Below are 144,179 nucleotides of genomic sequence, written 5' to 3' on the forward strand. Positions count from 1 at the left end.
GTCACCTGACTTCCTCCTTTGCTCTGTCATGATTACCATGTCCACTAGAGGTCCCGGCTTAACTTTAAACGCAATATGCTGCTTGCACAGACGACTTTAAGAGAATACGGTTTGTTTGAGTCGTCCAATTCTTTTTTCCCCTCGATCCAATTCATTGAATCCCTATGTGACTGTACATAACTGAATGCAGTCTTAATACTTAGTAAAACCCTCAACACGTATTCATACCATACTTATTTTTAATCATGTGTGTGCTTTAAGTCAATTTTGACTTTCTTAAGATGGTAATCTTTCCTCAACTTTAGCTAAGATAGATTAAATGTCCTCCTGTTTTCACACGGAGGTTTTTGTCGCAGAGGGCCTGCAGCTTTATTCCTAATCATTTTTACTCTTAAAGTCTATTTATTGCCCCTTTTATGGCGAAGACTCTTCTGGAGTATATTTGGCTTAAGCTCTCTGAAGAACTGTCACATGGATTTTCCTGTCATGTTGACAGGTTATCATTTGAGCTTTTTTGTTCCAAACGCAGATAATTTCACCATTTGCACCGTTTCTGACAGAGCAAATCAATACAGTAAAGAGCCCTTTAACTATTAGCTTTTATTTCTAAATTACTGACATGACTGAGCGGGTGGTGCTTACATGAGTAATCCGGCTTATTTAAAGAAACTAAAGAGACCTTCCTCTCTCCCTCGAGTCTGTTTAAACACAGATTTTTTTATGTTTCACAGAAAAACAAACATCTTTACGTATCAGATCCCAAAAAGCAGAATTTCAAACTGGTCAATAAATAAATAAACATTAAAATGTTGCCTTTAAGTGCTGCAAACACAGTGTCACTTCTTTAACAGATGTTAACCAGGTGCTAATGCCTGTGATTTATGCGGCGCTAATCCTGACAGCAAAGGTAGTTAGAATTTTAAATGTGTCTTTAGCTAACAAACACACACACACACACACACACACACACACACACTGTGAGACTACAGGCCTGAGGGCTAACAGTAGCCCTTCCCGGGGTTTAGGAAGCCCCGTCGTTCTCCTGCGGTGCTGCACTGTCATGTAGATGTGACCCAACGATCATCTCTATTCAGCACGCTTCCTTTGTTCTATGTCCTCCACCATTTACATGCGCGTGTGTTTGTCAGTCAGTCAGTGTGTGTGTGAGTAAGTACGTAATTCAGTAAGTAGGTAAGCATCCCTCCCAGCATTTCCTGTCTTACGGAGCTCAGGCGGTGTTAGCCGGGGTTAGCTGAGGCTTTAGCACCTGCTGTCACTGCTGCAGTCCCACTCACTTGTCCAGACACAACGGCTTTAGCTCCGAGATGAGGATTACTGCTAGTAATGTGTGTTAAGAGCATTAGCTGTGGGCCTGGGTGGGTAATAGATTGTTAGAAAGTATCCAGGAACTATCTTTTAATTGATAAAGCTGGCACCAAACAAAAAGCTTTTAAAGTTTGCTAAATGAAGCTCCTGTTTGTCATGGAAAATTAGGCTTTTACAGCTTCACGTCTATGTTACATGTGTGTTTGAATGTTACAGCATTAGTCAGTGAAACAGCAGAGGAAAGTGGACTTTATCAGCTTATCCAAAATCCCGGAAACAGAAGTCATTAACTGACTCAGCTGAGATTTTGATGACTAATGTTTTCTCCTTAAAGAGCGTGGACAACAACATGTGTTTCACCCGTTCAGAAAGTGATGACTTGTATCTGTGCACTCGCTGACCGCAGAGAATGAAAGTAAGTTGTTTATTTAAGCATTAAAAATACAGTTAAGGGTATTTGATATATGTTCACTGTTGAATTTGTAGCAATAGAGTGAAATAAATGAAAGTGATGAGACATGTTAGCCGGGTTTGAACAGAGGACGGCTATCTTTGGAACCTGATACTCTCCTTTAAACAGCCATGTGCATCACCCAATGATACTGGTGGAGCCGCTGTATTGATGCCGTGTCCGCTAACCAAAACACACATTTAACTTACCGAAAAAACAGCAAAGATCCCGCACGTCGGCGTGTTTAACAGCAGAACAGCTTCTTGTGTTGGTCTGAAGCAGACGTTCACTGATGTGTAAACTTCTATGACTGTAGTGATTGTTTTAGTTACCCTTCCTCTCACCGTTCCTCCTCTACTCTGCTAATCCAGAACAGCCGGATGTGTCAACAGAGCTGTCAATCATCATTTTGACAGCATCAAATAACTAAACTTCACTTGAGCATGATAAGAACTAACTATAATGACAGAAACCATGTTTGAGAAAAATGTATTTGACGTGTATTTTGATTTAATAGTTTGACTTATGTCCCATCTGTTAACATGGAGGAGGCGGGCTTTATGACCTATACTGCAGCCAGTCAGCAGGGGGCGATAGAGAGGGTTTGGCTTCACTTTTAGGGAGCCTTTTAGTTAAACTCTGACACGAAACTCTGATTCTGATCTGAATTAAACAGACAGCAGGTGGAATTTTGTTGCCAAAACAAGACAACAAATAAAAATGTAGTTTTGTCTCTCTGAGCTAAAAATCTACATTTCAGTATCATCACCAGGATGCCAGTGCAAAAGGTCACAAGCAAATATCTGAGAACACCAGGACAGAAATTTCAATCTTTTTCTCACATATTTCACATTTTGATTCAAATGAAGCTGAGACTGAAAAAGCTGCTCTGTCTGATGTTAAGACCCGAGAGCCTTCTCTTAGCAAATTAATTATCACACTAAATCTATCAGATGTAATTATGAACAAACTCCTCTTCATAGGTAAAGCTTTTGGCTTGTATCCTTGTCCATTTTGACTGTGATGGAAACACAGTAGTGGGGAAAGAATTGATTGATTCACTGTCTCTTGCTTTTTATACGTCATGACACAAGCCAAAGGTTCTTTATTATCCACAGTTAGTTCAGTTAAATGTGACTTCTGGCTGCCATTTGTTAGTGGTTGTTTTTTTTGTCTTAATACTGTATATTGACTGAAAGAATCAAAATCAAGTTGGCCTTGCTGTCGTAATTATTCGACCCTGTCTAATAGAATTAAAAGCTGTATACCACTCATTTGCATCTCTTTGAAAGGAACATAATGCCGTCTAACCGCGGATAAAAAACAAGCGCTTGTTGCCTTTTTACGGTTATATTTTGGCACTCAAAGCAGTTGAAAAAGATTAGGGAAAATTATGGATTTGTTTGAATCCTGACTTGAAGCCTGATACACAACATAGACGTGTTCTTCATCCACTTTAACAGACACCACGATCTTTCACTAAATCTACATTTGAGGTGTAGATTAAGTCACGATACGATACGTGATACATGGCCCACAGTAATGATAATATCACCATACAGCCATTCTGCTATAATTGGACTGCGGTTTGCAACTGCCGAACAATTTCAGCGTCAGTCCTCACAGCCCGAAGCTCCTGAATCTCTTCATCTCTTCAATTTGCATCTTTGCTATTGTTGTCTTGTAAATGATCCCTCTTCTTCAACCTCGGAAGTTCTTTTTGTTTCGCACCAGTCTTGCTTACTTTATCGTCTTCTTTCCCTGTGGAACATAAGGCTGCGACTATCTGTTTCCATCTGGTCCTACCCTGTGCAGCATGCTGTGCCTCGCCCCAATACATAATGCGGACAGTCCATGGTTCTAGTTCGATCTTTGTTTTGGGCCCAAGTAGTCTGTCTATCGCACTCCTGACTTCCTGTTGGAGGCTTTCATCCGGAGTGGTGAGTTGGCTCGAGTCTACTGTAGGGCCCGTGGTTTTAACATTTGTTGTAGTTTCTGTAACAGGATGTTGTTTTATGGGGTGGAGTTGTTATGGTGTGTTCCCTTTACCTCGGAACTGGGAATGGCGTCACACCCGAGTTGACCGCGTTCCAGTACCGACTATGGTTCCAGTACAACAAGTCAACTACAGAACAAATATGAGGCCCACAACATGTCCACAGATAGAAGTTGGACAGTACTGCGAGTATGGCTGATTAATTGAGACATAAAAAGAGACAGAAGTGGTAATAAACAGTTAATACTACAGCTTTCATTTACTGTTGATGCACGGAGATATGAGGTCGGGGTTGGCGAGGTTCCTCCAACATCCAAAGTTGGAAATCCGACCTCAGAGGGCGTTCAAGTTGAAATTTCTGACTGGGAACTCGGAAATTCCGACTTCCGAGTACAAATGGAACGCACCACTAGCCCCATGCCCAACCCCCAACCTGGAGGTTCCTGGTGCTGCTTTTCGTCTGGCCTCTACCCTGAAAACCTTGGCTGAACTTGCTCGGGGTATGACCCTCGCCTGTGTAGCAATCAGAGTCACGGAAGCACACAAGCCTTCCCACCACGGCAAGGCAACGGCACTGTCACCGCACCACTCGCTCGCTGAGAATGTTCCGGAGTATTGAGTATGAATGTATCAGCTGCGTTCCCACATCGGCTCACCCCGACCTCTTGTGGACATTTTACTGGGAGGCTGGCAGGAAAAGGTCTGCATAAAGTCGGGGTGAAACATTCGGCCTTTTGCGGTTACACTTGCAGCCCACCCGGACAATGGCAGTGCATGTGTGAAAAGAGCTTATGAGATGTATGTCTTCCTGTCCGAATCATCCTATCACTCTTCTACTGATTAGCATTCATCCTGAAGTGAGAAATATTTTGATCACTGGTCTTTTGGAGACCACCGGTTCGACTGACACACACGTACACACACATACACACACAGACCCCTCGGTGGGTGTCAGCAGCAGACCAGGTAATGATGGCTATTTCAGTTTCTCCTCTCCTGATGTTCACATTGACTGGCAGCCTCACACTGTGACAGATAATCTCTGCCTCTCCTGTCTGGGAGCACGGCAGAGAGGAAGTGGGCAGAATACTCTCCTGTTGTGTACCAGCGGCGTGCCACTCACACTCACCCCGAGGATCCTCGCATGTGGATGACCAAACACACACATGCACACATCTGCACGGAGAAAGAGAGGTATGTTGAGCAACAGAGGAAAAGAGCAGAAGAGATGACAAACATGAGTCATAGGAAACAAATAGACGATGAAGGAAAGGGACGATAAAGTTGCAGCAGGAAGCACAACATACAACAAAACTAGAAGAGCACTTGGGGAGTGTAGACCCCCGCCAAGGCCGATAGTCCTATTATGTTTTGTTCAATGTTTAGTCGTACCCTTCACTTTGCCAAAGACACCAGTGTTGTTTGGGTCGATTGTATTGTTTATACGTGAGCCCACCAAGTTTCATGAAGATGTGGCCAGTAGTTTTTCTGTAAGCCTGCTGATAAACTAACAGCACAGAACACTTTACCTAGCAGAGGTGATACATGAAAAATAAAGAGAGGAAACACAAAGCAAACTGGCTAATAAATAGTTTCCAAAGTGTCTGAACACAAATCAAAAGAAAATCCTCAATAAAGGGTCAGACACTTGGTAATTAGAGGTTTTCATAGAAACTCATGGCCAGAAAGAAGCATCTTAAAGTGTCTGCTGATTCTGCAAGTAAAACCAAATTGAAGATGTAACCAGTACGTCTTCGAAAAGCTCCAAATATCCTCCTACCTGTGTATCTGACAGGCTGCTCTGACAAATCATATGAGGGAAAGACAAACATACAACAGCTGAAAGAACCTCATGTTGCAAACGTCTTTGTATGCACATGCACATGAGCATGAATTCTCTTCAATTCCCATGATGCAACCTGAGTATATTTGTACTGCTATTAAAGGTACTGACTCTGTGAAAACATCTACAGATACAGAGGCACACACAGAGGAAAACGAGGGAGGGTTTCCGTGTTTCCTGCTGAACTGCAAAGCGTCTCGGTGTGTAAAAGACACAAGACTAATCACTCTCATTGTGGCCTATTTCCATGGTAACTCTGCACCGAGCGGTAATTTAGCCTCGCTAGCTAACGACACAGAGCGAGTCATTATCTTAGCGCCAGGCCAGGGCCTCCTATTTAAAGATTCACACCATGAATGAACAATTAGAGAACAGATTGCTGGCCTAAGTGGGGGAGAGACGGGAAAAGACAGAGGGAGAGAGGAGAGGAGGCCGATATGTGGTCAACCCTCCGTCCATCCATCCATCCATCCATCTAGGGATGCCCTCTGTGATACTTTAATGAAACACCATTGGTGTTCTACTCACACAGATTTTTATTCAAAGTCAATTCATTGTTACCCAGAAACATAAAAGACAGAGCAAAAAGTAGAATGAATTAACTGTAATAGAACATGAATAGTATAAATGGTAAACAGACAAACTGAAGAATTACTTGGTGCTTGGTAATGTTAATATTGTAAACTTATATTTAGCGCATATGTCCTCTTTTCAGTGTGTTGCACACAATGGTACACACAATGTTGCGTTGCTGGAAAAGTTTAGCAACGTTAAACCTTTTTTTATCGATGACAGCACCTTTTATTCGAAGGTGGGACAGAGGCCTCCGCGTCGGCTGCCCCACTGCATCAGTCCAGTTGCCTCATTGAGTCAAGTTATTCATGCAGTCTTTTTAAACCTCACAGGGTGGATCGGAGTTAAACTAAAGACTTACCACCATCCAGACAAGCGTAAAGGCATCGTTTCAGAAATAATCTCCATCCAAACCACGTGCCTGAAAACGCATATTACATGTCGATGAATGAGGCAGAAAATATGATGGACTAGTCGAACTAGAGATCTGTTTGTTTGGACCATCGAGGATGCTGGTATGATTTCTGATTGTTAAACATGAGTAAATGGTGGTCAGTGCAGTGACTGATGATACCCTTTCAGGAAGTTCATGTGGATCTCCGCCTTATAATACCAGAAGTCTTCATTTCGACGTGTTGGGACTTTTTCAAATTATATTGAGATCAGCAGCATTTTTAACATTTTCAGTTTTATGGTGTAGGGGTGCAACGATTAATCAACATTGTCGATAATGGCTTTGCGTGGTCATAACACTGTTTATTCCGGAGCTGAGTTGCTGAGGGGTGAGCCATTAACATTCTTATCTCTGCTGAGCCGCGAGTGTATTTTCGACATGTTGTTATACAGTACGCCTTTCCCTGTAACTCTCGTGTGGCTTTGTTCTTCGCGCTATGAGATCTCGTGACCAAATCTCGCGCAAGTTGAAGCCCAGTTCGTTCAATCAAAACCATGAGCCAGATGTTCAGACTGAAAATCTGAACTAGAAAAAAAGTTCATAAGCTGTCTAATTCATACAGTTGTTAATATTATGTTGACAGCTGTGTAAAGTACATGGCGTAACTTCTTTAGGGTCAATTCTTACTGTAAACAAACATTTTGATAATGCACCAGGTTAGAGGTGCATTTATATTTTAACTGAAATACCCCTAACACAAATATCGAGCCCTACTCGAGACCCATTTCTTAAGACCAATCAATGTTGTTTCCTTATTACTATGAGTCCAAAGTCCTCCTAGTTTTTTAATTTAAAACTATACTTAAATCAGAAAGGCTGGCAAAGTGTTGCAGCATCACATCTCCATGCAGACATTCTTATTGCTCTTCAGGTAGCGAGCTTAGTAGCCACGGTCAAGACGCTTTGAATCGTACACAAATGCACTTGGTGGGAAGCATAATGACACTTCCTTTCTGAAGACACTGACAAACACATTAATCCCGCTCATATGGAAGAAATTTGGATGGAAAGCAGAACTTTCACGTCCAATATTCCCTCCATTCACAGTTCACACCCCTCATTTGTCTGCTATTCCTCCCTCCAACACCCCACACACACACGCAGCCAACCCCCCAAAAAAACACCACAGCTACCCTTCCCAAGGTCAGTGTCTTATTCAAACCATGCTGCTTGTGAGTGTGTGTGTGTGTGTAACGTCTCTCTCCCTCACACACACTCTGTCAGTCCTTTTATGTGCCTCCTTCAAAAGAAGCTGTCAAGTTGTACTGTTTAAGGGCTCACAGGAGGGACAAAAAGCATACTTTGTTTTGTTTTGTTTGCCTGCTGTGGCGTTCGGCTGAATGAGTGAGTGAGCGGAGGAGAGCGAGAGAGAGAGGAATGGAGGAGAGAGAGAGAGAGTGTACAAGGGAGAGAGGAGTGGGGGTAACATGTAATTTACTGTTTGCCCCACTCTACTGTACATCGCTTTAGTTATGCTAATGCTGCTCTTTGTCGGGCTGAGGAGATAGCCATCAATCAGCTGTCAATTGGTCAATTGGAAGAGGGAAAAAAAAGAGAGAGAGAAAGAGAAGGCCCCTGTTCCCTCCCTCCTCGTCCTCCTCTTTTTCTCCTCTGTTACCTAGCGGACATGGGGGTCCTGGGAAAGCCTGGCAGCTGGGTCCGGATCTGGATCTGGAGTCCAGGTGGAGGACAGGAGGAAGATACGGGGAGAGAAGGAAAGTTAGAGGGGTAAACATGAGTCTGTCTTTGTGTCTTTATGATCAGCTGTCAAGCAAAACCCTCAAAGTGTTTGTTGTCTTTTTGTTGTTGTTGTCAAAAAGCATAAAAAAAATAAGTGTCTAATTGTAACATGACACCTCCGTGCCACTCACAGCCGCTGTCAGCACAGGACCAACCCTTTATTATGCTAGCTAATGTTAGCGCTAAGATAAGCTAACAGGCCCATTAGTGCCAGTTCATTTAGCTCGTTAGCCGCAGCCTCGGGGCTGATGACATTCATTACATATCATTAGTGCACAATTAACATGTCTCACTCTGACACCGGCGCTCCCAATGTTACACGACACTTTTAATCATGTTTTATGAAATGTTTCTGCCGGCGTGACGTGATTTATGAGTTTTACATGACACGGCGGTACATTAAACTGCTTTCATCATCACGCAGGCGGCTGCAGGCGGATTCAGAGTCCTCAGCTCCGTCCTTGTGACTGAAAATCTGGAAGTTGTGTTTTTAAATATCATATTTTTTAAATATTTGTTGCACATTTTTCTGCTTCCTTTGCTATTAACCTCCCAGGAATGCCATTTACATTCTGCAGCACATCCCTGCATTTCAAGGTAGATTTTCTAAAGCTGAATCAGTTTTAAAAGGCTGCAGATGGTGCTGCTGTTTGAAGAGACCTTCAGGATGGTATAGCAGACATGTGACACATTGAAGCTGCTTGTTAGCTACTTGTTGGACTGATTAACCAGTTTTTATTCAGAAATGTGTTGGCAGAGGATTTGACGCATAATGGCGGCTGAGGCTCAGAGGTAGAGTGGGTCGTCTCTCAATCGGAAGGTTGGTGGTTCGATCCCCAGCTCCCTCAGTCTACATGTCGTAGTGTCCAATGGGCAAGACACTTAACCCCAAATTGCTCCTGGTGGCATGGCCTTCAATGTGATGTGACTTTACATAGCAGCCTCTGCCATCAGTATGTGATGTGTGTGAAAGGGTGAATGTGACATGTAGTGTAAAAGCGCTTTGAGTGGTCGCAAGTAGGGATGCACTGATATCGATACCACTATCAGGTATCGGAGCTTAAGTACTCGTAAAACTACCATACAGCACCCGAGTACCACTTTACAGCTTGATGTTAGCCTCCCGTTAGTTAAGCAGGCCGGTGGAGAAGCAAAGTTGAGTGTTAAAATGTCAGCAACAGTTGCATCAATATGTCTATTTACTTTGTTACAGTCAGAAAGAGAGGAACACCTGATGAAAATGAAACATGTTTTTAAAGTCATTATGAGAACTATAATGAGCAAGTACCCAAATATAAGTGGTATCAGTGCATCCTTAGTCGTAAGACTAGAAAAGTGCTATATCAGTGCAGTCCATTTACCATTTACATATTGTCACTCAGGTACTGTGCTTTTGAGGTACCTGTTGCTTTCAGCTGATTTGTATTTTACATCTGAAATGACTTTATAAAATGAGTTTTATTGTTCCTGTTGGAGATTTTAATCTGTATCTAAAACAGTTAAACATAGCTCTACCTAGACCAATACTGCTGCTTAAATATTTATAGCCTACTGTGAGAACTTTAAGTCAACTTTGTTTATATTATTTTTGTAGATTTTCATGTAAATAAATGTCAAGTCACTATCTGTCACTGAATGACGTAACACAATGGTGACAGAGCCTATGGCCCACTGATGAAAGCCTTTGCATTGGCAGTATTACAGACTGGGTGTCTGTGGCGAAATCTGCGGAAAAACTCACAAGCAGCGCCCAGTTAGTGACGCGTTCTCCATCAGCCAGCAGTGGTTGGTCTGCCAGAGAGGGTAGGCGGAGCTGAGTGGCTGCTTTTCCGGTCTCTGCAAGTGTTGTGAGTAAACAGTAATCTACTATGGCTGAACAAACAAAGAAAAGATGGATGACTACAGATACAACTTCAAAAATAAGTGAAAATCCAAAGAAAAGGAAACAAATTCGACGCTCAGATGAAGGCAAACAGTCTGAAAAGGAAAGCGGGGTACTGGCACATTTAATTTATTTCTTAGCATAATTTATTTTTTCTGTTACATTAAACACCTTCACTTCTGGAAGACTGAAACAACAGAAGTTATCATTTGTCTGGAGTGTAAATTTGCCACTTAAATAATGTCTTTTTTAAAGGAGCCGAAATCCACAGAAGTGTCACAGACAAAGGTTTCGTTTCACAGCTGTTTTGCTTGAAGTTACGTTTAACCAGTTTGTTTGATAGAGAGTCTTGAGAAATCCTTTATATTCAAAGATCTAAGACGGCTCGTGTGCTAAGAGTCCAACCCCACGCTGTGCACGCACACACACACACACACACACACAGGTACAAGCAGTGCTATTCTCTTCTTCCTCCCTATCACACTCACCCACCCACTGATCCACACACAGACATACAGAGAGAGAGAGAGAGAGAGAGAGAGTGCGGTATTGATTTTGCTGTCTCCAGGCTGCTGAGAGTGTGTGTATACTCGTGTGTGAGTGTGTGCGTGTGTATAAAAAGGGATTAAGGCCCTCGCTCAGCTGAGATACCATCAGCCATCAACCCTGCGAGTCCGCTTCGGGCTTTCCCGGCTGCCGCATTGTCTATTCTGCTCCGCTATGTGAAAAATGTTGAATATCAACAATGGCTTTCAGTGGTGTATTGTTGAGTTTTTGTATGAACTAATCTTGCCTCAGTGAAAGAGACCTAGGGCTTGGACAAAACGTCTAGAGCCACAGCATTCCTAGCTGGCTCTCCCCTTGAACACTGAGCAGAAGGCTGGGGCTGAGGGAGGCAGAGGAGAGGGGAAGGCAAGGCTGGAAGGAGAGGCAGGGACGGGGAGAGACCGAGGCCGGGGTTGGGAGCTCCGAGGCTGGGTGGTTGGAAGGGAGAAGGCAGGCCCAGGGAGGGGGAATGTGTGAAGGTGTGAGGGCGGGGTGGGCTCAGGAAAGGTGAGGGACAGGGAGGCCAGGATTGAGATGCTATAGCTGGAGGAGGAGGAGGAGGAATGCTAGGCTAACACAGGGAGGTGGAGAGAGAAGGCCAGGTAGGGAAGATGAACAGGGGTTAAAATGATCACCTGCACAGAAATGTGTCAGAAACGACTGAAGAAGAGACAAAAATGAGTCGAGGTTTTGATTTGAGACTGAAAAAGATCAAAATACAGCCAGAGAAGGAGACAGGAGTACGTTTTTTCCCTTTTCCCTCCATGGATGTAATGCTGGTTTGGACAGCGGCCGACGGCCAATCAGACAACAGGACCGTGGGCCTTGTCATAATGACAACCGTGACATCACTGCAAGGTAAGCTGACTGAAAGAATGACTGCCTCTTTATTTATCATCCCTCCTCAGTTCTTATGGTCTCTGTCAATCGTCTCGGAACAAGCCACACCGCGAGAGAGTCCAGGTGTGTGTGCAGATGTGGACTTTGTGAGGCACGTGTGTGTGTGTGTCAGAAGCCATGTAGAGTTCCCATGCAGGGTTTTTTTCCCTGTGTGTGCTGGTGTTTTCATGCAGATTTATCCAGTAGCAAAATGCCAGCGGTGCAGCTCGGAGGGAGGCTTCTGTCTCTGTGTGTGTTCCTCCCTCCTGTCCCGCTGTGCGTGATGAGGCTCCTGCAGGTAGGAGGAGAGAGGAGGAGAGATGGAGCTGGGATGAAGTCGATGGGGATCTTTTCTTACTAGTTGCATCAGATTCTGCCGTCAGATGAGCTGAGAGATGGCAGACAGTCACATCAACAACAGTTGTATCTGTAGTGCTTACCCACCTATAAAGCTGATGCATTCTGCCATCATTCACACAGGGAGCAGGCTGTGACCACAGCCTCCTGTTAGGCAGAGGAGACTTCCACATGCTTTGCTTTAGGGCCCTGCAGCAGTGATTTACCAGAACTTTCAGTCCCAGTAGGAACTTTTCAAGAAACTAAAAGGTTCCTCTTGTTGTTCTCTGCTTTCTGGCTACTGTGCTAAAACTCCATACTACATCATATACAGTCTTTACTATAGCATTGTTCTTTTTAGTTACCTTAATGGATTTACAACGACAAGAAATTTTAATAAAAGTACGACTTTTAGGAATGACCCTCCTAATTTATTGAATGTTTTTTGGGGGGGAAAAATGTGTGTTTGTTGTCTCTCTTTAGTTTCCATTGCATTATGGGAGAATACTGTATACCAACAGTGTTGCCATCCTATGTTATATTTATTACAAGTTATTTCGCCTCTTCAGAATGATCAGCCTTGTCTTATACTCTGCGTCCTCTCCTCACCTGCAGACTGCACTTCAGTTGGAATTATTTTACCAATAAGTTCGGAGAAGATAAAAGCAAAGTCCTTTTATTTTTTTTTCACAATTCTCCCAAGTTGAATTTTTTTTAAAAAGTGTCATTTGAACTTCTTCTCCAGGGAGAGAAACACTCGCAGTGCGGTGGTACTTTTGTTGTGATGGTAACAGTAGCAGTTCCTGACAGTGTTCTTATTGGCACTGTGGGGTCTATAAGGGTCAACCTGCTGTGTGTGTGTCCGGTGTGTGTGTGTGTGTGTGTGTGTGTGTGTGTGTATGTGTGGCAGTTTGGGGTCACTGCCACGGAAACCTAGAATTGAGAGATGGTTGGCTTAACCCCTCACCCCTCAATACACACACGCTCTCTCTCTCTCTCGCACACACACACACACACACGGGCATGTGAACATGAGTGCGGTGTAATCGGCGGCCCCTGGTGATTTGTCCTCTCAGCTTGAAGCCCTGTCAGTCCTCCCGGCTCTCCTCACAATTACAGCCCTGAACTGAACTAGAAAATCTGCTCCAATCTAGCAATTAGTCCCGAGGCCACTGGCTGCGTGTGCTTGTGTGTGTGTGTGTGTGAGCGTGTGTGTTCTTTGTGTTACTATCCTTCTGAGGACACAACAGGAAGACTAAAGTTTGTGAAGCCAAATAATGATCTGTTTGTGCTTCGGACACATCGATATGTCATTATCAGTTTCATATTTTTACCTTCCTGTGATGATTGTAAACAAATTAGTGGACGGTGGAGACGATCGTCGGCCTCACAGCAATGATAGTGTTTCTCTAAATGAAGTCCACTTTCATCCCGAGACCCTGCAGACGGACGGTGCTGCAACTTCTTTGTGTTATTATTTCTTGTCCGTCTCAAACTAAGTGGACAAACTTCAACTTTAGTGCAATAAACACTCAGAGAGCAGCACCGTCTTCCTTTTTGGCTCCACACTGAGAAAGACAGAAGCTGATGAAGGCCACACAGAGTTTGAGTTGCTTTTTAAACATCACTTAGCACTCTTAAGTTACTATTGACGTCATGTAATTATTGGAAAAAAGTTTGTCACTGTAAGACTGATAAGGATGTCAAAATTTTGACATATTTCTCATCGCCCGTCACTTAGTGAAGCAAGGAAGGATTTTGCAAATTGTCTAAGTTCTGTTAGCGTCACGTTACATGTTTTACCTCATGTGCCCTATTTGATCTCAATATTCAGCCTCATGCTTCTATGATTAAGTCTGAGCAACATGTCTAAAGTTTGCACCCGGAAAGGTTCAATTATCCTTATATTCAGCTGTGTTCAGATTTAGGTGATATTTAAGAGGATGCTTCTAATCTATAAGTGCAAGTATTTCTGATTTTGATTCGGATTCTAAACAGAAAAATATTCAATTCAATTTTTGTGAACAGTTTCTGAAAAGTTTGGATGATTTTGGCTGACTCATAATGACTAAGAGTCAGCGATAATCTTCTTAATTTAAGTAAAAGGACAAAATTATTTGGGGTTTTATTCATGAATGAAAGTCAGTTTTATTTTGAAAGGGCAGCAACTTCTTCCTTCAATATTTTGTGCAGAGTTTGTTTATAATTTACTTTTTTTTTTTTTTGCTAATAGAAATAAAAGAACTGTAGTGAAATCCATCCATCATCTATACCACTTATCTTGTGCAGGGTCGTGGGGGGGCTGGAGACGAACCCAGGTGTCATTGGGCGAGACCCTGGACTGATCGGCAGTCAATCACAGGGCTGACACACAACCCTGTTTGCACTGTCAGTTTGAGGAGGGATATTTACTCCTCTGTTACGTTCAGTCTTCTGTGTAGAACGCACAGAAGCGGAATGGTGGACTGAACTCACTCCGCCTCTGAGCCGGCATCGGAGGTAGTACCAGAGGCGAAAACAGCACAGTGTGTGTGTATTTGAAGCACAAGCTGTTTGTCTACACCTCGCGCACGTTTTGCTATGCGGAGCGCTCTGTGAGAACACGCGCTGGGGCGGCTTTACGCAAAGTAAAGTGTAAAGTGACAAAGGCTGCACGACAGCGGAGCTTCGTTACGACGCTGAGGCGCAACCGCCGTGTAAAAAGGGCAGGAGACAGACAACCCTTCACGCCCACATTCACACCTACAGGCAATTCAGAATCACCAATGAACCTAACGAGCATGTCTTTGGACTGTGGGAGGAAGTTGAGCATGCTTGCACACTATTTTAGTCAATAATTTCAGAGAAGTTTGGATGATTTTGGGACTCATATTGTTGAAAGTCAGCGATAATCTTCCTGATTTAGTTAAAAGGACAAACATTATTTGGGGTTTTATTTTTGAGTGCAAATCTGTTTTATCTTGAAAGGACAGAAACTTCTTCCTACAATATTTTGGTGCTGTAAAGTGCAAACATTTAGCATTTGCGTTTATACTGTTTTTGCTAATAGAAATAAAGTAATGTAGTAAATATTTAAAATGTGCAGCTTTGGGCCTTTAACCCTTCAACTGTCAGTATGCAAACTGCTTTAAAACCTGGACTTTTCTGATACTTTTTAACATTAAAGTTTATTTGAACACTATTTCTGATACAAAGTGCGCTCTATAAGTACCACTCATATGCCAAGTGATGGCATTGCCGAGCAGCCTTCCTCGTCCTCATTATAACAACTCCTGACTTCCCCTCGCTGTGACATGTTGTGACCATAAGCCTCTCAATAAAGAGAGTGAAACACAGCCTCAGGTTCAATAGGTTTAAAGTAATCCAGAGTCCTTACAAGTGTGCCAAATCCTAATGAAAGTGCGAGTGTGTGAGGGTGAAGTGGACAGAGGAGAGGAGCGCGGCGTGGTCAGGGCGGGATGCGGTGCCGGGGAGGGAGGAGGGTTTTTCATGGCCGGGGGGAGAGCAGGCCTGACTGGGCAGCGACAGAGACGCTTAGTGCCGCCTGGCTTCCTCCTAAAGACTCGGCCTCCTTTCCCCCCCTCCCGTGTCTCCTCTCTCTCCTCCGCCACCACTCACTCCTTCACTTTCCTCTCTCCTCCTTTTGTCCCATCCCTCCTTCACCCTCCAGTTCCTCCCGCTCGCTCTCTTTTTCTCCCCTCCATTTCTCTCACTTCCTTAGTTTTCTTCCCCCCCCACCTCTCTTCCTCGTCTGGGCCATTACAGACACTCAGCGGCGGGTTTGGGAGGCGGGGGTGGGATGGGGAGATTGAGGGAGGGGGGGGGGGGGGGGGGGGGACAAAAGGCCCTGAGATGCAGCGGTCCGGTGAGAGTGGCTGGCTTTGAAAAGGAGCTGGACGGCGTCTTAATGCAGCGAGTGGACGGACAGACGGAGCAGACTCAGCCCTTTATCCTCGTCCTTTAGCTGATGCCTGTTTTGGCCCCCCAAAAAAAAGCACATCATCCGCCTTGTGCCCTTCCCTCTACGCCTGATGTTTTATCAAACACATTAAGATGTGCTGGAGGGATAGGTGGAGGAGAAGAGGGGAGTGTAGCTGAAGGCCAGACACTTAAGAGGCTGACGGAGGAAACTTTTCCGCTCCCTAAGAGGAGGACACGTGGACGGGGATGGAAAAGTGTGTGTGCATCTCTTTTATTGTACGTTAAGACATTAGCGTCTCACCGTTCCCGCCGTGCAGCTGGGAGAAATATTGACAGAAGTTGGATGCGGCACATTAAGAAGGCTGAAAGTGCTGCTTACACCTTTTACAAAAAAATGCTTTTAAAGATGCAGCTCGGCTAACAAACCCGCCAAAATAAAACGTGCAAGCTTGTATCTTTTTTTTTTTTTTTACATTAGCAACTTTTTTCTTGCAGTTAAGATCAATAAAAAAGTAAGTAATTTAACAAATCCATGACTCTGTGTGACACTAATCTTTATGACACACCATCAAGGACAAACACTTTCCTTCAGAAGCTTCAGCAGTAAACAGATGAGCTGAATGGATTTACTGTCCCGCTCCCGTCTCTTATCAACCTAATTCTCCCACCAATTACGGCAGTCTGTATTCGGCGGTATTATTTTACTCACATGGGAGGGGTCCTTAAATGATATTTTCTGCCCACGTTTATTTACTGGCGTTGGCTGCCTCTTTGTTGTGGGTGGTGTAAGAGTATTATTATGGATTTGGCTCCGAGAGCTTAGCCGGTCTGCGGCTCTGATATCAGCTGGACTTTGATCAAATGCAACAAGCTGGAAATCCACTTTAATCAGCGGCGTTAGTTTACAGACTTCACAGAAAGCACGGCTCAGGGATGTTTCTGAGAAGACACCGACTTATTGACACTTTAATGAAGCTGAAGTTACATGGAAAACAATTTAGGAGATGAATGTTGTAATCTGGATACGAGGCTGTAACGGCAAGCTCTTTGAACAGTCGTGTTTAATGGTATATTACACTTCTTAAGCTTCCGTATCACAGGAACAAACTATTAGCTTCATCAAAGTAGCAGTTTTGCACCTATGGCGATAAGAGAGAGACAGAGATTCAAACTGCTATCAATCACATCCTCAATCTTTTCTATGTTTACTCCATGGATGTATAAGTATCAATTCACACTCAAGTAGGTTAAAGTGCGAGTCTATTGCTAACCCTTTCGGTCACTAAAGCCCCTTTTACACTGCCAGTTCAAGGCGGGATTATTACGCCTCTTTTATGTTGCGTCTTCAATGTAAAACGCAGGGAGGTGGAATTTCGGGGCAAAGTTGTTCTGCCTCTGAGCCGTCATCGAAAGTAGTCACAAAGGCGTAACAGCGTCGGCGCAAACAGCAGACCCGGTGGGGTGTTTGTTTACACTTTTGCGCACGTTTTGCTTCCGCAACGCCAGAACGCTATTTAAAAGTACACACTGGGGCGGCTTTACACCAGCGTTGTATGTTCCATTGTTAAATGGCAAAGGCTGCATGATGGTGGAGCGTCGTTATGGTGCTGTGGAGGAACTGCAGTGTAAAACGGGCTTAACTGTGCGCAGAGATTTTGGTTTGAACCAGGGTTAGTTCTGTGGCATCACAGCAAATGTAAGGGCTTGCATTATTGGGCAAATTTGGTGATAGATTGTAACTTAACATTTATTTAACTATAAATCTTCCAGATTATAATTTTATAGCAGCTATGATCAACGTATACAAGAGGCAGTAATAGGAACGCCTCAAATACTCACTAAAACGGGGTTTGGGCTATCAATGAGTATGCCACTTTACGCACCAAATCTGATACCATCATTTATTAGCTCTCCTGCTCCTGCTTTGTCTCCACTAGCAACTGTTTAAGGGCCCGATCAGACAGAACGTGTTTTAGCAGCTGGGGTCTGATTTGTTGTCATTTTTTTCAATGAGAGGGACGCTTTTTGAGCGCTGCTTTTGTGTTGCAGAGCACCTTGCATTTTAGCGCTCTGAGCGCCTCGAGTTGAAAAAAGTCCAACTCAAAGCAGAAAAGCGCCCAACGTCGTGGCCGTTTTTTCTCATGGTCCAATCAGATGAAATGAGAGGCGGGCCTTCTGTCAGTTTACAATATAACGGTTAGGTTTATGACAGCTATGATTCGGTGGTTGCCTTGACAACAGTAGGGAAAAAAGGCACAGTGAGCTGCTCTGCTCAACAAAAAAAGGCAGTGCGGTGCGCCTCGCGTTTTGCAGGCTGTAAAACGCGCTCTGTCTGATCGGAGCCTAAGAGATGCTAAGGAACAGTGCACTTCCTGTGGAGAGTGTAACGTTAGTCAAAGCAAGAAAAATGTCTGCCATTAGTGTTCTCCAATCACACATGTTTTAGGGTTAACGTAATTCAAACACAAAATAGAGCAGTTTCATTCTATAAACCAGGGATGCTTAGAGATGCATGAACATGGTTTCAGACGGTGAGTTATTGAGATTTTTATTAGATCGTTCAAAGACAAAGTGAATTGTCTTTAAATCTTACATGTTGATGCTTAACAAATACATTTATATCAGAGGTATAAATTCTGTAGCATTTCACAGATATGTGTTGGGCCGCGGCCGTGGAGGCGTCACATTGTCCTGCCTGCAGCCATGTATTATAGAGCATTAGACCTCAGCGTGTGTGCACATTAGCACACGCACAGATAGACCATCAAACAAAGAGGTTAGAAGAGATGAGAGGATGGTTTTACTGCACAACAATGGGTTTATAAGGCTTAGACTGATCTGCAGCATACCTACGACAACAGCCAAAAACACACACACACACGCGCACACACAGATGCAGGCATGTACATGTATGCATGCAGCAAACCCAATCAACCTGAATGTGCCAACAAGTTACACACACACACACACATAGAGGCAGAAAAACCAAATCCGGCTAGCCCTCTCCAAGTCCGGCCAAGTCCATCTACAGTAGACACACGCACACACACACGCGGCTCAGTCTTACTGGGGGGCTAAGCTGTGTGGTCACATACGTGTGTGTGTGTGTGTGTGTGTGTGTGTGTGTGTGTGTGTGTGTGTTCGTGTTAAATGGGACGTTGGCCTGAGTGTCACTGGGTTTTGGCTATTGGGTGGTGTGTGCGTGTGTGTGTGTGCTCACCGCGGTCAGTACTGAGGCCTCTCCCTGCGGTTGGGGAGAGCGGATGGAGGGATGGAGGGATGGAGAGGCAGAGAGAGAGAGAGAAAGAGGATTAGAGTGATATGGAGACAAAGAACAACAATAGTTTGTCACATTTTGTCAGAGAGGATTTTATGGAAAAGCTGATTTGGAGCCACCAACAAACAACGATCGGAAATATGGGATTTATGACTAAATCAGTTTGAGAATGTGCAGGAAGTTTAACAGCGCCTAAGTGTGTGTGATACTTTCCACGCAAACTTGATCAAACGCTGTAACAGAAGTACGTTTCAATAGTTGAACATGATCATAAAGTTATGTGTGAGCATTTCCTTCATGTTGTCTTCAATACTAACTAGTTTGTACGTATTACTGTTAGTCAAAGCTTAATATGAGGTTTGTACATCACATGATTGACACTTCCTGCTGTGTAAACATGCTTCCCATTAACACTAGAAGTCAGTGTAGGGAGACATCCACATGTGTCGTCTCTCTCACTGCAGGTGTTTCAAATGACTCAAAGCTGCTGCTGGTTTTAAAAGTTCATCTGGTGAGTGTGATAGCACAAAACCAAAATGAAAACGTATACAATGTCCACGGCAGAACAAATGCACATGAACGCAGGTTTGAAGCAGAGGTCAGGTAATGTCTGTATTGTAGGTCCGACATTGCTGTTGACGTGTTTTATGTTAGATTAGTTTGCACCGAGCTGTATGGCTCTTTTGCACTTTTGCCCAAGGCAAAATTTAAAGTATAACTTATCTTGTCTTAGCTTAACATTATAAGTCAGCGATCCAGCTGATGATGTAGAGACATCAGACCATCAGACTCCACTAGCACCATATTTCTGTTCCTTTGGTGCTCTTCTATTTACATATAGGACTCAACTGTTTTAATCCCCACTGTTCAAAGTTTGAAGGATCAACAATAAAATAGTTTCTTGTGACAGGCTGAACATTTTGGTACTTTTCTTCTTGAAGCAAAGATTTCTTAAACATGCATGTTCCTGTTGGCTGCTGCTTCTTTCTTCTACTTCAGTTTTTTTGTATTTGTCTTCTTCAGTTTCTTCTTCTTCTTCTTCTTCTTCAGTTTTTTTGTATTTGTCTTCTTCAGTTTCTTCTTCTTCTTCTTCTTCAGTTTTTTTGTATTTGTCTTCTTCAGTTTTTTTGTATTTGTCTTCTTCAGTTTCTTCTTCTTCAGTTTTTTTGTATTTGTCTTCTTCAGTTTCTTCTTCTTCTTCTTCAGTTTTTTTGTATTTGTTCTTCTTCTTCAGTTTCTTCTTCTTCTTCTTCTTCTTCTTCTTCTTCAGTTGCTTCTTCTTCTTCTCCTTCTCCTCTGCTCCTGGTTTGTGAATGTAGCAGACTTCATGCAAGACTCAGCACGGCAATCCAGCAATGTGCAATAAATAGTATCACATAATAGTCACTTTATACGGTAATATAGGTTTATTTGAACATGTTGCAGTTAGTCACCTCAGTTTCAAGTGTCACCTTAAAAACTTAAAGACCTCCGAGGTCAAAAGACATTTTTATTTAATAATTGATCTACATAAAAAGTTATTCACCATCGTAGCCCAAAACATTTTAGACCTAAAACAGCAGAATTGTTGCAAAATGAATGTTAAGACCTTCTTTAAAAACATTTGAGAATTGTGTGAATGTGGAGTTTTTGCCAGCTAATAAAAATAAATAATAAAAATCCAGCTTGTAAAGACAAAAATATCTACTTCTACCTTTTGTACATGAATTTAACTCGTGTTTAATGTCGGCCTTGAAAGGGGAGTCGGTGTATCATGTTGGTAAATGTTGCAGAAAAATGTGTAAAAACTTGCTGTAGAATATATTTCCTCTGCACCCCTGCTGACATTTAAATGAACCAAATACACATCAGTAAGTTGATCAAATAACTGTTGCAGGATCATTCCTCTTTTGCCCCTCTGCTTGCTAAATAAGTCATTACTGCAGCATCGACGCCTCTGATATTTAAGCTACTTTCATCCACAGTTTTAGAGAAATGTCGCCACGCCGGCAGGCAGCGGGAGCTCTCAGACTCAGGCGGCGTGAGGCGAGGAAACAGCAGGATGGGTTTGAAGTGAATGAAATGATTTAATGTTTCAGAGCCGGCCTCGCCCCTGGGGAATGGAACGATATGGGCTCCTAATTGACACCAGGTCAACTGCTTCCCTCTCACACACAAACACACACTGCTCTCTGTTTCACACTGTCTCACACACACACACACACACACACACACACACACACATTACAGTCTCGCCAGCAGCCGGACCAGTCCGAGCTGGCCGGTGACGGACAAACAAAGGCCTGTGCTGTCTGACTATAATGATGGATGACCAGCAGGCTCATATTTTATAGGGATTTCACAGGAGTCAGGCCGTTCCCAGGCCGAGCTACAAGTCAATAGCCTTCTATGAGGATTCCCGAAATGTCCGAGACGACATGTTCAGGAAATGTTGAAAAAGAGGAGAAATGTTTTCTGATTTTATTAGGCCTGAATCAGCCATTGATGGAGCAGACGTTAATGACAGCTCAATGTGATTAGCACGATGTGGAATGTTTTATTTTTGTCGCTATAAGCTGACTGAGCGAACCCCGGTGGTCGTTACTGTTCATGTTTACAGTGTGTGGACACGTTGTGTGCAGCAGTGAAAGTGTGTTTTTGTGCTGTGATACTTTTTTATTGAGTAAATCTGACTTAGTCTGTTGTTGATTCCTGAAGTCTTGCTCAAACAGAAACAGAAGATATGTTTCGGTCCTGTCTCGGGCTGTCATCTGAAATGTACAGAGCTAAGTTTGTTTGGAGCTGTAGTTGAAGACAAGATCGACAGATGGAGAGCGGCCAAGTGTCGTACAAGTAGTAGCGGTTGTAGCTTGCATATTTGGGGCTAATCTACATCCTTGACACACCGTTACACAGACCTCTCCTCTCTCGTGTTGAACCCTCGCTAACAATAGCTCCCGGCTCAAACAGGTCTGGACCCGGGTCTTGGCCTTCAGTGAAGGAAGGACACTCAGGGGGGTGAAAAGCCTTCCACTTCAAAATGACCTTTCAGTTGCAAATGTCTGGTCGCTGGTGGCAGCGATGTTGGTGGCAGCGCTCTGGATTTTAATGGATGTTTTATGTGTTTCAACCAGTTTTGCCTTGCTGTGGGTCGAACACTGTGACGAAATCTGTGTGATCTGCTGCATTGTTTTGCGTTGGGCCATCATATCTTATACCTGAGTGGATCCAAGTGAACCTGCAGTCAGCTTCTATCCAGGATGTGACAGGATCATAACAGGATGAATCTCTGTTTGACTATGGCAGCTTGGAGGAGCATTGACCACTGCCACTGACTCTGCTCTGACTGTCCTCTGGTCCCTTTTGGTCGGGTTGAATTGAAACTTTGTTAACATCAGACAGTCAGGTTTGGTTTAGGCTCTTAATGTTAGGGAAACCTCTTGGGTACGTTTAAATGTTAAAGGGTAAATGGACTGTACTTATAGAGCTTTTCTAGTCTTTGCGACCACTCAAAGCTGCCTTTACACTTCATGTCACATTCACCCATTCACACACTGATGGCAGAGGCTGCTACGTAAAGTGCCCAACTGTCAATCAGTCATCACAGTCACACCCGTTGGGGTATGAATGCCCAAGGACACTTCGACATGTAGCCTGAGGGAGCTGGGGATCGAACCGTCGACCTTCCGATTGAAAGACGACCAACTCTGTTTAAACATTAACCTGATATCTCCTCCTGGTTTTAAACGGGACTTGGACCCCAGTGGTCTTGATGAAGGTCGGACGTTGTTTGGCGCATCCATCGCCCCGGAGCAACGACCCAAAGGGACTTTCTTGGTCCATCTATCTCGCAAGGTTTCTCTGAGCTGCTAATATCGCTGTGGATGGGTTTAAGTTGGCTTACATGCATCTCATGGAGACTCTGAAGACACTTTGTGCGTTGGTATTTGATGCCTTGGGACTGGTTTTCCAATGGGAAGACCTATGGGAAGTTAAGTTGCAAGTCAGGCCCCTCACCCCGACAGAAGTGGGGCCTGTTCGACGAGTCGCAGGGCAACTTCTCCCTTGGTGGAGGTCTTAGTGGTGATCAGGCCGTCTATCACCATCTATTGTCCAGTGTAGACACATGTTCTGTACTGAACCATAAACAACTAATCCCAAAGAAGCAACTGTTTGACCTTTGTGAGTTCTACATATTCAAACTGGGGCCTGACTCGTCCAGCCAGCAAAGGAGCAACGCCTACGAGAGCTACCTTACAAATCTGCTGAAGTAAAGAGTCCCGCAGATGGAAGCCGTGACACGCGGAGACAGGAGTGCAGGTGTCAGAGGCGACACCACCAGATGATCACCTCCCTCCATGACATTTCCAACCCTTCCATTTTTTTTTTCACGCGCAGCAAGAAAACACGTCTCGCACATGTGAGCAGCGCGCCGACGACATCTAATCAGATGCCAGAGGAGACGATGGTGTCAGGGGCGAAGAGAAAACACACTGATTCCCCACCGGCTGTATTGTCACTAAACGCCGCTCCTCTCTATGGACTGTAAATGATTTAATTTGAGCGCCAGATGTGGCGTTTAGATTCTCGTTGAAGGAGACAGAGGGAGGAAGGAGAGAGAGAGAGAGGGGAGGGAGAGAGAATGAGGAAATGACAGGAAGGAGAGGAACAGCTTGGCAGACCGACAGCCAACAGCAGCCCGGGCACTTGACAGAGCTCTCAAACACCATGATTGTGTGTGTGTGTGTGTGTGTGTGTGTGTGCGTGTGTGTGTGTGTGTGTGTTTTCTCCACTTGTGTATCATGACAGCTGAATGAAAATCAATCTGCTTCTACATCTGCCATCTTGAGTGTCGGGGCGCGCAGATGGGCCTTCCCTGTCACACTGAGCTAGCTGGCAGCCGACCAACTCAGGTCTTTCCACCTCTTCTTTCCTCTCGTTTCCAATCTCACCCTCTTCTTCTCGTCCCTCCTTCTTCCTCCTCTCCTCTCCTCTCCCCCGGTCTCTTCTTCGCTAATCAGATGCCAGGCTCTGAAGAGGACTTTTTTTATTTTTTTCCCTGCGTTGACGTCTCCAAGTCACTCTGACAGCAGATGTTTGGGGCCTTTTCGAAGCTGCAATCTGGGCTCTAATCACCCTCATTGACGGCTCCGAGGGCCCCTGTTGCAGCGCTGAATGGCAAATTAAAGCGTTTTTAGATAACGTCGGTAATTGGCTAAATCGTTTATAAGCCCGGAGATCACACTTTTAATCTGCAGCCTAACATGACGGATCATGAAGCCGAGACGGATCTCGTGCGGGTGTGTGTTTTGTGGCACATTTCCTTGCCCCTCCAACCCCGTTTTTTGGTTCCCTTCCTGATGTTTTACAGTAAGTTTGATGCTTAATGATTTGCCCATCAGATTAACAAACACTAATCGTTCTCCCGGCTGCGGTTTGTCTCCGTGTCAGGCATCCCCGCTATCCTCTCTCCTCTCTCGTCTCTCATCTCCCGAGCCCATCTCATCTCTGGCATTAACTCCATTAGCCTGGTAATTGGCTCTTAAAGCAGCGGCCGCAGACTCCGAAGGCCACTTAATGTCCATCTCCTTCCCTCCCTTCTCCTCTCTGCTCTCCAGTCGATCATCTACCTTCCTCAGTAAATAGCATTAACTAGTCCCGCATAGAAATCTGAGGCCATATTAGTGTTATCCTCCCCTCTCAGCCTATTGCCAGGCTTATGAGTCCCGATCGTAGGAGATGATATGGCTAAGTGGATATTTTTTTTCTCACATCACTCCAAAATGGGGCTCCAAATAACCCCCAACTGTCACAGATGAATATGTAAATTCTGCATATGGAGGTCTCCCTCCGTTTTCTAAACCGAGCCAGAGAAACTAAATCTGTATTTAAAAGATGTGGATGTGGAAATTCAGCTCATCACCGCAGCCCGCCCCCCCTCAACGCCGGCTTCGCTTTTCATTTCCTCACAGAAGATGAAATAAAATGTGACGGCATTTCTCTCCGCCGTGGAAATCCAGACTGTTGAGGCAAATAGTTTCCATCCTGTGTTCTTTCAGGAGGCTCAGAGATCCTCAGGTTCAGAGCCCGGCGCACTGTTTCATTTTACTTTACGCTAAGACGAGAGGTCAGTCTGTGTTTGGTTATTTTATGATTTGTTTAATTACACTCGAGCTTTTACTCCCCGGCTCAGAAGAACAGAATCTCTCCAGGAGTCAGGCTTCATTCTGATTGATTTCTGAACTGTGTCCTGACTGGATAAAAGTTGGTGGAAGAACACGAAAACCTTTCGATAAAATTTTGAAATTGGTATAACATTTTTTTGGGCTCTAGTTATCTTAATATTTTATTTAAAAGCAGATCGACACTTTATAGGAATCAATTCAGCACCGAACAAAAGGAAAAGACACTGGGGAGAAGTTTGTCTGGTGTGTGCTGTGACTGTAGAAGCCGTCGTTGGGGTCAGGAGGCCCCACTGGATCAAGATAAATCTGAAAGATAGAAAAACAATTACAGAGATTTCTCTCCTGCATGAACTTATTTTCATTTTCTTCCTGATTTTGTTTTATGTGAAATAAGAAACTGGTTGTTACTCAAAAGTTTCAATGAAAGATTCACCGATAAAATCTCCTGGTCATTTGCAACTCGTGACGGGGATAGAGGACAGTGGATAGAAAGAGTGGGGATGACACGAGGCAAAGGGCCCGCCGCACTGAGGACTGTAGCTTCTCTACATGGGCCGCCCATTTTCCCATCTCTTGAGGAATATTGCATTACATTGTGATATTAGGTTGTTACATTACATTGGTTTTCTTTGACTGTTACCTCGTGCATTTAGAGTTTTCAGTTTCGCTCGTTTAATGATTTCTGTATATATTCACTGCACGTTTTCTTCTGGAATGTTTACAAGACAGGTTTCCTGAAGTTAAAAAATGAAGAGAGCACTCCAAATGTTCCTTAAATCAGCACCTCTCTCTTCATGTCATGGCCAGCCCAATCCAGATGTGACCCATTGAAAACCTCCTGAATGTGATCAAGAGGAAGATGGACGATCAGAAGCCATCGAACAAAGATGAGCTGGCCGTGACAGACTGGTGGAGAGCTGTTTCTTTTCCTTATTCGAGCTCTGATCTTTTTATCTTAACAAGTCGTCATTATCTGCAAATTAAAGACCTCAGTGAGAATATTTTATGTGAAAGTAGTGAGAAATGTTACACAAACACAAACCTATAAATAGAAGAAGCAGAGAAAAACACATTTATGCTGTGCTCTTATATTTTATCCGGAGCTGTATTTACTGATGTTTTTGTATCCCGCACATTTTGCTCTGGAATGTTTACAAGACAGGTTCCCTGAAGTGAAGTGGCCGCGTATAATCACATCAGGATTTCTGTCTTCATCGTGAAGATGATGAAGCTGTATAAACTAAGCGATGCTGTAATTCACTTCCAAACGATGAGCTGATATGCAGGAAAAAATGAAGAGACCACTTGTCAGACTTTGAATAATACCAAGAAAACACGTTTAAACAACAGAACACTGATGTTTCAACTTCAGAAGAGTTCACTAATCAATAACTGGTGGAATAACTTGACAGCTTTCATGCATCTCTGCATGCTCTCCACCAGTCTGTCACATGGCTGCTGGGTGACGTTAGGCCGCTCTTGGAGCAGCTCAGCTTTGTTCGACAGCTTGTGATCGTCCATCTTCCTCTTGATCACATTCAGGGGGTTTTCAGTGGGTCACATCTGGATTGGTCTGACCATGACATGTAGAGAGAGATGCTGATTTGAGGAACATTTGGAGTGCTCTCTTCAGTCTGTACATACAGCAGCTGTGAGGCCAGTAAACGTGCACACTGTTCCTTTCAGAAACCTTGGACTGAACTCACTGCAGCGTCTCCGTGCAGCTCCGTGCTTATTGTTTAGATTAATGACTTTCCGACAGCATCGGGGTTTTAACGCTGATGGATCTGACAGCAACATCAGGCCTAAAGACAAACAAGCCCGTCACTTAGCGCATGTTCGATACCGAGGCTACCCACAAGAAGCATTTCTCTTGTTGTTTACACTCTCTGATGATTCTCTAATCCTTAAATGTTTTTTTTCTTGTTGTAAAGCCTCTCTATCTGCTGTTTGAAAACCTCGCTGTCTCATCTGAGGGATTTCAGAAACAGAGTAATTAGTTAGCGATAGACGAGCTGTTGGTGTGAAATGATAGCTGCCACCACCCTCCACCCCCCCCTACACCCCGAGAGAGAGACAAATCAATCAATAACCTGCTGATTTATTTCACGTCCTTATCGTCTAATTTAATTGCTGGCTCTTTTGTATCTGTGGAGTTGTGGGGGAGGCGGCGGTTGGCTGGCGTTGAGGGGGAAGATAAATAAGAGGAGGGTGGAGGGATGTTGCAGAAGTGAAGAAGGAAAAGAAGCGGCAAGTTTTGTTTTGTGCCCCGTGTTGTTTTCCCCGTCCATGCGTGCCGACGGTAGCTTGCGAGGAGGCGTTTCGGGACACAGCTCTGCGCGACGGCCTCGGCGGTGTGTTTACTGCTGCAACACTGCCTCCATTGGCTCTAAACACACACACAAACACACACAGGTTGCGGGAGAGAAAGACAGGGAAGAGCAATCCTTCTACAAATTATCAGCAAGAAAAAATTTAATTAGCAATATAAATGCCAGGCGGAGTACATTATGTGCAATTGTCTTGCTATCTTTCCAGAAATTAGTCTTTTAAAATGAATTTGCTGTATTAATCATCTCCTGAAATATTTTTTGATCACTGAATTAATAGTTTTGCGTTGGGGGGCCGTGTTTTTTTTAGGTATTCATTGACATAGGTGATTGCCTCTTAATTATGACAGCGTCCTCCTCCTATCCGCGCCTATTAATTCCTGTGTTGTGGCGTCGCGGCAGCCCGCTGCCTGGCCCTGTATCTACTAATTACTTCTCTAATTGAATTTGCTCTCTGTTGCCAGGCTGTTTTTTAAGTGGCTGTTTGTTGCCGGGGCCTCATTGTGTCTTTGTGTGACAGCTAGCTGCTCGCTGCCTCGCTGACGGGAATAGGATGCACACACACTCTCTCTCTCTCTCTCTCTCGCTCTCTCAGTATTCATGTCTCTCCTTCTGTATCATTACCTATACCTCCCAGACCTATGTAGTGTTTCCAGCATAAATGAAGGAGGGAAATTAATTAATGAGAGCCGGTGAAACAATTACACGCCCCTCCCCACCCGCCGCTGCCCACCGCCCTGCTGTCATTGGTTCAAGCCTCTGTAGGATTGTTGTGACTGAGAGCCCGCCGCTCTTCACCCGCCAGTACAAGATGGCACGTCTTTGGCAGGATGATAAACGGCATACAGGCGAGTTATTTAGCTCCTTTTCCATCAAAACACACACTCATCAGGCCTCTGCCGGATGTTGACGTTAATCTGGCTTGACATTAAACCTCTGCGTCTAATGGTTTTTGTGCTGCGGTGTCTAGATTAAATGAGAAACCTGTTGTCTGTAAGCTAATGGTCTTTTATTAAAGTTATACACTTATTAAGAAATAGCAACGCTTTTACATCCAAGGCTGTCTAATAGCTACTCTTTGTCCATTGGTGACTCATGCAGATTCATAAGGTGAGACTTGCTGAGCTTTCAACCCGAGTTCATTTCGTTTTCTTCCTTTGCTACATGTTGTGAACAGAAACGGGTCTGTTTAATTAAGTTTATGAGAATATCACGGTGAATAATAAAAATAAGGACTTCAACCCTGGTCTCCTGCATTGTTTCATCTATCCATCGCTCTCGATTGTCACCCCGAGTGGACTTAATCTGCGTGTTCTTAAAGGAGCCAGTTGCCACAGCTTTGAGCATCTAATATTGCTGCAGATGGGTTAACATCTAAGCTACTTGAGCCCATGAGGAACTTGACAACTTGGGAATAAATTTGGGTTTAACTATGGCACAAAATCACCGTATTGTACAGACAGGTGACAAATGATAGGACAAACTTTAAGACATTACAAATGCAGATGCCTCCTCAGATTCATTGGTACAATCAGGGTTTCTATTTTTTTTTTAATCTGTACCGGTCCACGAGTCCTGGAAGCTTCCAATGTTACAGAAAAATGGGTGAAATTACGATCAAATATTATCTGCATTTATTTAGCTTAAAAACAATTGATAGGCAGGCGATATCCAGGGCGAATTGTCCCTAACTGTTGCACTTTCAACCTGCGGATGAGTCGTGCATGAGACAGCCATCACTCTGTCACTGTAAACAAGGACTCCCGTCTACAGTTCAGTTCATACACTTCTCTGAACTGAGATGTAAACAGCAGAACAACATGTCTCGTGCTCAAATGACCACTTACTGCGCCACGTCCGCACTGTCCATATGCATGTGCACTCTTTCTCTCCCTGGGTAGGTGCAGTTCGTTACACATACACATATTAATCAATATATATTAATCGGGATATATTTCACTGAAATCCCTGATGACGACTTTGCAGGCTGTGGAGAAATTCAAGCCTCCATATAGCCGCAGAGCGCTGTCATCACAGCGCTGGCTGTGGTTCGGATGGCTGGTTTAGCATATTCCCGAAGCACTGAGGGGACGGAGTTATAATGAATCAGTCATTTTTGTTTTTGTTTCACCGGACATTATGACCGGGGGATTTTAATGTGTCGGACTTCAGCAGATTTTACTGGTAAAAAAAACAGCAATTATCTGATAACGGAAACCTTGGGTCCAATTAAGCAACATAGAGACATGTTTAAAATGCTCTGCAGGTCTGTGGCTCAGTGAAAAAGTGGGTTGTCTCTCAATTGAAAGGTTGGCGGGTCGATCCCCAGCTCCTGCAGTCTACACGTTGAAGTGTCTTTGGAAAAGACACTGAAACCCGTAATTGCTCCTGAAGGCATAGCCATCGGTGTGTGACTGTGTGTGAAAGGGTGAATGTGACATGAAGTGTAAAAGTGCTTTAAGTGGTCTGGAGACTATAAAAGCGCTATGTAAGTGCAGTCCATTTACCATTTCCATTTATATCCTGATGATAGTGGTCTCCTCCAGGATGACAATGCCCCCATCCTTTGAGCACGAGGGGACACTGAAAGGTTCACTGAATATGAAAATCATACTATGATTCACAACTCTGGGAAACTTTGCAGGCCCCAGATGTGAACCCTGTGGAACACCCATTGGAGATTTTGGACCGATATTTCCAATAATGCTCTGGACCACAGCTAATGAGGCCATATCTTTGGATGAATGGTGAATGTATGTACTTTGGTGTTGATTTTTTGCGGTATAGCAGGAGCAGATTGCTCGTAAAAAAAAACTGCTTTCACAAACAACCTTTATGGCCATATTTTTTGGAGGATGGTCTTGTTTCAAGGCTCGTCTTTGACCAAAAATTGCAAACTGTGTCCCTGTATTCTAGAGCCAATCGAAAAGACGAAACCTTTTGGGGGTCTAAAACTCCAGCCCAGGAGCTAAATCTAGTCCCTGGTTTCTATGTTGGAAATGCAGACAAAGCTCCATTTTTGCATTGGTAAAGAGACAAGTACCTTAGCTCAAGCATGGAATTACATGAATGTAATGGACATAAATATAAGCAACCAATTGTTTTAGAAACAAAGACAGATATTAAAGCTTGTTGCAAGTTATTTCTGTGTTGTTGAGTCGCCAACAGTGACGTAAAAGAAGATGTGTACTGGAGACAAACACTCTTGGGCAGCCAATAAGTCATGTAGCCAACTACAGCACTATAACAGAAGCTTAGAAAGACATCAACACATTTTTCTTTGGTCGGACAAACAGATCAGGCTGGTCAGATCAGGGCAGATGCACCGATATAGTTTATAACGCACATATCTGTGAGCTAATTTTGACCCATCTGCAGCCATAGTGGACGACAAGACACCAAAAGGTACCTTGAAAATGACGCCAAACAGACGCTATCTTTTGAGTCTGTTTGAGACATAAACTTGGGGGTTGAGATACAGCGGCACTATTTAAAACCAGGAACAAAAGACCGCTAGACTTTGATAGGGTTTCACGTGTAAAAAATGGGGCGTAACTCGGACGTCATCCCCCCTGTTGTAGCAGGATAGGTTGCACAGCTCTATTATTTGTACGAAATGACCACGTGTTCTCTTTCTCTGTTCAGTAAGAACCCCAAACTTTTGGCTGTTGCAGGTTGTCAACCGAGATTACTCCTATCAATATGGACCCATCTTAGCCAAACCCTGCTCCTTACCTCCAAATTCTTACCATCTCCTCCATCCTTCAATCCCTCATTCCCTTCATCCTCACCCCTTCAGCCGTCTTTGTGAAACTTTCTCTCCTCTTCTCTCTCTTGATATTGATCCCCTCTCTGCCTCTCCGTCCATCCATTCATCTCTCCTCCTCACCTCCTCCTCTCTCCCTTTATTGATCCCTCCCTCCCTCCCTCTCTCTCTCTCTCTCTCCCTCTCTCTCTCTCTGCTTGCTGCTATCTGGCTCGGCCTTTGTCTTCTTATCGAGGTTTTCAGGGTTTATTCTGGCTGCTGTTATTGACAGGCCTCTCGCTCCACGGCCAACTAATGCATCCCTAATCCCACCTTTGTTACGCAGGAATGTTCTCTCTCTCTAAGACACACACTCGCACACACACTCGCACTTTATACCAACGCATAAGTGTGTGTAAGGTAAAAAGGGGCCATGAGGATGTTGATCCCAGCTTTCGTTTGGTTGCGAAAGCCATCTATCAATCAAAAAAGGGCCTGATTTCTGTGTGTATTTGTGTGTGTGTGTGTGTGGGGGTCTTGAGTGACAGGCCGAATCGCGGCTGAGGACGTTTGATAAGCTTGTATTGTCGGTCGACGGTCCCCCCCCCCGCCTCCCTCCACACCTCCACCTCGATAAGAAATACATTCGACTAGAGCTGATAACGGTGTCAGGAGCGGCAAAGCCCCACTCTAAAGACACACACACACACACACACATACACTCATGCAACGCCACGGGAGAGGTGTCTTTCTTCAAACACCTTGGCTGTAAATGATACTCTCAACAAACAGCGACGACAACACCACTCAGGAAGGAGCAGATACCGTTTCCGTGTGTGTGTGTGTGTTTGTTGTGAGAACGATGTGCGATATGGCTGGAGGATACGCTATAGGCTTATTGAATGAGGTCTTAGTGATAGCACCACCTTGTGTGTGTGTGTGTGTGTGTGTTGTGAACAGCGCAGAAAGAATACAGTAATAGGCTTAGAGCGGCTGAGGCAGAGTGTCAGACTTAAAAAACACACTGCGCTCAAAGACTGACTGACAGCTGTCTGTGTGTGTGTGAGCGTTAATGTGCGTGCGCGTGCAACAAGCTTTCACATTCATAAGTTGTTGTGCATGTTCGTCCTCGTGTATAACAGGCTCGACATCAGATCTTTGCCTCACTGCTTTTAGACGTATTATTTGAAAGGTCATCATTGGGCGAGTGAACTTGTAGCCGACGAGTTAAACGTACTCCATCTCCGAGTAAAGGAATGTCTTTGTTTCGAGTACAAACCTTGTCACCGAGTCGAGAAAGGTCACCGCCATGAGCGGAGGCATCATCACTCTGACACAAAAGGTCACCACCAGCAGTGACTAAAATGTAAATGCAGCCTCATGAACAGAAACTTTTTTCTATCGCTCTCAAGACCCGCTTCAAATCGGAAATGTTCCCCTGGTGTTTTAAAGACGTGACTTTGTTATAATTGAGTCCAAACGTTAGCATGGAGGTGCTTCGTTTGCTTTAGTTATGCTATTTTAGCGCCTTTTCATTTGTCAATTGTCAACCTACCAGCTGCATTGCATCCAAGCCACATGCGGAGGTACTGAGGCCTAACTGATGCAGAGAGCTGGTTTAGTTTTGGGGAGAGGATCGTCCTATGATGTGACCACCAGAGTAACTTTTGACTTAAACATTTAAGAAGATATTTTTATCTGATTCAATAAAGACTTTTTATAAGGCATCAAATGTTACGTTTCAACCTGATGAGATGTGAGGGAAACACTGTAGACTTGTCGTGGTTAGTTCTGACCATCTGATTGGACAAGAGGCATTCCATGAGTGGACATAGAGTGGATATAGAGAACAACATCACTGGGACTTTTCACTCTGTGTATCACTCCGCCTCAGCCAGGAGTTCTGAATACAGCAGACCGTGTATGTCGACATTAATGAAGCTGGTTCCTCTGACTCACACAGCAGACTCCTATTTCACTGGTTGATGATAAATGAAAACAGATACATGTACATGATGAACAGCTGACCTGTAGACACAGAGTGCAGGAGAATGTTTGGGTTGCTTGGCAACAAAAGTACAGTTTCAGTTAAGTTGTGGAACTAGTTCAGTTGGTGGAGCAAAAAAAAAAATCTGTGTTGATTGTTACTTTTTATTAGTATTTGCTGCTTGTATAACTGTTGTTTAAAAGGCTGTGATTATCTGCTACGACCGAATCACAGCCGTGAGGATATTCAGTACATTATGTGATATTGCTTAAATCAGTGGTTCCCAACCTGGGGTCCGGGCCTCCCTTGGGGGGCGCCAAAGATTGCTGGGGGTGCGCGAGGTTTTGTCAGCACTGAGATTGTCAAGATTGGATTTGCACATGTTAAATAGAATCATTCAACTATTAAAAAATATATGTTTTGGGGCGCTGGTTTGGCTCGGTTGGTGGAGCAGGTTGCCCCGTATGCGGGACGTGCTGGTCGCGGGCTCGGCTCCTGGGCTGCCGATCATTTGGTCTTCCCCCACTCTCTCCTCCCCGCATTTCCTGTCTCACCTCAGCTGTCTAATCAAAAAAATCTTAATTTTTTTACGTTTACAAGCAGGGGGCCTCCAAGGAAATAGGTTGAGAACCACTGGCTTAAATATCTGCTGATGGCTCCAGTCAAGAACTGTAGCTGATGATTTGTCCCATTTTTCTCTGCATAAAAAACAGCTGTTGAAACCAGTTTTATTCTTTAGATTAAAAAAACCCAGCAAACTGAGCAGCATATTTTCACACTGATGTAACAAACTACCACAGACACATAAAGAACATTAAGATTTAGCATGACGCTTGTTGTGAGTTTAGATTAAGAGATCTGACATTAAGAAAAACTAAATGTTAATTCAAGTTGCAGCTTGATGAAAGTTGGTATAAAAATAACTAAAGTGCTCATAAATGTGAGCTTGTCAACATCTATATTCTGGACTGTCTCTTCGAGAAAAGAAAAGAGGCTCAAAGATGGAAAAAAACAGGTTGTGCAAAAACAACATTTGCACAAGTCGTCCATTACGGCGGCGAGGGAACACTGACCTGTGAAGAGATTTCAGGAGCAGGGCCGGAGCACGCAGGAGATAAAGGAGGCAAGAAAGAGAAAGCAGAGAAGATAAAGAACGAGTGAAATTACCAGAGGGCAGGAGAAAAGAGGGGCATTGTGCATGTGCATTAACAGCGTGTATGATGAAGTTAGTTTTGTGTGCGGTGACTAGGGGCTAAGGAGTCAGGAGGAGAAAAGGGAGGAGCGGGGGGGAAATCAATGGCAAATTACACGCGCTCGGCTGGCCCATTGTACAGTATGGCCGCTATATCCTAAAGAAGCCACTTCCAAGATGATGCAGCCAAATGGTGGATGGACTCCAAGATCATTTTTATTGATTTTGAGAGGCCGTCAATAGAGGAGGAGGAGGAGGGGGAGGGGGAGGAGGAGGAGGGGAGTGTGTGTGCGGAGGGTGGGATGTGTGTCACAGGGCCAATACAATACCCCCTCCCACCCCCCAGACCCCAGCTTTTTGTCCCTGTCCACACATTAACAACACACCCCGTCCCACTGCTTTTCATTTACATTAGTGCCTGGATGGGCGAGCGAAGGACACATGCACAGAGAGAAAGAGAGAGAGGGAGTGAGGTTTTCCATTAAAGAAGTGGCCTGGCAGCAGATGCCCGTATTGTTTGGGTTCGGGAGCCCAGAAATATTTGGTATTGAGGCTGATGATGTGGAGTCATCTAGTTTTCCACACCAGAGCAAATAGGTGTAAAGCTGTTATGAAGATTGGATTTTATGGCCGTCCGCGTGTGAGAGAGCAGAGCGATTTTTAGCTGCTTTGAAATAATTGAAGCATCCAACCCAAAGGAGGCCGGCTGTGGCTGAAAATCTGAAACACTTAATTTTCCAAAAAGACAAGCTAAAGTCATCCAAAGAAAGCCGCTTTACTCTCAGAGTCACTGCATGTTTGTGCTGATGATGTTGTCAGACTTTAACGTGCAGAACGGCAAACATAATGCCAGAAAAGGGGAGTGAAAAATGGACAGTTGACAGAGGACGATATCTGCTTTTCTCAATGACAGGCATCAGTATTCTCTGGATAGTAAGAATATTTCATCGTCTTAATTACACTCTGGATTTAAAGGTGTACAGTCCTTTAATAATTCATATTGAGCTCTGTATGTTAGGGGCAGTATTCAGTGGTAGTTCAACTGGTAGGTAAACCTGACAAAATACAGGGTGTGTGTGAGAGAGAGTGTGTGTTACATGATAGAACGTGGCAGTGTGTGATTTTGATTCTGTTAGGCGGTGTGTGTATCACAGAGCGACATGGCAGCGCTAAATGAAGCAGATGTTAACCGTAGGAGGCTAAAACATGACAGCTTGGTGCTCTCTGGTAGAGGGCAAACACACGCACACACACGCACACACACACACACACACACACACACACACACACACATTCATACATGATGATAATCACTGGAATGCACTTGTGAAATGATACAAGCAAACACGGCCGCAGTTCACAAGTATGAACATAATTTATGGCACTATGTAACCGCTGGTGAACGTACACGTTTACACACACACACACACACACACACACACACACACAAACATGCAGTCATTTACCTTGACAGATGTTGCCATCTGTTGCATGCGCCACAAGCCGTGTTTCTGTCGTCATTATTTGCATCGTTTGCTTAAGAACAAGCAAAATACAACAAAGTACAACACTCTTCTATGATACACAAATCTGCAAGAACAATCAATATTTACTGTATGTCTGATTTATTTCCGAAGTATGCTGTTTATACAAATGTCAAATCATCTCATCATCTTAACTGTGCGTTTATTATGTCCCCCTGAATTGGAAATATTTTACATACATTTCTAAAAACACAGAAGACGCTCATGTACATATGAACAGATATCAAATGCTTACACTGATATAACATCATCAATATTGCAGCCAAGTATCAGTATAAGTTCAAAAGAAAGAAATATTCAGTTGTTTGTGAATCAGATCAGCTATAAATGCTTATCTGTGAGTCTGATCCGGTCTGTAGTTTAAGGTCTTCTTCTTCTTCGACCCACGCTGCAGCCTGGCATCAAATCTTGTGAAAACTGGGCGAGTAGTTTTTCCGTAAAAGATGCTACGACTCTCAGTGCTAAGATGTCAACAGCCCACGTTAACGACTCTCCCTTGATTACACATCTGTTAGCATACTAATGACCTACAGAGGCTTATATTCCTGGCTCTATCCACCAGTTTAGAACTGAAGAAGTCTTTCGGATGAGAGGTGAAACATCTGCAAGAGCTTTGATTACTGACAAAGATATAAAAACTGTCACCAAAAACAAAACCAGCTTGAAGGATGACGTGAAACAAAGCAGGTAAAATTCCTGCTACTTCCAACAGACCTGACTGTAAACTGTCACCTAGAGACTGATGAAATATTGATTCTTGATGTACCTATTTACTCCAAACCTCTAGTTTCCAAAAGAAATGTCCTGGAAATATTTGGCCACATTACTAAGAAGTTAGCAAAAGCAAATAAATTCAAAATGTCCGTCGTAATCTCTGGAGACTTTTAAAAGGTAACATAACAGATCTTTTCCCATCAGACATTTCGAGAAAGTACGTGTGTTATTGATAACCCAACAACATGTCCCAATAAGCTTTAACAGTGTGACAGTAAGTTAGCATGCACAATAATACGGGTGCCGGTTTAGCTCAGCGGTTAAATCGGCAACCATATACAGAAGCTATAGTCCTCGATGCGGCGGCCCCGGGCTCGAGTCGTGCCCTCGGCCCTTTGTCATCCCCACTCTCTCTTTCCCGATTTCCACCACTATCCACTGTCCTCTCTCTAAAATAAAAGCATAAAAAGCCAAAAAAAATTATCTTAAAAAATAAAAATAAAAAGCATGCACAATAATACCAAGACACAAAGCAGCTAAATGGAATTTGATATGATATGTACATCTCTACTTTTCTCACCATGACAGGAAAAGAAAACACTTTTCAATGACCTAATCAAACAAAGATTTCTACCTAAGACGTGTCAGTGTTATTTTAATGAATTAAAATTGACAATAGAAGTAAAAGCCTTTCTTGTAATATAAATACGTACTGAAATGGATTTCTGAATTAGCTTTAAAGTGAGTGCAAACACAAACCCGTGCATGCTAACATGTTTCCAGCCTCTTTCCTTCCTGCTGATCATTCTGTGTTAATATCTCTTACATGAAAGCACATAGAGGTCTCATGCAGCCATGACATTATGCCTTTTAGTGAATGTTCTTACTGGGTCTCTGAAATGTCCTATACTTTCTGTACTTTTCAAACATACACACACATTGCGTGTACACACACACATTCACGTACACACACTGAGCACGGCAAACAGCCTTGATTGATTTTCCCGTGGACCTCGCTGCATTTCTGCATCCTTTATGAGCTGGTTGTGAAATTCAACACACACTGTTTAAATAGGATGGAGTGTGTTTAAGTGTGTGTGTGTGTTCAGGGAGTGTTAAGTCACGACTCGCTCTGACCACAGGGTCTGAGGCCTTCCTGAAACACACACACGCATTATCAGCGAGGTGCGAGGTTTCTCAGCCTGAAGATAAACAGCGAGCGTTTATGACCCCTTCACTTTACGGCTTGTTGACTCTGTGATTGTGACTGTTAAACACTCTGTGCAGGAGGCCTGCTGGAGACACTGAAGGAATAACTGTGTGTGTGTGTGTGTGTGTGTGTGTGTCTGAGCACATGCAGCCGATGTTGCAAAAAAAAGCAAACATTCCCACTTCATGGATAACTTCGTGCATGCTGGAACTTTCTGTCCAATATTTAGCCAACATATCTGAAGGTTAACAAACCATCATACCTGCACTGGTGTAAGAGACAGAGTAACGGGCTCTGTAGGACCTAGTTTTAAAAATGGCATCCAATGCGGCCAAGGAAGTATGCACGTCAGACAGTTTAATTCCAGTCTGAACTCACTACAGCTATCTATCACATGTATCTGAAGGCCTGAAGGAAGGTGAAAAAAAGAAACCGTTGGCCTTTATGATGTGATGAAAACAGAAATAAGGAATGAACAGAAGCATGTTCAAAAAAAAAAAAACATTTAAAGGGAGCGTTTCCAGGACTCAAGTTGAGTTTGTCTGAGGTACTCTTTATTAAACATCACAATAAAACTCAAAGGCTCTCGCTTTAAAACTATTACAATGCCTTTATTCAGGGGGTCAAAAAAGACTGACCTTTATAAAGTACTGATGCAGAAACATGTCAGTTATAAAGGTCAAATGTGACCAATGCTGTGACAGTAAAGATACTTTAGTTGTTTGAAAAACAGAGTTCCTTGAAGTTTCTAACTGATTTATAGTGAGCATGCCCAGGGTCCCATGTTCCCCATATAGGATAAGATAGACTTTATTGATTGCCCATTGGGGGAAATTCACTTGTTACAGCTCAAAGTAAAGGACAGGGTCAAACACGTGATGGATAAAAAAAAAAAGCAAGACAAAAAGACAATAAAATACAATAATATTAATAATAAATATATACACTATGTACACTTATTAGTGAAATATTGCAGAATAAATAACAATTGCACGGTATGGATGAGGTAATAAAAACGCAGAATGCAGAGAAATGCATTTTTCTGTCACTGCTTAAAATATTCAATGAAGTTTTCTCTGGTTCATAATGTTGATGATCTGCCCGTACTGTCTCTAACTGCTATGATAGTTGAATTCCAGCCCAAGCAACGCAGTTTTCTTAACTTTAGACATTGATATCTCCACAGTGGTGACAGATTGATCCCATACAACACTTCATTTGAAACCCTTCGTTCTTTTGCAATTTGAACTGCAAAACTAGGCCTTGCAAAACAAAAATAACAGAACAGTAGGAATGACATCCTTACAAGCTTAAACTATATTTTATTTTGTGATTAATCTCTGCTTCTTCTGGTCCTAAAGGTATTCTGTTCATGCTGCCATGGGAGGAATCTCTTACTCCTGTTTACCTTGTTTAGTAAACCAGCTGCTAAATAGACGAGGAAAAGGTGGACCGGAGTGGCTGCAAATATTTACAAGTATGTAAGGAGTGAACGTTTCTCGAGGTCCTGCAGTAAATATGACACCATGCTGTGACAGTAAACAGACAGCTCAGGCTATAGGTGGGGTACTGCAAGTCAAGGGATTGTCTTTATATACTCTCCTATTGCTTAGTTCTAATTTATGCCACAGAATATGTCAGATTTCTACTTCTACTACAGCAGTAGAACGGTTAGTTACAGTGTTGCAGCCTTCTGTGTATGTACCTGTGTGCATATGTCCTCTATGTGTATGTGTGTGTATGTTAAAGCCAGGGGAATGTTCTGGTTCATCACCAAGGCACTGCCATTCCCTCGCTAACCATCCAAGTCCAGCACAGAGGTCTGAACCTGCCATGATCATCCGTAGACCTGGATAAACATCAGAATCCTCTCCTCGCTCCGCGTTAATCAGATGCCAGCTCAGTCGCTCTGTCAGAAGACACGCCAACATACTCTCAGTGTGGACCGCTGCAATCTGTGTGTGTCTCTGCCAGGCTTAAATCTTCCTGCTCCTCCTGTTGCCTCGGTGCCTCTTCACCCTGGTGACCACGGCTTATATTCACCCCCACACACATATACAAACCAGGAAGCATGAACATGGAAGAGGCACAACACCTTTGCTTGTTTCGGACAGCGTCGGACACCTGAAACTATGGCCATCATATCTGTAGTTTCACATAAGGCACCATGCACATCACAAAGTCAGGACAGAGAGCTCCTAGCTAACAGGGCTGTTTGCTCCCTCTGCTCAACATCCCACAACACTCAACTCAGATTTAACCCTACAACTCTCAAATGATTCAGTTATTCCTCTTAAAAAAAAAAGAAAGAAAGAAAGAAAAAGCTGAGTTGTATTTTAATTTTAACTTAAACACTAGCCACACATGAGCTAGCATGAGCGCCGTAGATTTATTTGGTTCACACATGCTAGCTTCCAAGCTTGCAAGCTTTGAGCTCCTGCTGTTAGCAATGATAGAGCAAAAAATCCACTCTGCACTTCATCAAAAACCCTCTGATACACTCCACTCTACTCACATGCCCTCATGTAATCACTTGACACATCACGTATACCTTTACAAAGTTAATGTGGTAAATATATTCGCAAAGAGGTACATTTATACACGTCCAGCAGAAGCAGAGCAACATTAGCATGCATTTTCAGGGGTGTGTGTCCACCTGATGAAAATATAAGTCCACTGTTCTTTTACCTCTGTTTTTGGTCCCCACCTACTACTGAAGATAATATCTGAAACTTTAGCTCAACAGCAAGGCTAGGCTAACTTGGGTGGTTAAGAGCATATTTGATGATTGTTTGATGTTCAGAATTGTAGCCATGTCATTTATTTCCAAGTCTAAAGAAAAAAATGAACATAGTTGTCTTAAATTGTAGTACATATGACACATTTTCCAAAGATGCTTCTGTGATAAAAGGACTTTTGATTAATATTTTACTGAAGACAACCATGATAGCTTCAATTAAGGGTTTAAGAAACATGATGCAGACTATGAATAGCAGTCTGCAATAATTTAGCTACTTTTACACACTTTGCAGCTACTTCAGAGGAAATTTAAGGGCAACACTCGAGTTCAAGTGGCTCAGTGTCGACTGGGAGGGATAAGAAGTTCAGAAATAAATGTCATCCCTCCGTGTCCTCACATGCATAGTAATACAAACATGTGTGTATGTATCTGCGTGTGTGCAGGCGTGTGTGAAGGTATCATCCCGGCTCGGTAGCAGCTAGCTAGCGGCTAAATGACTCTCCACACTTCATTAGCGGCGATGAGGTGAGCTGCTCATCTCCTCATTGTTAGCTAGCGCTAAGCTGCAGTAATCCCAAACAAAGGGCCGGGGCCTCGCAGCAGCCTGCGTGGATTAGAGCGCTTTCTAGAAACATCCGAGAGAGATTCATTCTCATTCAAATTGGCCTGTAAACAAAACCAGCGGTGGCCGGGAGAGAGATGAGAGGGGAGAGAGATGAGTGTATGATGGAGTGAGTGTGAAATATCCTGTACATGTGTAATGTAGCTGCAGTTTGTGGATGTGTGTTTGAATGTGTTGAGGCTTGTGTGTATTAGTGACAGCAGGTTTTAACACAGTGTAGAAGCTCCAGAAGAGTGGGAGAGGTAGAGGCTTAAAAATGAATATAGAGTTTGAATTATAGCCTACAATATATTTAAAAACACCAATAAGCATATCCTCTCACCTGTTTCTGGTATCTAGCCGAACTGTATTTATGTGTTATGTATCCATGCTGTGAGATCTCTGTCTATTAGACTTCACCCAAAATCAGTGGAAGTCAATGGGAGTTCTGGTTTGGTGCTCAAAGTTTCACACAGTTGCTTTAACGTGTGGTGTTGTTTCATATTGTGAACAGGAAAATGAAATAATTCAGTCAGTAGATTTTTACATATATTCTCCGTCAATTTAAGGACGTGTTTATGATAAAATTGGTATCTTATTTATTCAATTTTCAATTGAGTATAAAGATGTTAACGCCCCTTAATGGCCTGTTGAAGGTCAATGTTCCAACTCTAATAAATCTACTGACAGTTTTAAGTATTTAAACTTTTTGTTTGACAAAATTCGTCTTAAAAATCACGACTTAGAATCAGTGTAGAACACCTAGTCAAGACATTGTCCACAGGTTTTTACAGGGACTACTTCTTTAGTAAAAAATAGTCCCAGAGAAAACTTTTCTGTCGGAAATTTGTTGTGTCTCCAAATGAATTATGTTAAAATACCTTTTTTTTACAGCAGAAATTTTGACTTGTCAATGCAGAAAAATCCAGAAAATGTTGGAAAAACTTGGAAAATTTTAAATGATTTCTCTGTTCAAGTATATTTGAACAAATTATGATGTTTTTACCGACACCCAAGTTTGGCAAATCAAAATAAACCTGTTAAAAAATGTATTTAAATAATTTGTACTTATTGTACTTTTTTTTTTTATTGAGAGTTACCAGTGTTCGGCTCCCGGTGCAGATGAAGCGGGCCTTTCTGTGTGCATGTTCTCCCTGTGCATGCGTGGGTTCCCGACACAGTCCAAAGATGAATTGCCCGTAGATGTGAGTGTGAGTGTGAAAGGCCTGTGATTGACTAGCCAATATAGGTGTCCCCCGCCAATCACCTAATGACAGCTAGGCTCCAGCCCCACTGCGACCCTGAACAGGATAAGCGGTATAGATAATGAATGGAAGGAAAATGTTAAATCTCCATAGTGAAGCCAAATTTATATTTACCATGGCCCCTTTATCTGCATGATGTAGCTATGTTAATGTGCCTTTGGTGTATGAATCTATGTATGATATCATGTGGTTGTCAGTCTGTAACATAATTTAACTTTAAACCAGACTCGTATGTTCTCATGCCCTGCACTCTCTCTCTCTCTCTCTCTCTCTCTCTGTGTGCCGGATGCAGCGGCTTGCATCCGACTGCAGCACATTTTAAAAAGTCACTCCAATGAAGTTTTCCTTTCAGCCGGTCTGCTAATCTGACTCCATCATTAATAACCGTCAGTCAGCTCAGTGAAGAAGTTATTTTAAAGTCGGCTGCTTCATCTGATCTGATGTTTCGATTAGATGATTTTGTGCGCTGAAATGCCACCAAACGCTCCTCCACATTAGCCATCACTCACATCTTCTGATGCTCGTCAGTTTGATAACTCATCGGTTAGATCATTATTAGCTGTCAATCAAATAGACTGAGTTATTTATATCATCTTTTTAATGTGATGTCAGAGGAATATTTAGATGATCTGGTGATCAAACCTCCGTGATTTGATGCCACTGATGGTTGTAATTTGTTCGTTTAAATGTCAGTCATGTAGTCGGTCAAATAATCCGACTTCACATTAGTAACTTTCAGTCAGCAGTTGTGGTGTGTTTGTCATGAAGTGGCTTTTAAACAGTGCAAGTTAGCTTGTAATTAAGTAACATTTAAAATACTATCTGTAAATCGACTGCATTTACTTATCAGTCCTCAGTAATCTCGTATTTCTTCTTAAATCTAAACCTCGGTCCTATAAATATTCAGTTTGACTTGATGTTTGGGGATTATTCCTCCAGTATGTCTGATCTCTACATGTAGAAGAAGCTGCACAGACATCAGATTAGTGTTTTAATTTAATGCTGGAATGTGAAAAAGGAGCAGACTCTGCTCTCACAGTCGGATGAAGGCTTGTTTGGTGAAATGCGTCAGACTAAAATTTAAAATATTTCACACAGCAGCAGGATTATTGAGAGCTCTTTTGTGCTTTTCAGGCGTCACCATCTGATACCAAGCCACTGTTCAGATTAGGGGTGGGGACAAATATCGATGAGTTACCCTGTGAGTTCCACCCCTAGTTCAGAAGCAGTGTGATTTCTCTGCAGTGACTTCCTGGTTGTCTGAGCTCAGGCTCTACAGCCTGCGTAGCTCTCTTAAGCTGTTTATTTATGACCAAACAAAACACCATCATCCATTTTCTTAAAGGAGCCAGTGAGAAAAATCATGATGATTGTTAGGTTCATTAAAAAAGTATTCTAATTTCATATTCAAGAGCAACCCTTAGAAAACAAAACATAATGACCCCATATGCAGGAGCAGTTTACAACACATAATAATATAGTACATTATATAATTATTGGGTTGTACATAAAATAAGACAAGGTAGGGCTGTCTCAAATCAAACATGGCTGATTAGATCGTGAAGTTTGACCCCTTCTTCTTCTTCTTCTTCTTCTTCTTCCTTTTTAAAGGGAAATTGCAACAACTAATGGGATGTATTGCCAACAGTTGTAAGCATGCTTGGCTGACAGGGATGTCATTAAATTTGCAGGTATTTGATCACGCACCATTTGAACTTTGACCTGAGGGGTCACCAAAGTTATCACAAGTTATCATACGGGAGACCTGAATGGACTTTCATTCTAGAACACAAGACTTCTTAAACACGGGTAAAATACAGAGTAAAGTATGGTGGCCTAAAACAGGCAACCAAATTCGACTTCCTGTATCGGCTCTGTTTAAACTGTGCATGTAGCATTCTTCATTAATGAGATGCCGGCGAGGTTGGTTGTTCTGTAAATATCTGACAGCTGTGTGTGCGCGTCTTTCTTCCTGCCTGCTTGCTGAACAAACAGCTGCAGGACTGACCGACCGCCTCTCTTCTGGTGGTCAGCATTTTACTATCTTTGAAGCTCTAATCCTCAACTTTACAGTGTCCGTCCTGCATGTCCTGCACTTTCAGGGCCTGACCATGTCCGCACTACAGCAGATACGTTTAAAACGCCTTTTGCATATGGAAATTTATGTCCACACCTGCGTTTTTCAAGTCTTGTTTTGAAAAGTTGTCCGTCCACATCAAAACTTTTAAAGCAACGTGAAATCTGTGCGTTACGTTATCAGGTAGAGACGTTTGCTGAGTATGAGTAAAAGGAACCTCACATTGTCACCTTCTCTTCTTCATGGTCCAATATTCTGTCAATACAGCCTGATTTTGTCATTCACTTTGCCATATGTTTTGTGTCAGACTAGTAGAGAGAGTGTAGTGCAAAAGTTTGATAGCAGCAGACTGTTAGCAGCACTCTGCTAACTACAGGTCGCTCTTGAGGTGACTTTCTATATAAATGTCCTTCACTGATTAAACCATATAGTGAGTCTTGCACTGCTGCACTAAGAAAATAAGTTCAGTTATTTTAATGACATAAAGTTGCCCTGAAGTTTGTTTCTCTCTGTGCAGACACGCACGATCATTTGTCTCGTCTTCAGTAAAACTTGAAACTTATTTTGCAGATTCCTCCGATCTGGAGAGTTTTGTTGAAAAGCTCTGATATAGGTGAGGAAACTATTCCCTTAATTTTACTCTAATAAAACAACTCAGTACATTCTTACATATGTTTTATTTGGGGCCCTAGCACCGACGGTGCGAGGACCCTATTGAAATGCAAGAAATGATTATTCTTTCTTTCTTTCTTAGTCTGAATGAATCACATTTTTGGCAGCTTTAACACGCCCAAAAACTCATGACTCCTTACACACAGGTCAGGTCGAGTGAAAATGTAGGCTGTGTTCGAAATGCCGTACTCTATACTACATACTACATACTATATACTGCATACTATATACTACATGCAGTATACTGCATACTGCGTTTGGCTGTAGTATGTAGTGTGGAGGAGCTTTTCAAATTCATTCTGCAGTATGCTACATCAGGCGGAAGTAAACAATAACCACCGCTTCGTCATTTCAACTGCCACTGAGACGTTCCAGCGCTTTGCATTGTGGGATACAGTAGGTGAGGTAGACTGGTCCGATGCATACTGGAGATTTTTGACCTACATGTATCAGATTTGGTAGGTGTACATATCAGGTTGAGATGCACAAAAAAGCCTCTTGCACCTGTAGCTAAAACACAACAGGAAGTCAGCCATTTTAGTTTGATTTTCAAAATAAGGGTTATTTTTGGTTATTTACAGGGTCCATACTTTTACAAACTCCTCGTAGGGACTTCATCCGATCCTCTCCAAATTCAGTCAGGGTGTTGACAAGACATTAAAGATTAAAAGTTAATAAAAGCTTGTTACATTTAGAAATCCTCAGTACTACTGTAGGTGGCACCATAGTGTGTTCTGTAAAATAGGGTTAAAATAGTGTTGTGTTGCGATGTTTCTGTTCCAAGCCAGAATCTCTTAGTTGAAGTTAATTAATCTATGAAGCAAAACACTGCAGTTACAAATGTTTAACAATACAGCTTTTAAAGCAGCACTCTTTTCAAGGAAACAGGGAAGAGTGCACTTCATAGCGTCGCGTTTAAGGCCCCCAAATCCAACCGTCCATTCCTCAGTCTCTGCTGAGTCGTAGCTTGTTCGCAGATCAACTTGGAAAGTCCCTCAAAAATACAAAGTACTGATAAGCCTCAGCAGGATGTGATGGGTGAGGGGGTGAGGGGGGTGAGGGAGGTGAGGGGGGTGAGGGAGCACTGCCTGAAAAACAGACCTGAACAAACTTCATGTAACGTTGGGAACCTAAAGAGTGACCCGACACGCGCCTCAAACAGCGATGTTACTATTTCTACTCAAGGGGAAGTAGCAGTGTTAATGGAGGGATATTTGTGTCTGTGTGTGCGTGTGGTAATGTTTGTGCGTGAGACATGATTGACAGTTGGTCCGCCACATCTCCTTCAATAGCTCCCCCCTTCTTTTCAGTGATTATTGTGTCAGTGTGTCTGTATCTCACACACACACACACACACACACACAATACTCTGCAGATACACAAAAGGGAGAGGAGCCCACCGTGGATCTCCCATCAGGCCGAGCTGCGAGAAAACACACAAAACAGATGCAGCAAATGTGTCCGCTCTCATGCATATGGAAATACTAACAGGACTGTGTGTGCGTGTGTGTGTGTGTGTGTGTGGTGTGTGTGTGTGTGGTATGTGTGTGTGTGTGTGTGTGTGTGTGTGTGTGTGTGTGTGTGTGTGTGTGTGTGTGTGTGGTGTGTGTGTGTGTGTGTGTGTGTGTGTGTGTGTATCAATAGACAAATTCTATGTAAAATGCATTAGCATTCAGTGATGGTGATGGTCTTTCTGCAGGCTCTCATGCTGCCACTGGTGTCTCTCTCTCTGTCTGTCTGTCTCTCTCTGTCTCCCTCTCTCTCTCTCTCTCTCGCCCCTGTGGATGGGTTTGTAATTAAAAGCGCTCAGGCTCTCTAATATGAGTGGTGTGTCTGTGATTCAGAATATACGGCACAGATTGATCAGATAAAGAGCCAAAGTCATATTTCTTAACTGCTAAGCCTTTTCACACTGAGAGCTATGATCCTCTCTCTCACTCTCTCTCTCTCTCTCTCTCTCTCTCTCTCTCTCTCTCTCTCTCTCTCTCTCTCTCTCTCTCTCTCTCATGTGATTGTCTTCCTGTGTTTCACCCAGCCCGTCTAACTAACTAGTCCTCTCTGGTGTTTGCTGCAGTGTTTCTGCACATCCTCTGTAAACACGTCCGTGTCTCCGGATGGCTCGGTGCACATGTAACTCCTCTATGAGCTCAGTGACAGTGAGGCATTGGATATGTTGTTTGTGTCCTCGGATGCCTTTCTTGTTTTTCTGTAGGTGGTGCTCCTTTGACTTTTTGTTCAGCCGTCACGGCCAGAGAGGCTGAAAAAGACTCAATTCTAGACAATTTACCGGCGTCACTTAGTCTCTGTGCGAGGGTGTTTCATACACAGTTTATTGCAGCAAATGAAAAAGGTTTCATGAGCTGAGTAAAATTCTGTTTTTTTAATGAATAAAATGCAGATTATTTACTTTAAAACACTTCTGGGACAAGATGTGATTGTGCATTGTGCAGGAGAGGCTGAAAACGACACATTCTCAACATTTTATAGGCGACTGCGTGCGAGTGGATTTCAGCAAGAAAAAATGCTGCAAGGCCGTGAGTGCACTGCGATAAACTAAAAACATTTCATCTGATGGAAAGTTGTTTTATGAAAATAAAATCGTTTTTTTAAGCCCTTCTATATTCAAGGAAAGGAGTGCAAATGTGTGTGAGGGGTTTGCTCTGGATCTTTAGCACAGAACGTCAGGTGGTTGTAGCACCGACTAAACTGTCCCACACTGATGGAAAGGAACTGGCAAAAGGTGTTTGATGTGATGTGTGAATCTGTAAGATAAACTTTTATTGTCTTCTTGGGGGATTATTTTCGGGCCTCCGTCCAGCTGCAGTTACAAGCTAAAATGACACAAAGGTCACAGGTCAGCACAGCTGCACCAAACAAGAAAACTATTTCACAGAAATTGAGAATCCAGCACGAACATCCGTCCACACACGCAAGACTGCACACGCACGCACACCGTCACATTATGCACATATTGCACTGTCCCTATTACACTCCCCCTATATAATATATTGCACTTGTCCTTATGATAGCCCTGTGTTATGTGTTTAAATCTATGCAACAATTCTAGATATTTTAAATGTGCCATTCGTCTGTGTAAAGTATTAACAAAAGAAATGCTGCAAGGCCGTCGGTAAATTGCAAAAACATGTCATTAACTACTGAATATTTGGCAGTAAATAATTCAGATTCATTAAAAATAAACACTCCTATAACAGTATGAGACTGTGCACTCTCCTTAGAAGCTGTAACACCTGTAGGAATAAAGAGCATTTAGTTCCAACAAATGTGTAAAGAGGAAGCTGTCGGCTCCTTTAATCAAACTTAACTCTCCCAAATCTTTGGAATGAAACTGCGAAAAGTGGTTGATGCAGATGTGACTGAAACTCTATTTGCAGATGAAACAAATGATCCTTCTTGAATCTAATAAGCATCGTGTTGTTTTGTTCCTCCGTGCTGAAGGCCTCGCTCATAATCCACCGTGTGTGTCAGTGTTGATACGTGTGATTGCTGTAAGTCTGAGGGAGAGCGTTTGCAGGAGGAAACCGATCCTGTGCGTGTGTTTATCTGCGGCTCTGTGAACTCCGCTCGACGAGCTGAAATAGGATTCTTTGCTCTTTTCTCCTCTCCTCTCCTGTCCTCCATTATTCCCTCCTTTATCCCCTCTCTCCTCTGCCCTTCTCTCCTTCCCTCATCTCATGCCCCTATCTCCCACCCCTCCTCTAAAAACCTCACCCGCCGCCCCTGTGACAGACAGGGTGTCCTCACCTTGTAACGATCAGTGACATCCAATATGTTTGGCTTTGGATCATCCCCTGTGTGTCCATTGTGCTTGCTGTTAAACGCTTTATTGATTAGCCATGAGTTAATTACAAATTACATCAAGCGTACATGGCTGCAGGATCCATCGGATGTCGTCTGCACACACCTGCATGCGTGCATCATAACCTGAGTTTTAACACTACTCTGTCTGACTCTCCCTCATTAACACCCATGCATTTATGGCATTTCACAGTGCCTTATCGCAGCTTTAAATGCATGCAGTATTTTCTGCACGATTGTAGTAAAAAGGGTAGAATTAGAAACAGGAGGGTTTGTGCAAAGACGCCGAGGGTGTGCAGCCCTGAATACTTAATTCTAGCATGCACAACTTTGACTCACCCTATGCAAAATTATGAGCCTGTGCCAAATCCACAGCAGACCTTTGGAGGCTAATGTATTCTGGATTTAAGCTCCATTGTAAAATCCATAACACGCCTGCACCTGACCTGCTCTGCTGCAGCCCCAAAAACAGCCTCTCACCTCTGACTCGTGCACAAAGTTAAGAAATGTAGCCTTTATGATAATAATAATAATAATAATCATAATAGTAATAATAATAATAATAGTTTTTGCAACCTGCAAGAGCAAGCACTTTTTCGATTCCTCTTTCCTTTTCATGCAGTGTCAGTTTCTCTGTGACATTGCCGTGTACTTTGTGCAAAAAAAGGAAAAAAGGAGCGAAAAAAATCTTTATCAAATCCCCATTCTGAGGCTTTCAATGAGGCAGGCCATTACCTCACTGGCGCTTTTGTTCGGCCTATACAAGAGAGAACAAAATGGTTATTCAGGAGGACGCTTTAGATTTTTATTGTGGGCTCGCTATTCACAAAGAGCACCGTTATTGTATTAAAAAGAACCATCTGTGGCAGAAACAATGGCTTCAAATTATCTGTGAATACCCAGTGAACAAAATATAAAGCTTTTTCCTGCTCATTATGTGGGCTAAGCTAGGGGGTGGAAGATAGGAGAGGAGAGGCATAGACTTTGCTATAACTGACTTTTGTTGTTCTTGCTTGCATTCTTCTCCTTTTTAAATCGGCCCCCTTTTCACATTGTGTGTCGCCATAAACGGCTTTTCTTGTTGCAGGGCTCGCGGAAAGAAGGCAGCGGAGCTCCACACAGGCAGCGGGGCTCCACGGGGCTGCACGCCGGCGAAAGCGCACCGGCAGGCGGATCGAAACCGCGCGGACTACCGGGGACTTGGAGGTGGTGGGGGGGAAACATGAAGAGGGCGCCGCGGGTTGGACGTTTCACAGCCGGCTTCGGGAGCTCTGTCCCCGGGCAAGTTGAGGCTCCCTTCGCCGGAGGACGCGAGAGGAAGCTACGGAGGAGGTTGAGAGGAAACTGGCATCTTGTTTAATTTGTGCCAATCAAGACGAGAGGAAGACAACTCCCGAACTGGCAGTAAGTCTGAGTGCGGCGGAGAGGAAAAGCCCTGGGTGTGTTTGTGTGTGTGTCAGTGTGTACGTTAGTGTGTGTTTGAGTCGGTGTGTATGTAAAACATGCAGTGTTGTGGAATGACACCGCATGGCATCACGAGCTTCACTGACTATCTGAGCTGTTTGTTGGCCGGGTTGGATTTCTGCTCAACGTACACGCAGATTGTTTGCGCACGCGGAAAATAGATATGATCATCAAATATGACATTTATTATATTTTGATTATTAATTAGATTTATTACTTTATATTTATTTTCCACTTTTAACAATAGTTTTAAACATTGTTAAATAACGTGAAGAATTACAAATCAAACCGAACGCACTATTTTTATTTATTTTTTTTACAATCATTGATGCGCTTTTAATCGACTATTATTTTATTAACCGAATATCATGTTTTTAATTGTATTCGCGCTGTATATTTTAATTAATTATCGCTTAAATTGTTGACAAACATATTAAATGATATCAATCATACAACCTGACGTATATGCTGCGTGCTATAATCTTCCTGATTTGGCACTAAATCTAATAAATAACTAATAATATTTTTTTTACAAATCTAATTTACATTTTATATTATAACAAAACATAACTTAAGCATCTGTCTAAATACTCATCTAATAATAATAAATAATAATACAATTTTATTCCTACATTTATGTTAAAAAAAATTAATAAATAAACGTATTTATGTTTTGCACATTGATTTTCAGGCACTTATTAGTGCATTAATAACGAACATCCTTGGCTTGTCTCCAGCCCCTGATACGGCCCCTAGTGGCAAGAAAAGACAAGATAATTTCACCTGAAATCTGTCCCTCTCGTTTCCTTTTGCAACAATCACCGTGCTTCCCTTCAAAAATAATCAGTCATTTTGTACATTTTTGCATGTTTATATTTAATTTAAAATAACTGACATGACGCAGGTTCGTCGCGATCAGCTCAGAAATGTTACTTTCCAGTAATCCAAACTTCCTGCGTGTTTGTTGTTGGAATAATTTCCTCTTCTGAGTCGCGTGTTTTTTCTCTGATCCCTTCTCTTAAATTTGTTGCCACCACAAAAACACTATTTTGAAACCCCAGCGTGCTGCTCTCATACATTTGCCGTATCCATCCTAACCTGGCGTGTGTACCAGGGAGGGGGCTCACAAGTGGTCCGAGGGAGTGGTCCTGCTTTTTTGTCAAACAACGGCTTTAATTCAGGATGATTGTGGATGCAGGGCCATTCCGGGCTGGATGGGGCCCGCTTTCAGAGAGCTGCAGGGCCCCGCTGTTCCTTTATTATCATAAGCAGATTAGAGGTAGCGGGGAACACACTCAGATGCAGATAGCAGCCGAGCGGCCCATTTCAACCTTGCATTATAATGGAGCGAGCTGCATGTGTCGCCTCTCGCAGCCTATTAAGCACAAGATGAATCTTATGTAAGGTTGCCCGGGCCGCATAATGAGAGCACGAGGGCTCCGCTCCGGCGTTTATTATCAAATGACTAAAACAAAATAATAAGGCTTGATCTGTTCGCTTTCAATTATGATTTAATCTGGAGACACGAATTTAAATTGAATTATTTCAGGTGTGTGTACTCACGCTTTAATTATTGGGCTTGTCTGGCTTGCAGATCCAGACAGGCTGAGTACCTGCTTTCAGCTCTTTACGGCCTCCTATTGGGTTTATTTATATTAACATTATTATTATTTTATTTATTTATTTATTATTTTTTTCTACCTTTATTTTTTATTTTTTGGTCTTTTAACCTCACTTCTAAAAACACAAGCAACCCCTCATTCCCTCTCTCTACTCATAAAACCTGCCTGTGCTTTTTTGGAGTCGCGCGCAGTACTCCATCTGTCCAGTAGGCGGCACTGGTGTCACGCAGCAGGACGCCTTGTTCTATACATAGATTTGAGATTCAGTGAAAAAGCAAAAAAAAAAACCAAGTGTCTCCAACTCTTCGAACCGGAAAAAAAAACTTGAGTCGTGTCGGGCATTAGAGCCATATGAGTGAATAATTTCTCTTTTTAAATCAGATGAAGCTGTTTTCATCTCCTAATAATCGCAGTCTGCTCGGTTTGATCCGGAATAAAGTGAAGCAGGTGGAGGCCGCTGGTTTCATTCACTCTAATTGGCTGACACGCTCGTTCGGGCTTATATGAATGAGCTGCGTGCTTTTGTGCCAACACACTTTATCTTAAAATATTCCTCACCTTTATTTCTCCTCCCCTCGTGTCCCCCCTGTAGGCCGTGTGTCCCCCCCTCTCTCCCTCAAACACTACAAAGCCCCAACAACAACAGCAGCACTGTGGCAGTGGAAGTGGAGTGGAGTTGGGTCTTTGTCCGGACAGATGTAGCGACAACATCCCAAACAAAAAGCGCTTATTTGTGCTGAGATGAGCCCGTCTGCCTTCTGTGTGTTGGCATTCAACTTCACTAAACAAAGCGGGGGGGGGGGCTGAGGGGGCATCTTGGATTACCTTTCCTTTTTTCGACGCTAAAAAGCAGCATTCACACACACCAGCGCCATTCAGCGCTCTGAGTTAACTAACAAAGTTTATTTAAGTGTTATGTTATTGAGGAGGTGGGGGGGCGTAAGAGGGGGGAATTAGTGACTTTTTGGGTTTGAACAAGAGCAATGTCACGGGCCAGAACAATGCTGTTCTCACCTTCACAATAAGAGCACACTGACACAATTAACGTCAACGTTTGATGGATCTATTTGACGCTTCCGCTCTGATTGTATGACACTTTACCTCTTTGGATTAGTTGCTAAATTAAAGCGACGCACTTAAACTAAAACATGAACCACTCTTGTTATTTTTAATACATTATTTTGCTTTTTTTTTCAAACACAGGAAACAGTTTTACCTGTTTTACTAAGTTTGCAAAACGACACTTTATTCCCCTCGAACAGCCTGTACGTTTTAAAAACACATTCTGTCTATAAATAATGCTGGAACTTTCCATAAAGTGTCACCGTGTCTATATCTGTACATTTAAAGCCAGAGAAGTGTCTCCATACGCCTGGAAATAGTAAATATGTACTTTGTATTGGCTCATATATGCAGCCTGAGTGAGCGTGTGTGTGTGTGTGTGTGTTGTGTGTGTGTGTCTCGGGGCAGAGCAGACCCCGCCCCCTTTATGCTAATTAATGCCTCCCATTGGCGTGTCAGGGGAGCAGGCCGGCTCTGATTGGCCAGGTCGAAGCCATTTATTCGCTGACAGCCCCGTCACATGAATGGTTGTCTATTAACTTGTTCAAAAACTATCTGGAGTTGTCAAGGCTCAGGCGGACGGAGGCGAAAAAGTCCAGTTTGTTGATGCTTTTTTACGGGAGAAGCGACGGGAGAAGTTTTGTGGACACAACATAGCGGGGACCTATTGGGAGAAGGCTCTTTGTCACACACACACGCGCGCACACACTGTGACACACACTCGGTGAGCGGCAGAGAGAGAGAGAGGGAGAGAGTGTGTGGAGACGCGGTTGGTGCTGGTTGTTTTTGTCCAGAGAAAAAGTTGCAGAGAAAAATCGACAGGTAACTTTTTCGCAGCAGCTCCTTCCGAGCGACTCCTCACTGTCCTGCCTCTCTGCGGCGCGTGGACTTTGTCTCTGTGCTTTTTTTCCTCCGCCCGGGAGCTCCCACTAAAAAGCTGTTCCTGATGTATAACATGATGGAGACTGAACTGAAGCCCCCAGCTCCCCAAACCAACACGGGGGGCTCGGGCAACACTAACTCGTCCGGCACCGGCGCCAACCAGAAGAACAGTCCGGAGCGGGTCAAGAGACCCATGAACGCGTTCATGGTGTGGTCCCGGGGCCAGAGGAGGAAGATGGCGCAAGAAAACCCCAAAATGCACAACTCGGAGATAAGTAAGAGGCTGGGCGCAGAGTGGAAACTTCTCTCGGAGAGCGAGAAGAGACCTTTCATCGACGAAGCCAAGAGGCTGCGGGCCCTGCACATGAAGGAGCATCCGGATTACAAATACCGGCCCCGGAGGAAAACCAAGACCCTCATGAAGAAGGACAAGTACACCTTACCCGGCGGGCTGCTGTCTCCGGGAGGAAACGGGATGGGAGGTGGGGTCGGTGTAGGGGTCGGGGCCGGGCTGGGAGGTGGAGTGAACCAGAGGATGGACAGCTACGCGGCGCACATGAACGGCTGGACCAACGGTGGGTACGGGATGATGCAGGACCAGCTGAGCTACCAGCACCCAGGGCTGAACGCGCACAACCCGGGCCAGATGCAGTCCATGCACCGCTACGACATGAGCGCCCTGCAGTACAACAGCATGACCAGCTCCCAGAGCTACATGAACGGCTCCCCGACCTACTCCATGTCCTACTCCCAGCAAACCACGCCGGGGATGACCGCCCTGGGCTCCATGGGGCCCTCCTCGGTGGTCAAGTCCGAGTCCAGCAGCTCCAGCCCGCCCGTCGTCACCTCGTCGTCCCACCGGGCCGCCCCGGGCTGCCAAAGCGGAGATCTGAGGGACATGATCAGCATGTACCTGCCCGGGGCGGAGGTCAGCGAGCAGAGCGCCCAGACCCGGCTACACATGTCCGGGCACTACCAGAGCACCGTGCCCGGGACGACGATCAACGGCACGCTGCCGTTAACACACATGTAAGCAGAGAGAGAGAGAAAAGAACTTTTATAAGAGAAACTGTGGACTATTAACGTTGGACTATTTTTGTACAGAAAAATTTCGGGGTGGGAAAAAGTTGTATAGAAGTCTCCAGGAAAAAGGACACACGACTCTTTTATTCTTTCATTTTATTCTACGGAAGCCCTAGAGGAACGATAGGAGATCCCCCTCTTCACTGGTGGATGAAGTTTGGAAGACTAGAAAGAAAGTGGGAGTCGCAATCAAATGTTTTATTATTGCAATCACCTTTTGTACAGTATTTATCAAAGAAACATTACAATCAGATGAAATTGTTTGTTAAACTGCAAGAGGTTGCATTTTTCTTTTTTATATATATAAAGCAACGCCAGTTCTGCAGAAAATATGACAAAGTGAAAAATGGCAGAACTGCAATTTGTAGGAGCGATCAGTTATGCTCCTTTATTACTGCAAACATTGGAAAGAAAAGGGACATAAAACGAAGCAGGTAAAGCTGTTTTTTTTTCATTTAAGGTTACTAAACATTTTAATTTCTTCTAAAATAAAAGATAAGACACTTTTTTCTCTCATACAGCTTAAAATATAGGTTGTTAATTTATATTTCCGTCTCCCACTTTTCATCTGTTAGAGGTATGACGCTTGTGCTCTTTATTTTCTAATTGATTTGTACAATTTCTGTATATTTACTGTGATATTTTAAGTTTTTATTTCCAAACATTCATTCCCGTAGTTGTATTTTAAAAATTGTGGCCTGTACGCAGAAGCCAACCACTCCATGTATATATATACCGGAACTAATACCATCCTTATAACAGTTACAATTTCAGCTGAGTATATTATTTTTCAATATGCAGTTTGAAATGAATAAATTTTGGAAATTTGGATACTTGAAATTGTTTGAGTTTTGATTTTATTTCTCTCTTCTTTTTGTTCTGTGTGCAGGCAGTCATCACATTTGTCATCTGTCTGTGCTTTTATTCTGAAATTCTTTCGTCTTAAATTGACTGTAAAATTAACACTGACTGTTCTTTATGGATATAAAGTATGAGACAAAAATAACAGGCCTCTTTTAAACTCACCTTTTTCAAAGAATCCAGCTTGTGCGTCGTGGTTAACCACGTTTCTATTTTCTAGTGCCTGCGGATGTTCCCCAGCAAGCCAAAGTCTCCTAAAAAAAGGGGGAAGATTTTGCCACCAAAATGCCCAACATCCCAGGTATAGACTGACATTTCCTCTCTCTTCTTTTATCAATCAACCAAACAGAAAAATATTCAGCGTTTCTTTTGAATCCCTGGTATCATTTTAAATCATGTATCGTCCTCTAAATTAAATCTATACTGCGTTTATTTTATTCTGTAAACTTGTCAGTATTTCAGGCCTGATTTTGAATGGGGCTGTGGGAGGATTAATTGGACATATGCTCTTAATAAACAGGCACAAATCAGATTTATTACCCTCACTGACGTTTATTAGATTTGTGTAAACTGACAGCAGGATTTCTGTCATTTGTTACTTTTTATTTAATGACTGTGTCAGCAGCATATGTGGATATTTATGAGTATTCACAACAAGCTTAATCTCATAAGCCCAGGCTTCTCTTTATTCATGTTGTAACAGCTCCTCTTGTTGTTTTATTTAACAAGGTGTGCTTCTTCTTTATTTTTTTGGACGCTTTCTCTGCTATTTTTTCTCTCTCTTAAAATCCCGGAGCTGGCTTATCAGCCCAAATGTTCAATTAGGTCTAAATTGAAGGTGAGCCCTCTTGAAAGGAGCCAGGCGAGCGGGACCTGCTTTTTTTTTTTTTTTATCCCGCGATGTAATAGCTCCATATAGAGTGAGTGGCCATTTTAATTTAATGTTTAATCAAATGGGCCCTGCTGTTTCCCGTTAACCCCGGTTCTCACGGTTCAAGCTCTCCGGTGACTCCACACCCCCCGGCCTTTAAAAAAAAAAAAAAAGAAAACCCGGAACCGCTTCCAAAATATCCACATGGTTGCTTTTTCCCTCCCCCTTATAATAATAATCCTTATGATGAGCTAACTGTCTGCTCTGAATTTAACTAACGGTTTTAAATCCGTGGGGAGTGTGTGTGTCAATGTGTGTGTGTGTATACACACAGAGAGGTAGATTAGGGCCGTTGTGTCTTGCAGGCTTGGTCCCGGGGGATCGGAGCTCACATTAACCGGCGGATGAATATTTGAAGAGGCCCCTCGGTATTTATCCCTCCACTCTCTCTCTCTGTCTCTCTCTCTCTCTCAGCCGGACCTTCAAGAGGTCAAGGGATCGTTGGTTGCCCCCATTAATTATTGATCCGAGCAGCTGAATTGGTCGTAATAGCCGAGAACACCGGTGATAAACAAAGTGTTTTAAAAGGTCGAACAAGTAGGCGCATTAAAGCCTCCTTTTTTCCCTCTTGCCGTGAACACCGGGCCCCTGCACTCAGGCCCGGAGGCCCCGCGGAATGATTATTTTTTCCCGGCTGAGCGGCGCAGCTTTGATGTGGTGGAAACGCTTTGTGAAAGCAGAGAATACTGGATGTATTTGATGATCAACTTGTATTTTCTGTGGAGGGTTGTAATAAGATGTAGCATATTTGTAACGCCTGTAAAGATTGCGTGTTGACACAGACAGGAGGTTGGTTTTAAGGCCCAGGCTGCTTTGGAAATAAAACCAGAGCCTGTCAGGCTGTTTGATAGCGATGTCTTCTTCTCACTGTGTTGTTTTATTTGGAGAAACAAACTAAACCCATTGTTAAAATCCATGCTTCAATTTTATATTCTTATTTTCCTGTAAGACAAAAAAACTAGTGAGCAAGGCCACAAACTAGGACACTGTAAATGTCCCCTCTGCAACACTGATATCGCGCTATCTCTGTAGAAAAATATTAGCCCGCATTTAGCCCCTGTGCTTTCCAAAATGTGATTTAATCTCAGAGGCGCTTTAAGCTCAGTGGCGCTCCTGTTCAAACATTAAATAAAGGCGCTGCTGCTGCTCACACAGCACGGCACGGCGTGGCACGGCCAACGCTGCCGGGGAATCAAGTGTCTTAAATGTTATAAGGTGATAATACATCCACCGTGACGCTCTCTGTTCATCTCACTGGTTAAAATAACAGCGCTGGCGAGGGCTCACGCGGGTGTTTCTGATTGTTAAGAAAATAAAAGTGCTTAAATTTTCATTCAGCACGCGGGCACCCAGGTGTGCTCTGATGTGTGATAGAAACAGGGAGGCCTGGTGAAGGTGTTCCTCTACATCCCTTTCATCCATCCATCCATCTCCCCTTCTGTTGCTCGCGTGCAGAGTCTGGCTGTCGCAGCTCGAGGATATTTGGACTGCAACAGGTGGTAAGCGCGCGCCTCTGCTTTTTTTTTTTTTTTTTTTTTCCCTCGCCTTAAAAAAAACCCTCAGATGTTATCTATGATAACCTGGCGCGTGTGTGTTTGTGTGCGCGTGGAGCTCGGGCTTTCATGTTGCCTTTATCACGACATTGAGGCGTTACATTTTAGGCGCTCAAGTTCTCCCAAATGCAGGCAGGGAGAAGTTACGATTCTGCGTGCTGAAATACAGAATAAAATAAAACGTCTTTATGCAGGGTCGGGCTCGGTCACAGCAGGTCATGAACCGCTTTAAACACAGCAGGGCAAAGGTTGGAAAACAGGCCTTCGATTTAAGTTTCAAAATAAAATAAAATAAATTAATAAGATTTAAAAAGTGAACTCTTAGTCTTGTTAGGTCGAGCAACAGCTTATTCTGGCTGGTTTCCAAAGCTTATGTTTGTTGTTGAGATTATATGATTTTATAAAATTAGGTCAAATGACCCCCCTCACCCTCGCGCGCACACACACACACATACATACACACACAAACAAAACGAGCTTAGTGGCCTGTAATCCCACGAGAGCCACTTTCCTTTTTTACCATGTTGCGGATAATAAGGAGGAGGGGCATGACGTCATCCGCACATGAAGCGGTCCAGTGGCGTATGATACGTGCTTCCGTTAGTTAGTTTACGTTAGTAGCCTGTATTTTGTCTTGTGCAGCCAAATAATAATATTCATGTTAAAAGCTATTTCATCATGTATAGGCCTGGCTGAAGTTCAGGGAACAGTGATAGCCCGTGTAAAAGGCCTTTATAATTATCCCCATTATCTAAAAGTCAAATATACAAAAATATATGTTTTAAATATTATTTTACATTGTTCTTTTTTACGCCATTCCTCGTCATTATAGACGCAACGGTTTCCCAGCGTACCCTAACGGGAAACTTTCTAACGCAGGACGTTAACGTGCCTTCAACCGCTGACTGGTGGTCGACAGGTCTTTTATTTTGAAGGACAACAGATCAATACTTCCTGAGGCGTTGTAATATCCGTTTTAACAAAGAACACAAGATTAAATCAGGCATGTATTTTATTAATTCCAATCAATAATTTTCATTGCGTTGTGTTAATACTAGTTATGTTTATAAAAAGGTCAGAGAAAGTGCAGATTTGGGCCTTTAAAGTAGTTGGACACAAGTTTGTCTCATAAATAGGATTTTTTTTTTCTCGGAACAGAAGTTAGCAGAGTGAATCTGGCCTTCCCAAAGGACCGAGTTAATAAAATGTAAAACTTGTTAAAAATATTAAACGTAGCCTACAGTGCAGTGTCTATGTTTCCTTCTTCTTCTACTGTTATTATTCTGCAACCCACAAGTTTTATTTTAAGACTCTCTGCCTTCAACAGAGAGAGACCCTGTAAGAATGGGTGAATAGCAAAACTGTCAGAGCAGAGAGCTGTCGTGTGTTTCAGCTCTGTGTGTGTGTGTGTGTGTGTGTGTGTGTGTGTGTGTGTGGTTGTGTGTGCGTGTGTGTGTGTGTGTGTGTGTGTGTGTGTGTGTGTGTGAGATTGTGTGTGTGGAGCGTAGAGGGACTGAATGGCAGCCAGTAGCCTGCTGATCTAGCGCAGGTGCAGGGAAGGGAAGCGGGCGGTGTGTGTGTTTCTCTCTCTCTCTCGCTCTCTCTCTCTTTCTCTCTCTCTCTCTCACACACGCACACACTCACACACACACACACGCGCACACACACACACTCACTTCCATTGAATAGGACCACACACTGACACAGACCAGCATGCCATCAGCCTCGCGCTGCTCTCGGCCTGCATTCTCAGAGGCTCGAGGTCCCTGCGACACCCCCCTCCTCCCTCCTCCACCTCTCCTTCTTCCTCCCTCATCCCTCCTCCTCCCCCTCTTCCTCCCCCACCACGTCACCGGTGGCTCGAGCTCCGTTTATCATCTCTGCTCATTGATGCTGACAGCTTTATAGAGCGCGCGCCATCATTAAAGGAACGCACCATTGAAAAACAACAGTTAGCCCCATGTCTCCTCTTGTTATTATTGTAGCCTAAATATATCCTACTGTCTGACAGAGTAGGCTACATGTTGCTTACTCTTCTGCTGTAGTTTTTATACTCGCTGTATACCACACAGTTAGCTTCATGCTTGTCCGCAGTAAAGATTTACCGTGTAAAATGAGTTTACATGATGCTAATAGCTAACAGTGACAGTTCTAAGCTAGCACCTAGCACCTACTCAAACATTAAAATGTTGTTAACATTAAACTTTTTACAGCCACTTTTACACTTTACTTTCTTTTATAAGCCTTACATTTACTTCACTAAATTAATTGTATTTCTAACTTTGCAACGTTTAATAGGCTAAGTGTTAGCCTTGTTTTTTTTGTTTTTTTACCTTTCATAATCGACAACAAACGCTCGATTTTATTGTAGATGAGTAAAGTTTGATCAATCCTTAAGTTAGCACATCTTTTAGGAAATTAATAAGCCTTATTTAGAAATAAAACATATTTTTGAGGGTTTTCCATGTCCAAAATCTTTTCAAAACAAGCTACTAATGTTTCACACCCAACGTTTAAAAGTCCCCCTGTCTTTGATGAGCATGATAACCTTTTGATTCACCTCAGATAAACTACTTATTAAAATGAGTAACAATAATAAAATATGTGTTTTCATGTAACTGTCCAGTGTAAAATAATTATAGGTGAGAACTGTGTCGTTTGATAACGTATAGCATCGTTAGTAACAGCTGCCTCAGCACCACTCACTCAAACATTAAAATGCTGTTAACTTTATATGTTATAACATTTTTTATTTAACTTTTTCAGCCACTTTTATACTCTACTTTCTTTTTTTAACCCTTAAATTGACTTCGAACATCACTAAATGATATATATTTCTAATTCTGTGGCATTTATAATAGCCTAATTGTTTTTTATAACCTTTGATAATCGACAACAAATGCTCTAATTTATTAGAGTTTGATAAATCCTACAAAGAGCACCTCTTTCAATATATTTTTGAAGGTTTTCAATCTCTAAAATCTTTTAACTCTCACAACAAGCTGCTGATGTTTTGCATATGTTGCGTTCAATGTTTAAAAGCCCCTCTGTCTTTGATAACCTTTTTGATTCACCTCAGATAAACTGGTTACAATGAGAAACAAGAAACTATAATATGCCTTTTCATGTAGCCTAACTGTTTAGTGTAGGCCTAAAAAGTTATCGGCTTAAGTTAAGACGAAGTTTTCGTTTCCTCTGATAACTTAGGCCTGGTGTGCTTCTCTGTGAGATTAGCATATATAGGCCGGGAGAAAGCGCGAGAGAGGGGAGGAAAAGGGAGACGGGAGGGGGGAGAGGGGGAGAAGAGCCGACAAACAACAATATAAGGCCTGTTGTACTGTAGCCTCCTGGGAAATCCTGCAGCTCTGCACTAAAACTGATCTGAGCCCTGCTATAAAAAAAGAACAGGGTCGCTAATAAATCTGTTGAGCTCATTAGAAAAAAGCCACATTTTTATCTTAATCAATTTAAATTCATTCAAAATATCTGAATTGTTTTGGTTCGCTCAAATAGTATCAATCAAAACTTTATTAACTATCAGTGTTGTTAAAAATCACTGACTTCCGCTTGCTATATTGTTTTAACGTAAAGACTAATGTATCCCCCATAGTTTAAAAAAAAACTGTAAAATGCAAGTGTCAATATGCGCATTGTCTTATAGCTAATTCGAGTTAATACAGCCATAATGACAGTATAACGACACGCTAATTGGCCTTTTTTCCTCCGCAACAATGCTCGCAGATCAGCATCTCTTTATTATTTAATAACGTCAAACGCTTGGCTGGCTGTGCTGGCTGCTCAGCCTGCATGCTGGCTGCTGCGGGGAGGAGGAGGACAATGCAGCTCCAATTTAGGGACTCAACTCACGAGCTATATGGTGACTGAAAGGGGGAAATACAGAGAGGAGAGGACGCATGCAGAGTTGCTTTAAAAACTCGTCTTTGAATATAATAAAATTCAATGGTATTTTCACTTTAAAATGTTCGTCTTTCCTGGAGGATGATTTGCTCTTCAGCTCATCCAGCCTAAAGCAACAGGTGTCTGTATATGTTCATGCACGGGACCGGCCCGTCATGATGCAGCTACGAGTGAAAGTGGTGCACGCTCTGCTGCGCCTTTGTTGTCCGGAAATTTGGAGACTGTGTTTACTGATGTGCCTCCTGAGCCTGGGGAGGGTTCAGAGGGAGGGGGGAGCCAGTAGGAACAAGTGCAACACCTCCTCTATGTGTGTGTCACGGAAATAAACGTGTAGCGATGGCAAAAATATCAAATTCGTCTCTTCCTGCCTGCAGACTTTGACGCAGGGCAAAACTTTCCCATTCTTGAGTGTAGCGTATGAATCCTCTGGAGCAGCAGCGGCGGGTTTCCAGGCTGACTGCCTCCCATGGCCGGCTCAAGGAGGCTGGCAGACCCCGGGAGAGGAGGGAGGGAGGGACGGGTGGGATGCCTGCTCGGGTGGAGACACAGAATCGTTGCTGGATTCACACACACTGTCAGTGACTGGGCCTTTTCTCCTGCACATTTGGGCCCATCCTCCGCAGTGCTGCTGTGTTTGTAACCCGGCCCACGGCTTTGATTTCCAGCACAGTCACTTGTTGAATTTCAATACGCAGCTCTCCGTCTCTCTACTCGTGGAAGCAGCTATTAGACTTTATAAAAGTGCTGCTTTTGTTTACCCAACAGTCTGCAAACTAAATTGCACCCAAAAGCTGTAACGTTTCATTATTGTCTACAATGTGAGAATAAATAGACAAGTGAACATGTTTCTGTTCCCTGGTTGTGAACGTGATAGAATATTGAACACAAATAGAAGGATATATGGCAGGTTTAATGTTCCGAAACGAAATAACTGATCATTTTCTACAAGAAATATGCATCAGATAAATTCAGATTTCTGTTGTTATGTCGATTTATTTTAGCTTCTGCAACATGCACGCGCTTATTTTTGTATTTTTAAGAGCAGACTGTGATCCCAAACGTTTTATTTCCTTTCTTTTTTACAGTAACGTGTGAGTGTGTGTGTGTGTGTGTGTGACGCAGCGCTGAGCTGAGCGCACGCACAGATTCCTTGATAGAGAGGGCTGTTGAGCTGATGGGACTGAATCATCATTAACAAGCCAACAGACACAGGAGGACCCCCCCCCCCCCCCCCCCCCCTTTCCACCCCTCCACCCCCCATCCTCCTCTGGTCTCATTTCCCAGCATAGACACTAACCTCTTTCACTCTGTCATCAGCCTGACTCTCTCTCTCTCTCTCGCTCTCTCTCTCTCTCTCTCTCCACCGACTCCAGCCTTACAACAGCACCGTCCATTGTTCCCGGTCCTCCCCTCCCTCCGCCTGGCCCCCGACCCAACTGTTGACCAACAACTCCACTCGCACATTGGAGCGGGAGGGAGGGGGTTGTCCTATTTTAGAATATCACACATCCAGAAAAATTGTTTCTCTGTCGCGATTTTATTCGATAAAGGAACTTTTTTTTTTTTTTAATCGTTTTTTCAAATTGAAATATAACTCCTAAGAATATGCAGAAATGATCAACCCGCCCACTTTAATTAAACTTAATTATTTAATAATATTTATTATAATTTCTATAAAGTGCAAACATGTTGAGCCAGAGTTTTCTCGCCTGTGCTGCGTGTGTTGCTTTTCAAAATAAAAGCTCTAGAAACGGAGCAGTGACAAAAAGGAGGGAGGTGGAGGGGGGCGTCCACAGCCCGCGTGCCTTTCTAGCCCTCGGGGACATGCGCGAGCCTTCTGTATGGATGCTGTGCAAAGTGCGTGTGTATATGTATGCATGTGTTTGTGAGTGCACTTAAGTATCTATTGAAATTAAAACTACTGCATGTGTTTTCATGTACTGTTAATCCTATAATTATATATAATTATATGGATAAAGAAAACTACTACAGAGATGTCTTATTTAACTCACAGCTCTACGTGTTAAAATAATAATAACTGCCAAATCAAGTAAAAGTCATATGAAGGAAAGTTGTTTCCTTTTACAACTTCTGTAGCTTTTAAAAACTTTATTTCAGCCAATTGGATGGAGAAGCTTGTCCATAAAAAGCACATAGCAATGTACAGACAACAATAATACAATCAATTACACTTAAGAGGTACAATATCTAAGATCTGAAGGGAGGAAATAATGAACAAAAAAGTGTCTGGACCTGATCAGTATGAGTTATAGAGCTGGTCTGAGGAACAGGCACATACATTTGTATAATGTAAGAGGTTTTAATCTGTAATAATAGTGTGTTTCTATAGCTGCATGGTTTGTTCCTCATGTAACATCACACGACACATTTAAGTGTGAAGAACAACACTGATTCTGTGCTGTAAGGTCAGCCAACATGTTAAATAAACAGTCTAATGAAAGCTGGTTTGTTGAACGTGTCGGTGTGTTAGAGCAGTTAAAGCTCCCACACGTCATTAGTCGACACTGTTGGTGTGTGTGTGTTGTTGTTTTACACCCACAGGACGAGCTGCGAGTGTGTTTTAAGGGCAGGCTTACATTACAAAGTGCCACAGAGATACTGGAGATGTTCAGAGGCTTTGTCAGTAACATCAACATGACAGCGCTCTCACACTCACACACACAGACACTATAGCTGTACGTATATGTAGGCCATCCTTCAGACAACCAGCCCCCCTCCCCACCTCGCTTGTATTTCCCTGCTCTGCTCTTATTTCTGCTCCGTGCAGGAATCTGATAACAGCGTCTCTCCTCGGTGGATGAGAGCGTCCTTTAAATGTCACAGTTACCACATGTGTTTTTATGTGTGTACATGACGATGAATTTACACCCCTCAGTGTTAAAATGCTGCTGCTCTTAAAACAAATCATGTTGACACCAAACATCACCCATGATTATATTCCTGCATGTGTAAATGTCAGATCTCTTTCACGAGTGAATCATTCAACTGTTTCTTTACTACGCTGGGTTTTACGTGCTGGATAAACACGTGTCTGACTACATGTTTGATAATGTAGTTCAGCGATGTCTCTTAATATTTGTGCTGAATGCTTTACTCCCAACAGAACAGCTGTGCAACCTCATGATTCAATCCTGTTTGATGCATTTTCCCTTCAAGATTCAAAGTTAATCTGAAAAAAGGAAAATAAATGTAACTTTTCACGTATATGTCGGAGCATAAATACTAATGAACAGGTTTTTATAAGCCACACTTGCAGCTTAAACCAGTAGCAGGGCCCACCGTGGGCTGTTGTGAAGAAGGACTTCCCTTTTAATAATTAACCAACACGGCTCTAAAATCTGTTTTATGATCAATTTACTGCCACTTTTAATCCTACAAAGGGCTTTAATGTCATAATAACATGCTTAAAGTACACCTGACATCTAATAGATATCTGTACATGAGTTTGTTCTGGCTCCATCAGAGTCATTTGGTGAAAACTGTGCTGCTTTTCTCAGATGCATCATTTTCAGCCTTTTTCACAAATCCGATCCTTTTTTTTAGCTAAAAATAAAACATGAAGATTCCATCTTCACACGTCTGCATTTGTTCGGCTCCTCTGCAGAGAGATTTTCTTTTATGAAGCGTAAATCGTGGCCCCCGGTCGATCGTGTTGACTGTAGTGTAGATTTCGATCGATTGCATCAGTCACTATCAGGCTATTCTGGAGCTGGTGACTCTGAGGTCTCCCTCTCTCTCCCTCTCTCTCCCCGTCTCTCTGACAGAAGCTGTTGTTGAATGGAAGAGTGGCCTCTTTCAGTGTGGGTGTCCCCTCGGGGCCAACTGGGAGAGATAATCGGACAGGACAGTTACAGACAGACACACAGACAGGCAGGCAGACAGATGCAGTAAGTAGACTGAAGTTGTTTCTCCCTGACTCAGACTGAGGCCAAGACTTTTACATCTATTTTCCACCAGCTGTGAATTCACTTTTGTTCATGTATTCCTTTTAATCTTTAAACATGTTATTTTTCCCTTCTTTCTGCGGCGGTGCAGGGTTTAAATCCTGTCAGCAGGGAGGGACATGTTGTCTGTAAATCACTTTAGTTAATCTGCTTTAGCATCTTAAGAGTAGCTACAAACCATTAAAACACCACTCAGATCACAGATTAGAGGAAGTCTTATGTGTTCTCTGTGAGGAAAGTTCTTGTACGATACGTTAAACAGGAGCAGAGATTAAAACCTAAATAACAACATCTACATTATGAAACGTTTCAGAGTAACAGAACCTCCCTGATCTTCATAGTTGGCCCCAACGCGGCGGCTAGTGTAAGTTTCTTTATATGGCATGACGGCTCTTTAATCTACAGAAATCCCACAGAGTGCATTGGATTGTTTTCTGAAGGACGACTGCATTTGACACTTTTTGATAGAGTTTTTTCACCGCTTCACAAGTTGAACTAACCACAGCAAACCCAAACACCTGTATGTGATCACATACAAAGACCCAGCAGCACTGCTACACCTTTGTCCTGTTAGTTAGTTATTGTGTCAGGCACATACAAATGTAACCTTTACAGCAGTGAAACAAGATTCAAGTATTATCACTCGTCTTATACATAAACAATCATGTGAGATCCTTTAGCTTGGATGCTCCATTTGAAAGGGTAATAAATATAAAAGATAAATAAAAGATATAACAAAATAAAAGCAGCTGTACTAAAAAATACAAATGTAAAATAGAGTAGAGCTAAATACATACATCTTAGGCACAATATATACAACTTATACAATTATGGCAGAAGACAGAAATAAGGGCTCAAAATGTACATGACTGAGTGAGTGTTGCACAGTGTGTTCTTCGAGGGGCCTGTACCTCCGACCTGAGGGCAGCGGGGCTGTTGTGTGGGTGTGATGAGCACAACAGTTGTTACATATGAGGACAACATCTTTGTCTTCTGTCCCACGCTCAACAAATGCAAACTATACGTCCTTTTAACACAGCATCCCAAACTGATCCGAAATGAAGTGTGTTTTATTTCAAAGTTAAGACCTGACATGATCCTAAAATGAGAGCTGAAACATTTAATAAACTTCATCTTCAATCGCACCAAATCAAGATAAGATAATCTGTTATTCGTCCCATAGCGGGGACGTTCACAGTGTTACAGCTGCAAAGCGGATTGTGCAGCACTACAATAAAGGGCATATAAAAATAAGTAAGTTAACTTTTTGGTATCCTTAAAAACATGTGCAGAGATCATAAGATAAGTGAACAATGTATCGTAAATATGCAACAGACCTAATGAAAAACTAAGTCGGCAAGTGTGCAGCATGAAGCTGGAGCTATTGAACATAACCGTGCACACACAGATTTCTGTCTAATATTTAAGTTCTGCTTTATACATAAATCACTCGCTGTTTTTTTAAGACAATACATCCCTCAGATTCTTTTACAAGAATAATCTCTGCATTTATAAATCACGTGACTTTGAACAAACAGCTCATAGATTCATAAAACATCACTTCATGTGTGTTTCCCTGCAGAAAACTGTCTGAAATGTCAGAATAAAAGCCTTTATTAAAGCTTCTACTTATATTGTGCTATAGGATATCAAATGGTGCAATATGGACATTTGTTTGTGCTGAAAAGATTGCGTGATCATAACTGCAGCCTCATCTGTGGAAGTTTCCATCACAGCGTCTCTGAGTGCACCTGTATGTGTGTGCGTAGGTGTGTGTGTGTGTGTGAGAGGGAGAGACATGGCAAATATAGGACAAAAAGAGAGAGAGAGAGAGAGAGAGGGAGACAGGTCTGGCCTGGCTCGGGTTGGCTCGGGTTGGGCAGGTCAGCTCAGCAGCATTTGATTGTAAATAAGAGAGGAGTCAGTTCACACGCCGATCGAGTGACTGCCGGGAACAAGCGAGCCATTTGAATCAGGTGGCTATCTCCCTATCTGAGAGATCAGAGCCCTGTCACCCCCCCCTCCCCTCCCACCTGCCTCCTCCCTCTGCTCTCGTCATTGTAAGGGACGCGCACACACACACACACACACACACATATGAACACAAGTGAAATGACATGTCCCTCCCTGCTGGCTATAAGGGCAGGCAGAGTGGCTGGATGAGATTTCACTGTCTCACGTTAGGAGAGGTGAGGAAAGGAAAGGAGGGGAGGAAAGAGGAGAGGACACCCCCCTCCTCGCTGTATTATAACACCCTGAAACGCTTCCAGTCATTGGCCCTGTTGTCTGACAGAGTTATTGCAGGAACACGACGTGCAATGTGAAGAGAACACATATAGGAACAATGTTTGCTTGAGGTTTGCGTGCACTGAGCAATCTGAAGTCAAACTATTTTTCTTCTTCTTTTTTTAAAGGTCAGAACATGTTCAAATCAAAACTTTATTACAGACAGATAGAAAGACAAGACACCAAATAAGTTATACGAAAGCACAATAAAAAATCATGGTATAAAATGTAAAATATATACAACATCTTATGAGGAGACACCAGTGTCTCCAGAGATTGGATTGGTAGCGCGTCCCAGCTAGCAGGGAACGTTCCCACAGCATTGGCTAACATTACCTACAAGTTCTAATTATGTTTGAAAGAAAACGTTTTAATCTAATATTTAAAGAATGTTTTAAGGATGTTTATCATTTCAAATAAAGTTCTTGTAACGTTAAAACTTAAACTAAGACAAAAGGTTTTAACTGCAACATTTTCAGGATGTTATCGAGGCCTGGGATGTCAGAACGCCTTTTATGAAACATTTGCTCGATGTGACAAAAACAAAGGTAGAACATGCTCACTGCAACATCCTTGAGGATCTTTTCAGGATGTTAGTTCGGCCTGAACTATCAGAACGTTCCTGAAATGTCTCACTGCAGCTTTCTGAAAACGTTTTCAGAGAACCTTCTCCTGCTGTTCAAAGGAACGTTCTGGGAACCAAATAAAAACGTCCCACTCAAAACATTATCAGAACATCGCATGTGACATTCTCAGGACGTTCTTAGAACAAAACATTTGTAGCTGGGGTAGAGCTACATCTTGTGTTTGACAAAACCATGATGACGTTCTCGAGCACATTTCTTGGTGAGACTTCGTAAAACAGCATAAAAAGTACATTTCATTTGCACTAAACCATCTTGGTCGCTTCAGGAGAATCCTCATAGCATCATTACAAGCTCTCTGTAAGCTTGTTTCCTTGTAGTTTGTCCACAGGTGTGCAGGATACAGAGGTGTACAGTAAGCTCTGAACAGAGACCTCTTTACTTCATCCGTACACATAGCAAAACTGCGGGAAAGGACATTTGCTTGTGCATACGTCTCGCAGCATTGCCTGTTAATGTATCATCAGTGTCCGAGATATCTCACTCTATTACAGACACAAACAAACAGTATTATCAGACAATGTGAGGTCAGGAAATGTCATCCTTTTATCCTCGTTGGTGTGACAGATCAAGAACATATTTATAAATGTATTTATTTTAAATTAATACTCCAGCTCTGATTTAAAAACCTGTGAATTTATCTGCAAAAAGCAGGAAAAGCGGTTTAACTTTCATGATCAATTAATCTGTCTGCTGTTTTTTTGACAATTAAATTCATTAATATAATGTAAGAAAATACTGGAAACTAGAATCTCATTTCCAAAAGTGTCTTTAAGTTGCCTGTTATGTTAAATCATCCGTCTAGGCTCAAAAATACAACAATATAAAACGAAAATCAGCCATTGGAGGCTTTATTTGTCTTATAAATGACTACAATAATAAATTAATTCTACAATAATTGTCAATTAATTCTACAATAATTGTGTAACTAGTTAATTCACTTTTGAATTCAACACCAAATGACACAAATGCTTCTTTAAAGATACACAAAAGGACCCATCTGATTTGACTGTAACACCACAGGAGACCACAGTGTGCTTTCCATTCAGCCTGGACGTCACAATAATAGCCCATGAAATATGGATCAATAAAACACGAGAGGAGACACACACACACTTACTCACACACACACAGTTTTTTTTATGTTACATCCTGACAACGACCCCCGGGGGAGACGATGATGTGTGACAGCTGCCGACTGTTCATATTGATTAAATGACAGCCGGGATCATTTACCGATTTACCGACTGATGGAGCTCAAATGTGCGACGCAGCCCTCAGGGTGGGACGGGGGGTGGGGGTGGGGGTGGTGAGGCCTGTTAGCCCCGGACAGCCTGCAGGTTATGTTCACAGCCGCCGCTTTAAAGGGATCATCATCTTTATCCCACTGTGACCCTGCAGGAAACATTTAGAATACACTGTTCATGTTGATCCTGTAAAGTCAATACATTATATCTATGCTGGTTTAAAAGATCCAAATGCAGATGAAATCAGCACGATACACGAGCAGTAATAAAATGTAACATACATAGTAGTGTAGTAGTGTATGAAAGTATTGTACAGCAAATGAACAGGAGAATGCTTATGTTTTTAGGCCACAGCAGAAACAATATGTATGAGCTGTTCAGAATACAGCCCAAATGTAACAAAAAAAGGGACAATATTTTTCAGACAACAGATTTATCAGAACATAACATAAATAAGCGAGAACATATCGAGTCTAATATGTCTCAAAGGGATAATTTGAACGGGGGGTTGTATGAGGTACTTATCTGAGTAAGTGTCCGACGTACAGTAGATAACAGTCAGCACGGCTGCTGTTAGGAGAAGCCTACACGGAAGATAAGCGAAGCACAGCTGCATATGCAGTTATGATTAACACGTACTAAAGCCACTTAAAAGAGTCCTACATATAAACAAACTTCAGTTTAAATGTACGCTGGATTTTATGTTTTTGTCACTATGTCTAAAGCCCCTTTCCCACTGGTCAAAAAACCCGCTAACACTCAGCTTTTTTGCTGAGTGGAAAAGGTTACAATCGGCATTCAGACCCGGGTCAAATGACTCTGTAGGGAACACAAAACCCGGGTCGACGCGCTAATCTCCGCCCCCTTTCCAGTGCGATGCTATGACGCACACAGCTTCGTCTCTGTCCGAGCAGCGCTCGAACATCGTTCCAAATTTTGTCTGCACCGAGTTTAATAAACAGACTGAATGAGTAACAGATACAATAAAGACCTAGCCACCGTAACATCTTCACTGTTTACTAACCCTGTCTTCGGCGCGTTTGTGACACCAGACGGTGACGCGGCAGAAAAGAGACTGAAAGGAGTATACTTCACTGGCAATGGGAAAAGAGACAATCAGCATTTATTAGCGGGTCTTCCCTGGTCTGAAAAAACGGCACATCACTCTGCACAGCGGCCCTGTATATCTACACATGCAGCGCACGGTTTGTGGATCAGCTGTTTAAAGAAGAGACAATAAGTCCAAGAAAATACAATTTTATGGAAACGATGACACTTTAATGAGCCATCCCTTTAACTAAGAACATTCTGTAAGAGTAGAAGAAGCTACACATATTTAAAGCTGCACATTACATGTCATTTTATTTATAGGCGCCTTTCAAAACACTCAAGGTCACGTTAAAAGGCAGAGTTAAAAACTCAAAACAATGCAGCAATAAATCAACAAAATTAACAAGACAGATTCACAGTGTATAAAATCAGTATGAGCAGAGGTTCAGTGTGAAGGATCAGGCTGAATATGCGACTTTAAAAAGATGAGTTTGGATTTAAAAACAGAGAGAGTCAATGTTACGGATGCTAATCTTTTGAAGGAGGTGAAGGAGGTAAATGTGGGAGAACACGCGACAGCCTCTTGTTTTGTATTCTTCTTATATTAGCATCCTACGTTTTAAAAGCGCTGTTTATGCAATCACAGAAAATGTTTCTTTCACCTTCTGAAGTTTCTTGAAAATCTGAAGATGCCTTTTGCTTAATTGGCAATATTTGTGAGATATGATTCAGGTCTTCTTCTGAGTTGTATACCATTTGATCTTCTTGGATACACGTCCCTTTTGTCCACTTGGATTTGGCAGGAAAGGAAGATAGGGGAGGACGCGTATCACCGAGACAGGTCATAATTTAACAGAGTATAACCGGACCGGGGAGGACTGGGAAAAATAAAGGATACAGGGTGCAGCTAAAGACGGGACACTAAAAGATGGGACACAACTTGAAAGAATGGGCTTTTAGGAAAGGACTGGACACACCAGGGCAGACGAAACAGGTCGCATTGGAAGAGAAGTCTGCACGTGAGAAGACAGGACAGTAGGGACACATACAGTCCAGGCCAGAACAGGACGGGACTGACGGGACTTTTGGCAACATTTACTGCTGCTAACCGTCCCGTGCAGTCATGAGAGTTTTGGCTGGTTGTGTGTACGCGGACAGTGTCTGTGTGTGGCCTTGGGAACGAGCCAGGTGAGGCTGTCGAGCACAGATTAAAGCAGAGATGGATCAATCACTTCAGTCTGCGCAGGCGGCTGAGTGACAGCTCAGCCCGGGGACACAAACATGGAGGATATTGATTTTGAGTCACCTTCCATCACATCTCTCTGAGCTGATCTCCTCCAGGCTCACGCACACGCAGTCAAACATTTACTATTACATGCACACTCAGCGATGACAGGCCCGTGTCTCTAATGCTCTAACAACTAACTTAGTGTAGTTGTCAGGACTCTTGCTGTGTGTGAATATCCTTGAGGCCATGCTTAATGTGGGCCTACAGGATATTTAGCAGCATGGAGGGAGGTCTCTAGGACACTTCAAGGAAGCTGTCAGCAGTAAAACATCATATACTTGGTGGTTTACAGTCTGTGAAGAAGTGCAGCCTGAAAACATGTCGGTTAGTGCAAAAACAAGAAATCACAAAGAGCTGATGCAGTAGATATAACTTTTAGAAATGTGCATTCAAAAGAAACTGTTACACAAAGCTTAAAGATGTTTGTTTTTCTTCCACTTTTTTAATAATGATATTCAAAATGTTCCTGTAAAGTTGTAAATATTTGTTTCTGAGACGTTTGGTATTTCTTATAGCTCTTAAACTACACTACCCATAAGCCTTGGATGTTTTTGCTATAGAGAAAGGTGTGACTCATGCACAGAGAATTCAAAACTATGTGCCAGTACATGCACACTAATAGTTTCTGATTTTACGCTGACACCTAGCATCCACTTTAGCTCCTTAAACTGACACTGAAGTGCTGCTGACCCCCATTTGTGCCGGGTCGAAGTGCGTAAATGCAGCAACGAGACTTCTGTAAACTATCATGCAGACCCTAAAATTTGCTTGTTGATTTATTGACTTATTGTTGAACATCAGACTTCAGCAGCAGCTTTAATTCAGTGTGAGTAACTAATTACAAGCCCTGCTGACTTTGTTGTCGATGCTAGCTGCTGTTTTGCGGTTAAATTCTTCATTTTATATAATGCATACTGTCGACACTAACAGGAGGCGAGCTTTGAATCAAGCTATTCCTGTATCCGGCTGCATTTTGTGCCCCGTCAAAGAGAGAGTGGGGATGACGTGCACTAAGGGGCCGAGGGCCGGAGTCAAATGCAGCAGGGACCCCCCCCTAAAGAGTTATTTTAACCCAAATATGAATATGATTTATTTATGTGCCTAAACTTAACAGATCGTTAACCATAATAGTGTGAGGTAAGAAAAGGCTTCTACTGGATGGGTCATGGCGTGGGAATTGGCAAACAAATTTTAGCATCAGCCCTCACAGCGACAAGCTTCCGAATCTCTTCATCTCTCTAAAGTGCAGACATCTTTGCTGACGTCGTCTTGTAAATGATCCTACTCTTTGTTCTTTGTTTTGTTATTGTTCGTCCTGTTGTGTGTCGCTCTTCTGGTTTCGCAGCGGTCGCATGATATAAACGTCATCACCCCGCCCGCCCGCTCGCTCGCGGTGAATGTTCCTGCTGCGTTCGCACATCGGCTCACCCCGACTTCTCGCAGACATTTTACTGGGAGGCTGGCAGGGAAGAGTGAAACATTTGTCCGTTTGCGTTGACACGTGCAGCCGACCCGGGACATTTTCAGGAGTGCAGTTCATGTGTGAAAGGGGTTTTTGTCAATGCAGTAAATTTTACTTTCACATCCCAGGAGGCCAAAAACAACCTCTCCCAACCTGCTGTAACTTAACAGCACTGATGACATTTAATAAATACTGAGTGAAGATAGATGGATTTATAAAATGTGCAAAGATGTCGATGCAAACAAACAAACAGCGTCGGTGTGGCCGTGGGTGATGGGAGGGGGGTCTGCATTGGGAGCAGTGGCCTAATAAGGCTAAATACCAGACTGAGAATAATCTCCCAGTAAACTGTCCACTCATGAAAAACACAGAGATGCAAAAGCAGCAACTCTCGCTTTTTGCCTGGCTGCCCTCCCCCCTCCCTCCCTCCCTCCCTCTCTCTCTCTCTTTACCGGTGTGTGTGTGTCTCTCTCTCTCTCTGTCCACACCGTTTTCCGTCCCTCTCTTCTTTCTTTACTTTCTCGCTCCTGCTCTCCTCCTCCTCCTCCTCCTCGCTCCTCGTCTCGTCTCAGTAAGTAGGATAAGGCTTGGAGAGCTCTGTCGTCGTGGTAACTGCCAGAAGTATTCAGTTTGAAGTTTGAGGAGGTCAGTTTGCGGGTCAGGGTAACACACACACACACATACACACACACACACACACACAGGACCTGAGAGAGAGAGAGAGAGAGAGGGAGTAGGGGTGTTGAGGGGACCCCCATATGGGCCGGGGCCCTTATACATGAGGGGGTGAGGAGGGGGGAGACAGGGGCCACTGCGGAGCGCTGCATGTAAAACAGTTGTGCGAGCAGAACTTGTTCAGTTTGTGCGAGTGAAATTAAGCTGATTATGAGTGATATGTGACTCTGAATTACTCTCTGCTCTAATTGGATTTTGTGCACTTCAGTTCGCCTGATGTTCATTTCCATTTCTTTAGTAAGATGATCCGACGTAAACCTCAGCGAGCGAGGCTTCATGCTCAAAGTGTTCGGTTCATGCAGAACACCAGCGTGCTTAGGAAAAAGTGATTAATAAAAAACACAACATAAAAACACTCGACTACAACATATAGTAAGTTAGACTTACTTTAATAGTTACCTTCAATTAGATTAGATCATTAACACAAGTAAAAGTAGCAAAACTATCTGTTAAAATCCTTCAAAATAAAAGTCTAAAATGCAAAATTTGATGCAGGCAAAAGTACTGAAGTGTTATTAACAGAATGAATTACTGGATTAACATTTAAAGAAAGAATCTCAAACATTTTCATATAAATAAATGTCTGTTAAGTCACTATCACTGAATGAAGTAACACAATGGTGATTGAGCCTATGGCCCACTGATGAAAGCCTTTGCATTTGCAGTATTACAGACTGCAGAAGTGCAAACTGCATAATTCCGTGTTTTTCCAGAATAACATTTTTAAAAAGCTCTCCTCTGAAATGGGCCGTTCAGAACAGCTGCAGGTTTCTATGTTGAACCTTGCTTTCTCGGAATCGACCAATCGTCATTCACCCTCACTCACCTCAGGCTGCCTTCTTGCACGAGCTCGTAGTCAAGTTGTTGTCAAGAACTTACCATTCCGATACCTCCTGGCGATTCTGGCTCGCACATATAAGGCCGAGTAACCGATCCTAGAGCGGCCATGTTTTCTACAACTGCAGCTGAAAATTACTACTTTACAGCTACTTTGTAAACTGATATTAACATTTTTGTGAACTTAATCTGCATTAAAAGTGTCTACAGGGGCGCTGGTTGAGCTCATCTGGTAGAGCAGGCGCCCCGTGCACAGAGGCTACTGTCCTGGATGCACTGGTCGCAGGCTCAACTCCCGGTCTGCCGATCATTTGGTGCACATCATCCCCCCCTCTCTCTCCTCCCCACATTTCCTGTCTCTCTTCAGCTGTCCTATTCAATAAAGGCAAAAGCCAAAGAAATGTCTCTAAGATGTCGTGCAGTCCGAGCATATCAAAGTTTAAACAATCACACAAAAAGTTTAGTCCAACAGTCACCAAACTTTTTGTGCTGTTTTGAATTTAACTTTATTGTTGCCTTGATTTTGTGCCGAGCTCTCTGCCTGCACGTTAGCACCTCTGCCTGCGTGTAGACTCACATGGACACCTTGCACACTCTGGGTATAAGGAGGTAGTTTTACCCCATCAGTCAGACAGCTGCTTCAGTCTGAGCAGAAGTCCTCCACTGCCACCACACTGCTGCTGCAGGTGCTGTCCTCGCAGTCTCACACAAACTAAACTCATAAAGCTTCATCTGTGCAACAAGTTAGAGAGACTTATGTGATTTCTGTAGAGTGGATGATGAGGACGTTTTTTACTTTCCTCTGACTTGACTTTAATTATTTGTTTGAAGCCCCGTAAAGCTGCATCAGTTCACTTTTATTTGCAGTAAAAGGAAAAAGAAAGTTCATGTTATCAGAAGAGTTTATTGCAGTGATTAAACATTTCAATGAAATATAGTTAGTACAAACTTTTTGCTCGACTTCCTCCCTCTTTCTCCTGTGTCGCTCTCGCTCTCTGTCCTGGGTGGTTTCTGATGTAAATGTTTTCAGTCAGTTGGCGGCTGAGTCTCAGCAGGTGGTCCACCAAATCCACTGTAACCCCCAGCAACCCCTGTCCAGCCAATCCAAACGCTGCCCTGCCCGCCACTCCGCTTAGTTAGCCCTGACAGGACCCTCTGTCTCTGTGTGTGTGCGTGTGTGTGTGTGTGTGTGTGTGTTTGTGAGTGTGTCACAGAGAGAGAGAGAGGGAAGCAGTGGAGGAGCAGCACTCACAGGACAGGGCGTGTTCTTGGAGTGGTCATTAAACGTTTATTAAAAAGTCTTCAGCCGTTGGGAAAATGGCTTTTGAGTGTCAGTGAGGATGGAAGCATCTGTGCATGACAATATGTGCAAAATGTGTGTGTGTGTGTGTGTGTGTGTGTGTGTGTGTGTGCTTCAACAGCTACTTCCTTACCTCAGTAACATGAAAACATTCTGTCTGTCTCCATGTTATCATTCTGACACGATGCTTTCTGTAGCTTTCAAATTCCAACCTGTTTGGCCGATTGTTCAAGGTTTTTCTCAAGGCATTCTGGGAAATGTAGTCAGGCGCTCCTCAAGATTTTGGGAGAGAAAGTAAGTGCACCAAAAAAATCTCATTATAACATCTGAAAAGCTTTAAAGCTAATCTTTATTTACAGATTCTGAAATGTAGACTCTCTAGGCAGGGACGTGGGATTTTAGGGATGGCAAGTGTTGTGTTTGAACTACGCTTGGTGTCCGAGTAATATTGACCAATCACGTATCAGCAGGTAAAGATGTAAAAATCTGTTCTACATCAAAAACTTGAAATAAATTCCCCTGCCGCTGTGTCACGAAAGCCGTTCAGCGTTCAGATTTCCCGACTTCCTCGAATGCATCAGAAATGATCCCGACCTCCGTTCAACAAACGAGCATTTTAAAAGTAGTTTTCTTCTCCTCTTGAGGACGGACCTGACAAAGCTTGTTTACTTTTTAATAATCCGCATCATGATGTAGAACTTTCTGATTAAACTAATTAAAGTCAATCATAAGAAAAACGTTCTTTTTCTGTAAACAATGCAGCACGCGGAAAAGGAAGTCTTGACTGGAAGTCGTTTATCGCTAACTGGCTACACACCTGGCATGTTCACCGTTGTTCCCAGAGACTATATATTGTCGTCAGACAATAGCTGATGGGATCCGAGATTGCTTTAAGTTTTCTTTCTTTCGTTGTATGTTGTTTACGTCTGTTTGAATCCCACCGTCAATGTTTTCATCAAATAGACTTGTAATATGCCTGAGGTCTATAGGCTATAAAAAATGCACTCACAACTTCATTGTTAAGGTATCAAAAAGTGAAATGTGCAATATGTTATTCTCACTCTCATTGTTAATTGCTTGAACCCCTATATGTATATTAAAAGTGATGAATTATGCGTGAAATCCAGTCAAAAGTCATAATTCTCATAATCCACCTTCTTAAATGTGAGTATCGTCCCACCTTGTTCTGCCTTTCCCTCTTTTATTCTCGTCTCTGCATGTGAGTGTCTCGGTTACAATGATGGGGTTCACCTGAAAAAGAGTTCTTGTAAATGAATGCTTGTGTGCACACGTGTGTGCGTGTGTGTGCAGGAGGGGAAAAGAGAGAGTCAGAAGGAGAGAGAGCTGCAGAGGATGGATGGTGTAAATGTCTGCGCTGTCATCAGCTCTGATTGGCTTCGAGTGGCTCTGAGTGCTCGGTCCATCCCAACCGCTTTCCTGGGTCCTCTGGAGCACCGGGGTGTGTGTTTGTGTACGTGTGCATGATGTTGTGCCTCTTTTTGTGTGTGTTTCAGGGTTTCTGTGTGCAGACATGTTTCTGTATGAAGATATTAGTTCCCCATTTGCCCTATGAAACTACAAAACCATGCCAGGGCATCGGGGAGGCTGAGTGGGGTTACAGGTGGTTCAGCTGAAGGAGGCAGGACTTAAGTAAAACATAGCTCTGAAGAAGAAACATGAGGATCACTGAGGTGTCATTCATATTTTACTTATTAACAATAATGTTGCTTTTTATGCTGACATTGACAATTTCAATACTTTGATCAATAATTAAATTTAACTGACTTACACGACGCTTGAGCTCAGATTGTACAACTTGTAGAGAAACAAGAAAAAGAAGCTATATCAGCACCTTCACATTATTTCTATCGCAGACATCCAAATGTCAATCAGTGGAAAAAAGGGGATGAGCAACACATTGTCTCTCTGCACAAATCAAACAAATACAACCCACCAACAATATAGTGATGAGAAAAATGACTTCCCACTTCCTCTGTACCAGAGAGGAAGTGCCATCAACCTGATTACCCTCCTCCTCCTCCTCCTCCTCCTCCTCCGTCTCCTCCTCCTCCTCCTCTGAGCTCCATACATACCAAAGACAGCCCAGGAGGGAGGAGAAGGGCTCCTGTTAAAGTTTAACCAGGCTGTGTAAAGACTGAGTCAGATAGCTGAGCTTATGAGCAAACACAATGTGTGTGTGTGTGGGGACAACAAAAAGTTTAATAGCTCACGTGTCTGGAAATACTGCAGTTTGGAGTTCTGATACCAATAACTGTTATTTGTGCCTCTGATGCTCCCTAAACTGCAGCATCAGTATCAGCGAGTACACCGGTTAAAGCTCTGATACATTTATCAGCCCCACAAACATCTACTTATATATCTATTGATATACTGCTGCCTCTGAATCTGTTATTATAGAGGGGCCGAACAATGTGTTACAAGTGGAGTTTTTGTATTTAAAGTAAAGATAGCAATGATAGTAATCATATCACATCCATACAGGGTTAGTAGTGTGCCCTACAGCTGTTAAAGAATAACAATAATAGCCTGCATATATATTTTATTGTAGTTGAAGTCCAGGTTTTGGAATCAGTATTTGGAAGGAAAAAAAGACATCATAAAGTCTCTGACTTACACAATTTAACATCAAATATTCTGTGTTTGATGCTTGATAACATAAAGCTCGCCATGTTTGGAGTGCACAGGTAACGTTGATGGGTGATGTAATATTACTGTGATGTCAAAATCAAATATCTACATCTACAAATTATTCCAAACTATAATCTCTAAACTGATTCTTCATTTAAAAATGAATTGAGCGTGTTGTTGATGTTAATGAGACGAGGCGTTAGGGGTCATACAGCTTCATCAACAGGTGGAGGACAACAGTGTTTAATGTCTGTTTAATAACGTGCATCTGTCAGCTGAAGTTCATGAATGAGGGACAATATGAAAGTCACTCTGTGTCTCAAGTTAGGTGCGTACGTGAGAGCTCGTATGTGCACACATGGATGTCTGCACGTGTGTTCAACAGAGAACAAGTTTTTTTTTTTTTTTTTTTTTTGCCAAAGTTGGCATTACTCGTGTGTGTGTGTGTGTGTGTGTGTGTGTGTGTGTTGGTGTTTTGTATAGAAAGTGCTGTGTGCAGTAGAACGGGGGATTTGGTGCCATCAGCACAGTGATGTCAGCACACAGGGACAAACAAAGCCAGAATCCAAACCCTCTCCCAACTACCCACAATCCCCCTGGACACTCTGGGGGGCCCTGCCTGGGGCCCGCTGCCGTTAACACACACACTCACACACACACACACACACACACACACACACAGCCATGTTAACACAAGCTCTCACAAGTACATAGAAATGAACACACATGCACTCTCGGGGGCGCAATACATACATACATCTACATGTGGTAGCCTTTAGGTGTGTGAACTTACTACGTATTCTTACTAGTTACACACTTAATTACACAGACACGTCCACTCATATATACTGTATAATAGCATTAGTAGACTGGGTGGCTATAGGGGTAGAAATACATTGTAAAAGTTTCCTCATGTTCTTGTACGCTAAATAAAATCAAGGGCATGTGGTTTATACTTAATGTCACCTTCTGGAAAGTAAACCAACTTTAAAGAACATTTTATGAGGGTTAAATCAAGTATAAAGTCCTGTTAGGAACCTGGAAGCAGCTGTGAATATTAATAATTTAAAATACAGCGGGAGACTTAACTTAAAAAAAGGTAAAATTAACTGTAAAGTGAAATATTGTTCAGGAAAATAATCTGTAAAATCAAGTATATTCTGGGAACCATGTTAGACTAACTACAAAGTACCTTTAAGGAAAGTAAACCTGCCTGACTTCATTACCCAGAATGCATTTAAAGGCTTAAAAAATGTTCAGTTCTGATTGAGAACTGAAGCAGTAATTAGGACATCCAGTCCATTCATACACTCTTAAAAAATACCACCATGTTGTTGGCTGTGTGTGTGTGTGTGTGTGTAACCGTGTACCAGCAGCGAGCGAGCAGTCGGATCAGAAACACACCTCTGTTTGCTTTGGCCCGGCCCTCTGCCACGCTGCGCCGGCCTCAGCCGCACGCCTTGCAAACGGGGAATGACATTACTGTTTCTGCGTTTGTGGTGGAGTTCATATGAATATACAGTGACTGCACGAAGGCCGGCATCTGTAAAGATATAATGTGTTGAGATTACAAAAGGACAGGAAGTAGGACAGAAATGCTTTTGATTACGGGCCCAGGAAGTCAGGTCAAACAGACGAGGCTGAGATGCTGAAAACTACAAGTCAGAAATATCAATACTTTACCTGTTTTCACTGCTAGCACACCTCTCTGCAGGCTTTCCATTACTCTTATTCTCTTTTCTATGACTGCTGGTTTAGTCTGTCTTTGTTAACAAACCCCATACATATTCTACAAGAGTAGCTTGGCAGTAACAGTGCCCTGCTGGAGCCATTAGACCCTCACTTGCTACTCATACACTTCATCTATACGTCTTTATACATACATACATCACTTACTACATAACCAGGTCAGTTTCCAATTTGAATTAAACACTTGTGCCCATATCTTGTGTTTAAAACATATCACTTAAACATTAAGGGACCCTATTTTCTACACAAAACCAATGCAGTTCAGCGTTTTCAGCGCTCAGCGTCTAAGCGGCAAAAACGCCCCCTGCAGCAGCGCTCTCAGCTGAAAATAGTTCAACTTCTGGAACACCGCCGCGATCGACAGTGTCACTTCTCCCTCACCGACAAATCAAGAAGGGGCTTCAAATATCAACTTAGTCAACAACAATGGTGTAGGAGAAACTAAACCTTACGTTTTTTTTCGAGGGTACTTCCAGGTGAAGAGCTGCTGCTAACGCTAGGACACGAATCCTTTCCGTCGTTCTTACATTTTCTTTGTAAAGTTTCCCATGAATAAAAGCAAATATTAAGCACACAGAGCGTTTTAAAACAGACTTAATGGACCAAGGTAAGCAGAAGTACAACTCTGTAACCTAGCGACAGTAAGCGCCGGTGAGACGCGCTCTGAAATTGAATTTATGCCCAATGCCACCGTTTACTGCTGATGCGTAAAAGGAGTTTACCCTTTTTTTTGAGAGAATGTGGAGGAGGAAGTTGAAGATGGACGTGTAGTGCGTCTCACTTTCGCATGGGACTCCAACTTTACCTCCATTTAACAAAGCTGTAACAACAAATACACCTATGGAGTCATTTTAAAAACTGGTGGCACTGATTAAGTTTCCATCCGATAGCGTGGAAGATTTTAGCTGAAAGCGAGAAAGTGATACATGCCTGTTTACATCCACCGCTGCTGTGTGACTGCAAGGAGTCCGTGAACGGCTGGTGGCACTGATGCTCAGGTCTGCTGCCTTTAAACGGCTGCAGGAGAAGAGCGTGCAACGAAATCGCTTCGCTAATTATTAGAGTTTTTAGAGTTTCCACTGTGTCCAACAGTTTATAGCCAACTTGAAAGTTTGCATAAAACAGGTGGACTGTTACACACTTGTTGAACATACAGAAGCTTCCGTCACTGAATGCAACATTTGGGGTTTGGTGAAATCGGGCAACTCAGGGTTCTGTGTGGTAAGAAGTTAAATATATTAAATCATATACAATAGGTACCTTTTATTTTTATGTGTTTATTTTTTTAACAGAACAAACAATAAACAGAGTTTTTTCCTGAAGCATTTTCACTTAAAAACGACTTAAAAAGAAGCAAATATTTATTTCCCTCACAGTGAAGTGACTCTTCAGTTGCTTGGTTGCAATAAAAACAGAAACATGAGAGTTTGCACTCGCATATTATCTTCCAAACTTTCTGTAAAGCAGCGTCTTATTGGACGGCAGTCTCACATCGCACCATGTCAGCTGTATGGTGTTACGATGTGAAATGACTGAAGGCCTCTCTGTTTTAATGCTTCTATTTTCTGTTCAACTGTTACACAACAATTAGCAACTGTTGCTGTTTGTCCTCGCTCTTTAAATGCCCCTCTGTCCAAAACAGTAGGAGACAGACTGGGGCTGATAGTGTGTGTGTGTGCGTGTGTGTGTGTGTGTGTGTGTGTGTGCGTGTGTGTGTGTGTGTGTGTGTGTGTGTGTGTGTGTGTGTGTGTGTGTGTGTGTGTGTGTGTTTGTTTGTGTTGCTTTTTTGGGCAGTGGGATTGGGGTAACTGGGCATACTGGACCCAAACAGGTCCTCATTGTGCTGCAGGAGGAAGAGCCGGGTCGTGCTGCACCCTATTCAGCCAAGTTTGGAGAGGGGTGGGAGGGGGGTACTGTACACACACACACACACACACACACACAAAGACACACAAAGACACACAAAAACATGTATGTATGTATGCATTAGGGGCAACAATAGCTGCCTTTGACCCGTGTAATGAGGGAGTTCTTCATATTCAAATGGCTGCTAGCGGATCTGCTACATTACTGTTAGCCAAAGCTTCAACAGCAACGAGTCAGGCTTTAACTTTCTGCGACTGAACTTTATTGCCGTGCATTAAAGGGAAGAAAGTCAGCGAGTTACTCGCCTGAACTGAACTTGTTGCCTGGTAACACACCTTAGTAGCGGGAAGCAGTGGGAACTGTTGTGGGTGTGCAAGGATTCACTGTGAACTCTGACCTTTCAGCTGCTGCAGCTTTTCTCCAGCTGACTGTTTTTATACCTTTGCGTCCTGAGGATTCAACCTCAGTTCAACTAAATACATTGGAAAGATAATTATGTGTATTTCCATTTATAAGTCATCATCTTTAAATCACGTCTGAGCTACTATATGTGGAAGTTTTCCTTGTTCTGATTGGCCTCAACATGCTGCTTCAACCCTGATTTCCTCCTAAATACTGCAAACAAATATGACACAGTTTCTTTAAAGGATTCCCCAAATAACCTGCAACAGTCTCTTGTTAAGAATCATTGAATAAATCAGTTACACTGTAAAAAAGAATGTCTTTAACCTTCGATTTTTCTCTGTTAACTGTTACATTTTCTTTTGTTTTCCAGTGACGTAACGAGACAGTGAAGACACGATGAAGAGACCAGGACAGGCGTGAACCGGATGGCTCAAATGGGAACTGGTAGGTTTTGGGAACACACCCAAATTCACACACACACAAACACACACATATGCACACAGTGAGTCCCATAGAGAGACACAGCAATGCCCTGGAGGGTGCCAGTCATGCCCAGCTTCCGCTGCGCTCCAAATTGAGCGTGGCACAGAGTGTATGAAGTCAGCCGTCTGGAAGAGAGCCAAGCATTGTTCCTCCGAGCAGCTGGATGGTAATTACTAGAAAGAAAGAGAGAGAGAGGGAGAGAGAGAGAGAGAAGGGGGGAGCCCTGCCACCTCACTACTGTTGCTTCCTCTCTCAGTGCATGTATCATATAGGAAACAGATAGATATAAAGCTGAGCGTGGAGTCTTTTAAATCTACAGAGAGCAGTCTTCTTACATGTACACACGGATCAGTGGTGGAGTGGAACATCAGAGTCATTAACTGTCATAAAGTAGGACATGTTTTTTTATTTGTTTCAACACTTTAAAACCATGCAAAGGCCACAGGCATAAAAACTGCTTTTTGTGCAGGACGAGGCAACAGAGAATCAAAGGCAGGCTTATTATATCTGAATGACACAAAGCAGCAATAAGGCGAATCTTTATTTACAGTATTTAATGATTTATTTCAGATCAAATTTGATCCATGAAAAAAATATTTAAAGCTTAAAAACATGCAGCTTTTAAAAAACATGTTTGACATTTTGCTACTTTTTTTCTTGGCTTTCGGCTGGATCATTTCTTCCCCATCGGATGCAGTTTGCACTGTTGTCATGGAGATACACTGTATGTATGTTTGTAGTCTGACTGAGCAAACTCTGCTGAAAACGACATGAAATATGTGGGTGAAAGATCCAGAAAAATACTATTGATTTAAGAGATTCATGCTTTTTGAGATGCTGCTTTTATGCTTTTAAAATTCTATAAACACAACAAAACCCAAAGTGCAGTTATAAGTAATATTACAGGGCGCTGTGAGCTCAGTCGGTAGAGCAGGCGCCCCATGAACAGAGGCTACACTCCTCGCTGATCGCGAGCTCGACTCCCGGTTTGTGATAATTCGGTGCATGTCATCCCCCACTCTCTCCTCCTCACGTTTCCCGTCTCTCTTCAGCTCTCCTATTTAATAAACGCAAAAGCCAAAAAAAAAAAATTTAAATAAGTGATGTTATGATTTGCTTTTAATGTTAATTTTAACCTTTGACCTTTAACTCGAGCTAGCAGGTTATTCCAGCAAAGCAATATTTGATTCTTGGAACAAGCTGAAGGCCTTTGCTGGATCTGATAAGCAGGTAAAAGAGAGGCCAAGAAAAGTGGATAAAAAGACACATTTTATAATCAATTCTGAATCAAACAAGAAGCCAGAGGTTTTAAATCAGATTTGATGTGATCACATTTAGTTTTTATTCTTTGCAGGCAGTGTTTTGGATCAGCTGTTTGGGCCTACAGACTTTTTCACGACCACTGAGGTCAACAAAACAGGAGTATTATCTGACCTTGTTAACAAAGACAGTCCCACCTTTTTGGTCGTCTCGCCTTACAAACTACGCCTTTACATAAGTATTAAAGTTAGAGGCCCCAAATCTCCACCTTTTTCTTGCACACATACCTCGGTGTTTTCTGCACCTCTGAGCGTGTGTGTACATTTATCTGATCTTATTAAAAAGAGAGAGGTGGATATTAAAAGGGGGACATGTGATGCTGGAGGAACATAGAAGAAGAAAAAGGAGAGAGAGAGAACAGAGAGAGAGAGAGAGAGAGAGAGGGCTGCAGACATCCAGGCCTGAGGAATGTGTCAACTCGCTGTCAACTATGTGCTGCTTTGTCACGAGACCGCAGAGCGCTGCAAACGCGTAAAGTTGCCTTTTTCACACCTTCGACTCCTCCCGCCCTCCTGCCCTCCTTCCTCCACCTCCCCCCCTCCTCTTCCCCTCTCTGCCACACACTCTTTACACACACACACACACACAGAGGGGCAGCAGTAGCCGGGCCAGCGCTAGTGCAGCTGTGACCAGAACAATAGCATTCCTCAGGTTTTAAACGCCTGGCACTTAGATTCCTAACAGTCAAATTCCTGGCGGGGAGAAGCCGGGGGTTGCTATAGGATGCCGAGAGCTGTAAGACGCCTTGTAAGGAGACGTGCAGCTGTAAAGCCCTGTGTGATTTGGGTTTTTTATGAGAAGGATGGATGGGTTTGTGGGGACGAGAGGCGGGGGGGGACGCTCTGTTGTTCCACCTCACGTCCTCTTCTTTTTTCTTAGATGGGACATTTTCAACACTCCAATTCTGGCAGTTTAGGTCGAGAGGCGTCCTGCTGCTTTGTCGGGGCATCACGCGTCAAAAGAGGCACCTGTTAAGTCAACATGTGTGTCTTGTAATGTGGGTTTTGGCACATGTGGTGCTGGAAGCTGCACGGATGTGATGAAAACGACACATTAGTTTTAAGAGTGTTAAATTAGGTGTGAGGAAAGGAAACAAACAAGGAAACAAGGTTGTGTGTACTCGACAAGCAGGTAGATTCTCGCTTCAAAATAAGACGCAGAAAAGATTTTAAAAAAGCATAAAGAAATAGATTTTTCAAAATAAAAGTTTTTAAAATTTTTACAGCAAAATAATGCCTTTGTTTCTCATCCTGTAATATTGTAATAATAATGTAATAAATCCATGTTTTTTCCCCATCAACGCCTTTATTTTGAAATCCTGTGTATCTATGTGATTCCAGTTAAAGCCGGAGAAACTGTAAAGCCCAAACGCTGCGCTCTTCTCATCCTGCGTGCCTCCTCTGGTGGCTTCACTCCACACAGCAGCGAGCTGTCCGACTATCAGCCCATCTGAAATAACCCCAAAAATAATGATTCTCTCATTAACCACGCCTGTTTCACAATTTAAATATAAATGAATCTAATTTAGAAAACCTCGGCCCCGATGAAGGAGACTCATTTAGAGCCAATCTAAAATTAATGAGGGCATCTGGAGAGGGAGAGAGAGCGAGAGAGAGGAGAGGGGGGCCTGCGTGAGCTTAACAGATACCAGAGTTAACAAGCTACTGTACTTTAAACGCTGGAAAATCCCCATTAATTTTAAAGTTAACGCACTACTGTACTCTGAATGGTGCAGAAAGGGGCTTTAATGTGGTTCAAACACGTTGCAGGCTGACTCTCGGCCTCCAGCTGTCAGACCTCCTTTATGTGCTCCTAAGCCTCGTGTATCACACTCTGCTGGTCGTGTAGAGTTAATCATTCATCTGGACAGTTTTTAGTGCAATGACGCATGTTTGTGCATGTGTGGACTTTTAGAACATGAGATGCTGTCAGAGTTACTGTCACATTTAAAAATCAAAGTCATGCACAGATTTACCTACAGAGGAAGTTTCCTTTATGTTACAGCAATCTCGGATCTCATCAGATGTAGTCTGACGACGATAGAGCCTCTGGGGACAACGGTGAACATGTTGGGTGGTGAGCGATGAATGACTTCCTTTTCTGCGAGCTGCATTGTTTACAGAAAAATCAACCCTTTTCTTCAGATTGACTTTAATTAACAGTTCTTAAGTAATCATGATGCAAATTAGTAAAAAGTCAAAATGAAGCTTCTTCAGGTCTGCCTTCGAGAGGAGAAGAAGACTACTTTTTAAATGCTCGTTTGTTGAACGGAGGTTGGATCAATCTGATGCATTCGAGGAAGTTGGGAAATCTAAACGCTATCGTGACACAGCGTCAAGGGAATTTATCTCAAGTAAAATTTAGATCTAGAACAGATTGTTGGCTGTCAGCATGCAGATGTCTGCCGGGATGTCATAACGGCAAATTTCGTTCCGCCTGCTTTTGCTCTCCACACTGTTTTTCCTGCATACGCCGCAGCCTGCTGATACTTGATTGGTCAGTATTACTCGGACTACAAGCACAGTTCAAATGGAAACCAGAACACTTGCCTTCCCTAAAATCCACGCCCCTGCCTACAGATTCTACATTTATATGTAGAATCTGTAAATAAATAAAGGTCACTGCGTCAGTAAAACTTTGTGTTGCATTTAGAGGAGGAACGATTAATCGAATAGTCGATTGAAAGAAAACTGATAGCAAATTATTTTGATACTACATTAATGGTTTCTTCTTTTTCACTGTTGTGAATAAACTTCTTGAATCTTTTTTATATGATAATAATCCCTGAGGGAAAATTAAATCTATTTACACTCTGTTATTCTCAGAGTAGTTCCCTGGAGCATTTGGGGGTTTCGGTGCCTTGTGCAAGAACAGTGTTCAGGAAATGAACCGACCGCTTACTCTCCTGCTACCAGTCCCAGTGTCAGTGCTTGGTCTGTACCGGGAGTGGAGATGGCCTTCCTCTGGTTCCCAGGCCAAGTTCCCACAGACTGAGCTCCCATCCACTCCAGGTTTCAGTCACTTTTAAAGCAAAACCATTAAATATTTGCAGCTTTCAGCTTCTTAAATAAAACAGATTTGCTGCTTTTCAGGGAGTACATGAAGAGTCGAAGCAGCTTAAAGACATCACAGGACATTATGATCAGTTTTTACTACTTTTTGGCATTTTATAGACTCAACAGTGAATCAGTTATTTATTTAAATAATCAGCTGATTACTAGATAAAGAAAACATTTGCTAACTACAGCCCTACTTGCAGCAATGCATGCAGACAAACTGATTTAATGTCGTTTATAAAGCCTAAAGAGGGACATGAATGCACAAAAAAAACTCTACATTTATGCAAAATAAAAGTTCTGTGTTCCAGCTGATAGTTTACATATAATTGTGAATAATTTTCCGTCTTTCTAACAATGCTTTTCCCCGACGTGCAGCCCGCACCGTCCTCTCCCTCAGCAGCCGTTCGAGCGGCCCCAGCAGATGCCAGCCAGCTCCCACAGTGACTGTTTGGTTTTGCAGGTTTAATTCCCGATGGGTTTGGGTCCAGAGTGATTAGGCTGAGCCCTAAAGGCCAGCGGGCTTGTCAGGTGTCTCCACACATTAACGTTGTTCTGCTCACACCCTGAGCCGACAGCGCAGGCGGGCAGAGGGGGAGAGAGGAACAGTGATCTGGCGTGGTGGGAGGCACGGAGGGATGGAGGGACACAAATGTATTGTCCGTATTTTTACTGTGAGAGTTTAATAAGGAGTAAGGGGAGGTTTCTGACTTTAAGGAGAGGTCATCAGTGATTCCTTTAAGGTTGAATGATTCCTGACAGTGTGTCCTGCCTCGGAGGACAGAAACCAACATGGCGGATGACTCAGCTAAACTTAAAGAGTCATGCTTACAGAAGAAAACTAGACTTCTCTACTGAAAGAACAGAGGTCATAATAATAACTTTATTTATATAGCACTTTTTAAAAAGTGTGTACAGGCATAAAAAACAGCACAGCAAAGGACAAAGTGGATAAAAGAGGAAATGCCAGTTAGCTTTGCAGCTCTTGCAGGGCCGTTATAAATGTGGCAGTAAAACAACATAATGAATAAAGCAAACACACAAAGTAATTACCGCAAAATTCAGTGTAAGACGCACTTTTAATACACTTTCCATCTAAAAGTGGGCTGCGTCCTATATACCGGAGCGACCAATATACCAGTATAAAATGCAGAGAGGTATGTTATTGTCTTACAGTATTTTACCCAGACGATGGCGCTAAGTGATGATGTCACACCTCCGCATTAAACTATTTCCGGTGTCCTAGCTGCTACAACGTCTCCTGTTTACAATATGCCTCAGAGCTGTTTTCCTCGCTGTTGAAAGCGAAAGAACTTGATCGTCTCTAACGCTTCGTGACAGACATGCACCGTCATGATTGTCATTGCAGCCGCCGTCATTGCAGCCGCCACCCTCACAACAATCAACGTTAGCGTAGGCCGCCAGCTACCGCTAGCTACAACACCGGTAGCTAACAGGATTGCAAACTCAACATGGCGAAAACAGATGGTAGGCTGTAATTTGTGTGTGTTTTGAATTAAAATGAATTGAAATAGTGTTAAAATAACTTGTATACACGTTTTTATTCGTAAATAGCTATAGAAAACCTTTTTCCCTCTGGGATACCCCCCAAAAACAGGTGTCACTTATAATCCAGATTTTACGGTAGGTGAAAAAAGAATAGTCAAAATGTTTTATTCTTCCAAAATCAAACTAAAGGTCTGCCATCAAACCTTTTCTACAGGAAGAAAAAGGCTTTTAATTTGAAATGCAAGAACATAGAAAACATTTTCACCTCATCGTAGGGGCATACGGTGAAGCAGAGTAAGTTTAAATATTCAAATTTTGTCAGGGTAAGATACGAGCGTTTCCTCTCTTCCTGATGACTTTACTTTCTAATCTTTTCTTGTCAAATCAACACTCTGTCTGACGCTGCCTCAACATTTTCTTTAGCCTTTAACCCCGAAAGCAGCCGAGTGACAGCGCGGCCGACGTTCCCCTGCTGGATTCAAATAAACTTGCATTGTTTCTGTGCACAAACAACTTCCTGCGTGCAGCTTGTTAACGGGGGGGCGGGCGACCAAAAAAAAAAAAACTCCTCTTCCTGCTTCTGACCTCCAACCCCATCCTACCCCACCCACACCCACCGCTTACACAGCATGGTGCAGCTATAGAGGGGGGGTGGAGAGATGGCGTCAGGCTTTAATGTGTGTGTGTGTGTGTGTGTGTGTGTGTGTGTGTGTGTGTGTGTGTGTGTGTGTGTGTGTGTGTGTGTGTGTGTGTGTGTGGAGGCAGAGGAGGTGATGGTAGGTTTTCGACCAGGGGGGAAACTTGTGTCCTGTTCAGAGGGAGTTGAGAAATAAAGTGGAGGAGGGAGGACGGGGGAGGAGGGGGGAGATGAGGAGACCTGCTGAGAGGGCAGCCTATATACAGTCCTCCTCCTTCCTGCTATACCTCTCCCTCCGTCCCTCGCCTCTTTTCACCCTCCTCCCCCTCGCTCTCCATCCGTGGGGGCAAAGTACATTACATGCTTGCTAATCAAACCTCCATTACAAGTTTGGAGGGAATGAAGCAAGAGAGTCGACTCTTCTCCTTTTTCTGCTCTTTCTGCTCTCTTCACTGTGTCTGCTTCACCTCCCTGCTGCTCCTCCAGCTTCACCCAAACTTTCCTCCCTCTTTGATAACACGAGGAAGTGAAACTCCAACCGTGACGTGTAATGCAAGAGTCATTTCAGAAACAAAATACTTTTCAGATGTGTTCGTGCTGCCTTTTACCTTTGTGTATTTAACGGTTCAACGACATGACTTCTGTTTAGCACAACAAACAAAATACTTAGAGTATAATACATGTAAAATACCATTTATATTAAGAATAATAATAACATTTCAATGCCACCTTTGCCATTTTACATTGAACCACGCTACACCAGCCTTAAGCTGCTCCAGTGTGTGTTTTTACACTGCGTTCCAGAAGCAAAACGTGCACGAGGTTTGTCTCAGTCCTGCTTTGAGCTGAACTGTCAGACTACCTCTGAGCGAGGCATTAAACGTCATCTGTTCATGTGGAGCTTCAGAGGCCAACAACAACCAACCGTACATGTGAGGGATTTACTCCGAAGTCTTGCCGGACCTCTGAATTGAGCCACCCTTGAATCTGTAATCACACAGTTTTGGTCACGAGCTCAAATTACTTTTAAGGCAAGATGGCACCAGTGTTTGCTGCTGCGTGCTGCTTGCTTTACCTTGGTGTTAGCCAAGCCTCTCTGTCTTGCCTTCAGCTGTCAGAACGCTGCATCTCGTAAACATGAGCACATCTCCCCTATTCTGGCTTCCCTTCACTGGTTTCCTGTGCGTTATAGGATTGATTTTAAGATTTTATTATTAACTTATAAATCATTAAATGGGCTTGCTCCCGCCTATCTTTCAGACCTTTTAAAATCTCATCTTTCATCAACAGACCAGTTGCTTCTCGCTGTCCCAAGGTCAAGGTTGAAGCTGAGAGGTGACTGAGCCTTTTCAGTCGCAACTCCAAAGCTCTGGAACGTTCTGCCTCCACATGTCCGGCTGTCCCCCACTCTGCCTGTTTTTAAATCAAACCTCAAACAAACACAACAGCCCGGTACAACTCCTGTAACTGCTGATAACTTCTGTCCACCTGTTGATCACAAGCTCCATCTTTCAGTCTTACACAAGACCTTAACTTTCTCGCACCTCAAATGACCTCAGACTTAAAAGTGTTCCACAGTCAGTAAAGCAAACACAACTTCATCATCTGCTAAAGATAAATACTCACCAGTATCAATACAACATAGATCTAGTAAAGCCCGGGACAGACCTGAGACACACCTGACTTACTTAAAGACCTGAATAAACCTGGCACTATATGTTCCCTCACCTCGACAGGGCAGGGCTAAATCCCTGACTTTAAAGATGGTTTGTTGTTGGCTTCTGCAGCTCCACGTGGACAGATGACGGTTTGGTGCCTTGCTCAGAGGCAGTTTGACAGTTAAGCTCAAAGCACTGAAGGATACACTTTCCTTGTCCTGGTCTGGTCATTTCACAAAGACTTTAACGTGGGAAAGTAGATATAAAGAAGGTGATATCTGAGGTCATGTTTTTAGGTGGAAATGGTGATAAGTGGAGGATGGTTCTGCATGTGTTCAACCACTGTTTTCTCTTTCTGTATTCAGGTAGAAGGATGGATAGAAGTGGGTGTGGTTTATACAGGAAGTAACATTAAAATGGGTAAAAAAAATTGCTTGCCAAATAATTACTTAAAGGGCCACTTCGCCGATTTTCAACCTCAGTCCTATCATGCTATTTCAGGAAGCTGATGCCGTTATGGTAGGAAACAAACACAGTATCGCTCTGTGCCTTTGCTACCCGCTTCTCCAATGGGCCCTGGAAAACCTCCGACATGATGACGCATTTTAGTCTGCCAGAGAGCTCGCTAAACTACACTTCCTCAATCTAGGACCCCTGCCTCCGATGTCATGTCTCGTTCAGAATCGTCAGGATTAAAATTTAGACTGCAGACCTGAAGATTTTTTAGACGATCCACTGGTATATTCTCGTCGTATTTCAGATTCTGTACCGCTCTGACTCTTCGCCTGCAGCGATCGATGTCTTTGACTGGAAAACGGGAGTATTTCACTTCACACCTGTGGCGCTAATTTCAAATATTATTGCTCCTATCGATTACAGAGAAAACCAGCTTTGACTGACAGTGGCTTTTTCCAGGGCGATTTGCTCTTTTAAGACAGCAGTTTTCAAATTGTGATGACTTTAAGGGAGGCACAGCGTCAGAAACTTCTGCGATGTGTGGGGCAATATTGATTTTTAGTGACTACAGAGAGAGAGAGAGAGAGAGAGAGAGGAGACTAATGATGGAGCGAGCAGAAAACGGAGCAAGTATGACGACTCTTTAAAGTGTGGATTGTTCATGGATTGGTCCTGATGATGCCACAGTGTGTGTAGAGGTGCTAGCTACTGACGGTATGAGACCATGTAAAATCCAGGGTCACATTGAGCAGTCTGTGGAGACTGAGAGCCCACAAGTTTTATGTACTGTCTTAAACCACCCACGCTGCCCACCCTTTAAATAACACAGGTACAGGTTCTGAGCTTCATTTGGTGTCACATGACCAAAGATGTCCAAAGTCCTGTGTGGCAAACAGAGCGGGCATTTTTTTATGAATTTAAAGAAACATGACGCCATTTTTTTCCCTCTAAATTAATTTTGTAAAGCAGAAATGTCTGTTTCCATCTCGTTATCGGGGCTTTCCTGAGTGACCCGTTCAGATTTGTGTCCATCTCGAGTATTAAGCACCAGTAACAGCCTCTTTATGAGCTGTAACATGAATATGGGTCAGTAAGCAGAAGAACCTGATGACACTGAGCCAAGATGCTGCACCGGAGAGAGGGCGAACGGTGTGATAACTCAGGTGGAGGAAGAAATGAGAGAGGGATGTTCTCGGCCCCAGACTGAAACTTGAGATAGGAGAGTGTGTGTGTGTGTGTGTGTGTGTGTGTGTGTGTGTGTGTGTGTGTGTGTGTGTGTGTGTGTTTAGATGAGCGATGAACAGACAACGCTTGTCCTCAAGTCAAAGAGCTCCAGTGGCTAAAACCCCATCGGGCACTAACACACACACACACACACACACACACACACACACACACACACACGGACAGGTGATACATCATGTATGTGAGAAGCAGGAGGGGACGCTGGGGGGGGAGAGAGTGAAAAGAAGGGATGGACAGATGAGAAGGAGGTGAAGAAGAGGAGGAGCTGTAGGGGAACAGGAGGGCGAGGAGGGGGCACTAAAGAGCAACGCACAGAATTCATGACATCCACGTAGTAAACAAACTATGTCAGGTACGGCGGTGCGTCTCCCTTTAACTTAGTGAGACGCACAAACTCGCTCACATAAAACAAAGTACTTTATTGTCTCGTAGCACCCGATACCACCGTCGTCATGAGGAAGCCGACTTGTCATCAGCTGACTCATCTTATGAGTGTACAAGTTTGGAGGCAGCGGAGACAAAGGAGCCCCTCGACTCATGACACCCCGTGTTTGGTAGCTTCCATCCCGAGGGCAGACTCTCTCCATAGAGGATGACGAGGACACCGTTCAATGATTTGCTCTCCCTAAAATTATGAATCACCCTCTTTACTATTCCTAATTTTCACCGTATACATACTTGATTGGTTCCCTATTAATTTATTACAAACCCAATTTACTTGTTTGCTACAGTTACAAATCAAACTCTCAAAATACTTAGATACCGTCGAAAAATCGATTTAATTATTCAAATGAAATTTAAAAAAGATTAACTTTCAAAATAAAAGCTCCTGAAGTCGAGCCTTCTGTAATTACTGATATTAAAAGATAACACATTGGTGATGTTAGATTAACTGCAAACCAAGTCAGGATATGTGACTTTTAAAACCCTACAAAACAACAAAGTCCAGTATGATGGATCATTTTTGACCTATAACAGTTTTCCAGAGATTTTAGTGAAATCCTCTGGCTGCCATCAGTAGATAGAAGATGCTAACATTTGTATATTAATGCACAGAGTGCATGAAGTTTGGCAGAAGTGTTGGTAGTGTTCCCTTATACCCCTTCCCACCAAAATTAGCGTGTTGACACAGGTTTTTCAGACCTGAGAAGACTAAATAGAATAAATGCCGATTGTCTGTTTTCCCATTGCCAGTGAAGTATTCTCCTGTCGGTCTCTTTTCTGCTGCGTCACCGCCTGACGTCACGAACACGCCAGAGACAGGGTTAGTATAGAATAGTACACACAGAGAACTTACATTATACTCTTTGCAAAGCAGCATGGAGGCCAGTGAAGATGTTACGGTGGTTAGGTCTTTATTGTATCTCATTCAGTCTGTTTATCGAACTCGGCGCCGACATATTTGGAATGATGTTCAGAGATTAGCATGTGGACCCCCGTTTTTTTTGTTTCCATCATTGCCAATCAGAGCCGAGGCGACGATCTACTGTCATTTGACCCGGGTCTGAATGCCGATTGTAACCTTTTCCACTAAGCACAACAAGCCGGGTTTTAGCGGGTGTGTGGGAAAGGGGCTCTACATTTCATCATCCAGGATTAACTGCAAAGTATCAAGAAAAAAGCAGGTTGTGCTAACAAGTGTAAAAACAATAAGCTTCTAGCAGAGGACACATCGGTAGCCCAAATTGTCAACAAGAAGTTTCACGAAATGTTGTTTAGACTTTTTGAGCAGCAAGTCACGTGAGAAACTTTCTGTGTTTCAAGCCAGAAATCATTTTAACGTAATAAATTGGTGCCAACAGGTGTATTTTAATTTAAAATCGATGCAAGTGTAGCTTTAAGTCTCGGGTGGTGATGAGAGGGGGGAGGAAGCAAGTGATGGACAGCCAGAGGGAGGGAAAGAGAGATGAGGAGGGGGAGATGGAGGGATGGAGGGAGGTGTATAGTGCAGCAGAAACTTCCCATGCTGGCCTCCCAGTGTGGCTACGTAATGAGGGCAAGGGACACAGACACACACACACACACACACTCGCAGACACACACTCGGGGCTGAGCATGGCCCCACGGCTGATTAGCGGCACACAAAGGCCCCAAACAGAAGTAGCAGAGGACACACAATGGGAGCAGGGCCTCAAGGCGTGGTTTACTTCTGCCCCGAGGGAGGAGGGGGGGCGAGAGAGGAAGAGAGGCAGGGAGAGAGAGAGAGAGAGAGAGAGAGGGTCCCACTGAGCTGGCAAACGAAGAGGGGGGAGGAGAGAGGGTTCGCTGGGGTTAGAGAAGTGACAGAGGAAGAGAGGAGTTTTGTTTTTGTCCTGATGAAGACGTGCTGCGTTTACACTGAGGCCTGTTTGCAGCGAGCGCAGCATCAGGAAGTAAGATGAATGGGTCAGCGTCACGGCTGCTTGTTTTATGTCCCGTGCAGGCTCCCGTCCACCTGTCCTGGACCACACTTTAAATTCAGAAACCTCAGACGTTAAATATATTAGCAGTTAGCATTCCTGGCTAAGATGCATCTCAGGCCGATGGTTGTAGTCTGTTCCAGCCTTCTCTTATTGTCTGGCAGTGCGGTAAATACTTCAGCACGTTCCTCCGAGCGATCATGACATGCTACTTCGCCACAAAACCACCGCGCATTTAAAAAAAAATAAATACAAAACAAACGGATTTCACACGCTGCCAAAACACAAATTAAATTCATTAAAACAACACGAGATGCCCGAGGCAGCAATGAAACACCACAATATGAATGATGTCATCTCGTTTTGCACACTCGTGTTCTTAAAGTTGTCAGAACGTTTGAATGAAAACACGCCCTCTGATTCACACTGACTGTATCACTTCATTAAAGTCCCGACCCAGTGTGCTTCATAAGGCTCCGTGCCCACTGACTCATCACTAAGACAGCGGGCATTAAAGAGGAGAAGCAATAACTCTGACTCCACAATCACTCCTCTGCGGTGACAGAGTATAAATGACCGGCAGAGAAAGGGACATAATAGAATATAAAGATAGCTTTATTAGACATTTAATAAAGAACATAAACCTTTTAAGGCCTCTTTATCCTGTGAGATATTACTCTCCAAGACCAAAGTGACAATCAAGACTGATTGATGAGATGTCCGTGCGTGGATAGTTCCTCTTTGATACATTTGGAGGTACATTTATCACCATCTGATGTGCCTAAAATATGGTATTGTACAAATAAACAGATGTTATCACACTGTGGGTGAATACTCGATTCTGATTGGCTGCAGGGTGTTCATTTATTCCTCAGAATTGGACAGTTATGAAGTAGGTCCAGTTACGCTGTCTGTTCACCTTTCTCAATCATGTGCTGGCTGCGTATCGGTCTGTATCGAAGTCAAAGCCTGCGGGACATAAGCATTTCTTTTACCCATACTTTCCTGATAATAGCAACCTCGTCGGCATTATCCCTGACATACGTCTCACACAAGGCCTTTTGACACAGCCAGTTCAAGGCGGGATTATTACGCCTCTGTTACGTTTCGTCTTTTAAGTAAAAAGCACGGCAGCGTAATGGCGGGGCGAAGTCGTTCCGCCTCTGAGCCGGCATCGGAGGCAGTAACAGAGGCGAAACAGCGTCAGTGTAAACGGTGTAGTGAGCAGGGCGGGTCAGCGCTGCGTGTGTGTGCATGTGAAGCATACAGTATATAGTTTACACCTCGTGCATGTTTCGCTTCCACAATCATGAAACGCAATGATAGAACACACACTGGGGTAACTTTGTGCCGCCGTTGCTCAGTCCAATGAAAAAGGGCAAAGGCTGCATGACGGAGGAGCTGCGTTACTGCTCTGAGGCGGAATTGCAAAGTAAAAAGAGCTACAGAGTCTCAGTGATGGGAGAGGAGCTTGCACAAAGTGTTTGGAAGTCTTATAATTAGAAATATAACCAACACGTACTCATACCTTTACTGCAGATTTGGTAGATAAGCAATCCCAAAACTTGATACATGACTGTTTATGAGGACAAGTGAAAGACTTAGCAGAGACACACGAGGTTGTTGGTGTGAACTGGTCACAGTTTGGTCATGTTAAGGCACCAAAATGACTCATTACATAAGTTTTTACAGAAACAACAACCCACTTAGTGGAAGTCTCGTGTTTGGCCAGTCCGCCCAGCCTGACATTCAAGATTCAAGATGTTTATTGTCACTCCGGTTATACAAGTACAGTCATGTGGAACTTTTGGCTGGGAGGCTCCATTTAAGAAGGGTTTATATTAAGTATAAAAGAAAGAAGAAGGAGACATACTTTATTCATTTTTCACTGTGATTAGAAACATGCTACACAAACAAAGGCCCGAAAATACACACATGCACAACAACAAGACCCTATGGACATGCATAAATGGAGAGATGTCAGAGTAGCTACACATGGACATGTGCCCTGAGCAGTCGGTGCCTTGCTCAAAGACACCTTGACCGTAGCGGGAAGGACCAAGCCACCCTCTGGTTCCCAAGTCCCTACAGACTGAGCTACTTCTACTCCTAACGACGTTAAAATATAATAAAATATAATATAATAACAAAATAGTTTCCCGTTACGTGGAAATATTAGCTCTTTATTCTACATCTGACTTCTCCCTTTGCTCCTGTCATAAACACTCCGACCACTAGAGGTCCCCGCCTAACAAAGTCTTGTGAAGACGTTCTGATTTAAAAGAGCTTTTTACTGGTAAATTTATGTAAAATAAGTTAAACATAACTGGTTTAAAAAATAGTCCATTTATACAAAAATATTCACAGCACATGCAATGAGCGTGTCCATTAACGCTGTATACATCTTTCAAGGTGGAGGATCGCTTCCCAACTCCTGTATCACATCTAATGTTGCTGTTTTGTGCCACGCTTTGGAGGAGGTGGTTTAAAATCTTTAATAAATAAAGCATCTAAGAATAAAAACAAAAAGCTCACTATGAATCAAACTCGTAACAATCTGAGTAGGAAATGAAAGCTGCGATTAGCAGAGGCGGTCGCTCAGCCTTTAACTGCTCATTTTTCTAACCATAATTGTTTGAGTTATTGCTACCACAGTACATGTAGAGAGCTTTAAGTCACCCCAGCGGCTCTGTGCATAGATTAGTATCTACATATTTCTACAGAGAATGAATATTATATGGCAACCGCTAATGAACACGGCCTTCTTTTCACAGAGGAGCGGCGGCTGCTGTAATCTCCACTGTTCAATTAGCTGCACTGACCGGGACGCCACCTACACTTCATTAACACGGAGGGGAAGGTATGGAATTAACCTCTTTCCCACCGCCTCTCGCTCTGTCTTTCCTTTTTATATCTCAGCAGCAGTACAGTGAAAATATTCCAAATGAGTTTCTTTCTATCAGTTAAACATGATTTTACCTTAAAGTGGAAGCTTCAGGAATATTCCCGAACACCAGCGGAGAGGAAGAGGGAGAGCAGTAGGGGGATGGGGGGTTTAAATCCACAAAGACAATTTAGCTTTTCTGCCTCTTTTCCTGTTTTTCCAATTACTTAATGCTATTTAAATACACCCTCTCTCTCTCTCTCACACACACACACACACACACACTCTCTCACTCACATTAATGGTCCTTAGCATGGAGAGGCTCCTGAAATAAGTCACGCAGTAATTGTATTTGATAAATCATAAAGGGAGCCCATCAGACGAGAGCTAGCTGTAATAAAATGATAAAACAGACAATTATGAAAACATTTCCCGGCCTTTAATTTCCTAAACACACTCCGGAGAGAGAGAGAGCGTTTAATCTGGAGCGATTGGACGACACGTTCACGTCCCTCCTCTTTGACTCTTTGGATTACACCACAGGCCTCTGACGCGGTCGTAACAGGAGCAGCTCACTTCTGGTTTATATCCTCTCAGTCACTGATTTAGTTTCACATGATGTTTGTCCAGCAGTGAACTCCGTCTTTGTAGCAATTTTTGAAGATGGGTCGCACATCTACTCAGATGGACAGAATGAGCGTTAGACAAAGCAATGAAAACATCGATTTGAAAATGATTCCCACATTAGTTACTTTTTAACGTAAGACTTTTGCCCCTGACATGTTTAATTATTTTGAGTTATGCTCCTCAACTCTGGATGCGATTAATTTGGCCTTTGTGGAGCTTCGTTATGGCTCCTATTAACTATATGGCTTTCAGAGTCTTCAGATGGCTGTTCTGGTCACATTAGAAACATGTTTAATAATAGGATATCTGAAGTTGTGTTGGTTTGCGTCTTACACAAGTGATCCGCTGCAGGGTGTCACACATAACCAGATATGTGACTATGAGGAATCCCTAGCTAGTCTGTCTCGTCTTAATATTACAAATACACATGTGGGAGGAGACATGGGAACAACACGAGGCCACAGAGAAAGGAGGTCTTCTTCCAAAAGGCTAGCTTCTTGTGGACATCCGTTTCCAAAAATGGATGTCTGCAAGAATCCAAGTTGCTCGTGTGCCAATTAATAACCAAAAAAAGAAAAAAAAGGAAAATGTAATGTTGCAGGTGTTACGATCCCTCCCCCCTCACAATACTTCCCGGGCTCTGAATCTTGCACTCTCATTTGCTTTAGGTTGTCATTGCTGTCACTGCCAACCTTCAACCTTCAACCTTTGACCTTACCTGACGCACCTTTGTGATTGCATGGAGCAATTGCGATTAAAAGAATAGTTTGACAGTGGTATGGATTGATGCTGCTTATGTCTGTACGGCAAATCCGAAGGTTCAGCCAGCAGCTAGTTAGCTTAGCATAGCATGAATAGTGGTATGATAACACAGATGAGCTTTGTTTGAAGCTAACACAATCTGCCTAGTATCGCCTCTAAAGATCACATCTCTTTTGTTAGCCCATTAAAAAAAGTTCAACAACATCTGTTTGTGGTTTGGTGGTGTGGTACTACTTTCTGACCCGATGCTGAGACTTCCTACAGGCTTATCAAGAAAGAAGCAGAAACTCCAGATAGAGTGTTTTCATCCTTTAATGTAGCTCTTCAAAACAGCTAATAAAGTTATTCCCCAAAATGTCAAACTATCCCTTTAATGTATCCTCCCTGTCTACTTTTTTATATACTCCTATTTTTATTGTTTGTTATATATGAACATGGAACGGATGAGGGGCCTAGGACGATACAGTAATGTACATATATAGCACTTTTCTATTCTTCTTCAGGCCACTGAAAGTGCTTTTTACACTTCATGTGACATTCAGCCTTTCACACACCGATGGCGATGCCTTCAAGAGCAATTCGGGCGTTCAGTGTGTTGCCCAAGGACACTTCAACATGTTGACTCTTGCAGTCGGGGGATCGGACCCCCGACCTGAAGGAAGACTCTTGAGCCACAGCTGCCCCAGTATGATTAAAAGAATACTGTAGCTTGATTGAAATATAATCAGTAAACAGATAAATAAATCATTGATAATCGTAGTATAGAGTACAGTACTTGTACATTAACCAACCTGATGTCGCAGCTATTGAAATATTATGAAGGTTACTGCAAAATAACCGACCAGATTTAAAAATAGAGCGTCGGCCGTCACGTCGGGTTTCACCATGATACACTAAGAAATCTGACGGCACCAAACGCACCATTGTCACCAGATCACATTAACCCTTTGAGCCACAGATTCTTTCACGCGTGTGTAAAAATCACTTTCCCCTCCGACTCCTGCAGCAGAGAGCGAGCCATGACGCTGTGAGATGTGCGCCACAAAGAGTTAAAAAGGAATCAGATGTCTTGTGTAAATGCAGCCAGACTTTGTGTGTGTGTGTGTGTGTGTGTGTGTGTGTGTGTGTGTGTGTGTGTGTGTGTGTGTGTGTGTGTGTGTGTGTGTGTGTGTGTGTGTCTGCTGCTGCTGCTGCTGTGTAAAATAACATGGAAAAGGTGATTTTCCACTATAGTGAGGCTTCCACGCTGTGCTCCCCTCGGGCAGCGGCAGAGACATGATTGAATTTTTGCATGTGTGTGTGTGAGGACATTGGTTTGATTTGACTAAGACATGCACTCTTTGCTGTGTCTACATGTATATACTGCATCTTCTCCTGTTGTTTTTCCATGTTATTGGATGAGTAATGACTACATGATGTGCCCCTGCAGTAAACAAACAATATTCCAACAAATGCATGTTTTTTTTTAAGCAAAAGGAACGCCACATTCCTCCCTGTTATTCCTCAAAAGTAGACTTCCTGGAGACGTAGGGTTTTCAAATTAAAACACTTACGCATACCTGAGTCTTGTCTTTCTCTCGACAACACGCACTTCAACGCTGCTTCTCTGTCCTCCTGCAGGTGATGCTGGTGGTGGGGCCGGGTGGAGCACAAGAGATGGAGAGTAAATGAGAGCCTGCTGTCAGAGGTGCGAGCCATTTCCAGGTGAAGCAAACCGAATTAAAGTGAATCAAGCTGAACGGATCTGAACTGGAATGACCTGGACTCAATTGAAATGAAAGCTCTCTGAGGTTTTGGAGGGGAAAAATGTTCAAGCAGAGAAATACCTTCGAATGACACAGATGAAAACCTTCTGTCGTGTATACCTGTTGGTTTGGGGGTCTCCTGTGCTGTATTTGATGTATAGTGTCTTAAATCGCAACCATGCATGTTTACACACTGCTTCAGTTTTCTGTTAAATATTACATTAAAAATATGCCAATGTCTTCTAAGTTTATTTCAGCCTCATATATTTATTGTTTGTAAAAGTACGTCACCTCTTTCAGGGACCATAATGAATTAATAGTCCAGTATTTTTGGGGCAAACTGAACCCTGAGCTTGGGCTACATCTTTAGGCTGTATGTAAACTTTTCTTCTTATCTGTGGCCAGAAGAACGATAATGTTTGTTCAAGTTTTAAGATCATTTTGTAATGATAATAGTTTGGGAAAATAAAAATTAAAGCCGCATGAGTGCAATATATGTGGGGAAGCATTTGTGCTCCTTATTGTCCTAAAGTAATCAATCAATCAAAATGATCTGTAAATGATGCTGTGACGGCTGAATAAACCAGATGAATCCTTTCAGAGGTCATACCTGCCTCCCTAACTTCACTTCCTTTCTGCTCTGCTATTTGGCTCAGGGACTACACTGTCTTCTGTTAGCTGTGTGCCAATCCAGGTGCTGCTTCCTTCGAAGGAGGCGGTGTACAGAGGCTGAGTCACTCACAGCCTGTGTAGACGTTAAAGCCGAACTGAAATGAGACGGTCTGGTCTACGGAGGATTTCCTGATTGCATCACCAGCTGTTCCCGCCCTTACCCTTGCGTCACCAAACCAAACAGCTACCTAGCAGCCTAATTAGCTAGCATAACTCACGTCATGAAACTTGGAAAGGATGCACCCATTGGATCCGTCGTGGCCCGGGAAAGGGAGGACGCATTTATCGGCCGCATCTGAAGGAGCCTTCGAAATGGGACAGCCTTTGACACGCCGCTGTGATGCAGTCAGCCTGTACATACGGCCTTTGAAGGCTGCAGCCCCTGGATTGGGACACGGCTACAGAGTGCAGGAGAATGTTTGGGTTGCTTGGCAACAAAAGTCCAGTTTCATTCAAGTTGTGGAACTAGTTGAGTTGGTTTATAATTGTTAATTATTACTGCTTACTAATATTTGCTGCTTGTGTGACTGCTGTATAAAAGCAATCTTAAATAAAATCACACGTAGGGTCTGCCTTCCCTCTGATGGGATTTTGCTTGATTACATTATGTCACTGGGACCTGAGGTTCCCTGGTGAACGCTTCCTCATTCCGCTCTGTGTAACTGTTGCTTTGCAAAATGACAATAAAGTTTGATTCAATTTTTCCAGAAGATTTTCAGCCTGTTTCCTTTTGTTTGTGTATCTTTAAATTCGTGAGAATAGGTGGTCTGCTTTTACAAACTTGTGCAGAGAAACCTTAAAAGACGTTTTGATCACAACTTTCTCTGGTGTAAAAAAGCTTTAGCCTTTCCTCTCTGTTTGCCAGGAGTCCTTCTGAGAAGCTGAAACTCCTTTTTGAATCTTCACGTGTGTGTTTAATGTTCTGGATATAAAAATAAAGCTCTTTGTCATCGTTTAAACATTTAATAAAGATTCAATGTTAACATGTAACGCCCTATGCAAGCTCGAATAGCATGCGTCTTTTATTTCTATACATATGAAATGTATAAAATGTTCGGGTTTGGATTCTTATTCAGCTTTATGCTTCAGATACACAAACACTACTCAAGTAAGTGTTGTGAGTTGACACACAAAATCTCTGCATGCACGCACACACACACACACACACACACACGCACACACAGTGAGAACAGTAGCCCCTGGCTATCTGCAGCAGTGAGTGTAAATGATCCAATATCTGCGGTCATAACTCACAGCCACACAGGCTACTGATGGAAGCTGACACCCAATGTCTCTGTCTGTGTGTTTGTGTGTGTGTGTGTGTGTGTGTGTGTGTGTGAGAGAGGGAGAGAGAGAGTCATTTTAGACGCTTCATGTCGCTTCCCTTCTGTCTCCTCTCCTCGTCCTCCTCTCCTCGTCCTCGATGCCTCGGGTGATGAAACTGACTCTGTTACATCAGACCAGCACCAGCAGCCCGCCTTTTTCCTCCACCCATCCACACACACACACACATACACGCTTGTTTGCCCACACTCTCGAGCCACATGAGTGTGTTTAACCTTATTGATTAGGTCTTGACTATTGACACAGATCGGGGTGATCCGTCACTGGTATCTGTGTTTGCAGGGCGGAGAGGAGCTGATAGTGATGGATGACGGATTAATCAGTAAGAGAAGTGAAAACACAAACTCATCTGTGACAATGGCTCTTTTTTCTGTGTGAAGTAAAAACTATTTAAACTTTTTTATTTACATAATTTATTTTCAAATTTTAACGTGGATAACAAGCAAAACATGCAGTTCTTTCTTTAGAAAACATTTAGTAAAGGTTACGGAAAGATCTGGCATTTGTAATTCGGCAGGACAGGAAATAGACACATTGTAATGGTTGTGGCATATTGTTGTGGACCTGCTTGACTCCAAGTGCTACAATTATTATCATCAGTCTTATTTATATTATCATTAATGAAGCGACGCCTGCGAGCTAGTTCAGGCAGACAACTCGAGCTGCACTGTTTTCACACCTTCTTGTTCTCCATGATCACCTGACAAATGCTTCCTCCCACTTTGGCGGCCTATTTAAGCTGAACCATTCCCGCTCTCTCCCTCTGCTCTGCCATCACCACCGCTGTCCTGCACCAGTACGGCACTCTGACTTTCAGCCCCACCACCACCCCAGCATGATGGCTGCCGCGCAAAGAAAATGTAGGAGAAACAGAGCGGGGGACGGTGCCGACGGTGTGTTCTGTCCACCAAACAAACTCAATTATTCTGCTGTGATCTCGGAATTAACAGTGACCTCCTCGAGTGTCTCCATGTCTGTTGTTTACATCCCGCACATCCAGTAGTTGCATACGGCCTGAGCTCGCTGGTCTGCCCTCTAGAGGTACCCTCCAGTAACACGTAACAGTTACGTTCATGACACAGCTGGTTGTGTACGTGAGGCCAGGCAGCAAGTACATCTCGGGCTGAAGATATATATTGTCTATCCTACAGGCAATTTAGAGTCACCAGTGAACCTAACGAGCGTGTCTTTGGACTTTGGGAGGAAGCTGGAGTGCCCGGAGGGAACCCACACATGCACGGGGAGAACATTCGCACAGAGAGGCCCATGTCGTCCGAAATGGGATTCAAACAAGGGACCACCGTGCAGCCCTGAACTACACTTGATATTGCAGATATTACACATATTTTCACTATTATTATTGGCATTGTAGCCATATGTCTGATGTCTCTGTTGTTTGTTTATCCCTCTCTCTCTTTCTCCCTCTATCCCCCTGTCTCGACAGATGGCTGTTCATCTGTTAAAGGACGTTCTTCATGCCACCGTTGCCCAATGTTGCCAAGCACTTGTCCTGTCTCTTTAAATGATATATGAAGTGTAGGTCTCAACCTGCTCTCTCTGTAAAGTGTCCTGAGATAACTTTCTATGATTTGGCGCTGTATCAATAAAAACTGACTGACTGATCAAAGTTTGGTTGTGTCACATGACAGGAAATGAGCCTGTAGATATTTAACTAATTAGTTGTCTGTTGTATTTATTGGTTATGATGAAGTAAACTATTCATATTGTGCAGTAGGAGTTGACCTTTGACCCCTATGAAGATAAGTGATGCTGTGATTTGAGTAACACATACTTTGGTATGAGGCCTCTGTGAGCCCATAGGTGCACCCTGCCTGCTTGTTCTACACTTCTATAATGAGCTCTCACATTTGACACATTCAAAGATCTTAAAAATACATTTATTAACATTCTTGTCCTAAATTCTACGTGTATAAAAAACCCAAACTCAAACTTTACTGCTGCACTGCATTGACGGAATCAGAAGGCCCTGCTGCTGTGGAATGTTGGGTTCTGTTCTATGACGGAACGGAACTCTGTCACAGTGACGAGAGGTTTCTTAAGACCTCGGCTTCTTCAGATCCGTCATTTCAAACCTGTTTGCTGGCCGGATAACTTCAAACCTCCCTTCAACCAAACCTGAGATATTTTAGCGGATTTAATTGTTTAACTGTTTTTACCTGAATTTACCTTCAGCATCGCTGACGTCACCGTCGCCTTTTAAAGTCTGGTAAGTTGGTTAAATCCTCCAAATGCAAGTTGTTCCCACAGAGAAACATGACAAGCTTCATGAACGCTTTGTTGAAATGTGGATATAAAATCACATTTTCTTCACTCGGTTTTTAATCCATCTCGTTTTAGAACAAATATCGTCGACATGTGTAGAAAACCGACTTCATTAATACAGAGGAACAGTGACAGTATAAATGTAGTAACATGAGGAGCAGATACTTCATCATGTCTCTCACTAGTGAATTGTTCCATCTTATACATTACTATACAAGTTTCTGTACTTTGAGTCTGTTAGTCATTAAATACATGTAATAATAATATGAAGCTTAAGTGGACTACTGATTGATGCATTAGCATTATTAAGCTTTGTTTGTTGCTTTCCTTTCTGAATTATGTTTCATATTAATATGCAACATCGTTCTCTTTGTTCTCCTCTCAGGTCTGATTTATAAATCCCAGAACTTGAACCATGATTGACAGCCAGCTGGTTGTAGGCGGTATGATCTCCTCGCCCTCCTCAAACTACGATGTTCAGGCTGTCCTGGGGAGCGGCTCCTTCGGAGTCGTCGCACAATGTATCAATTTAGACACCAACCAAACGGTGGCTATAAAAGTCCTGAAGGACAAGAGACAAGTGGTGAAGGCCAAGGAGGAGGTACAGCACTAGTTCTGTTCATCAGTGTTTCACATGTGTGATAATTCAAAGCCACATTGAATCCACTTCAAATCTCTAACATCTCATTTCTTCCTCAGGTGGCCATCCTCAAAATGCTGAAAGAGCTCGACTGTGGCAAATTTAACATCGTCACACTGAACGAGACTTTCACTTTCTGGAGAGGATTCTGTCTGGAGTTCGAGAAACTGGACATCAACCTCCGACAGTTTCTATGGAAGAGACATTACGAGGCCCTGAGCCTGATCGAGATCCGTCCCATGATTCAGCAGGTAGGATTTTGTTATAAAACTAATTACAATGTAGAGTCTAAAGCAGGAGATACAGACATATATGACAGTGTAGTTACAATCCAAGTTTTACCGTCCATCAAAATATATCTTACTTCTCAATCTGAAACTGTGATTCTTACTCTTTGTCCTGATCTCAGTTGGCTATAGGTCTCAACTTTTTAAAGAATGCAGGGATTGTTCACGCTGACCTAAAGCCCGAGAACATCATGATGGTGGACCATGAAGGGCAGCCGTTTAGACTGAAAATTATCGACTTCAGTATGGCCCTGAACAATCCTGAACAATACACCGGTGTTACTGTAGTGACCCGATGGTACAGGTAAGTGAATGACGACACGTCTGTGTATCTGCAGCCCTTTTCACACATGCACTCCTGACAAGCTGAAAGAAAAGTTAAAGACGATCTACGCCTGAAATTTTCTAGAGTTTCCCTTTCACTCGTGTCCCCGTCGGATCTCATGAATCTGGACGGAACATAAAAAGTGCGTTGCGTCCTCCACAACCGGAGAACAATTTTGGCGTCGGCCCTCACAGCCAGAAGCTGCTAAATCATCTCTCCAACTTGCAGACATCTTTGCTTTTGTCGTCTTGTTAATTATCCTTCTTCTTTAACCTCGGCTGTTTCACGAGGACAATGTTTTCAGGAGTGCAGTGCGTGTGTGAGCGGGGCTTGTGACAGCTGATTCAAAAAGGAGGTCAAATAAGACAGCATACAGGAGTTCAGCTCTCTCTGAGTCTTTACAGCGTCTCTAACGTGTTTGTGTTTCTCTGCTTGTCTCAGAGCTCCAGAGATCATCCTGGGAAATCCCATCAGCGAGGCCATCGACGTTTGGTCTCTGGGCTGCATCGCTGCAGAAATGCTGATGAACAAAGTCTTGTTTCTCGAGTTCAACAATTATGAAATGGTGAGTATCACACTTTGATAATCCTCCACTTCAAACAAACCATTTGTTTAAGACAAAGCCTAAATCCATGAAGAAACATTGACCTTGCAAACATCTTGCGTCCTGACCTGAGATCATTTATCTTTAACTTGTTGGTACAATTCTCCTGTGCAACATAAGATACCTGAAGAAATTGTGTTGTGTCCACAGATGAAAAAAATCTTCCACACCGTCGGACCAGTTCCTTACCACATGGTGGCCGCTTCTCTGTATGGTGAGCAGTATTTCAAGGTCAGCGACTCAGCGCTGGGACGCCACACCTTTAGATTTAAGGTAATATTTCTTTTTTCTGAGTCTGATTTTAATGTCTGTTTGTCGCTGCTTAAAGAATGAACTTAAAAACTCACATCTCCAAAAGCGTCTGCTAAACTGTAACATCTCTTCTCTCTAGGCAAAACACGAGGCCAGAAGCGTTCGTTTGCGCCACCGCAACTTAACGAACCTGATGAGTGTAAGACATCTCTCAGAAAACGTGTTTTCATACCAAATACATTAAGACGTATCAGAAAACTTTACAAACTTCAGCTTTACTGATTGTATTGTTTTATTCTGCTCCAGTCCAACGTGGCCTGGAAGCTCACCAGCGAAAATCGCAGAGCCGACAAGTGCGACCGATTGAGCTTTGTCGACCTGGTGACAAAGACCCTGAAGATGGATGGTGCGGAGAGAATCACACCAGCAGAAATCCTCCAGCATCCCTTCATCACCATGAGCCACCTTGTTGGCACCTTTGAACACAGCTGCCAGTAAGTGTGTGTTTACATTCTGTGTGTTTTATCTGTGCTGATATATAGAGATCAGGCTCTGACTCTGTGATTGGTTACCTTTCAGTGTGAAGTCCAGCATGAAGCTGATGAGCGCTTTTAAGCCACCCAGCCCACAGAGCAGCATCAACAGTAACAGCCAATCAGCAAAGAGAAAGAGGGGCGCTGAGGAGGACACAGAGTGTGGCAACAGGTACGTATTTAAATTATGTACATGCATTTATTATTTTGAGATATAGATTTATTTAAAAACAGCATCAGCATGTAGCTTCACATAAAATACTCTTTGTCATGTATACATTGTGGTTTGTGTCGGATTAAACAAGTTTGATATCCAGTGAGCTTTAGTGATGATGGTAGGTGGATTTAGAGACATCCAGGTCAGCTGTTTCCCCGTGCATACAATCTGTGTGCTAAGCTAAGCTAAGCTAATCGACTCCCAGCTCTGCAGTAGCTCCGTAGTTAATGCTTATAACTCATTCATTTATCCAACTGTCAGCAAAGATTTCTTCCCATATGTATCTATCAATCGCTTCAAGATTCAAGAGACTCAAACTGTTATTTGATCGATCTAGAAGCCCTGACACCACCCCTGTGAAGAAAGCGAGGACTGAGCGTGAAGAAGCAGCAAAACCGGGAAACACCAGCCCACAAAAGTCTCGCCTGCAGAAGAGAAAGTGGGACCATGATGATCCAGGCTCCGACGGCAGCCCCACTGTGGACTACACTCAGAAGCTCATGGAAGATGTTTGTAGTAAGTAAACCTGGCAACACACACCATGATCCATTTAGAGACTAGGTCAGACTTGGTGAGATATTTGTGCTGTATTAGTTTGCTGAACAATCAAACACCTCTCTTACAGAACTGTTCAGCAGACCAGGAGACACCAGTTCCAGCCCGACTGCGGTCGATCAGACCAGGAAGAGGACGAGGGCCGATGAAGACGCTGCAGGCTCCAAGGAAGAGCAAAGACCCTCCCCCGTCAAGACAAGGAGAATCGAATGATTGCATATGTTACCGGCAATGAGTGTATATATAGATGGACAGCGAGTCTCCATCTGCTCCAATTGTTGGTAATTGATGCCAAAATAGCCCCTACGATAGGCGCTGCCATCTTGGGTTGGCAACATCATATGGAGCCACAGACTACGCAGTAGAGATCGGCTACTTACCGAAAAAACTTACCGAAAAAACAGAAAGGATCCCGCACGCTGGCGTGTTTAACAGCAGAACAGCTTCTTGTGTTGGTCTGAGGTTAACGTTCGCAGGTGTGGGAACTTCAATGACTGTTGTGATTGTTTTAGTTATGTTTCTACTCGCAGATCGTCCTCCACTCTGCTCACCCGGAACTGATCGGCTGCAGGAGCCGAATTTGTCAACAGAGCTGTCAATCATCATTTTGACAGCATCAAATAACTCATTAAAAATAAACTTAAATATAACAAAAATATAATTATCGTATTTTGATTTTATAGTTTGACTCATGTCACACCTGTTAACATGGAGGAGGCGGGCTTTATGACCTATACTGCAGCCAGCCAGCAGGGGGCGCCCGACATGTTTTGGCTTCACTTTTAGGGAGCTGTCATGTCGTCCATCTTTTTATACAGTCCATGGTTACCGTCCTCAAGCCTAGAGGTACCTGGGCCAGTAGCAACCTGCTGCCACAGGTCCTATAGAGCCTGTAGAGCAATGAGGAAAACACACACTGTTAGTGTCGTCAGCTCGGCACACCGTTTATTCTGCTGATTGATTGATTGTCTTTATATTAAGATCCTTTAATGAGCTTATTTGTCCGAGCTTTGAAGCAGTAATCAGCTCTGGTCATGTGACAATTTACACTAAACATGTGAAACTGCACACGTGTTATTAAGAGGTTTTATTCTTTCAATATTTTCTGGAAATGCATCGATACATCATTCAGTAACATTTTAGGATCCTTTAACTGAAAAGGTTTTTTATGGTCACTATTGTGACCGATGGAATTCAATGTGTGTCGTCTGGGTCGAGCTCATCAGAAGTCCACTCCTCATCACATCCTGCATCCTTCCTCCACCACCTCCACCAGTGTCCAGACTCCATCGGCGGGTCTCCTATCCTGCTCTCGGCCTCACTACCCCTCAAAATACGTGGAGACGCCTCGACTTTGCACATTTCTTATTGTGCACTTTGAAAATAAATAATTGTTCAATCATTATAAAGTCGCTCCTGGTTGAAATATAAATGTTATACGAAGTGAAGAGTTTCCCTTTAGATGGCATGGTTAGACTTAAAGATACGGTAAACACTTTGTTAGAGAAGCATCTCTACATCCCGAACAGGAAGCAATACATCAGATGACAACAATAGAAAAAAATCTGCAGCTTTCAAAGAAATGTTAAAGTCTGTCCACTCACGTGATTCAGATCAAGTAAAACTAGGTTAGGCATGAAGTAGCAGAGAGGCCAGCTTGAGGTGGCAGTCTGGGTCAAACAACACAGGAGCTTCATCCAGGAGACCAGGGCTGGACTCAAGTGTAGGATAACCCAACTGGGGCCCTGACTCTTTAAGGGGTGACATGAACTATGTGTGTGCACACAGACTACAAACAGTATTTATGGAACATATCTGTCTCCACTAATCAAACCTACTTTAACTAACAACAGTAAGGTGTCGTACAGGTGTTCTAATCCTGTGTATAGGCTTTAAATTGAACATAGTGTAAACATATAAATCATCCGCGATTAGTTCTTTAATGACTCAGAGAGAAAGATGTATCTCCAGAAGTCACAGTATAAAGTACCAACAACATAAAATATCACTAGCAGCCTGTTTCATCACAGCCTAACAAGCTGATTCGAGTCGGCAGATAGCCAATCACATATTAGGATTACAGGGTGTCACCTAAAGTGGCCTTCATTATGTGGGACCACGGCACCCCAGGCCGACCCCTGGAAACGTCCCTGGACAGGAAGAAAACAGATGCTACCACATGCATCTCTATGACAACGCAAAGATGTGTGATACAACCTGGGATTGCACCACGTATGCTTTACTATCTCTATCACAGGATTACTCGACTCCAGCTTTTGCCTCTGAGGGACTACAGAAAAAAATGTGCACATACTTGTGCACCTTGTTTCTTTTCCTGGCGTTTATCACAGGGCTCTCTCTCCCGTGTCAGGGACTGGGCTCTTCTTTGGATGCTCAGAGGACTCTTTTACTCTCCCCTCACGTATTCAAGCAGCTTTTTTGATGGGCATGGTACAAGCGGATAAAAGTTTTTAATAAAGATTGGAAGAAACCAACTCCATCATGTTGCAGGAACTAGGGATGCACCGATACCACTTTGTTTCAGACCAAGTACAAGTACTTACATTTGGGTACTTGCCGATACCGAGTACCAATATGAGTACTTAATAATTACAGTTCTCATAATGACTTTAAAAGCATGTTTCATTTTCATCACGTGTTACTCACTTTCTGACTGCAACAAAGTAAATCGACAGAATGATGCAACTGTTGCTGACATTTTAACACTCAACTTTGTTCTACTTAACAAACAAACATGTCACTGCCACACCTTTTACTTTCATGTAACCTATAACACAGTCAGTGGATTTCAGTATAACACAACAAACCACATATCGTGTAAAAAAGGTCACGTGATGAGCACTCCCATTGCTGAGGGCACCTGAACGCAGCACTACACAACGCATCCCTCCCCGAAACACGGCAGTGAGGGAGACATGCCCGGACTTGTTTACTGCACTTACTTCGGAGCCGTCAGTGATCGCTGATGGACTCTTTTTATCGTGTGTGCGTCCATGAATATGTAAGTTAGTTTGCCTTAATGTTTATGTTACACTCTGTAAGCTTCAGTTTGGCCGTGAGTGGACATGTTAGTGCTGTCTGTGAGGACAAAAGTGCTCCTTCTCCGCCTACCTGCTTAACTAACGGGAGGCTAACGTCAAACCGTAAAGTGGTATTCGGCTGCAGCACTCGACGTAGTTTTACAAGTACTGAGTACGAGTACTTAAGCTCCGATACTGGCCGATACCCGATACTGGTATCTATCGGATGGCACTAAACAGTTATACAGTATGCGGGAGATATGTTCTGCTTTGTGCGATTGTGTCTTTGTAAAATAAGGCTGAACTGTTTTCTGTTAGTCGTAGGATTTTGTGTGGTTTATTTGTTGTTATTCAAAATATGTCAAAAACATTAAATGAATATAAAGATATAGCTCCGAGGATAAAAAAACAACAACTAAATGCTTTTGATTGTTTAAGACAGCCTCCGTGAAGCAGCAGTTTTTCAGCTTCATCTCACCTGCTGTCACTGGATGTAACGCGACGTGTGCTTCCCTGTGATCTCCTGTATTTACTGTAATCACACTCCACATTCTCATGTCGCTTACAAGAGAGAAAACAAACAGTGTAGCACATTATCCTGTCAGTTACAGTGTCAGGAAAAGTGTGTTACTGCGAACATGGCAGCTAGACGCAGAGGTGGCTCAGAGGTTTGTCAGAGAGCATGTGAACGCACACACACACACACACGCACACACGTATGCTGTAATTGAAAACCTACCCCTCTAACATTGTGAAATGCCCTTAAGCCCTCTGGAATACTCTCTTCATCTCACCTCACACACACACACACACACACACACTAGAATGTGAAAGCGAAAGAAAAACGGTTTAACATTATTACAGTTCAGCTATAAGGTCAGCGAGAAGGCATCTCTGTCTCCCTGTCTCTCTCTCTCTCTCTCTCTCTGTCGAGCTGCCGAAGCATAAAACCAAAATTCGATTTCACCCTTGAAGGAGACTCCTGCTAATTATCTGTTAGATTGGTGGGAGGAAGACAGGCACACAAGCAGACAGACAGATGAACACAAGCAGTCTTTAGAATTAAACCCTTACAATGATTAAAATCCTGTATCTGCATGTGTCTGCTATTTCAGGACTAACAGGCTGCATATTGCTCCCGCAGCTACGACTGTATGTTGCCAGTGACATGTAATTGAAATAAAGCGGATGTTCATTGCTCAGAAATAAAATACAGGTACACATGTTTAGAATGGAACACCTGGTGAACCATAAAAGTTTAGTAAAGTCAGGTGCAGCTTGCTGTCTGGATCGTGATCGCTGGATGTCTGCAGTCTTACACTGAACAAATAAAACCATGCGATGTTATTTTGACCGTCTCACTTAGGTGATAAAAACATTCAATTATATTTAGTCCTTCTTTAGTGCTCTATACTCAGTACTGTGACCAAGTCCCAAGTAAGTCTCAAGTCATTTTTTTCTTCAAGGCAAGTCAAGTCCCAGGTTATGTCGAGTCAAGTCAAGTCACAGGTTATGTCAAGTCAAGTCAAGTCACAGGTTATGTCAAGTCAAGTCAAGTCACAGGTTATGTCAAGTCAAGTCAAGTCACAGGTTATGTCGAGTCAAGTCAAGTCACAGGTTATGTCAAGTCATGTCGAGTCGAGTCTTGAGTTAAGGCAAGTCAAGTTGAGTCGAGTCAAGTCGAGTTGAGTCAAGTCACAGGTTATGTCAAGTCAAGTCAAGTCCAGTCCTTAGTTAAGGCAAGGCAAGTCAAGTCAAGTCACAGGTGGTCAAGTCTAGTCAAGTCTTTAGTTAAGTCAAGTCAAGTCACAGGTGGTCAAGTCTAGTCAAGTCTTTAGTTAAGTCAAGTCAAGTCACAGGTGGTCAAGTCTAGTCAAGTCTTTAGTTAAGTCAAGTCAAGTCAAGTCGAGTCCTTAGTTAAGGCGTGTTAAGTCCCGAGTCAAGTCACTTTTTTCCCACCCATACTCCAGCACTCTTACCTGTAGTATCCGGTCTTTATAAAGAGAAAAGACAAGGCTTTAGAAGCCCGTCTAATAATAATATTATTGACCAATTTTTTGTTCAAAAAATATGACAGTGAATTGTATCTGTATTATCTTGGCACAGACGCAGCCATGATGATGGTCTGCTCTGAGACAGTATTGAGATAAAGTTTCTCCATTGAAGGTAATACATGACACAGCTCTCTGGGTTTGAACAACATGAGTGTATAATGATGGATTCACTGGTCCAGGCAGAAAGCTAAACTCCATCAAACTATCTAGACTAGTCCAGATTAATATGTTATGTGAATGCAGATTATATAGAGTTCATATTTGGCTTCTAGACTTTGCAGTTGTTGCCCCCCAAAGAGAGCAGAGACTAAACCACATGAAAGTGGGTATAGGAAATAATGCCTTTGATTTTATTTTATTATGATGCTGTCAATCTTCCAGATTTCCTCAGAAGGCTTCCTCAGACCCTCTCTCTTTATCACACGCGCATAAAAACAGACAAACTTGCCTACTAACTGTGTGTATAACGTGTGAGAGTGTCTCCTTTGAGAGAGGCTGAATGGTCGGACAGTCAGGGGGTGAATTGGTGCCACACGCTCCGCCTCCACTTCTCCAAATCACACGACTGTTTCTGCACACAAGGAGGCCACACATCTTTTATTCTGTATTCTGATTGGACAGGCACTGCTGGCTTGCACACACTGATATTTCATTTAGAAGTGTCACAGGAAGTCAAAGAGAAAATGACATAATTTACTGTGCAGTGATGCTATTTGAGGCATATTTTGAAGCTATGAAAACTTCTTTGTGACCTTCTTCAAACGTATATAAAATCTCTAATGATATAATTATAATAAACGCCCACATTCACACCTACGGGCAATTTAGAGTCACTGAATAACCTAACGAGCAGGTCTTTGGACTGTGGAAGAAGCCGGAGTACCCGGAGGTACCCGAGAAATGAATACCTGAACTTTTTTCCTCACTTCCCATCTAATTTAATCTCTCTTCATCTCTTTCCATCTCGTCTCATCTTCTTATCTCCATACGTCCTTCCTTTTCATCAGTTATTGTTTCATCTCATCTCCTCTGATGACCTCGTGTCACTGCTTCTCTTCCCTGATTATGATGGAAAACGTAAAATAATGCAGTTGGGTCGAAACCGCGTGGTGTCATCTCCTCCTCTCCCCTCCGCTGAATGAGCAGCAGAACAGAGCAGTAATGAAGTGCAGACAGTGACTGGAGTTGATGGCGGTGATCGCCACAAACACACAAACAGTCTCAGTGTGAGCGACAACAGCAGACAAGAGTCCTTTCTGCTCGTCACAACAGGAAACAATTCACAGACACGTCTCTCTCTCTCTCTCTCTCTCTCTCTCTCTCTCTGGTCCTCCTCCCGTCTCCTTCCAGCTCCGCTCTCAGGGCTTGTCATGTAAGGCTTATTATACTGATAAGAAAAATCCTTCAGTGAAGCAATATGAACTTATTTTATTTTATTAAACACTACACAAGTGAACTATTACCTTGATTATTTCAGCAGAGTTAATAAAGAGATCTCCTACACCTGTTGGTGAAGTGTTGCTGTGGTTCTTCTTCTGGTTCAATCTTAACAGATGTTTAAAATGTGAGAGAGCCCACACATGACGACTTCACAGTTTTGTTCCTTTAGTGTGTGGAGAGCAATGATACGACCTAAACATGACCCCACACACTGACAGATTCATTCACCAACAACAAGAGTTTGACTCTCAATGCTCGAAGTCTCACAAAATCTCCCACGGCTGAACGAGACTTTAGAGTAAACAAACATGGCGGACGACACGCAGGAAGAATTGGATACGATTTTTACAGAAAATTCACAAAGAAAGAAAAAAAAATATGGATAAAGTTGACGGCGTGCTTCCTTCTTCAGTCAGCTTGATTCCCAACTGTCTATCGTTTCGTTCCATGTCACAATCCACAGACCTCAGCTGTCCTTGGGGTTCCCAGACACAACACAATATCAGATTATAAATATTGAACATCAGTGCGGCCATGACGTTCTTCTGAGCAGTTTGGGGGAAGTTAAATCACTCTAAAGTTTAAATCTCAAAGAAGTTTCATTCTCTTTGGCGGCACCTGTGGTGATAAATGGGAATTGCGGGAGCACACTTCCAAGATATCCAGACAGTGTTGCATGTGCGACGTCCACGGTTGGCTCCGGTTGTAACTATTCATTCTCCTCGCTGACGGTCGCTTTCCTTTTTAGACTGTTTGCTTCATCTGAGCGTCAAATTTGTTTCTTTTTCTTTGGATTTTCATTGGTCATCCATCTTTTCATTGTTTGTTCAGCCATAGTAGATTACTGTTTACTCGCAACACTTGCAGAAAGCTTAGCTCCGCCTACCCTCTCTGGCAGACCAACCACTGCTGGCTGATGGAAAACGCGTCACTAACTGGGCGCCGCTTGGGATTTTGTTCCACTAATTGAACAATTGAAAGGGTATATTGCAGTGCTTCTTTCACCAGAGCATTCAACATTAATTGATGGCTGTCCGGAGGGGAAGAGAACTACCACTAGTTTAAACTCTCTTTAAACTGAGGCTGTTTTAAGTGCTGCTTGAGATGTGTTCTTCTTCAGCACTACCAACTGTTAACTTGTCTCAAGCATTAATACTTTCTGTAGTCTCAAATGTTAATGAGCTAGCATGTATGAACCCCTTGTTTGGTAGACTCATAGTTCAAAAGTAATGATGAGACTTTCAGGAAGTATTTTCTGCCCTCAGATATCCACAGGAACAACACGACCCCACATGTGTTCATCAATAAGAGCCACTCTTCAGTGCAAGTATTTCAACTGTTGGCGTTATTGACGAGTAATTTCTGTACATTGAGTCCAGCAGGACTTTGGGTCTGTTTTCCCTCGTGGTCCTGCAGGACTAATTTACAGCTTATAGACAGGAAATGACCATAATCCCCTGAGCTTCCCTTAATCTGCAAACTCTTTCTGTTCTTCATGCTCCAAATGATCGGGCAACACTCACACACTCATTCACACACACTCACACACACTGTCCTGAGCTGCTCAGTGTTCAATGGTAAAGGAGATCCCGTTCAAGGTGATTAAGCCTTCTCTTGGAAACAACAGAGAAATAATCCTGAGCACTTTAACATCACACCCACAGAGGCCGACGGTCATATCTGCTGTTAACCAGAGGAGGCACAAATACTCACACTCTTTACTCAGGTAGAAGTACAGATACTTACTCTGTTTCTGTGCAAAGCTGACTGAACCTCATGTTGTATTAAGGAGACTTTAAAACTTATTGTAACTCTGAATCTAATAAAAAAGAAAATGTCCTGAAAACAATGAAATCTAACTTTCCTCCTTTGTGTAAGTCAGCTGGATCAGGAACGACTTCCTGCTCGGAATCTGCTCTGATGTTGTCGATGACGTCTGCTTCACTTTCATCCACATCTTCATCCCTCGCTGTCACCGACATCACATTCAAGAGACGCCTCTTCTCCACAATCAACATCCCAGACAAGCTTTAACGTTCACACCTGTGGTTACAAAGTTGCATTTTGCCTCGTGTTTGCCCAGAGTTTGGTTTGTGTTCACTCGGCAGCTTTTAGAAGCGGACCAAAAGTTTTGATGCACGGGGAAACTGCTCTCTGATTGGTCAGAATTTCCACGTGGGAAAACTCCCTGATGTAAACAAAGAGAGAGAGAGCACACTATCAATCACACTCAACATGATTGTGGACTTTAATGAGTTGTTTTTTAACTTTTATCTGACATTGCTCCACAGATCGATCAGTTACATCTCCTTTAGTTTGTCACTGAACAGTCTCATGTGTTTCCACAAGCATTTGTGAAATAGTTTGGTCTGCCCATATTTCTATTTCCTTATTGCTCCCCCACGTCTGTCCTCTACTCATCTCGCTGCGTGGCTCTGCAAATGTCAGCACCCGTAAACTACAATGCACATTTATGGTTTGTTTTCTGTATTTGATCCTGCTTTAAGTCCGTTTACGTTCTCACCAGAATCAAACCGGACCGTGGTTCGTTTGGAGATGGACCAAGAGCCGTCTTTTCTAGCGGACCATGGTTCAGTTGTTGAGTTTCATTCCGGCATTCCCACTGACCTAAACAAACTGCACCGAGGGGGTAAACGCTCCCGGGTTCGGTTCAATCAGACTAAACAAGGCTGGTGTGAACCTGCCCTTAGAGTCACCAATGAACCCATGTCTTTGGACTGTGGGAGGAAGCCTGAGTTCCCTGGAGGGAACCTACACATGCACAGTGACAACATGCAAACTCCACACAGAAAGGCCTTCTTTGTCCAAACCGGGACTCTAACGGGGAAACATCTAGCTGTGAGGCAGCGCTAACCACTGCACCACCGTGCAGCCCTTTGTTTTAAAATGAAAATGTTCAGAAAAACAAATACTCAAGTAAAGAATAGATACTTTAAAACTTTAGTCAAGCACAGTAGTAATTGTACTTACCTCCCATCTCTGCTGTAAGTGAAGAGGCCAACATGTATGATCCTTAATTGATCCTTAATTATGTGCAGTAACACAGGAGATGACTTCCTGTTTCTCACGTACATCAGAGCCATATATACAGTGTAAAATAATGTTTGCCTTTTTCCTATAAACCTAAATCAAACTGCCGATCAGTGATCCCGTTCCAGCAGATTTTCTGGCCGCCGTCCGTCTCACCTTGGTGATGATATGGAGGATGCTGTTGGGGCCAACAACACTTAGCTCTGAGTGCTGCCGAGGTACACGACGTCCTCCTGTGAAATGCTTTTCAGCCTGTTTCTAAGTGGTTAATGTGGAGTATGCTGCCAAGGTAACACAGCACACAACTCAAATGATGCTTTAGAGTTTTGGCAGCATCCAAACATCCATTTCGACAGGATAAAGCGTAAACACAAATATGTGCAGCGAAGCAGTTTAGTTTTTCACACGGGGCACCCCGCTGAGACACGAGAGCACGCACACACCTCGCTGCTCACAGACGTGACACCAGCTCTCATCTCGGGTATTACAGCATTTTCACACCTCAGCTAATATTCTTTTAATGGACAAATGTGCTTTTAAATGACAATAAATTCCTCTGAGCTGGCACAAATTCAAGACAAATCTGTGAAAATCCACTTTTTTTTGTGATAGCACTCAAACACTTGGCCACGCTCCCAGCGATGGATGCACGGTGCTCTGCCTCTTCTATTAATCGTTTTATCTTCCTCTCTCTTCTTCTCTCCATCTTTCTGTTTTTGCAGAAGAAGACTAAAGAGATTTCCCTTGATCTCAGTTGTTTCCTCCACCCGGGACTCCTAAAAGACGTGGACGATTCTGCACCCTGAGTTTACATCCAATGCCCACGTTTAGTGCCATGCAGTCAGAAGTTACGTGCCCTGAAAGCTTATAGAAAGACATAAAGTAGTGGGAAGGTCAAGGTGGTTGATGGGTGTGTAATGTTTGCCTGAACTTTTCCTCTAACCTCACCCAGGTGTTTTTGATGCACAACACTTCGCAAACTTGAGTGTTTCGCTGCCCTCTGTGGTTGAGAGTTTCGGCCTCTAGGTTCTTCAGAACACCTGTACATCCTCGCTGCATTGTGAGAAGTTAAAACACTGTATGTACACAAAAACGTTTTCAAGGTTTGTTTTTAACTTTTTAACCTGCACCGAAGACAGTTTTCCACTCTTTACAGTGTTGTCAGACCACCACCTTATGTGGGGTACACACAGCGAGATAATCGAGCTGCTTTAAGGCCCGATTTCCCCCTCTGACAAAAGTAATCACAAGCGGCGCCCAGTTAGTGACGCGTTTTCCATCAGCCAGAAGTGGTTGGTCTGCCAGAGAGGGTAGGCGGAGCTAAGCGGCTGCTTTTCCGCTCTCTGCAAGTGTTGCGAGTAAACAGTAATCTACTATGGCTGAACAAACAAAGAAAAGATGGATGACTACAGATACAACTTCAAAAATAAGTGAAAATCCAAAGAAAAAGAAACAAATTCGACGCTCAGATGAAGGCAAACAGTCTAAAAAGGAAAGCGACCGTCAGCGAGGAAAATCAAGAGTTACAACCGGAGCCAACCGTGGACGTCACACATGCAGCACTGTCTGGATATCTGGGAAGTGTGCTCCTGCAATAACTGTTTATCACCATAGGTGCCGCCAAAGAGATTACCACTTTAACAACGACTGTGCTGCAACATCCACTGACCTTTATATTGTCCTGTTTATAAAAACATATCTATAAAAATACACTGAGAAAGTCGGTTTCAGTACAAACTGCATAGTCACGACTATTTTGATCTATCCATGTATCTTCTCCGTCTCTCTCTGCCCTTTCTCTATAGCATTTTGTTTCCACTCATCACTTCTATCCTCCTCTCTCTCTCTCTCTCTCTCTCTCTCTCTCTTTTCTCATCCACAAGCTCTTTGTTAGTTGATTAGTAGCCTCTTTCACTGGCTCTGTGCGCGCACACACACACACACACACACACAGAGACACTAGAGCAACTAAGTTGTTTGCTTGGAGTATTTTTAGCAGATCACAGACTGGCTGTATTGTATTGGAGGTTTTGACAACAGTGGTGTTATAAAGAGTGTGTTTGTGAGAGAGATGAGAAAGTGAGAGTATCTGTCCTCTAGATGTGTGTGTGTATTTGCTGCTTTTTGACTGGACATGTGTGTTGAGGGTCTACAGTGATCATTGCCTTCCAAACCCTCTCATAGTGAGCACTGTATTCTTTGGACAGACTTCCTTTAGAGGCCTGTTGTGACTATCACCACCACTCCGTAACTTCCCCACTGCACCACCGGCATTCCCTCTCAAACACACAACCCAATGTGATTAAATAAACTCTATGTCTAGTTTAATGAAAAGAATCGTGTACTCGCTTTGATCTGAGATTCACAAAATGTTTATGATACTTAAAGGTTTTGTGTGGCAAGATATACCAAGAAGTCAAAAAGCTAACGTTAGGCTACGACCAAAATCCACTGCTGTCACCTCACAGCTAGAAGGTCACTGGTTCAAACCCCGGTTTGGGCAAGGTGGGCCTTTCTGTGCGGAGTTTACATGTTCTCCCCGTGCAAGTGCGGCTTCCTCCCACAGTCCAAAGACATGCCTCCATTATCTATACTGCTTATCCGGCAAGGGTAGCTTGGGGCTGGAGCCTATTCACGCTGTCATTGGGCGAGAGGCGGAGTACACCCTGGACTGTCAATCACAGAGCTGACACATAGAGACAGACAACCTTTCACGCTTACATTCACGACTACGGGCAATTTTAGAGTCACCAATGAACCTAACGAGCATGTTTTTGGACTGTGGGAGGAAGCCGGAGATCCGGGAGGAACCCAGGCACGCACGGGACAACGTGCAAACTCCACACAGAAAGACCCACTTTGTCCGAACCAGGATATGAACTAGGAACCTTCTAGCTGTGAGGAGTCAGCGCTAACCACTGCTTCACCGTGCAGCCTCTGAAAGGAAGAACCAGAGGTTTAGAAATGTTGGCCCATGTTCTGGCGATTGCTGCTGATTAGCCTCACACAGCTGGATTGGGCATGTACCTTTGAACGATAAAGTTTGTCGTTGTCGCTCAGCAAAGTGAAAGAAACCAGTCCACACGATCTTCCAGCCCAAACAAATGTTTCACCAGAGAGTGTCAAAGATTGCAGATAACTACTCCACAATAAACCCCAGTAAGACCTCCACCCTGCTGGGTCTGTCGCTCCTCCTCCGCTTTGTAGAGTTTTAATACTCTGTGGAGACGCACTGTTGGCTTTAACTTATTTCATGTCACTCTGGATAAGAGCTCAGGCTAAATGCCTAAAAGGGAAAGTGTGAATATAAGAGCATCAAGCATGGCACTGCTATGCTAACAGTAAAGCCTGTGACCTCTCTGTGCCACCGGCCCACACACACACACACACACACACACACACACACACACACACACACACACAGAGAAGTGTTTCTAGTGTCCCTCAGTGAACCAAAGTCGTCGTCCTCTTCTTCTGCTGAAGCTCGGAGCTGTGCTGTTGGTTTAATTAAGACAAGAGTGGGCCTGAATCCTCCAAATGTTCACGCTCCAACCCCCCTGTGGAGCGGAGAACGACAGAGAGATAGAAGAAGAGAGGAAGAGCGATTACGAATCACCAAATCCTGGGTTTAGAAGAGATGGACCCGTCACAGAGGGACTTAAGAAGAGGGTGGGAGTAGATAAATTAACCTCTCGATGACTCTAACGTCTGTGGGTATATGCTTTATGTGCACGCATATGTTTGGACTTTAATGCTAACACAGGATATCTGAGGGAATGAAAACTAGCCTGCTACAGAAGCTACATCACAAACACCACAGGGAAGAGATGGAGTATCTTGTAATGGTTTTAAAAGTATAAGAATACAAGTTCAATAGGTTGGAAAAACATTAGTGTAAAGCTTTATCGTAAAATGTAAAGACGAGCCTCGAGGGAAATCTGTTGTTTTAAATCCCAGACAACAAAAAATGCACTTTCCAAAAACATAATGTCATTTTAAAATTGTAAACTCATTTAAAGTGAAGGTTTAACACAACTCTGTGCAACACAGGGCGCTGGTTCAGCTCAGTGGGTAGAGCTGGCGCCTCATATACAGAGGCCGTGACGCAGCGGCAGCAGGCTCGACTCCCGCCCTCGGCCCTTTGCTGCACGTCAACCCCTTGTCTCTTCTCCACATATTTCCTGTCTCTCTTCAGCTGTCCTATCCAAAAAAGGACAAACAAATAATCTTCACAAAAAAATGCTTTGCAATATTTAGGAATTATACTTTTCCAAACATCGAAAGCCAAAGGCAAAACCTTACAAACCCAAACCTCTTGTTCCTCCTGCCCCGGTAGTTAGAGGCTCGGAAGAACTACGGTCTCTTCCAGCCTTTGCTTGTTTTGCAAACTCACAATAAAACTATGAACACTGAAAACATCATCTGAGAATATGGTTACAGACCATGTTATAGACAGGGAAACATACTGCAGTTATTTAGCTGATACTCAACTGTGCAATGCATCCTGGTACATGTAGGCACTGCCAGCACAGCTCTCTGCAAGAACTCAGCTTGGTGAGTATAGCCAAGTGGCAACCGCCAGGAATGTGAGATTAAGTCAATGTGGTGCTGCTAAACGCTGCAGTTCCTGGAGTGGCCACTTGAGGCCGGCTCATTAAGAGAGTAATTCCCCTTTAGGCTCTGTGTTAATGTCGCTGCAGCCATTATTTATGCGTCCTATTAGCACAGCCTGCATTGAGGAATCTGTTGCTTCAATTGACTCTTAACTGACTTAAATTCACCATCAACAATGATTTGATATTCCCTTTAATGATGACCTTTAATGACCTTACTCCCTAAGGGTCCCCAATAATTGGTTGCACTGTAAAAACATGAAAGAATGCTAACGTACTCACTGCAGTGGAGGCAAAACAACAAGTTGATGTGAAACAAATACTTCATCAAACTTATGTAAGACAAAAACACCAATGAGGTCACTTTAACCTCTCTACAGAGTACCACTGTTCACACGCGCACACACACACAGGCAGAGGGCAAAGAGGCAGATATTTGAAGCAGAGCAGGCAGACACACCTGAGAACCTGCATGCTCTGTTTGAGGAGGGAGACCTGTTGTTACCTGCCTTTAGGCTGGGTTCACACACGCACACACGCAAATACACACACGGTCTGTGGCTAAACAAACCTGCAACCCCAGGTGTGTGTGACTCTGTGTGTGTGTGGGCAGGCGGACCCTCCATCAGCATCCTGTCACACACAAGATGTTTATCCAATTTGTCAAGATAATCTTTCCTCAAACTGGCTGCCAAGGAGGGAGCCTCGGCTCTGTTACTCACTCACACACCTGGGGGAAGGTTCACCGATACCCACCGCTCAGCCTGAAATGGAGGCCCGCTCCTCCATCTTACTGGCAGCTAGCTCGAGTGTGTTTGTCTGAGTGTCTGTTTGTTATTCTCCAGACCCACCTGAGGCTCTAAACCAGTGTTGGTTAATGAAAGCAGAAATCTGAACCAATAAAACAACAAAAAATCTTTTAATGATTTAACACGTCTGCACATCTCAGTGGTCTTTAGTTTGACATGATTGTGTACAGTGGATTTACAATGGGAAAACAATACACTGAGGAAGTAACAAATTCACTGAGCCTTTAATTCGATAACATTCTGTATATTGTTCCTTAAGATCTAGTCTCATACAGGCGTACAAACATGCATGAACTTTAGCAAATTCAGCTAAAACTAAGTACATTGATTCTAGTAAATTGTAGTAGTAAACAGTAAAATGACTTTTAAACTTGCCTATGAGCCCCAACAGTATGTTCTTGTATGTGTCCTCCTTTCGTAATCCACAGGTAGAGATTTTAGACATGGAAAGTGGACTGGGTTGTGCTGGGACAGCTGCGCCTGCCACAGCGCACATTTCATTTGGAAAGCACGAGCGCTGTCGTAGTACTCTGTGACGAGTTTGTTGTGGCCCTGCATGTTAACATTCATCACATTCAAATGTTCTGTAATGTCCACTGAAAAAGCAAGACCTGTACCCCTGTCTGGCTTATCTTACTCTGCCACTTGCTTTCCTCTCTGTGCCATGAATTGAGTGATCTCTGTGCGTAATTGAAAGAAGCGTTTGAGCACCGCTCCTCGGCTCAGCCAGCGGACATCGGTGTGAGGGCAGCCCGTGGATAATATTGTGATCAGATAAAAGAGCATCAAATTGGCGGTCTCTCTCTCTCTATATATATATATCTATAAAAATCTCATATACATAGGCATATATATATATATATATATATATTTTTTGTTTGTTTGTTTGTTGTTGTTTTTTTCCTTCCTGTCCCCCAAAATGTCTCGTGGGCCTGATGAGACCTCCTGGCGGGCCGCATCTGGCCATATCTTTGACACCCCTGTTCTAATGGAAACGGTTTGGGCTGTTGCAGCGCGATTACCCTTGTTAGCCACTGTAAAAATACGTAGATGTCAAAACGATGTATTAATTATGATGCTAAAGCACAAGTACTTTTATTGTTGTCACCTTTTAAATAAATTCAAACGACAATTTGTAGACGAGCCGTCCATCAGAAAGCTTTTATAGTTTAAACCTCAGAGCTGATTGCAAGCCCTGATATAGCTGGGCCGAAAAATGTTAGCGCTTCTGGTAACCAATTTCCTAAATAGCCCTGAAACAATGTCTGATATGTCGTCCTCAGGATAAGATCTGATGTTGTCAGTTATACCTCAGTAAAAATGGCACAGTGATTTGCATAAATAAGCAGAACACACCCAGGCAGTGCACACACACACACATACACACACACACACACACACACACACACACACACGCACACTCACAGAAATGGATGCAAAATTACAGCAATGCTACTTAAAACACACTCACATGCACATGCAAAAGATTGCACGCACACACATAAAGTAAAAAATCCTGGAATGTAGCAAAGCTGATGATTTTCTAATGAATGCTTTCATTGGTCACGGGGAGGATTAGCGTAAAGGGATTGGAGGAGAATATTTACATGCTTTTAATGATTCCACAACTTTATATTTAGAGGTTCGTCTTATCGGCTCCAATCATCTCCCGGCTCAGAAAAACAAACCGCCGAGTCGAGCGACGGCACGATTACACGCCTCAGCCGCGCGCACGTTGGTTCTGTCGTCTCCGACACCGTCTGTACAGTTAATGTGTCACATATTAAAACGTCTCTGCGAGGGAGAGATGAAAGACTTTAAAGTGGCGAGCCCATCCCTCATCAAACATTTTAACGCTCTCACTTGTAAGTTTAGCTTCAGTGAAAAGAACAGAAGGCTTCATGCGGATGTTTAAAATCCCACTCACACTTCGCTGAGTGTTACAAACACGTGCCTACATATCACAGTGTTGTAGATTTGCTCGTGATTGCTGAGGAGCTACATTAATGCTAAAGCTGTGATAAGATGGGCAACAGTTTCCATCCATCATCTAGACAACCTTTCACACTCCCTTACGCCGGAGTACCCGGAGGGAACCCACACATGCACGGGGAGAACATACAAACTTCACACAGAAAGGCCCACTGTGTCCGGGATTCAAACCAGGAACCCCGTCGCTCTGAGGCGACAGCACTAACCACTTTAACACCGTGCAGCCGGCAACAGTTGAGAGAAATGTAAGTCAAAAGAGTTTACCACCCCTGCATCGACACAGGAACCAAGAGGGAAATAACTGTGAATAAATGATCCATCCTTTTAACTGTTTAAAGTCAGAACTGCAAAAATGTAGAAATTAACAGTGAAAGTTTTCAGGCCATGGACAGTTTTTTGAGTGACCATGGACAAGTGTGTTTTAGACAGTGAGACAAACGACTCCTCCAAAACAGTTTGTACACAATAACTACTCTTTTAGCTCTTAATTTGCTGGCGTGCCAACTTACTTACAGACTTACTTTTCTGTAATATCTTCATCTCAACTGATGCTTCAACATCTTGCAATTCCTCAATCACAGAGTAAAAAACCTTTCTGTTAACTGCTGCAGGATAACTGTACAAGCATGTGACTGAATAAGGCATAAGACTAGAAAACACTTGTAACCGAGCTAATAAGTGCGGCCTTATGGGGTAGAGGTAGCTCAGTCTGTAGGGACTCGGCTTGGGAACCGGAGGGTGGCCAGTTAAAGTGCTGATACGGACCAAATGTGGAATTGGGTGCTAGTAGCTGGAGAGGTGTCCTTGAGCAAGTCACCGAATCCCCAACTGCTCGGGGCGCATGTCCACGCGCAGCCCCCTCACTCTCTCCATTAGTTCATGTCCCTAGAGTCCTGTTTGAGCGTGTGTGTATTTTGGGCCCTTGTGTGTGTAGCATGTCTGTAAAACGGTGTTTTTTTGGGGGCCGTTTCTGCCTTCATTGAGAGACAGGACAGTGGATAGTGTCGATAGCAGGGGACGACACACGGCAAGGAACCAAGGGTGGGAGTCGAACCCAGGGGACGCTGCATCGAGGACCGAGCCTCTGTACGCAGGACGCACGATTCAACCACGGAGCCAAACCGGCGCCCCACCTCAACAGCATTTTTTATAGACTTAACCAAAGATCAAAAAATGCTCACATAACTCTTTCACTTTTGTTCCCGTTGCCGGGGGACTTTGCCCACCTACCCAGCTTAAAAAGGAGCTACAGCTGCACGGGCCTTCACTGTGTATTATCAGATGAAAATGAGACGCCTTTAAAGCTGCAGGTTGACAACCACGTACACACAGCACTACACAGGCTCGTCTTATCTCGGCCTCCAAGAGGACTCCAATCAAAGGCAGATATTTGACTTGATGGCAGCTTTAAGAGTATCTGCTATTTGTCCCTATTTCCTGTCTTGTGTCTCCCACAACACTTTGTCCCCCTCACCCCGTGTCCCCCACGCACACAGAGACCCCCGTCTCCCCCCCTCTGAGGGAAACACTCACAAACAGACATGTCATACAAAAACACAACAGCCTTATCTTCATCTGTGCTTTGCTGTTTTGATGAATGCTCGGATGTTTTTTCCTACGGCACCCAGTGAGGTAAGTAGCCCACACACACACACACACGCAGGTACTGACATAGCAGAGGGAGTACTGGACAGGTTAGGCAGGTTTTTTTCCACTAGACTGGGAATAAACATGAGCTGCTTGCTTAGGAGCAGCTTGCACCATCACCACCCAGTCCACACAGAGCTGCTGGAAATCCCAACATCTCTGTGACAGCAGCTCTCACTGCTCACCTTTTGTGTCCCCTTATCGGCTAACGAAAGTTTCTCAACACGGCAATGTTGTTCAAGAGAGGGAAGGTATGTGGATGTTGCAAGAAGAGTAGTGTAGAGTGTTATATTTAAGAGCGATAGAGTTCAAGAAGGCTTTATACACTCGCAGAAGAGCCTTACACTCATAGTGAATGAAGGCCATTAAATGATGCCGGGTTGTCTTTCTGAGCCTGGAGGTCTTTTGATCCAAGTCCAAGTATAGTTTAAGTCTTCTTGGCCACCTCAGTTCATCATATTTTAATTGTAAATATGAGTCATGGACCGGTGGACTGCCGGCTGCACAGAGCCAAGGAATAGTCACGTAACCACGTAGCCCCTCCTAAATGAAAAACAAGATATAAGCTGTTAATGAGTTAGCTTAGGAGGTGCTGGCAGAAGGATTTGGTTGCAGCTGGACAGAGCCAGGCTAGCTGTTCCCCCTTTGATTCCAGCCTTTATGCTAAGCTAAGCTAGCAGGAGATGGGTAAAAAGACCACGGTATTTACCGGGGGGGGGCTTGCATCGGGTTGTCTCGTTCCTCTCTGGATGAGCTCGCAGATCTGTGACCTTTAAATTTGTTTATCTCCTTAAATCTAAGATCAAACCGACAGGAGATCTCCGGCTTTGCTGTGATGTCGTGTAGAGATAGTTCTGTATTTGTTTGTGATTGTTTGATTTAGAACGACACACTTAGAGTTTAGCTCCTGGTTACTTTTATGCTGGCACAGCTGCAACCCTGACCAGACTACCTGCAGATTATCAAGTGAATTTTACCTTAATATTGATACATTCTCAAATTAACCAACATAACTTTGTAGTGGAAAACATGTACAACTAAATAGAGGTAAAATATATTGATATTTAGCTGGACTAAATCAAAAATCTACACAGATGGGAGATCTACAGTCTGATAAACAATCAAGTGCGTCTATAGATCAGTGTTTTAGCCCACAGCATGGTTCATCCTGAATGTAACCGTGCAGCGTGTTTTGATCCTGTAGGTAATGTCTTTCTTCTGGGACACAGTCCTGCAAAACCACGCCCATACGCCCATAAGGGGGGAATAGGGGGAAATCTTTCTGGGGGACCAGCTGAGAAGGGGGGCCCATGGAGGCCAGCATTAACCCTGTTCATCATGACTATAAGCAATGATAATGACTTTTAATTGAAAGCTAAAGTTAAAAATGTCAACACATGACCTTAATTGCTATATCTGAATGAATCCTTAATGACATAACAGGACCAGCGCAAAAGATACCAAAAAGAAAGTATAAAAATAAGAGGGAGCTGACGGTGTTTTGACCCAAACAATGATGTAGTCATAACAATGAAGCCTTTTTTCATTTAACACCAACACTAGACTTTGAACTTATGGCTTCCTCTGATTTGGGATTGGCTCATTCACGGGACGTTTCGGAGGCACAGCCGTACCTGCAGGCGGATAAAATACCTTGTTTTCAGGGAGCCCCTTTACGTCATATAAAACATACGAGCTGCAATATTTTAAAGAAATGTGATTTCTATTACGGAGCTTTAGACAACTTGTACCGAACGAAGCTGAAGGTTAATGACATTAAAAATGATCAAACCACTTTACTGTACTGCCCTCTTTGTCCTCATTAGAAAAGCTGCGTACAGGATAGTTTGTGTATCTGTTACGTCACACAGACGGGCAGCTCAGGCGTCTTTTTGAATCTTATCACGTCACAACTTTGAAACAGTGAAGAGACTTTTTAACTTTCCACTCTTACAGGAGTTTCAGCTAATCATTCATCCAATCGATCATATCTCGACTTGACCAGACAGGATGAAAGATAAAAGAGTAGCTCTTTGTGTCTCTCTCTGCACACACACATGCGCACACACCTGCTGTCCAGGCCGACCGTGAGCTCCATCATCGCTGCGTCTCTCTTCTGCAGCTCGCAGACATGAAGTCATCCGGCCTGTTGGAGTGATGAATAGGCTGCGGACAGCTGAGAGCACCTTCTGTCAGGGAAACAGCGTGCGCGTCAATGGTGGAAAGTTGCCTCAGAATAGAAAGGAAAAACCCATTACAACCTTTTCAAATCAACATTCTTCGCTGGTCATTTTCATGTTACAGTGGTGCATGGCTGAAACTTGCGTCAGAAAGGAAGTGAGAAATTCCTGGTAGGTATTTCTGGTATTCTGACTTCATCCTCAGAGCAGTCTAGTGCAAAAAATACAGCCTACAGACGTAAAGGTAGGAGGAAGCTGATGTATTTTGGCAGTGCAGCAGCTATAAGAATGTAGTATGTTTGGAATGTGGCAAAGAAGTTACCTGGATGTCGATTAACTATTACGTTGATTAAGATGACAGTGAAGGTAAGTTTCCTCATTAATCCTCACTAGTTTGATGTTTCCTCTGCCCTACTTTTTCTTTCTGTAGCGGAGCGAATCATCTACGGATGTTTCAGTCACATGTTTCATGTATGTCATTATTAATCAAGTCTTTTGCACTTTTTTGGCATTTTGCATTTGTCAATAAAACCAACCTTTCCACCAAAGCCAAGTGCACAAACTTTTTGGCGAAAGGTTGCTTATCTTGTGAATTTTTTCAGCAGTTACGATCGTGTTTTTTAAATGCAGAAATGATCTTAAAGCTTTTCACCAGGGACGGGCATTTCAAGCTAAAATACTATTCGATATTCACTGGGAACTATTCGACCATTACTTGAAGACCCCTCCTTGCACGCGAACACACGAAGACATAAGAAGAGAGACGATTTACTTTTTCACAACTCACAGTGACTGAGTTAGCTGTTGTAGACTGATGCTAGTTCTACCTTTCAAAGTTTGCACTTGACCTAATTTTCGTACCTCACAAAGTTCCACACAGATCTCTTTGACGGCTGCAGAAGTCTCTGCATTTTCCTATGGTTCTGAATCTCACAGCGCCGCACCCCTGTTACCGGCACCTGGCACTAATGCTTTCTTCTTCTTTTGTTATTTAATGGCCGTCAGCAAACAGCTTTCAGAAGCACTACAGCCACTGTCTGGCGGTAGTACCGCGTTACAACCAGGTGCCGGTAAAAACAATGGAGTAAATATATTTTTAAGGTGAATTTTCACGCGTGCCTACGTAAGTTAGCACCAAACAATTTCAACCAATCAATCTGCAACATTTAGCCGCAGAGCACCAAGAACGCTCGGTCAGTTAGCTAGCTACTGCGCTGTGGAGAACGTCTGTCTACGCCCACTTATCAACGATCAAATCAAATCCCTCTAATAATATGTCCCGTCACGATACAGAAGCTAGATACTCACGAATCTCGAAATGCAGTTTCAGCTCGACTTTAACGTTAAAGGATTTAACTTTAAAGGATAACAGTGGAGTAGATATGTCACCTGCAACTGATTGGTTGGTAAAAGAAAAGGAAAAAAATCCCCATCCCAACAAGAAAGCAAACGTGGCTGATGGAACGGAGCAAAACAAAATGGCGTAAAACAACACAAAAGTTTCTCTGTGTATGAAAAATATCGACTATCTCTATTCCCCCTCGTGGTTTGTGACAAAAGTCGTACAGCAATTCAGAACGACCAAAGAAAAAACACTTACAGCTGAACGATATGAGCTTCTCTATCATTGATAAATGAATGAGCACTTTGAATACTGTACGTGTGTGTGTGTGTGTGTGTGTGTGTGGCCATGCAGAACCTGTAAGTGTCCAGATGAGTGTAAAATGGGGCTGTTAAGTGGACTAAGAAAAGTTCTCAGTGAGCCCCACTCACTCTGGTTTTAGTTCTGTCCCAAAGCACAGCGTAATGGAGCATGACAGCTCCCTGGTTCCCCGGCGACCTTTGACCCCAATCACAGTGGTGTGGGACCCTACCCTACCTTACCCTGCTCACACACACACACACACACACACACACTCACACACACACCTCGGCACATTGTTTCAACAGATTAGAGGAGATTGCCGGAAAACTCTGTCAGACGTGCAGCTTGTGTGCACAGCAGAGAGAGTCAGAGACGACTGGGAAGAAAAGTTCCCACTTCCTGTCCGTCTCTCTGTCTGTCCGTCTGTCTCTCTTTATGTGTGTGGATGTCTTTCTTTTGTTTCCCACTGACAGCTCTCTCATGTTGAAATGTAATGTCTTTAAAATAACTGCTCAGTGAATGTGATGGATATGGATTGTGTCCTAAGTGATTAGAAAAATACTGCTCACGGTGATTCATGTTGGGTCTCTCTCTGAATAATACAAACAGAGTACAGTCCAGACCTGCTCTTAAGTGTCTTAAGATAACTTTGGTTATGATTTGGCACTACATAAGTAACATTTGATTGATTGATTGAATAATGGAATAATCCTTCCTGCAACAGCTCTTTAGAGTCGCCTTACCTCTACTGTAAAAACAGAAACATAATTCATCTCACAAAGAAAACAAACTACAAATAGTTTATGCAAACGCTATGTCATACTGTACTAACAGTATAGACTGATTTGGCCAAAATGTAGTATGCAGTATGCAAACAAAAGCTGTATGTTGCTGTCTTAAATCTGTTTGTGTGAAACCTTTTATGCTGCTGTCTTGGCCAGGACTCCTGTGTAAAAGAGATCGTGCATCTCAATGGTATAATTTCCTGGTAAAATAAAGGTAAAATAAATAAAAAATTTAAAGCAACACGTGCAGCACGCCAAAAATACCCGGATGTCGTACTGATTTGGATAAAATCTCCAGTATGCATCGGACCAGTCTACCTCGCCTACTGTATCCCACAATGCAAAGCGCTGGAACGTCACAGCGGCAGTTGAAATGACGGACAGCAGCAGCATTCCAGCAGAAGGGGGCGCTAATGCTAAAGAAGCGGTGGTTATTGTTTCTGCCCGGCGTAGCATACTGCAAAATGAATTTGAAAAGCTCCTCCATACTACATACTACTATACTTCCCAATTTAACCAGACATTCACGGTTGGCTCTGGTTGTAACTCTTGATTGTCCTCGCTGACGGTCGCTTTCCTTTTTAGACTGTTTTTCTCTGGTACCAATTTAAGTTACATAGTGCAAGAACATTCATGTGGGGCATGCAGTGGGAATGAAAAAGGTGCCATTCTCCCAATTGAAAGTAATTGCACAACAAAATTAATTTGAAGCTGTGATTTTAAGGTAATTACTTGCATAATGTTGCTCTATGCAGGTTGATAATTTTTATTCAACTGAAAAAAATTGTTAATTGCAGGACCAAGATTTTACTGTGCTAATTTAATGTAATAATAATAATGAAACAACAATACAGCAGTTCAGTTAGAACTCAAATGTACACCTGCTGCTGCTGCTGCTGCGGCTGCCAGTGAAGAGGCTTCTCTATGTCGTTATGTGGTTACCTAAGACTGTGTTTGCATGCATGTGTCCGCTGACAAGAGGTCACGGGCCGTGATTTGAGGTGCACTGTAGTAACACGACTCTTTCTCTCATCGTTAACATCAGCATCACTCACACACACACACACACACACACACACACACACACACACAGTTACATCTGTCTGTCCGTCTCCTGTAGTTAGTGTCAGGGATTGTCAGTGTGTGTGGCTGCGAGACGCTTCAAATACTTGTGACAGAATCCCAACCAAGCAGAAAAGAGGCCACCACACTCGTTTGTACGCGCACGGGCACACACACTTGTGCGTCTGTGTGTGTGTGTGTGTGTTTCTGTGTGTGTGTGATGCAGATGTCCAGTGACAGCTCGCAGCTGGGGGTCATCTGGAAGCAGCTGCCTAGGGGACAGGGGGCACACATACACACACACATGCACACACACACGCGCACACACGCGCACACAAGCCCGTCATCATGTAGTTTGATGTGTTGAAATGACGATATTTGTGACACATTGTTAGTGACAGGAAACATATTTAGGCACAAAGATTATAAGTTGATCTCACTGCACACAGTGTCCTAATTGTTGGTGCAAACAGTCCCTTGTTCACACAACATGCTCAGGTTTAGCTTTTAATGACATTTGCAGGAACACAGACACTGTGGATATGAAGGAAAGTTAAATTCCCCCTCGAGGGATCAATAAAGCTTATCTTATCTTCAGGAGAACTTCTGCTAGCTGCTGTCTCTCCACGTGTGTCCCAGTGATGCAGACAGACAGTTCAAACTGATAAGAAGTTCAGGTTTGTATCCCTGCATTGGTCATTTGAACTGTTCGAAAACAATAAACTTTATTCCACATTCTGTTTACATAGTTTGCAGTTTTCTGAGTTACTGAGTCTAGTTTGGTTCACTACGTGCCTGTGTCCACTAACAGCGTTTCAATCGTAGCTGTGTTGTTGTTTAAGGTTTCCATTGTTCTGCACCAGAACACCAAAACAAATTGTATGTGTAACTCACTTGACAATAAACCCTGATTCTAACACCTATTTTCCTTACAAAACCAATGCAGTTCAGCGTTTTCAGCACTCAGCGTCCTCAGCGCACAAACACCCTCAGCGTCAGCTGTTTTTTGTAGCTGTCAGTTTAAAAATAGTTAATCTTTTGTAACACGCCCACGCTCCTCAATGTCACTTCTCCCTTACCGACCAATCAAAATCAAGAAGGGGCAGGACTTCCAATACCAACTTTGTCAACAACGAAGGCGGAGGAGAAGTTAATCCTTTCATTTTTTCGAGGGTATGATTTCCAGGTGTGGAGCTGCTGCTGACGCCAGGACACGATTCCTTTGAATTGTTTTTATGTTTTTTTTGTAAAATGTTCTTGAAATAAAAACAAATATGAGCACACAGAGTGATTTTAAACAGACCCGATCAGACAGAGTGCGTTATGCGGGCTGTAAAACGTGAGGCGCACTGCACTGCTTTTTGTTAAAGCCTACGTTTTTTTAACTGTTGTTAAGGCAACCACCGTATCATTAGCTGTCATTAACTTAATCGTTATATTGTAAACTGACAGAAGGCCCGCCTCTACATTCATCCGATTGGACCATGAGAAAAAACGCCATTGACGTCGGGCACTTTTCTGCTTTGAGTTAAAGTTTTTTTTTTTCTCAGAGCTGAAAAAACGCGAGGCGCTCTGCAACGCAAGAGCAGCACGCAAAAAAGCGTCCCTCTCATTGAAAACAATGACAAAAAAGCCGCGCCCAGCTGCTGAAACACTTTCTGTCTGATCGGGCCCTTAAGGGTCACTACCAAGTGCTGCCAGACAGCAAACGTAAACCTAGCAACAGTAAGTGCTGCTGACAAGCATGAGGTAGTGGGCGCTGCCAGCACAAAACACTAGCAAAAATAGCTCTAAGTATTTTATAATAAGAAATGAACTGAAAATGTAACAAAAATATAGTATAAAGTATTATAGCAATAACGTGCCTACCAGCACAAAATGACACAATTAGTGACAACAGTGCACTCTTGTTCACAGGTTATAAACCAAAATAATGAAATACACATATATTCATGTTCATTCATGGTTTTGAATACAATCTCTGTCAGACACCTGCCTTCAGAAACTTTTACTTTACTACAGTAAAATTTGAAAATAACTTTTTATGGCCTAAAATAGTTTGTAGTCCAGCAAAGAAAGAATGGCCCACGTGGAATTTAACTACTTCAACAGATATGACCATCGTGGAGCTTTCAGCAAGCTACTGCAAAATGTAGATAAAAACCAACCGTGTTAGAGAGTGATATATGTTGCACTACACTCCTTACAGTTTGTCAATTTCACCTGCTTCACCTTTGAACCTCTCATCCATCCTGATCTCTGTCTCCTCTCCCCCTAATCCCCCTCTCTGTTCACCTTTCCACTTCTCCCTCACCCCCCTCTCCTGCAGCTGTATCCAAAGGAGAGGGGGAGGAGGTGACAGGGGGATGAGGTAAGTGGAGTAAGGGGGGGGAGGAACTCTGGTGAGAAGAGGGGAGCAGGAGAAACCACCACCGACCCCCGCGGAGAGCACTGCTCCATTCCCACACCACAGGTGATTGCCCTCCATCCCTCCCTGCATCCCTCCTGCCCTGCCCTGCCTCCCACTCCCCTCTTTATGTCTCCAGTCTTCCCTCCTCCTGTCATCCATCTCACCCCAGAACCCCTGCCTCTCCTTAAAGATACAGTTCAGCCCAAAATTAAAATGTACATTAGCTACTTTATATTCATCAAATTGCGTGATCGCACATTAGCAGACACAAGTTGTGAAGTTAGCGCAGGAGGAGAACTTGTCCAGAACACCAAACTTATTAGAGCGAATAATAGCCCCCCGCTGTCACTGCCTCTTCCCCAGCTTCCACCTGTTTACAGCTTAAGGTCGGAGGGCAAAGGTCAGCAGGGGACTTGAGGGGTTGTGGGGGCTTGAGATGTGTGTAATGGGGTTGTCAGAGGAGGTGGCGTTATGTAAGAAAAACGTGACTTGGCTTGTAGCAGCAGTTGCTTCTCCCAACAACAAAATAAGTTTCAGCCTCATAAAACTCCAAATTAGTGATTTTTTTTTGCTTATTATGATCATTATTATTTAAATTTAACATAAAACTAAATTTCCTTCCTCTCTGTATCTGTGTTTCTGTGCTGTTTAAAGGCCTCACACAGCCCCACAGGAGTTTTCAGCTATTCTTGTTGATAAGACTATTTGCTCAGGTTTAAGCCAGGCAGAGCTATGCTAGGTCTTACCCGCCTCAGCGTACCAATCACAGGGATGGAGGTTTAGGTTGTCCTGCCTTAACAGGTGCAACAGGAGTAACAGGAAAAAAAGGGAGGTGTCACACACACACATACGCACACACAGAGACAAACACACACACACAGCCCTGAGAAGAGGAGCTAATCAGGGAAAATAAGTGAAAACACCTGATGGCTTTTACTATGGGTGTGACTTTAAATACCTTCTGCCCTCTGACACACCTAAATAAATACTATCATAATGATACAATGCATATTTACATCTTTAATTGGTTACACTATGCATTAAAGAACTGTTAAGACTATTAAAACGTGAACAACAACCTCATTTATTTGAAGCTATCGCTGAACACCTGAAAAGGACAATACTGTAGTTATACGTTGAGCCGTGTATTCCAGAAATATTCCAAGTAACAAAGTGTGTTATTTAATCTCATTTTAATGGATTCTGATCTCCTCTATGCCCTCTATTGCTTTAACTTTCAGGGAAACAAGGGAACTACGAGAGTGGAGACAAGTGGCTCAAGCTAGCTAACAAGCTAACGTGTAAACGCGTCAAATAACATTGTGACATTTGTCGCAGAATGTTAGCCACCAAAGACACGTTGGTAGTCGAAGCATCTAATGGCAAGTTAGCATGTTGACGTTACGGTAGCTAGAAGTACTTTTGGCTAGTTAATGAGGATGAAATGACATCAACATATATAAACCTCATTATGTTGTCTTCATCATTTAACTATAGCTGTGTCCCAAGTCAGGGGCCGCATCCTTCGAAGGGCGTATTTCAAGGCTGATTGCGTCACAGCGTCGCCTTGAAGGCCGTCCCATTTCAAAGACATGGCCGACAAATGCGTCCACCCGAGTTTCATTGTTTGCCAATTCAAATGAGATGGCGGACTCTCAAGCAGCCAAGAAATACACTTTTAAGTGTAAAAGTACTGGTTTCAACTTAACGAATAGCCTGAGTTATAAAGGGGCGAAAGGGGCCTTGGACCTTCAGATTTAAGTGGAGTGATGTTATTTATGTTAGCTAGTTCGCCAGCTAGCTAACTGTTGCTAGGCGACAGGAGCGGCACTTTGTGACGCAAGGGTAAGGGCAGGAACAGTTGGTGACGCTCTCCGTAGACCAGACCGTCTCTACACCGGCTATGAATGACTCATTCTTTGTAGCGTACGTCCTTGGAAGGATGAAGACACAGCTAATAAATACAAAAACTCCCATTATCTGATGCTACTTCATGATTTCATCAAACTACTTATGTTACCGTTTTGAGTGACAGATCCCCCTAGTGGCAGGAATAACATACTGTGTGTTTTATGATAAAGGTCGCAAGGGGTTTGTCTTTAACTGCTAGTTCTTATTATATGATTAAAATGATTAATTGGTAATTTGTTCATTAATAAGTCATCATTTGATTGTTCCATAATTGTAATAAAACCAGTTATTTGGACGGAAACACTTCTTGCTAAATATGCATCTTTTTGTCCACTTACAGGTGAGAATAAGTTTTCTGCAGAAACATTGAAACCAGCTACGACAGAGATCATGTTACAGTTTCACTGTGTGTGTATTTATTACTGCCCCTGTTTCCTTTCCTGCACCAGATTCTCACCACGTCTCTCTCTCGCTCTTATTTGGGCCAAAACATGAGCTCACCTGGCTGTGAGACATGAGGGTTCAAGTTCCACAATAGCCCTATCATACTGTGTGTGTGTGTGTGTGTGTGTGTGTGTGTGTGTGTGTGTGTGTGTGTGTGTATTATTACACTTTATCTCTTGTTTGGGTTTCAGTAGGTTACACACGGCTGCTGAGAGGGAGCTGTATGATTGCCATTCATAGTGCTACAATGAGCTCATCTGATTTCATACACACACACTGCACATATAAGACACGCACACACGCACACACGCACACATTTCCATGCACTTAAGTGGACGTGGACACAGGCAATGCATGTATAATCACTAGCATGAAATCACCTACATAAACACACACATGCACGGACCACAAAGCTGCTGTAATAACACAAACAATGTGAGCTCAATCATAGTTGTGTTGTTGTTTAAGAACAAGGTTTCCATGACCTCAGATCAAGTTGTACTAACGACTGTTTTGGGAGAATGAAGGGAAGAAAAAGTGAATGCCGCCTCTGTCGAGGATCCCGAAATAAACGTCTACGAGCTGAACGCTGAGGCTGAATATCTCTGGTGAAGGTTACGTCTCGGGTTTCTCTCACACTTTTATCCAAAACATCACAGCTTCACAATTTTTTTTTTTACTACAGTCGATATATTTAGACTTTTTCTAGAGTCAAAATATATTTAGAACAAACTGGGACCAGAATTCAAAATACTTTAAAGATTTTAGTTCCGTATTCACTGTAAAGTCTTTGATAATTATGCAACAAAATCACCTTCATTCATTAACAGGTACTAATTAACTGCATGATTCAGAATATTAAAAATGTTTTACAACTTAAATATGTAGTTCAAACAAACTGCCATTTTCCATATTTAATCATCTGAATATTAATAAGGTCAGCAACATACAGGTCAGCTGACAGCTTATTAGGAGTAGTACTCAGCATGTTATATATATATATATGTCTGATGTGGCTCTGCAGGAGGTTTTTAAGTCTGAGAAAATAAAGGTGAACTTAAATATATATAATGTAACTAAAGTACTTATTAAAACCCAACCGATATCTCTTCCTTGATTTCGCCGTGTACTTTGGGTACCTAAACCTACAACGGTGTTTTAGGGCCGGAGGAGAAGAGTTATATTCTGAGAAACTCAGAGAATGTGACAAATTAAGTCACAAATTTGGAGAGAAAAAATTGTGAGGAACAAAAACCGGGAAAACGGTGTGTATAGGAACCTTTTTGAGCCGCAAATTCCCCCCCCACAAAAAGGAGGTTCACGGCCCCCTTCCTCTCGATTCACCTGTTCCTCTTCGGCACTCTGCGCTGTTGGCACCGCTGCTTGCACAGACTCACTTGGCACTGAGCTCGGCCCATATTTACCCTTTCTTCTCTGCGCACAACAAGCCGACTTCATAGCGGAGAATGCTTGAGCGACCCCCTGCTGCACAAACACACATTTATATGCTCAACATTTGCTTCACCATCACACATGAAAGTTACCCTACATGTTCATGATGGCTACTACAAGTAAACCCATCTCGCATTAGAGACAAGACTTTAAAGCATGGTTTCAATCATTTTGTTGTAGGGATGGAGGCCAAATGTATGACTTTATAATCTCATAAATTTACCATTTTGTTTCTGGCATACTGGCTGTGGAGCACATAACATGCTTCTTCTTTTTTTACAGCCTAAAGAAATGTACAGATCTTTGGAGGACCCACATACCCCGATGGAACCAGCCGTGTGACCTTTACTCCATCAGATAAAGCTAAACAAGCCTTAGTTGTATTTTGAAAAGGCTTCCTGTGTGTGTGTCGAAAGCTTTTTTGCATGTTGCCGTGTGTGGGTGCTAAATGGATGCGGTGTTACAAAACTAGGACAGTAATTTGTCATTGAAGCTGTTCCGACTTAAAACCTCATGCAAAGTTTGTCAAAGTATAAAAACCACATGAGGTCTGCAGGAGGCGGGGCTTAACCCCCACCCAGCTTGCTCTGTTACCACAGAAACTCCAATACAACCACAGCCAACCACTAAACCCAGTGTGACCTGATGATTTCCAGGACACACGCACGCACGCACACACACACACACACACACACACACACACACACACACACAAACACGAACACACACACTAGGTAAACACAAGTTAGGCAGTTGGTCAGGCAGACAGGTTAGTTAACAGACAGGTAGATTGATAGTTACGACAGACAGACAGGTGATCAAAGACACAGATGTGATTCTTGTTTGTTTTTTAAAAAAACAAAGAAGGACGATTCATAAAGTGGTCAGATAGACAGGTTGGTAAGAGAGACAGAAAATCAGGCACACAGGTAGATGTAGGCAGGCACCTAGGCAGACAGACAGGATGAACATGGTGGTCAGAAAGATACAGAGAGAATGATAAAGGGGTAGCGCTGTACCTGAAACACAGAGACAGGCAGGTAGGTTAGACAGGTACCGAGAGACAGGTACCAAACAGTCACTTATAGAGACAGAGAGGTACATAGAGACAGACAGGTATATAAAAAGAAAGGTAGATCAGACAGACAGGTACAGGGACAGGATATGTATAGAGAAAAAATAGTTGCAAAGACAGACAGGTCCAGAATCAAACTGATACAGACAGACAGGAGGAGGTATAGAGACAGACAGGTACAACAAGATGAACTAAGAGACCAAACAGACCTGTACAGAGAGACAGGTGCAGAGACAGACAGGTACAACAAGATGAATTAAGAGGCCAAACAGACCTGTACAGAGAGACAGGTACAGAGAAGGACAGGCGTGTCAAAAGGATAAAAGCAGACAGGAAAGTAAGACAGGTACAGGGACAGACAGGTACAACAAGATGAATTAAGAGGCCAAACAGACCTGTACAGAGAGACAGGTACAGAGACGGACAGGCGTGTCAAAAGGATAAAAGCAGACAGGAAAGTAAGACAGGTACAGGGACAGACAGATACAACAAGATGAATTAAGAGGCCAAACAGACCTGTACAGAGAGACAGGTACAGAGACAGACAGGTACAACAAGATGAACTAAGAGGCCAAACAGACAAGTACAGAGAGACAGGTACAGAGACGGACAGGCGTGTCAGAAGGATAAAAGCAGACAGGAAAGTTAGACAGGTACAGGGACAGACAGGTACAACAAGATCGACTAAGAGGCCAAACAGACCTGTACAGAGAGACAGGGACAGAGACAGATAGAGATGCATTTGACAGGTTGGTCAAATAGACAGGTACAGAGGTTAGGTCAGACGGTTGTGTCAGAGACAGACAGGTACAGAAGGACACATCCAAGTTGTAAGACAGATTTTTTCGGACAGACAGGCACAGGTAGAGAGACAGACAGGTCAGCTGGTCTTCTTGCTCATAACAGCTGTAATTATTGAATTAGTCTGAAAGTTCAATCCGAGGCCTCCTCACATTTCACATCGGAGCTAAGCTGCACCACAGAGCCGTAATCCTCTGCCTGGCAGCCCTGGATCACTGTGTGTGTGTGTGTGTGTGTGTGTGTGTGTGTGTGAGAGTGCAGACAGAGAGAGAGAGAATATGAGATATGAGAGCTTGCGTGTGTTTGTTTTCGTATATGAGAGCAAGTGCTTGTGTGTTCACTTTCCCCTCCCCTCCACACCCCTTCTCCTCCCCTTCCTCGCCACACACACACAAACACACACACCTGTGTGAGTGTTTTCAGGTGTATTTGGTTTGGTTTGGTTGGGAGGGAGGGAGTGGAGTTCTCTGTATTATCGCCCTGAGAAACCTCTGATCTCTAAATGCACTCGCTAAAACCCTGCTGCTCGGAGGAGGGTTTTACACGGACGCAAACACACACTCATGCCAACAGGTGTGTGGTACACAGTGTGAACACTGATTTGCTCGAACAGAGTGTGAAACAGCGCAGGAAGGTTGTTTGTGTGTAAGTGTGTGTGTGTGTGTGTGTTTGTCTGCGGAGGTTCTTTGATGAGATGTACTGAAAAGGTTCTTCTTGTTGAAGCTGCACCGGGTCTAATCCTGCCTGCTGACAGAGCCTCATCCCCACCACTTCCTCATGCACACACACACACGCACACACACACGCTCACAGCAGCTGGCCTGGGCTTGACACAATAGGTTGAATCCTTAATTGGCAGGTTACACTTTTCTGGAGTTGGAAAATTCCTGTGACACTGACATGTTCTGCACTTTGTGTTGTGAAGCACTCCTGAAGAAAACCTGCTCCAGCTTGATCGTGTACATGTTGTGTTTGGTGTACTAAATAAACATAAATGTATATACAGTGGTGTTACAAACAGTTATTTATAATAGCACTCCTGCATGGAGACTCACCGGCTAGATAAATAACATGTAATTAAGCTGTGAATGCTGGAAGGATTTTGATTGGGGCAAATGCTCAGAACAGATT

General features: G+C 43.2%; 1 protein-coding gene and 1 long non-coding RNA gene across 4 annotated transcripts; both read left to right on the top strand.

The window, feature by feature from the left end:
- Window positions 1-11,126: 11,126 nt before the first annotated feature.
- LOC138606924 (uncharacterized) lies at window positions 11,127-104,306 on the top strand. 3 transcript variants are annotated; one of them, XR_011309384.1, is made up of 6 exons: window positions 11,127-11,669; window positions 50,372-50,688; window positions 84,514-84,587; window positions 87,951-88,022; window positions 99,681-99,766; window positions 102,800-104,306. It is a non-coding gene; the product is annotated as an uncharacterized lncRNA (long non-coding RNA). The 3 variants fall into 3 exon arrangements; XR_011309382.1 differs by lacking the exon at window positions 87,951-88,022; XR_011309383.1 differs by lacking the exons at window positions 87,951-88,022; window positions 99,681-99,766.
- On the top strand, window positions 53,355-56,230 carry sox2 (SRY-box transcription factor 2). The gene has a single exon (XM_069679399.1). It carries the CDS (start codon window positions 54,379-54,381, stop codon window positions 55,345-55,347), a length of 969 nt encoding a protein of 322 aa, XP_069535500.1. The 5' UTR covers window positions 53,355-54,378; the 3' UTR covers window positions 55,348-56,230.
- Window positions 104,307-144,179: the final 39,873 nt, after the last annotated feature.

Source organism: Semicossyphus pulcher, unplaced genomic scaffold (assembly GCF_022749685.1).
Source record: "Semicossyphus pulcher isolate SPU_LCO1_2020_fin unplaced genomic scaffold, fSemPul1.0.p SCAF_4, whole genome shotgun sequence".
Lineage (NCBI taxonomy): Eukaryota > Metazoa > Chordata > Actinopteri > Labriformes > Labridae > Semicossyphus > Semicossyphus pulcher.

Coding starts and splice junctions, on each gene's coding strand:
- sox2 (XM_069679399.1), top strand. CDS start 54,379: ATGTATAACATGATGGAGACTGAACTGAAGCCCCCAGCTCCCCAAACC.